Source organism: Sphaerodactylus townsendi, linkage group LG04 (genome assembly GCF_021028975.2).
Source record: "Sphaerodactylus townsendi isolate TG3544 linkage group LG04, MPM_Stown_v2.3, whole genome shotgun sequence".
NCBI lineage: Eukaryota > Metazoa > Chordata > Lepidosauria > Squamata > Sphaerodactylidae > Sphaerodactylus > Sphaerodactylus townsendi.
In genome coordinates, this window is record NC_059428.1 from 71,219,632 (window position 1) to 71,341,527 (window position 121,896).

The window sequence follows — 121,896 nt, forward strand, 5'->3', positions numbered from 1 at the left end:
CATCTTCAGCAAGAGAGAGAGAGTGTGTCTTGAGTCAAAGTTGCAACCTCCTCATTACATTATATATGCTCATGTATGCTTATGTATGTTCTGTGTGTCTTGCCCTTTTAAAAGGGACCCCTAAGGTTCTTCCCCTCATGAGAGGAATTTTCCCATTGCCTCTAAGCTATGCCTATGCTTCAATTTAAAGTTTCTTTTTGATTATATGTGCTAATGCCTTGAAAGGTGTCACCCATTCTGCCTCAAGCCACCTCCATTTTAGTTTTAACCCTCAAAATTCTTCTTCAAGCCTTTCTTGAGAACCTTTTCTTGTCTACCTGAGCCTACACTGCCACACATTGGCGTAGCATTGTGGCTTGTATGTGGAGCCAGAATTATTTCCACAGGTTCCCACATTTTCTGCTGAGTGCCCTCCTGGCTAGCCACAGTGCCTGGGGGCTCTCTCAGCTAATATTCCACCTTACAGCCAGCCCCGCTGTGAAGGTAGGAAGCAGTTCAAACTGGCTAGAGTTCTTACAGGAGGGGAAGGTAGAGTTAACTTCCAAACCCCTCCTTTCTTCTACGCACTCTGTATTTCCTTCCTCAAATGGGCTGGACTCCACCACCTCAACACCCAGGATTTGAAAAGGGTTTCAAGTTGCTCGTGTGATCAAAACTCAAGCCCAGGAACTGTTTTCTTTGCATCTTCTCTACATCTTTCCTATAGATGCTACATTACTTATATGACTATAATTGTGAATTGTTTAAGTTGCTTTTGCAAAAACCCACACCTTAGACGGTGATTGGGACTGCTTACAAAACAAACATCCACCTGATACACCTCTCCTTCTCCTAAGCCTTCGGCAATTTCGCCTTGTATCTCTTAACTTTGAATGTTGCAAGTGATCGTTGTCGAATGGGCCAACTATGCCTAACGAAAGCTTGGCTAAACAACGAAAGAAAGGGTAGTTCCCCCCCCCACACCCAATCCAGGTCTCATCCAGCAGACCATACCCACTCTCTATTCTCTATCAAAATTGCCCGCCCCACTCAGGGCTCGAAGCTTCCATTGTCATCTATAAGAACTAACTCAGCCAGCACGAAAACCCTCTGGGGAAAAGCTACCGGGCTTTGTTTTTTTTTTTTCTTCTATACAGGAGTCCAGCTCGCCATGCCAGGCCAGCCCCATCCCCGAGATGGAGCTGGGCCTCCTGAGATCCCACCCCACTGTTGAGAGAGTCTGACACCCCCCCAGCTCGGGGCTAAGATGGGAGGACCTCTGGGAACCAGTACACCCATTCTTCCATCGGAGATTTCCAGAACCCCCGCTGCCCCCCCCCCCCCCAGGAATGGCAGCCTGGCCAAGCATATATTCAAAGGTTGACGCTGTGTGTCGCTGCTCCTCATCTACAGCCGCCATTCTCTCTCTCCCCTCTGTCACTCTGGCTGAAACTTGAATTGCAGCCAGAACATTCCGATAGATTAACCCTTGGAACTCCTCGCTCGTTTTCAGCCGAAATAATTGTTGGAACACGCCTCTTCTTCTCACAACCTTGTTTCGTGAGAGTCACTGAACCTGCAATGCTAAAGACTATCAGTAGCCTCCCTACGCCTTTGAGAAACCCATGGACTCTAACGGCCATCATTTGTAGCTGGTGGTGAAGTCAAACAGCAAGAGCTGCATTGATACAAATGGCGTAAACCACGGGTTGCCTTCCTTCCTACATCTAGCCTATGTACCGTTTAGCTATGTTTACGTTTTCTATTTATATGATGTCTTCATCTACAAACATGGCTGTCTTCTATATATTGATAAGCCATTTAATGTCTGATGCTCGTTCTTTATGCCCATTGAGCCGACTTCAAGGGAATTATTGTTGAGTACTCATGACCCGAATTGGATTATTGAAGCTACTGCATGGCTCCTAATTTTTTTAGAAGTTATTGTATTTGCTGTTGCTGTATCTCTCATCTGCTCAAGCCGGGACTCTCTACTGTCAGTCTTCACCATTGTTTTGCATCAGGTTTCACCTCGAGCCCAAGCACCGTGTCACCGGCCTCGACCCCTTTGCCGGAGCGACGCAGCTGCTCTAGCCAAGGCGTGAGTATGTTTCCCTATGACTCCCCTTGTGGAGTCCCCGGACTTGTTCTATGCGTAACACTAAGACTATCGGCCGCTCTTGGCCTTGTGTCCTTGCAAAGTCTACTAACTCTACCTCCACCGGGCCTGGATGCTCCCCACTGAAAGTTAGCAGGAACTCATCACAATCTAGATAATCGTGCCGCCATTGATTACTTGCTGTTGTTGCATCACCAAGGTTGTGAGAATGTACATAATATGTGTTGCTTTAACCTCTGACAATTCCCAATTGATTCATATGAAAATGGAGCTGCAAGAAGTTGTATCTAATCTGAAATATGATGTTTTGTCTCATTGGTGGTCAGCCCCTCTGGAGCTGGCTGGAGGATGGTTGAGTGCTATTGTACAGCTCTGCATTGGTTTAATTGTATGCCCTGCTATCGGATCTTGTTTCGCTTCAGTGTGTGTCTAATGTTGCTCTGTAACGTGTGTAAGAAGCTCCCTCAATTTCCCTCTGCCCCAACCAAGTTCTACTGCTACACAAGCAGCTCGGTCAGCTTGACCAGACGCATGGAGGAGACGAGCCAGGCCCTTTAAATCACCCCTAGCATTTCGTCCCCCCTTCTAAAATGTAAAGTGAGGAGATGTAGTATCGCACTGTTGACCCAGCAGCACTGGGTAGAATCAAGACGCCAACGACCTAATGGGCTTGTCGCATCAAGACTCCCCCCACTCTCATCCTATGAGTCAATGGTCATGAACTGTCTGGCTTCCAGTCACCGGGCTTAGGGACAATGGTCTTGGGTTCCCAGGTGAGGATTAGGCTCAGACGCTTACGCCCTTCCCAAGACGTAGCCAGGTGAGATCATGCATCACATGATGATCTCCCAGGTCTCCGGTCTCCGCTTCATCTCCCCTACCTGCACCTCCTTTACACACAATGAAACCCTAATAAAGGTGCCAGAGACCAGCACACATAGAGTTAGTCAGGATCATAAACTCAAGGCTCCTGTTGCTGACGCTCTCCACCAGATGAAACCTCCTCTGCGTCTCGCCTATTCCTTAGCGACGACCCTGCGGGGATGACTACACATACCACTCAAAATTTCTCTGCTTAGTCCAGTATTTATTAAGTATTTTTGTATCATTGGTGTTAAAATGGCAAATACCAGAAGAAGAAGACATGAAGGTGCTCCGGACTCCTGTTTAGCATTTAAAATCTCTTTTACCTCAGTCCAGAAATGTCAGGCTGTGATTAATGATATGAAAAACACAGAGCTAAATTTCCAAAATTTATTTTATTCCTGCTGCAGAAATAATGTCATCTGATATTTTTACAATGTGGTTTAAGCAGGATGTGTCTGACAGTTTTGGCTTTTCCCTTTCAATCCTTCTGTCAGCCACAACTATCTTATGCCAAGTTTTGGGCCCTGCTGAGCCACTTGGAATGGTTTATCTGATGCTGTTGATCATCCAAATGACATAAGAGCCAGATGGTCTCCTTGTCATGTAAGGGGGCTGTTGCCATTTGCTAACGTCATGCTATGCTTCAGTGGAAAGGATGGGGGAGGTCCTACCATATTATTTCCAGGATAAGCAGTTTTTTAATATACCACTGAGAGTACTGTTGAGAGAGAGAACCAGGGTTGAGTGGGTAGAGCACATTTTACATGTCAGAAAGCAGGCACTTGCTTTGGATGGGGCAGCCTAGCAGGCATGCAAGCTGACAGGAATTGGGCAGGGAGGAGTCTGGCAAGTAGCAGGCAGGCAGAAGATTAGTGAAGGGCATGAGGGTTAAGAAGGTAAGCCTCAGGAACAAGTTGCCTTGACTGAGTAAGTATAGAAGACAGCTTTATATCAGGCAGGGATTGGCTTGTAGAATAACGAGTTTGTAGGACTCACTGCCACATGATTTAGTGATGGTCACTATTTAGATTATTTTAAAAGGGAATTGGACAAATTCAAGCACAGAAAGTTCAAAATGGTTATTACTCATGGCGGCTAAATGGCACAACTATGGTACCACTTTAAATCCAGTTTGCTGAGAAAACATCTAGGGAATTCTCTGATCTCTGTACCCCTGTGGCTAGTGGGCCTCCTAAGGCATCTGTTAACCATGCTAGGAAATAGGATGCTAGGAAATAGGAAATAGATAGGCTACTGGTTTGAACCAGCTAGAGTTTTCCTAGATTCTTAGGGTGGGAAAGACCTTGGAGAATGGCTGTCAATTAGTCCATGGATATCACTTAGTTTGGGTAGTTTTTCTCTTAATGGTTTTTGTGTATGATCAATCAGTGCATATTCTGACAAGATATGAACATTAGCACAATACTTCCCTTAATTCTGCATAGTGACATTACAGCCAAATATCTCAGGAAGGAGACAGCTGTTCAAGTATGCACTCTTTTTTAAGAAACAATGTAAAGCTGCATATACCAGCACAGAAGAGGAAGAGCACACAATGCTGATGGAGGCCGCCCTTTGGGCTTTGCAGTGACACCTTGATAGAGCAGAGCAGGTGGAAACCCAGAAAACTGCCACACGTAGCAAATTACAGCCGCTGGCTAAACACTCTCATGTGGCAGAAATTTAGCACGGAAACACTCACTGAACAAAAAAGATTGGACCCTAACGGCTGGGACCAGTCTTTGAGAAAGGAAAAGCTATGCATACGTAGAAATGGCCTGAATATGTAAAGTCTATTCAGGCCCATTTCGCACAGACCATTTAAAATGTCTCATAGACATTTTAAAAATAACCATTTTTTGCTTTTTTCTTCTGCACAGCGTGGGAAAATAAAACGTTTCAGGCCAATGCAGTTCTTTTTTCCTGCCTGTCGCCTGTCTGAAGCTTGTCAGTTTCATTTGTAAAGTTGTGCCTGCCATTTTAGACTGCTGCAGATTCTCCATGCTGCCACCATTTGCTGAAGTTTCCTCTGCAGTTCATCTGTGCATGATTTCACTGTATAAAGTACATGAATAAAGTTAGTTTGGACTGGCGATCCTGCGCATGAGTCATTTTTCTTTCTTTTTTTGTTTTCAATAGGCATCTTTGGATCTATGATGATTCAATATAAGAATCATGTGCAGATGAACTGCATGCAGAGTAAACCTCCATGGGAAAGCTTCAGCAAATGCCAGATGCACGAAGGAGCTCAGCAGCAGCATAAAATGGCGGGCGCTAGCAGCGAAAATGAAAGTGAGAGCACTTTAAACGTTGGGCGAGAAAAATAAAATGTTCCCTGCTTTCTGCACAGCAAGCAGGAAATGTTTTGACAACAATTTTGGGGGAAAGAAATGCTAGTCTGCATTTTCAAAATAAGCTTTAAGAAAAAATAAAATGTTTTCCAATCGTTTTGGGGGAGGGGAAACTGTGTGGAATTCCACCCCAAAATACTTTTTCTTTGTGTTGATCAAAATGGGCCTCAGAAGTCACAATAGGCACAAACCCAGCTGTTGTCATGCCCACCCCCCGTCCCTGTCCTTCCCACATGGACCAAGGATGACTGAAAAAATCTTGGTTTGAGGAGTCCAGTTTGTCATGACACCCAAAGTGTAGTTTGTTTACCCTACAATCCAGGATTTTAAAGTACTCAAGCATGACAATAAACTAGATTTTGCCCATCACCAACAAATCCCTATTTATTCTTGACATTTGAACACACACATTCAGAGAGAATATTATCTTAGCTAATGCATGAGATGTGGGCCTAATAATAGCTTATGAAACAAAACCTGAAATGTGAAATATATAAGGGGGCTTGCCAACCTCCAGGTGGGACCTGGAGACCTCCTGGAATTGCAATTGATCATACTATAAGAATCAGTTCACCTGGAGAGTGGACTTCATGTCATTTATTCTCTGCTGAAGTCCCTGCCCTCCCCAGGATCAACCCCCAAATTGCACTCGAGCACGGGCCAAAGCCCTTTCAAAGTGGTCTATGGACATGACAATGTGCCTTTTCTCCTGGAGGGGGAGCCGCCGGACGGCCTGACAGACCTGGGTGACTGGATCTGCCCAGGAATCCCTGGATAAGGCAAAGGCGGACTATAAACGCTTCGCAGACCACAAGCGCAGGCCGGTGGAGTACAAGGTGGGCAACCGGGCATTCCTCTCTACTAAAAACCTGCGGGGCCTCCCAGGGACACGCAAGCTGGGCGCACGATTCTTGGTCCTTTCCGCGTCTCCCGCATGATCAACCCAGTCGTGGTCGAACTCGACCTCCCGAAATCACTGGTCCGCATCCTGTAAGGTTTTCTGCTCGCTGGCCCTGGCCTTGGTAACATTCCACGGACTGGGCTGCGTGCCCAGGAGGACTGTTATCTGTAACCTTGTTGTCTGTGCTTATCATATGCGTGTGAAGTTTTACTTGCTGTTCGTGTGAGAACCGGGTTTGGAGTTTGGAGAAATGTTACTTTGTGGGCTGTGGGTGGGACAGAAACGCTCGTAAAAGCAGCGGACTGGTGGGGAAGGGTCAGAGTCTGCATTCCGTGTATTGTGCATCATGGAAGTTTAAGAAATAAAGAACTGCTGAAGTTACATTGATTCTAGTCCTTTCAGGTTCCTTACACACCCACCCTGTGTTTCACGTCTACCTCCTGAAAAAAGTGGCCCCCGGTGATGCCTGGCACCCGGACGCCCCCCTGCCAGAGGTGTTTGTTGTCAACGGGGAGATACACCAGGAGGTTGCTGCCATTGTGGACTCTCGCATGCATAGGGGGTCATTGCAGTATCTGGTGGAGTGGAAGGACCTCCCTCCCAGATACAACGAATGGGTGGCGGTCCAACATGTCGCCGCTCCATGCCTCCTCTGTGCCTTTACCAGAGATGCCCAGACAAGCCAGGGGGGAAGGGGGCCCTAGGGGGGCCTTAAGGGGAGCGGGATGTCAGGACCAAGGTCCTACAGACTGTTACCCCCAGTTTCCATTTTAAGTTTCAGTTTCGTTTCTCCTGATCCCTAAACCCACCTCTCCTTTGGACCGCCCACACACTTTATATATATTGGGACTGAGGGCAAGAACCCTCAGTTCCAGCACCCTGTATCTAGGGTAACAAATATCAATAAAGTTTGTTCCTTTTCCATAAAGTTGACTTTGTTTGAGTGTGTTCAGCCTCACACTATTGAAGATCATTCTTCTGAAAGGAAGGAGAAGGAGAAAAGTGGAGAGGGATAATACTCCTGTTATTTCTTTGTTCCCATCCTCATAAAGCTGATTTTCTTTCATAAACTGATATTAGGATAGCCAGTTGCCTGCCTATGGAGGGCAAGCTCCTGTGCCTGCATTCTACTGCCTGTGCTTGCTCAACCAAGCAGCGGGAAGAAAGAGAGATGATGTCTTGGATACTGTGACATCACTTCTGGGTGGCCATTTGGGATGCTCCAGGAATTTCTCCAATCTCTATGATCTCCATTTAAAACATAACAAAAACAAATCTTGCAAAGAGAGGGCATGTCTTTCCTACTTTCACAAAGAGATATTCCACAAGAGGGAATTATTGCAGTAAAGGGTCTTCTCCTCACAGCTGATTCTGTAACCTCCCAGAGTGAGGGCGCATGAAGCTAGGAAGAGTTTGAGTAGCAACAACTAAGATACTGCCACTTCTGATTAATGCAGCAGGTTTGTTCTTTTTTGCTGAGCTCTGTAGTTGTTGTGACTATGAATCTTTCATTTGCAATTATAGAACAAGCACATCTTGTGCCAGTCAGCAGGTCCTCATAAGAACTGAGCAGAAATAGTTTTGCAATTACGGCAGGACAGAATATCTCAACATTGATCTCTGCTCTGATTTTGATTGCTAGAAACTTCTTTTTAAAATCCCAACTGAGAGACCAAGGGCATCACTTTTGTCTAAATAAGAGTCCGTATTTCCCCCAGGCAGTTCTGAAATTTGAAATAGATCCCCAGTTCAAGGAAATATAAAAATTCCACAATTTATTTTAATTTTGATTTGTTGGCAGCCCAAAAAGTGGCATATGGCACCACAGGCTGAATAGTGTAGCTCCTTGCGCAAAGCAGTGTCGTAAATATCAGTCAGATGCTGCTTATAGAAATATATTTTGGGTATTTTTCCAGTTCAGTTGCATAAGAAGCAGGGTGCATACAGTCATGCCTGAAAACAAGGATCCCTGTGCTCTGGAAGTGCTCTCAACATGTTTTTATCAAACATCCCAGCTCCACAGATTGGAAGCAGGAATCTGCACTGACTGGCTGGCACTTTTGATGTCACAGTCCCCATACCCAGTGGAATAATTCAGCATCTTGAAAAAATGGATAGACTTTTTTTAACTGGCTGTTGTGGGTTTTTCAAACTATGTGACTGTGGTCTTGTAGCTTTGGCTCCTAACATTTCAGCTGCATCTATGGCTGGCATCTTCAGAGGCATGTCATAATAAGATGTGTTTCTCTTCGTGGCACAGTTTTCTTTAAACTCTAAGATATTCTATGAACTTTTAATTGCATAAATAGGCAGACACCACAATTTTTAAAAAGCATATTGAATGGGGGCAAGGAGAAACCAGGATGTCTGTCAGTTGCTGTGCAATATCAGGGAACACTGGGTTCACTTGCCAGGAAAAAAAACACACCCTGACTTCAATGTTATGTATGCCAGCATTCTGCCTTAGCGAGCTCCATGCTTGGATGCAAACAGTAAGTTAGGGCCTGAAATGTAGCGTTTCAGGGTGCAGTAGAATATGGCTAATATTGTAGTAGTCCTGATCTGGACATTTCTACTCTTCAAGATTCATTCCAAAAGCTCCATTGGCTAGAATTTAGACCTTTCTTAAAGTTTGCAAACCTATATGCCTCTGGTGCAGGCATCCAGAAATGATATTCATTCTTTACTTGTTGCTTTCTGGGGTCAAATTATGGTTATTAATCAAAGTGCTTGACCAGGGTGCCACCTTCTGCTCGTGTAACCCCCATGCTCAGAATGGGTTGACCCAGAAAGGGGGTGGAGACTCAAAGCAGCAGGAGGCTGCAGAGCTCATGTAGTTTGGAGGAGACAAGGCTACCAGACTCGGACCTTGATTTGAATAAGCCCTTAACACCTTGTTAAGGTAACTGCAATGTTGTTGGGAACTAGTGAGAAGGTAGTTGTTTATTTTTGCTATGTTGTAAATGTTGGAGTTTATTGTTTCAGGGTTTTGTATGTTTGTAATGGGTGAGAGTTCTCCTGGAAACCTTCATCATGTTGAATCCTGTTCATCAAGCCCTTGGAGTCTTCAGGAGCCAACCCACTTGCAAAGAAGAATTGGACTTGACAATATCAGTTGACTGTAAATATAAGGACTTGAAAATGCAACTTAACAGGACTGTAATGTGTTAAATGTTAAATGTTAAAAGTGTTATTTGTTAAGAAAGTAAACCATTTTGTTTTAAATTTAGTTTGTTTGCAACTCCTTCCAAGTACTGCCCCACAGAACTCACAAGCTGAGGTTACACTTGCTCCTCACCACTGTTGCCTGCCCTTTTAACAACTACTCCTCTTTTCCCCCAACATTTTAAAAAAAACATGTATTTTAAATACATAATTACATATGCACAACAGGGCTGAACAAAATCTTACAAAAGTAATTGCATGAGAGGTCAGGAAGCCCAGTAGAGCATCTGTGACTTCCCTTAGTACACTTAAGGATGACTCTGGGAGCGAGGAAGAAAGGAGGAATCAAAGGTGACAGAGGCCAGGCACAGATGGTGGCAGGGGTTGTCCCCCCCACCCCCAACCAAAAAATCTACTGTTATAGAGCTGGTTCTGAATCAAGTGTGTGGATGAGGACTGAGTTATAGATGGAAAACCATATTATGGCTGCTTTGCCAGGACATTACCTCTGTGTCCTCTTTTGTCCCTTTGTCCTGTGCATTGGTACAGGAGATACGCCTTCCCAGCCCTCTGTCTGGATCTGTCTGCAATAGTTAGCAATAGTCATTTCCTAACTGGGCTTTCTTCAACTCCGGGTCGTCACAAATTCTACGCCAGTATAGCAGCATTGCGTAACTGTTCTCTCTTCCAGGAAAGAGGAAACAATGTGCTCTGACTTTCTTGCTATGAGAACGGTGACTGGGTGCATGGTCTCTAACTAAAGATGATCCCCTCACCTCACCTCAGCCTTTCCAACATTTATTTGGCCTTTTATAGGTTCACAGTGCAGGAGTTGGTGTTGATTCTGCATCATGCTGTATGTGCACCTCTGCCAGCACGACACACTGTGCTATATTGGTTAAATGGTAAAGAGTCATATGAGGAGAAAGAACAAGAGCCATATATGTAAACAAGCATCAGCAAAGCAGTAAGTCAGATGGTAGCCACCACAGTTTTAAGATCAGGCTGTCACATTACCCTTACAAATTTCTGCAAGGTGATGTTCGCCTAACAACAAATGAGGGAATATGTGACCGTGAAAGGGAGATGCAGCATGACACTAAAGGCAGCACAGCTTCTTGCTATCATGCCAGGTTTTTTTACTGGCAGAGACCACAGAGAGGAAACACCCATCTGGATTAAAAATTTCAGTCTGCCACAAACACTTGGAGTCTTCGTACTGGATGACAGAGCACATAGTTGGACAAGGTTAGTCAGGGATAAGCACCTCTATAACATGCAGACCCAGTTGTGGGTGAATTTGGCAGAATCCAGCCTGAGTCTCAAACAACAGTGAGACGTTCATTGCCAAAAATACGCCCAGTCATCTTCAAAGCAACTGTGTGTTTAATCGCTGTTTCTAGTTGTTGCTATTATTTTAATCTGCCTGCTAGGCTTTGCATTTTTTTCTCACCGTTCCTTCTTTTTTTTTTTTTTTAGTAAACCTGAAACTTCTGACCTTGGACCCTTTACCAGAATATGTGCCCCAAGCAGGGATGACTTAAAGGGGTAGTGCATGTGGCAGATAGTGCCCCCCAAATACTTCCTGCAATCTTTTTTCCTCCCCAGTTTCGATCCCAGTAGAGTATAATCCTGTAACACATATTAACACTTTAGAAAGTCTGAACCTTATTCACTCACTCTTGTTCTTCATTCCAGCAGCAAGGAGAAGACATTTCTGCTCCAGCCAGGCTAACCTTATCCCCAGTTGTTTCTGACTGATTAAAAGGGCTGGCTGAGTCTATCCATGTGCGAAGTGGTGTATGCATGCACATATGTGTGTCTGTGTGTACAGCATACAGGGATCTGTCCTTCCAGATAAGATCATACAAACCTGCCCTCCCACTTTTTTCCCCTAGAAAGTTCTGAAGTTGTTAAAATGTCTGAAAGAAATATTCTGAAATCCAACAAATCCCCACACCTCAGCAAACACAATGAAGAGGAAAAAAATGAAGAGAATTGTCTTCAAATATTCCTTATGGACTAGATTATACCTTAGAGTGCTGGAAATGATCATATAGAAAAATTACTTACTTAATATTTATGTACTTCAATTGTCCCCTACCTTTCTAATCAATGGAACCCCAAGTAGCTTACATTGTTTTCCTGTATTCAATTTGATCTTCACAACAGCCCTGTGTAAGCTGAGAGAGTGTGACTAGTCCAAGGTCACTGCTTCCATGACAGAGTGGGGATTCAAACCTGGGTCTCCCAGACCTAGTCTGACGCTCTAGCCACTGTTAACTCTCTACTCAACCCTGGCTGGCTGTTAGAAATAGAACATTCTACACCAGAGACAGAATCTTTATCACAGGATGAAAAAGGCGGAAGGAAACAGAATATTGCAGAAGCAGGAAGAAAAACTGGAAAAGAATCTACCAGTTAATAAAATAAGACCACCAGCCCCATGTCAGTGTCAAAGGTCATTTATTCTTTGCATGTTGTTTAATGCTACTTTTGTTCTCTGTAGTTCTTCAAAAAGGGGGGATATAAATCCAAACTCTTCTTCTTCTTCTGAGGGGTTGCTCAAATTAGAACTAAAAGGTATGGTGGAATAAACTGGAACAGATCTTAAAGTAGTGAAAGGGAGTCCCTAACCAGGATGCAATGGGTAAGGACTAGCGGCATTAGGGATAAGCCAGTCCGTAACTGGAAGAGCTATGAGAATGAGAACAAGAAGGAGAACCTGAACAGTTACATGTGGAAAGAAAAGCAAAACAGGAAAAAAGAAATCATATTCTGCCTGACTTGAAGAGGAAGGTGCTTGTGGTGTCTGGATGTGAGCCATCTATGAGGAACAGCACCCCTCTTATTAATCTGAATTTAGCTTGGTGCCTATGGGGAAGAGTTGCTAGTGGCCCAGTTTGGACTTTTGGGACACTTGACTAGAGCTTTGGAACCTAACAATCGTTCATGGATTTGTGTTCTGATTGGTGCAGTTGTGTATCTGGTGCAGTTCTGTATCTATTGGGGTAGACTTAAGAGCTGAGGTAGATTTAAGAGACTTAATAAGCTAATATAGCCCGCCTATGAAGGGAATTACTGGATTGTGCATAGAAAATGCACTTGAAATAGGCTCTTCCTGAGTTGATTATTGTGTCATCCAATAATTGCATCTGCAAATGATGTCCCAATAGACTTTGATCCATGCAGTTCTGCTATTCCTGGATGTTAGGCTGCACCAGTGCTCAAAGGTTAGACACATTATGGGGAAAAGGTCTAGCAACTACTTACCATGATGAGTAAACAGAACTTCCATGTTCAGAGGAAGTTACCAGAGGAAGTCAAAGGAAGTTGCTGAGGAGGCAACAAGCAAAGGTGTCTTTGGTGCTTACATTAATAAGGGCTTAAAACAAAATCATGTTATAAAGCAAGGAATTCATAAGTGATGAGCCACAAAAAGTACAATTTCATTTCAGATTGAACCAAAGAAATTTTTGTTTATGTTTCTATCAGTACAATCCTAAATAGTTATACCCTTCTAACTACATTGAAGTCAATATTAAAATAACCACTCCAGCTGACAAAAATGCTTCCATCACTGATGATTTATGGGGTCAAAGAATTAATGACAAAAACAAACACGCCAATCTCTGTATATAATCTCAATTTTCTTTCCTTAGCATTGTATTACATTAGTTCATCCCCTCCGGATAGTCTTGTCCTTGGGAGAGATGTTAGTGCTATACCTAATTTCTATCTGGATAGACTTTTAGCCCCTTCTTCCCCTCATTCTAACATTCCAGTCTGAAAATAAAAATAAAAACAACAGAAAAACAACAGAACTCCACCAGGAAATGATTCACCCCTCCACTAGATAATGAGCCCAATGAGGGGCCCACCATTCCTGCAGGCAATTGGATAGCACCAGTGGCGGGATCCCAAAATGTTAATAACAGGTTCCGATGGTGGTGGGATTCAAACAGTGGTTCCGCCGCACACACGCACCTCCAGTGCTTATTGGGCAGGGAGGTTGCTTTAGTAACCCCTTCTCGGCACTCAGAAAAAATGAGTAACCACTTCTAGAGAAGTGGTGAGAACTGGTTGGATCCCACCTCGGGATAGCACTGCTGATTCTCTGAACTGGGCAATGCAAATTACTAGGAAATGTACACTGAAAGCACAGGAGCCACATGTGTGTCAATGGCCTTCCCTGGGAAGCTTCTGAGAATGTGGCCACTTTCCTGTTATTGTATCACTATAGGTTAGGGTGGAATTCACACACACATAAATTTTGGACTCACTTACTGAACACTTATTAAAGTCATATTTTGCTCTGAGAGAGATTATTTTTTTCTGCTGACTACTGGAATCTCTTTGCTGCAACTTAAATATCTGTTACTTAGAAAAACTTTGGTAATGGTTTGGAAATTAAACTTTATCTGAATTTATTTTATGACATTGTGTACAACAAAACATCAGCAACTAATCGTAGGAGCCAGCATATCCCCTCTTTCATTGTGTGGGTCATGGGGGCAATTGCTTGCCTATGAGGTTGTCACTGCAAAAGTATTTTCTCTTAGTTTGCTCTTCTCTTAGCTTGGCAGGAAACAAGGGCCTATGATTTCCTGTTAACTACAGATGCCTTATTCTTCATATTCCCCAAATAGGAAATGGTGGAGTCTTTGTGCCAAGTATATGGAAACTCAATTTCATTTTCAAACAGTAGCTTGATGTTTTGGGAGATATACTGTTGCTTAGACATTTAGATCCAGTTCAAGTAATATGCATCCTACATATGAGGAGAAGCACGTCTTAGCTCCTACCAGGGTACTGGCTGGACATTTAATGCCCCTTAACTTAGGGTTGACAACTCCAAGTTCCAGGAGATCTGGGGGTGGCACCTGAGGAAGGCAGGGTTTGAGGAGAGGAGGAACCTCAGCATAACGCCATAGAATTTGCCCTTCAAAGCCATTTTTTCCCAGGGAAACTGACCATGAAGGGTTAGGGTTTAAGGCTGCACAACAGTGGTGTTATGACTCTCACCTGTTTGATGCAGGCTAATTGCCCCACCACTCTGTCAGCCATGAGATCAGAAAAGCTACGTTCATGGGTCCCTATTGGCTTTATAATGGGGGAGGGATTCAAGTCACTCCTACTCTTCCCAGGCCTTTTGAATACTGTTCTGACACAATCCTGGCTCTTTCTGAGCAACTGAACCAGCCAAGAGCATTCTACAGCCAATACTTGTTGACCTGGGAGGGCAGCCTTTTAAATAGCCCACATGGGTTTTTCCAATCTTCCTGGCTCACCTTTTGCCTGACCAATGGCCAGGCCTGTTCTCCTTCCCTGCTGTTGCCTAATCAGGGCCAAGAAGCCAGGGAAAGCTACCACAGGCTTCAGGGCTGCATCGTCCTGACCCTGTAAGTGCACCATCCTTCTGCAAGGACAGGGACAGAGCTGCATCTCCTGTGGTGCACTTGCAGCCTCATCCATGTCTGGTTGGGGCAGCCAGCTCTCCTGTAAGATGGCTGTTGCTACATCCCTACCATAGGTCTTTGTCTTGTGCCTGAGGTCGGCTGTCGCAGTAAGTATGGAGGCATTGCTTGTGCCCTTTGCCTCCAGACTCTGATTTCTGTTCTCTGGAAATAAATTATACTTATGGGAGTTCTCCATGCCCAAACTAGAGGTTGACAACCAGACTTACCATCCATGCAGAGTTAGAACATGCTAATATGGCCAAACCTTATTCTATATTCCTAGATTCTAAGAAAAGCTGATATCCTAGAAAACATCCCAGAATTAATTACATGGACAAAGCTTATACAAACTGGATTTAACACTTAAATGCTTTTTCTAGCTATTGGTGTGTGTGTGTGTGTGTGTGTGTGTGTGTGTGTGTGTGTGTGTGTGTGTGTGTGTGTGTGTGTGTGTGTGTGTGTGTGTGTGTGTGTGTGTGTGTGTGTGTGTGTGTGTGAAATGTGCACACACATTTGCCAAGAATATGTAATTCTGATAATATTTACATATAGTACTTTTGCAGTGCTTGAAGTATTTGACATACAAGTAATACGTATAAACATTTGCAAAGGAAGTGAGTATCGTTTTTCCTTATTGCAGCTGAGGACTGAGGCTGAGACAATGGCTTGCAAAATAATGATGTAAGAACTAAACCATGGAACTTTCCAGTAGACGCTCCTAACTGCTTCACAGTGTCAGCTGTCATCCAGAACAGTGGTGAAGAGCATATGTTACAAGCCACAAAATCCCTGATAGCAATATCATGCTACCCAAAACAGAACCAGGTTCAGATATCAACATATAAACCAATTTCAAACCCAAAAGGAAATGCTACTTATATTGAATTCTGTGATGAAAGTATTAAACTAAAGTGTCATAACCATTTGATATCACACAGAATATGTAAGCCACCTCTAAACATTATATACAGTATACAAAGCTAGAGACACAGAATATGTACTGACAACTATAATGGTATGCTAGGTCCTGAGTCTATAAACATTCACAGTATCGCTCTCAGAAGATCCTTGCACCCAGTGTATAAAGCAGTCCCCGTCCCGGAGGTCACCGGCATAGAATGTGTCGGCCTGAAGTGGTTGGCCCCGGAGAGGTTGGCTGTTCTCCTGGTGTTCCGGTTGTCTAGCGCACCTGGAAGCAGCCTGCCACAGCTGCTTTAGATTGCGGTGTCAGGATCAAGTACTGCGGCATTCTGGTTTTCCCAAACTTATTACAAAATCTTGCGGTGACTTCAATCGAGCCATGTCGATGCCAGCCTTCATGTAGCCTGCTTGGCTCGCCTGACCTGAGTGTCATCCTTTATGAGCTACCCTTGTGGCCTCTCCCCCCCCTGATAGAATTCTGGCAATCCCACCCAATGCTTGAGGCTTCGGGCACCACGCTTCTGGATTTGGTTCTTCGGGTCGAGGGGGATACACCTCGAGTCGTGATCCTCCTACTGAAAAGAGTGCCCATGGTCCCCGCACCATTTATGCCCTGAAGGTCCGGGTGGACTCCTGCCGCGATCACGCTGCCCGTTTAGGCGACCCAGGCCGATTTACGCCTCGCCCATGAGGAGACTTCATATGGATCCACTTGGTTTCCTGAATGCTCTGCGGGGACCCTGAAAACCTGCCCGGCACGCTTCGATGAGCAGGTGGGGGGACTCTGGAATTCCCTGCTCCTCCGATGCCATCGATGCTGTTGTTCCCCGGCCGCCTCTACGTCCCTGCGCTTCATGACGCCAGCTTCCATGGTATACAGAGGTGAAACGGGAACTTAGACGCCTAGGAGCAAGTGTGGAAGAAAACTTCGTGACGAATGCCGCGCGAATCATCTTATATAGGCACGCTTATGCGAAAGGCCTATGAGGGTATGGTGGCGATGAAGAAGAAGGAGGTGAAGAGGGCTTTCTTCTCCTCCCTCCCTCACATCCGCTTAGGCCTCTCGCCTGGAAAGCCCAGCGAATTGTTCCGTGATGAATTCGATCATTGACCTCCTTAATCGGAGAGGATCTTTCAAATTCCCAATTCGAGTATTAGTTAGCTGCGTGAGGCATTCATGAGCTTTTTTTTTGGCGGATAAAATCAGCGTCGGCCTCCACCACGCACCTTCCGGCCCATCTACATTGGCTGGCTACAATTGTTCAGTGAACTGGAGACTCCCTTGCCGGGCCTCTTCCGCCGCCCTCTTGTTTGGCCTATAGTTTCTCTCCCTGCTCTCTGAAGTCTCGCTGTTGACAGAGAGCCTTAGGGCTTGCTGTTAGACCTACTACCTGTCACTTCTGGATCCTCGTGCCCGGCCCTGGCTTGTGAAAACTCCACTGCCGGGCGGAGCTATGACCTCATCTGTTGAGTATAACTCAATAGTTCCAGCTTGAGCAAGGGACCTTCCTGGATGGGTTGAGGGAGCCAGTGGTCCACCCACTCCCAAAAGACCATCGCTAGATCCGCAGAGATCTGGCGCCACCATTACCGCCCCGTCTCCGAATCTTTCGCTCTTCTGGGGAAGCGTGAATTGAGAGAGTGGTGTTGGAGCAGCTTCAAAGGTTTTCTGGATGACGATCGGCTTTCGACCCTTCCAGTCCGGCTTCCATGCTGGGCATGGGACGGAGACTGTCCTCGTCGCCATCAGCAGACACACACTCCGCATTCAGCCTCGAATTGAGGCGGATCGGCGCTTCGCTGGTGTTGTTAGATCTCACCGCGAGTGTTTGATGTGGTCCAATCATGACCTTTTGACCCACCGCCTCGGCCGCCTCTGGAGTGCGCAGGCACTGTCCTTCAATGGATTTGTCTTGTTTCCCTCCCGCCGTGAGTTTGGAGCCCAGGCAAGCGAGGTAGAAATTGGGGAAGTCAAGCCTCCCGGACGCGGTTCCGGCTTCAATGCGTGTGTACTGCACCAGGGGGCACCTTATTATCCCCTGGCCTGCTATTTTAATATCTATATCGCGACCCCTTGGTCTTAGCAGCTGGTGTCGGAGTTCTCAGCTGATTTGGTCATCGAAGTAGCACGCAGGATGGTACTACAGCCTGTTCTGTTGATGGAGGGGAGCAGCCGCCGCCCTGGGCGGCTCTGCTACAGCACTGTTTGGAAGGCGGTTAAGCCTGGTTGAAGTTCACGGCAGAGCAGGTTAAAACTGAATCCATCGAATCCTCTGGCTCGGCCGTGAGGGGGGGGTCGTTCGAAAGCCAGCCCGGTGTGGGAGGGGGTCACTTTGGCGCCGTAATCCTTCCACGTCAGATGACGCCAGCCTTTGGGGTCCCACTCTGGATTTGTCTCTTTTCAATGGAGACCCAGGTGGCCCATACAACCTGGGCTGCTTTTTTTCCCATCTTCACCAGGCCCCTTGACGGCTGGCGCCCTTCACTTTCTCCCAAAGCGGACTCCAGCCACTTCGTGAGATCCACGCAACGGTCATCTCAGATTAGACTATTGCTTAACTTCGCTCTACGCAGGCCTTCCCTTGCGCTTTTGATCCGGAGACTAAAGTTGGTCCAGCATGCAGCGGCGCTGGGTCTGCTTTTTACAGGGGAGCCACCCTGGGCACATATCCACCCCCTATACTCGCGCCAGCCGTGCAACTGGCTCCCTGTGGGAATTCCCGGATCATCTTCAAGGTAAGTTGGTAATTTTGATCTTTAAGGCCTTACGCTGACCTGGGACCATCAGTATCTCGGTGAACCGGTGACATCACCCCATACATCCCTTAAGCATCGGCTCTCTCTCTGATCAGGAGAGGCCAATCTACTGGTGGTCCCTGGCTCTCTCGGCAAAATACAGCTGGGAGCCTTCTCCACATGGGCCAGAGCATTTCTGGCTCTGGCTCCCCCGCTTGGTGGAACAGCTCTCCCCAGCTGTCCTGGGCCCCATGGAGACCTTGCTGGGAAGTTCCTGCAGAGGGCCTGTAATGACGGAGTTGTCTCCGCAGCGGGCCTTGGAGGGAAATCCAGCCGCTTGAAGGTGCCCCTCCCCTTTTGTGGTCTCTGACATCTGGGCTTTTCAACTGTCATCCTAGAGCTACGCGCATTCCTCCCTTTTGGAGGGGAGGGAATTTCTAGAATTGGAACGCTGGACGCCACTGCTCCTCTCCTTTTGAGGGAGGGGTGTGAGCAGTTAGTAGTAGTAGACTGTGCTGAACGCCATTTTATTCTTGTATTGTAGTTCTATTATATTTATTAGATATGTTTTATGGGTTTTGCTGCTTTTTAAATGTTCTTTCCTTTTGAATTCTGATTATGTTGTTCTTTTAGGTTGCATACAATCACGCTTCAAGAGTCGCTTCTCGGGATGGGGCGGTATAAAAATAAAATAAATAAATAAATAAATAAATAAATAAATAAATAAATAAGTAAGTAAGTAAGTAAGTAAGTAAGTAAGTAAGTAAGTAAGTAAGTAAGTAAGTAAGTAAGTAAGTAAGAAAGATGGCTGGGCATTAAGTATTCTCTTTTTAGTAGGGCCTTTTCCCTTCATCAGCTTTTCTTGTCAGTTGTAGTACTGCCCGTTTTATCTTGCAGATAATTTATTATGCTGTATGATGCATGTACAACTCCTTTGGGATTAGCAATGCACAGACAATTCAGCACTAGAGAATTGTTCTGTGCAGGTGTTCACCCCTTCCTTTGATGGCCAGTTCCCCAAAAGTGTAGACTGTTCACAAAACCATCAGCCAGTACATCTGGCTTCCTTCCCATGTCTTTGTCAGGAGACACATAGCTTGGCATTTGCTTGTTGTTCTAAGGGTGGCTGGATCTTCCTAAACAGGGCTTCCCTACCCTTGCATTGGTGGCAGCTGGTGCTAAGGGGGCTGATGACATGGCAAGATTTTGTGAGGCTATACCTTGATCTGGGGGGATGTGGAATGGTATGCTATATATAGCCTGATCTCATCAGATCTCAGAAACTAAGTAGAATGGCACTTGGCTAGGAAACCACCAAGAAAAACTTTGCAGAAGATGGCAATGGCAAACCTCCTCTTCTTCTCACTTGCCTTGAAAACCTATGGGATTGTCATAAGTTGGATGTGACTTTACACCATTTTACATATACACTTTGAGCTGGGTCTCACAAAGGAGGATGGGATAGCCAGATTTCCAGTGAAGGGGTGAGGAAGACACTGAAGCCAAGAATTGGCAAGATAAGACAGAATTCAGTGTTGATGTATAAGATTAATCCAGGTTTCACAGACCAAACATAGTTACAATAAAGCATGCTTTCAATTTAGGTCTGAGACGAGCCTTTGTTTCTGATTTTGTACTTGTGTATAATTTACCCATGATATAGTAATTGATATTTTTTGGCTGTGAGGGGGTAGTACCTTTTGATTAAAATACGAGTCAAATTATTGTTTAAAAAAAGAGGAAATACAACTTTCATCTTTAGTCTAAGCCAGCGGTTCTCAACCTGTGGGTAGCGACCCCTTTGGGGGTTGAACGACCCTTTCACAGGGGTCACCTAAGACCATTGGAAAACACATATTTCTGATGGTCTTAGGAACCGAGACACAAATAATTTTATGGTTGGGGGTCACCACAACATGAGGAACTGTATTAAAGGGTTGCGGCATCAGGAAGGTTGAGACTGGTCTAAGCCACTGGTCTAAGCCATCATGCACCACAACTTAGTTTTTCTGAAGTGGCCTCAGACAAGGGGAGGCAGGGATTGTACACCACCCTATTCTACCACCCTATTCTACCTCATCTCCCCTAGCTCTACTCCCATCTGAGCTAGAGATGTGTTCTCCAATCTCCTCCCTCAAGCCTTTTGAAGGCCCAGGGGCTTCCCTCTACACAAAAACCCTATGAGGATATGGCCAAGCCTGTGAGGAATCAATAGAACACCCAGTGGTGGGATCCAAACATTTTAGTAACAGGTTCCTATGGTGGTGGGATTCAAACTGTGGCGTAGCGCCAATGGGGCTGGGCAGGGCACGACGGGGGCGTGACCAGGCATTCCGGGAGCGGGGCATTCCTGGGCGGGGCTGTGGCAAGGACACAACCACTGTGCCGGTCCTTGGACAGGAAACTAATGTACGCAGTTGCAGGCTGCCACGCACGCCAGTGCACCTCCTGCTAGACTGCTTCAAGCTCTGCATGCTACTGCTGAGAGGAGGGCGTAACTAAGGCAAAAATCACATGGCAAAATCACCAATTAGTAACCCCCTCTCGGCACACACAAATAATTAGTAACCTACTCTCGGGAACCTGTGAAAACCTGCTGGATCCCACCTCTGAGAACACCCCATCCAAACAATTTTTGCCTTGTTACTCCCCTACCTCACACCCAGGGTGCAGCTTCTCAATAGCTGATTGTGAGGCAGAAAGGCCAGCAGCCTGTGGCTGCTTGCCTCTTAAAGGGCCAGCTGCCATTGATCAACTGGTTGTAAGGAGGATCTTAACAAAGTGCATCTGTAACCCCATTGGGCCTGGTGGATGCCAAGCTTGTCCATGTGGGGAAATGGGTGGGAGGGACCAGTGTTGCATCAGCCTCTGACATCTTCCTAATAGTTTAGGCAACTGAACAATCCAAGTATGTTAATTAAGTTGTACTAATCATATTTGATAACGAGGCATGAAATTATGTTAGTTTGTGTATTCTAGTTTGTGTATTAGAGAGAAAATGAAACTTATGTTGAATCAGATACGGGTGTTTTAGGTTATTGGGATTCATAGTGTTTATGTAATAGGATTTCACCTTAACAATGCACAGAATGTAGAGAGTGCAGTGTTTAACATCTGGCCACTATCTACCAAAGATAACTAAGAAGTGAGCATGCATTTATAAAAGTCAGAACTGTTTGAATTTTCCAGGTATCCTACAGTGCCTTTTAAGTTTGGCCTCAAATGCTTTTCAGTTCATTCTTCTGCCAAAAGAGCACTGAAACTGCTCTCCTGTGAGTTGTGCATTGACTTCATGGAATAATTTATGGGGCTTTTCCTTTCTGCCTGGACATTTACAGTCTTTGGCTTGCAGAAGCGTAGGATCTTTCAGTTTTGTGATAAAGAGTTCTTCAACAGGGAGGTGCTTTCTCTGAACTGAGCACTATCTTCCAAAATTCTCTCAATGATTGAGGCACTGCCCATAGCTTCCTTTGATTGTATTATTGCTTTGCTCACCACCCATATGCTACCCACACTGAAAGCAATATCACATTTTTACTGCATACTTCCATTATATGCTGAAATCAACCTCTGGCCCAGAAGGGTCATCTCTGATGATTGCCGTGTGTGTACTCAAGCTTTTAGAAATGAGGTCTTTCCTGTGTGTTTGTTCATTGGCCTCTTGCCAAAGAGCTGTATTCCAAGCATAAAGTTTTATATGTGATAGAGGAGTGGAAAGAATTCCCTCTCTCCAGTTTACCCTCCATCACCACCACCTCTTTGATAATTTGAAAACAGGAAGAAATATGGCATTAAGAAACAACATTTTTATAAGACATTAACGAGCTTCACCAGCATTTATATACCTGTTGGTTACGTAGGAATAAAATACATGCACAAAGGCATTCATTTTAGTTGAACTGTAAAGAACTAAGGCCTGAAAATAGGGTTGCCAGTCTTCAGATGGGGTCTGGAAAGTCCAGAATTAAAACTGATCTCCAAACAACAAAGATCAGTTCCCATGACTGCTTTGAAGATGGACTGTATGGCTGAGTTGAGCTTCTTCCCCTCCCCGAACCACACTCTTCCCAGGTTCCACCATCAAATCTCCAGGAATTTCCTAATGTAGAACTGGCTGGATTGTGTGAACCTGCTGGATTATGTGAACCACTTCTGCCTAATAAATTGTTGTGCCCTGACCAGGATAGCCCCATCTTATCACACCTAAGAAGCTAAGCAGGGTTGTTCCTGGTCAATATTTGGATGAGAGACCACCAAAGAATACCAGTGTCATTGTGCCAAGGCAAGCAGTAGCAAACCACTTTTGAACATCTCTTGACTTGAAAACTGGGTTGCCACAAGTCATCTGCAACTTGATGGCCAAAAAACCCAGATGGATAACATTTACTGATAACATATTGATAGCCCATAATATATTCAAACAGAAAAGGCTCAGAGTGACAAATGACATGGCCTTTCCCCATAAAATTACACTCAACACTATTAGATGAGTAAGCCAGAGGCTCTGAGGAGGAGGCATCTGATCACCTAAGACGGCTAAAGAAGGAAGCAGTGGTTAGACTACCAGGTGCCCCCTGTGATGTGCAAGAGAAGCTCCAAGAATTTGAATCAGACTGTTCACCCTGGAAACCAGCCCTGCATTTTTATCCAGACATTGACCCAGAATCCTCTATCCCACAGTACCAGGACAGTACCCTTCAAGCCTCTCCAAGCCCTAAATCGCCTCAGTCCCATCACAGTACTTACTGCTCTAACCAGCCATGGCTTCTTTAAATATTGGTAGCCTGCTCCTAGAGAGGAGGGGCCTGTATCTCCACCTGGTTGCAGTACTACTTAAGGCTTCAGTTCACTCACTCCTTTTGCTGAAATAACATCTATGATGCACTTTTGGCTCCTGCCTTGATCCTAGACCCAGTTTTAAGCTGGACAAGCATTGATGGCATGTGTGTTATATGCTTTAGTTAAATACATTAAATCTACAGTGAGATTTATGCTTCCACAGGGTGAATTTGTTCATTTAAGAGTTACTATGTGCATTTACATTGGTAGTTTGCCGATGTTTAGGGTCAGCCAGAATTATGTAAGGACTGAACACAGCTCACAGGGCCCATAGTTCATGGACCCAGACACTATTACATAACATTACAGCTGGAGAAGAGAGCCAGTGTCCAGATACAAGTGCAGGACAAAATTGTTATTGTATTATCTATCACCAAGGAAGCCTTTAAAATCACACAGAGGGCAAATATAAAACCCCACATGAGCTTGTGGGGACAATTAACTATTTACTAGCTATTTCACTATTGTGCTACAGCAATCACTGACGGATGGACTGGCATGCCCACACAAGATGATCCAGAGGTTAATGATTGCTGTAGTGCAACATCATTATCCAAAATGTGTGAATAATGCTGTGGTTAATATTTAGACTGTTTCCATGTAAAAACCGTTATACACTTCTGTAGAATTCCTTTTCCATGATAGGTAGAAAGCAGAACTGTGGTTTCTCATCGCACTTATCTTGGCACTGCACACCCCTCAGAAATCTGGCAATGAAAACCCTTCCCTGTGTTTATCTGAAATTAAGCCTCATTTAGTAAAGGTATTGCTTCTCACTGCAATTGTCCTTTAATATTTGTTACTTCAATGGAAAATCTGAAAGATAACTATTTGAGGCAAGAAGATGCGGTGGCATTATTAGAATACGCCCAGAAGGAAAATACATTGAGGATAAGAGGACTATCAGAGATTGAAGGAGAAATATTATCTAAGCGACTTATGCCGATGCTTCAAGAAGTTTGGGACCTCGAAGAAGAGGATGCCATAAGGGAAATTGACCAACTGTATAGGGTGAATTCAAGAGCAGCCCACGATAGGAAACTCCCAAGAGATATAATCATGCATTGTGTAAGGAAAAGTTTGAAAGATGAAATCTTAAGACACCATTCGAGACAACCCCTCAAAATAGATGGGAAAACATTGATTATAATGAAAGAAATCCCACAATCGATCCAGAGACGGAGAAAGGATTACAAATGCTTGACGGACACACTCAGGAAAAATAACATTATATACCGCTGGATCATCCCTGAAGGGGTCTCCTTCGTCTGGAACGGAAAGAGACTGAACATTGTCATGGTACAGAGAGAGCAGGAAATCTCCCAAAAGCTGAGAAAAGCCATCCAAGAAAAAGGAAAGTAAGAACAAAGGGCAAAGGGGCTTTGGGTGGGGAGGGAGATGGATAAAAATAAATTTGTAACTTGTAATATAAATGGGCTAAATAACCCCAGAAAAAGGAGACATGTCTTCTCTCAACTTATTAAGGAGGATCTTGCAGTAACTTGCCTGCAAGAGACACATATTAAAAAAGGGGACAAAAAGTACATTAATTACCCCAAATTGGGGGTTTTTTTCCATGCAGGGTGCAAAAAGAAAAAAAGAGGGGTAGCATTGTATATTAAAGAACAACTGCAACCTAAGGAGATATTAGTAGATAAAGAAGGGAGATATCTGGGCGTGGAAGTAACTGTAAATAATTCTAAGGTCCTGATAATAGGGATCTATGGCCCAAATGAGAAAAAAGCAGATTTTTACAGCCAGTTAAGGGAGAAACTAACTGAATGCTCAAATGAGAAATGGATTATAATGGGGGACTTTAATGGGGTGATAGAACCAACCCAAGACAAATTAGACTTACAAGATAGAAAAAAGAATAAGTTGAGAAAAGACAATAAACTCCCTAAGGTGTTCTTCGAGCTCACAATAGAGCTATGTTTACAGGATGTTTGGTGATTGAAAAGAGGTAAAGAAAAAAGTTTTACATACCACTCACATAGGCACAACACCCTATCAAGAATCGATATGGTGTGGGCTTCGAAATGCCTCTGTGCGGAAATAAAAAAAATAGAAACAAAGCCGAGAATCCTCTCAGATCACAACCCAATATACGTAGAATTAATAACAACACCAAAACAACCAAATTGGAAAATAAAAAATTGGGTCTTAAATAACAAAAAAGTCCAAGAGAATATTAAGAAAAGTTTATTGGAGTACTGGGAATTAAATACAGGATCGGTGAAGGAAGAGGCAACATTATGGGACGCCCATAAAGCAGTAATACGTGGGCAGCTGAAGATGGCAGAAATAAACCTGAAAAAAGATAAAAAAGAAAAGTTTACAGAATTAGAGACACAGATAAAAAATCTGGAAAAGAAACTACAAGATAAACACAATAGTAAAAAGATAAATAATCAAATTAAGATATTAAAAGAACAGATTAGAGCACTACAAACAGATGAGATAGCCAGAAACATATTATATATGAAACAAAAATATTACACTTTAGATAACAAAACGGGAAAGTGGTTGGCAAATAAATTAAGAAAACAGCAAAATCTAAATAAAATTAATAAAATTAAGATGGGACCAAAAATAATAACTGACAAGAATCAAATTAAAAAAGCCTTTCAAGAACTCTATAGTCATTTATATAAAAAAGACTCATTAACAACAGAAAATATACAACGCTACTTGAATAATCAGAAAATATTAAAAATAAACGAGAAAGAAAGAGAGGATCTGAATAAACCTGTAGATATGGAAGAAGTCGATAGAGTGATCAGGGGATTAAAAAACAAAACACCAGGTGCGGATAATATACCAGCAGCATATTATAAGACCTTCAAGGAAGAGGTAATTAAACAACTAGTATCACTAATAAATAAAGTATTTACAGATGGAAACTTACCAGAATCCTGGAAACAGGCTACGATTTCGTTAATACCTAAGACTAAAACAGAAACACCAGAAGTAAGTGAATTTCGGCCCATATCCTTACTTAATGTAGATTATAAAATTTTCACTACAATATTGGCACAAAGGCTTAAGAAAATTTTATCTAGATATATTCAGGAAGAACAATCCGGCTTTCTCCCAGGAAGACAATTAAAACAAAATATCAGAATTGTCACAAATATAATTGAATACATTAATGACAAGCCTGATTTACCATTGGCAGCAATCTTCCTAGACGCAGACAAGGCATTCGATAGGGTGAACTGGGAGTTTATGCTAGCAACAATGCGTAGAATGGATATAAATGGAAATTTTTATAATGCAATAAGAAAAACCTATACGGAACAAAATGCAAAAATTAAAATAAACAATGAATATTCTGAACAATTTACAATAGCCAAAGGAACCAGGCAAGGATGCCCCTTATCACCCCTTCTCTTCATCCTTGTAATTGAAATATTATTAAAAATATAATAGAAGATCACAGAATTAAGGGTGTTAAAGTGAAAGGAAATCAATACAAGCTAATGGCGTACGCTGATGATGTAGTTATTTTTCTGGATGAACCACAAATTAAACTTGATCAACTACAAGAAATAATAACTAACTATGGAAAAGTAGCAGGACTAAAAATAAACTACAACAAAACTAAAATGTTCTTGTGGAATATGACAAAACAAGAAAAAAGAATAATCATAGAAAACTCTAACATCAAAAACGAGAAAAGAATAAAATACCTGGGTATAATACTAGAGGATAACAATAAAAACTTAATAAAAAATAACTATGAAAAAATGGGGATAAAAATTCAGGAAGATTTCAAGAACTGGTCCAATAAAAATTTATCATTATTAGGAAGACTAAGCGCAATAAAAATGACAACATTACCAAAGTTTATGCACCTCTTCCAAACCATCCCAATAGTAACATCCAATAAAATATTTAACGAATGGAAAAAAGCAATAAATAAATTTATATGGGAAGGAAAGAAGCCCAGAGTAAGATATAAACATCTAATACAAAATAAAAGAGAGGGAGGCCTGGCACTACCAGACCTACAAACCTATCATGACTCCGGGGCCCTCGCATGGATAAAAGAATGGGTTACCCTAAATGATAAGAAATTATTAAGTCTAGAAGGATATAACTTACAAAAAGGGTGGCATGCCTATCTATGGCCGACCCTGGAGAAAAAACAGTATATAGACAAAATTTTCAAAAACCACCTGATAAGGAACAACTTATTAAAGATTTGGTTAAAATACAAAAGAATATTCTATACTAAGATCCCAATATGGATCTCAAGGATGGAGGCACAGCAAATTATAGATATTAATGAAAAAGATAATTGGCCGAGATATAAAGACATCTTACTATGGAATCAAGATACCCCAATTATGAAGCAAAAAGATGCAATAAAATGGGAAAAAGGGAACTGCCAGTGGTTTACGTATGCCCAATTATACATTAACTTCAAAATGGATAATAAAACTTGGGGGATACAAAAAGAACTAAACGAACTAGATATGATACTTATCAACCCAGATGCAAAGAATATCAGTGAACTTTATAAGCTTCTGTTGCAGCAAAAAACAGAAGATGAGATAGTAAAAAACAATATGATTAAGTGGGCAAAGAATCATAGAAAGGCTATAGCCCTAGAAAAATGGGAGAAATTTTATAAGGAACTATATAAATTTACTCCATGTGCGGACCTCTGGGAAAACTCTATAAAAATGTACTATAGAACTTACCTTACACCATCTCTGTTAGCAAAAATGAACAAGCATCACTCGCTAATCTTAAACAATCTATATGCCATTAAAGGTATTCGAAATCGAAATCGAAACAAGCATCACTCACCTAGATACTGGAAATGTAAAAAAGAAATCGGCACATTTTTTCACACCTGGTGGACCTGCAAAAAAATAAAAAAATTCTGGAATGCTATACATATACAAATAGGAAAAATTCTGAAGGTGAATATAAAAAAAAGCGCAATTACTTACCTGTTAGGCCCATCCTTTATGAATGAAAAAATTTCTGTAAAATATAAACACCTGTTATTCCACTTACTTGCAGCAGCGAGGATTGTGTTAGCGAGGCACTGGAAATCAGACCAGTTACCCAAAATCGAGGAATGGAGGGAGAAGGTGCAAACCTTATATGTAATGGACAGACTCTCATTTCAGATTAAGGAGTTACCATCGGAGGATTATCAACAGACCTGGATGCCATGGACATTGTACCAGTCAAATAACTATAACGTCAAAATCTCTCCAATAGAATATTGAATGTATTAGAACTTTTCTTTTCTTTCTGCTGGAAGGAACTTAGGTTAAAACGAGGAAATATCTGCTAAGTTTCCTTTCGCTTCGGACTTCTGATTAAGTTAATATAAATAGACTGGAATTAGAGTCGTTAAGATATTGAATCACATTGAAGTAACTGAGGGGAAGTCAAGGGGGTAAAGATAGGGGGAGGGAAAGGAAGACTGGGAGGGATAAGGGGAGGGAAGGAGCATTTAGCCACACTAAGAAATTAACAAGCTGAATTAAAGCTGTCAAATAACTGCTCCTTTTTTAAGTTATACATGAATTTAACGCTTGACAATGTATGATTGTATATGATCAACTGATGAACGTAAATGTATAACTGATGCTTTTATGTTGTTTAATAAAGATTTATATTAAAAAAAATATTTGTTACTTCCCTGTGTTGCACTAAGTGGTTGTTAGTACTTTTGCTATTTCATTATTAATTAGCTCATTGAAAGTGGTCGGCGTTCCTGAATATGTGCTTAATCAGTTCTTTTTCCTGAAGACTAGTGGTGTAATAACCGTGGTGAATTGCTGCTTTTTTCTTTATAGCCATTGGTCCCTTTCGTACAGGCACAATAACATGCTTTCAATCCACTTTCACAATTGTTTGCAAATGGGTTTTGCTGTTTTGCACAGTAAAATCCAGCTGCAAAGTGCATTGAAAGTGGATTGAAAGTGCATTATTCTGCATGTGCAGAAGGGGCCAAAGTTAACTAATTTTCTTTCATGATCATATTCTGGGATTCATTTATGTATTTACTTCATTTACTTCATCTTTCCCCCCAAAGTGGTTTATGTCATTCTCAAAGTGGTTTATATCATTCTTCTCTCTTCCATTTTATGCATAATGATGAACAAAATAAAAGTAATGAAGAACTATGTTCACTACAAATAGAAAAGCAGTAATTAAACTTCCCCATACCACTACGCAGCAGATCAAGAACTAATTAAGGATTTAAGAATCAATATCAAAAAAGAGAGGGCAAAGAAAAGTTCAACCCAAAAAAACCAGGTAACCAAGAAAATTGATGAGCAGCCTAATAGTAGAATTAGTAATTAAGTATAACATGCAATAAATTGACAAAATTTTAATACATTATAAATATTAAAAAGAATCCATTAAAATTAAATTCAAATGGTAAAAATACGCAAGATAAAATAAATGTATTTAAAGTACAAAATGCAGCATTTCTTATCAAGCTATAAAACATACACAAGTAATGCTAGTTCATTAACTAGATAATCCCCCTTTCATTACTGGATTAGGACCTTTTAGACTAATTTTTCAGATTGTTGTTGTTCCTGGTTCAGATATCTCAATCAGCAAAGTTAGAGTGAATCATAGCTCTATGGTGTGTTTATCTACATTCAGGAAGGCCCATTAACTCTATTAAAACATGCCAGGCAGTTGTATATTAAGTGACGGGTGGGGTCACGTGCGGGTGGAAAATTGCCCCACACACCCCTCCTCCTTCCCCCTTTGCCCCGCCTTGCCAGGCCTGGCAGAAGCTGCTGCCGGAATGGTCTCCCCAGGCCAAGCCCAGCAGAGGCTGCTGCTGGGCACTCCTGCCCGGCTTCACCCCACCAGCCAGGCCCCACGGCCTAGAGCAGGCTGGCGGGGCTGGGCTGCAGGGCTGGGCAGCTGCCCAGCCAGGTTGCTTTTTCAGCCGGCTGCTCTTTGCAGCCAGCTAAATTAAGGTAAGTGGGGGGAAGGGGGGGCTATGGAGGCCACCCCACACCCCCACTTACCTTAGCTCAGCTGGCGGCCCAGCTAGGCTGCTTTTGCAGGAGGCTGAACCAAAGTAAGTGGGGGGTGGGAGGTGGGAACTCGGGCACCATTTTGCCCCGGGCGCCATTTTCTCCCCTTACACAACTGCTTGGGAACATATTTTAAAAAGCTGCCTCTCATTTTTGTTCCAGACAGCACAGGCATCAGAGGAGAAAAGAGTCTTTTTCCCACCTGACCGTTAAGCTCTCTGGTCAGTTTCCTCAGTTTGTGCCTGACTTTTGTGTGTGGGCAAAGGGATTCTCCCTGCCTCCATTTGCTGAAGGTTGTCCCAGGATGTTTGGTCTGCAGGCTCTGATCCTGGGTGCTTTTTCAGTCTGAAGGACTACTCAACATGTCCTGCTGATTCCAGCAATTTATAGTTTTGTTTTGTTTTGGAGGAGCTGTATTTGAAGATATGCAGACACATATGAGAATCTTAGCCTCACAGAAGATGGGTCTACTGCCCATTGAAAAACATTGGGTAGACCTATCCTCCACAGACCTTCTTATTTTTTATTAACCACACAGAAAAACTAAGACAGTCTGTGGGGGGCAGGTCTACCTGATGCTTTTCAGTGGGCAGTAGACTCATTTTACAAGCAGCTAAGATTTTCGTGTGTGTCTATGTATCTTCTAATATAGCTCCTCCAATTTTTTTAAAAAGAAAAACTTTATATTGCCAGAATCAGCAGGATAAGTTGAATACAACTATGTACTCTTTGAGCTGAAAAGGTACCCAGGATTGGAGCCTGTAAAGCAAACATCCTGGAGCATCTTTCAGCAAACGAAGGAAGGGAAAATCCCTTCCCCGGCACACAAGATATCAGGTACAAGCTGAGGAGGAAACTGATCAGAGAGCCTAACTGTTAGGCAGGAAACATAAGACAATGTACTGTCGAAGGCTTTCACGACCGGATTCAACACACAGCCAGGCAGGAGATGTCTTGCAGACAACTTGAAGGGGAAAAGTCCTGCTTCTAGCAGCTTCAAAATAAAACAACTTCGACTGAAATAAGGCATCCTGAGGATGTCTTGGGGGAAAAGCTGTGTGGCGTTCCTCCCCAAGATGCCTTTTTTTGCATCCTTAGGACGTCTTATTTGTGCTGTGCGGAACGGATCATAAGCTGTATAATAAACATTCTATTTTCTAGTGATTGCAGTCACTGTACTCCTAAACTGTGGGAAAGCTCACGACACATGTTTTTTTTCTCCTCATGACTACAGATGATGATTCAAAGAGTGTAACCCAAATGCTTTAAAATGGAAGATATCATATCACTGCATACTGAAAGCAAGTTCTAAATAGGAGCTTAGCAAAGCCTGGTTCAACCAGGTTATTCAGCAACAGGCATGAAAAACTGAAAAAATTCCAGCAACATAACTCTTTAATATATCGATTGACATGCAAAAGGCAGAGTATTAGGTATGTGACTTTCTAGATGAACTTTCCAAAAGGAAAGCAAAATTTGCAGAAAAAGAAACATCTAAAAATAAACATGCATCGCTCTCGCATGCCCAGAAATATCAAGGGGCAATTTCTGACTTTTCATTGTGTGAAGTGACTCATTCCTTCACTCCTTGCAAGTTGTAACTAGTGTAAAAAATGTGTATTTAACAGAATGATTCACACCAAATGGCCACTGGGTTACTAGTTGGGCTGGAATTAAGGGCATGAAAATTGACATAAAGGCCAAGGGACTTTGAATGCACTAGCTATTTGGAGACCAACTGTGGCAGACATTAACACTCAGCTGTCACTTGTAAATCTTCAATTGCTTTGACAGGTGGCAGATCAGGAGATGTGGATACCTATATCTTTCTGGGAGAGCTGCATTGTTTGGAAAGTGGGACAAGGCCAAAGCAACAGCCTATATTTTATTTATAAGTGCACTAGATGAAGCGGGGGTAGTGGAGCTTGATATACTTTTGACAGGCAACTCTATCATTCTGAACTGTGGATGTGTCAGACCACTTGATTAGTCATGCAAATTCATTGCCCCATTCCCCCTATAGAAGGAGTCGTAGTAAGTATTTTGTTTAGGAGGTGAGTAATTCATTGAAAATGTACTTCAATTTCTACTAGGTTTGATTTTCAACAAATGTTCAAGTAGGTAACAACAATATAGAAATCAGAGCGAAGTTCAGTTATAATAAGTATTCTATTTGAGTAAAATACTGGCTTAAATACCAGTGTTTGTGCCAGAAAATCACACCGATCCATGACGACCCCATAAGGTTTTCAAGGCAAGAGACATTCAGAGGTGTTTTGCCATTGCCCAGTGGTGGGATCCAAACATTTTAGTAACAGGTTCCCATGGTGGTGGGATTCAAACTGTGGTGTAGCGCCACTAGGGCTGGGCGGGGCACGACGGGGGCGTGACCAGGCATTCTGGGGGCGGGGCATTCCTGGGCGGGGCTGTGGCAAGGACACAGCCACTGCGCCGGTCCTTGGGCGGGAAACGAATGCACGCAGGCGCAGGCCGGTGCACCTCCTGCTAGACTGCTTCAAGTCCTGCACGCTACTGCTGAGAGGAGGGGCGTAACTAAGGCAAAAATCACGTAGCAAAATCACCAATTAGTAACCACCTCTCGGCACACACAAATAATAACCTACTCTCGGGAACCTGTGAGAACCTGCTGGATCCCACCTCTGCCATTGCTTACCTCTTCTTGAGCCAGATGTGGCCCAAAGTCACCAGCAGGCTTCACGTGGAAGAGTGGTGAAATTGAATGTGGTTCTGTAGAGTCCTCTGCAATTATCCACTATACCACACTAGTTCTCTCACCAAGCTTAACACTAACCACTAAAATCCAGTTTAAAGAAATGGCCTCACACAGTGCTTCCTGTGACTGGAACTCCAGATATGTAATTGAGCCCTAAATAGCAACTGTGGGAGGTCCCAACATAGATCAGGGCTACGGCACAGAGAATGGACTCTTCCCATTGCTATTTTCCCAATTGCAAATGGCCCAGTAGCTGTTTTTAATCACAGAAAAGGTGGAGGGAGTCAATTACCCAAATTACATGTCTGGAATTCTAGCCTTAAAACTGCAGAACCACATGTAGTATGATCTGAGTCCAATAGCACTATGCAGAATAGTATTATGACGGAAGAAAGTTGTCAGCTGGACACGCCACGGAGAAGGCTTTTTTTCAAGAGGATTTGTGGTATTAACGTTAGGGTGAAGCAGGCACCCTTGGATTGTTTTGATTACCTTAAAGGGTGTTTTGCTTATACCCAAATAAGATATTCCCAAATTTAATTTGCCAAGGGTACACCTGCCTCAGCTATTTGTACAGTGCCAGCTTTGTGACGCCTATCACATTTATATTCTGCTTTTCCTCCATAAAACAGCATGCATTTCCCAAAACATGGCAGCATCAGAGAACTGGACTATAGCAAATGTCTCTTCAACAGAATATCAAATAAGCAATTTTTGGCATTTTGCTTGACTACTTTTCGGACGAATGATTGGAACAAAGATTTTACCAGAATAATTCTACTTGTATTATACCAGAACAATTATATTTAAAATCAGGACTCTGGTTAGACCAAATTCATTCACTTTTACCTTATTTCTCAATATCATGGTGTACATGTGCACCTATTTAAATACATTAACATAGTCAAATGAGCATTTTTAAAGAAAAGTCATAGGCTGTAAATTCAAGCATATTTAAAGAGTAACAGGCTTATTCCCCGGCCTAGACACAAACTGACATTTCCTCTGGTAGAGGCAGAGCAACACAGCATGAGGTGTGTTTTATTGCTCCTTGGAATGGTTGATCTGCCCACAGTCTATCATTTAATCACTGCAAAAAAAGAAAAAAAAGCAGCATTTTGGTTTCTTTGCTATACTCAAATTATGATTACTTGATCTAAAATGCTGTGAATCTTCATAACATCCAAAGTAAACATTCCAAAAAAATATATAAAAACCAGAAAGTAAAGGTTCACCAAAGCTGAAGTTAGTGGGTTTTTTAATGAGTGAAAATACATCTGACCACAGGCAACAGAGGAAAGAAAAGCTGCATCTTTGTGTAAAATAAACATTTTTGGCAAGTATAGCTTGCCACAGCATGGTCTTATAACGATGAGAAATACAGCAACTATCAAAATTCTACCTTGAGTCCTACAGTTATTATGAATCCTTGCCTCCTACTTCTTTTGGTCACCTTTACCATTTATTATACAAGACAATGAACTTTCTCTTATAAAGCTCATTTGGGGGGGAAAGATAAATTAGCAGAACACATGGAATATTTTCTTTATTTCTCTAAATTAACTATTTTTAGAATAATAGGCATCACAACTTGGCTGCATTAACACAATAGTGTAATTTTGAAGCTGAGTTGAGAAAACAATGGAGGATCTTCTCATTTGGGTCAGGCTAGATAATTAAACTCAGAGAAAGTTGCTTGAGTGTACCTCCTTGCCCTGAAGGAAAACTCATTAATCATGTTATAATAGCAGCAAACATCCTAACATTAATTCTGAGCACTCAGTATATTGATGCAGAATAAAAAGCCATCTTCTTGAATGCATAGTACTACATGAGACAGTTTCATAAATGCCATAGATCATATATTTAAATAAATTAGTCAAATACTTCAGTTCTACTTAGACCAAACTTCTGTGGGCTTCTACTGAAAGTTTGGGCCACTCCCCACTCACCTCTTTTGTGTGCAACCCCGCAGAGACCCCGCGTAGAGAAGCCTCCGCGGCTTTTGACCACGGAGTCATTTGTTCCCCACTCATCAGCCTTTCAGGAAATAGCGCGGGGTTCTACAGCAAGACTCACATTGCAATCGAGCGTTGTGGTTGGCTGCACACATGTGCGTCACGTTCACGTGGAGGTTGCGGCCGGCCGAAGGCGGGCCTCCATTTTTATTGGCTGAGACGAGAAGTTGGTTTCGGTAGGCTGGAGGCATTGTTTTGAGACGTCGACACATGCTGACATCAGTATTAGATCGCCGGTCGCACTTGCTTCGCACTTGCTTCAGTCGGAGCTCGAGTAAAAAAAGAGCAACGTTGGCACGTCTCGTTGTGCACATGTCACAATTTCCCCAAACGTGCCATGAAACGAGGATGTCGACTCGTGTCTACATCATCACTTCGTGCACTTTCTGCCAGGGACACCCTCCCTTAACAAAATGGCGGTTCCTGTTTCCTGATTGGCCGGAAAGCTGTGCATCACAGCGAATCAGCCGCGCAAATCAGCCGAGGTTCCCCATCACCCCGCGGCACCGGCGGGGTTTTTGAAAATGTTGCTGTTTTTAGAGGACCTAATTTGACGCGCGCCAAGGAGGTGGGAGAGCGGCAAATTCTTGGCAGCTGCACAGTGGCCACTGGCGATGTGGGGAGCATCCAGGATCCCCGTGTCTTATAAAGAGGTGATCCCGCGGCTTATGGTGAGTGGAGAGTGGCCCTTTGTCACCTTTTGAAAATCAAAGAGCATGCATGTTAAGCCTAAGCACTAATAGACTTGGTTCAAACTAAGTATACTGACAAAGTGGACTCCCTGGCTCACAAAAGCTGATGCCATGCATTATTTGTTAGCCTTTAGAATGAAAAACAACAAATCTTTGTTGTTTGGATTGCAATGCATGGCTTACTCCAGCATGGAACTCAGTACCCTTGCCATATATTGAAACAGTTCTGAAAAGAAAAACACGAATGTCAGTTTCTTTTGCCTGCCTCTGCATCACAACCCTGACATTCCTTGGACATCTTCCATCCAAATACTGCCAGGGTCAGTGCTGAGAGTGTGCGGCTATCCCAAGATCATCCAGCAAGTTTCTATGGAACCACTACACCATGCTGGCTGTCAGTGTTTCAGTAGGTACCAGTTCAGGGGTCTGCAATCTGTGGCTCTCCAGATGTTCATGGACTACAATTCCCATCAGCCCCAATTCCCCATTGGCCATGATGGCAGGGGCTGATGGGATTTGTAGTCCATGAACATCTGGAGAGCCACAGGTTGCAGACCCCTGTACTAGTTAAATGCACTTTTTACTGTAATACACTAGTGAGGTACATGTGAATGACTGCCCAAAAGTTTATAAGGGAAATAGAAATGTCCAAGGATGCAATCCCATTTACTAATGTTATGGCAAAAGCGGGAGGGAGCAAACCTGCACTTTGTGAGTTAACTATACTTCTCCCTCCAAGAACAAAAATGCCAGCATCCCATGACTTTTTGTGATCTGCATCTCTTTATGTTTCTATAATGCAGGAAAATATCCAGAAATGGTCAGAAATGCACATCTTCATTGTACTGAATATCTCATATAATAAAGTATCAGTGTTTAAATACTTAGAGGTGACATTTTTGATATTACAATAACTGTGAGATTGAACAATTTAGTGGGCAAACTACAAACAGAAAACTATATTTTTGTTCCATTTTAGTGAAGCTCACTTTAGTGTCCTGTCTAGATGAACTCATAAAGCAAAGAAGGTGGGGCACACGGGCTGCTTTCAGGGACACCTCCTGAGACACCCACGGCGTTTTAAAAGATCTTCTTCACCTTCCAATTCCTCTCCCCCTGCTATCAGACTACTTTTTCTGTTTCTATTGCCACTTCTCATCTTCCCAAGAGTTCCAGGCCACTGAAGCTTCCGACTCACACAACCAACCCTAACACACCCTTGAAATGAACACCACCCTTGGCAGTGGCCCAGGTAATGCTACGGTGATCCTTGGAACTACTCCATTGAAGTCAGTAACACCCAACTTCACAGGGAGTTGCATAAATAACTGCACCAAACATTTGGAGAATTCTGCAGAGGGTGTATTCCTCCCCTTGAACACACAGTCTAAAATCTGCACTGAAGTTGTGGCCTTTACGTATTTCCAAGTCACTCTGAATCATCCTCTTCTATATGATCCCCTGATTCTGTGTCTGCAGCTGTTGAATGAATGCGCATATTTTTGCTGTTGATATTTTTTATTTAGTCATGTTAAATGGGTTAGCTGATACCGTCAAAGTAAGAATAGAAATGGGTGCTTTCTGGAGTCTGAACAGCTGAGGATGCTCCATCTGCTTAGGATTCCTTCCTTTTGGGAATTCAAAGGCCAGCACCTTCTTTCTGGCAAGGCTCCAGTGCCTTTCACAGCTGTGTGATCGGCAAAACTTCAACAGAGATGCAGAGATTTGGAAAGCTTCGTCATCTGAGTTTAGGCCAGCCATGTTAAGCAGCCGAGGTGCCTGACTGCAGAAAAGGCGGCAACCATAGGGTGTGCCCTAAGCAGCTGCGGTTGAAATCCAGGGAACTGGAAATTCTGCCTTCAAAAAGTTGAGGAGTGAATCATTTGACTTGAGGTAAGAAGGAACCACCTGCTTATTCTTGGTCAAATTACACACAAAGGACATTTGCAGTCTTCAGGATTCCTCCCCATTCAGGTCAGCAACAAAGGAACGAGTGAGAGAACACAATGCGAAGAATGTGCAGCCTGCCGCAGAATTCCACTTAACCATTCCATGGTTTAGAGCAGCGCAGAAATTGTGACGCCAGGTCAACAAGCACCCATAGTCAAAAGAGCAAGTAGACATGCAGAGGCATGATGAGGATAAATTAACTTGAAAGGTCAAGTGGTTAAAATACGCAAATACACTTTCCCAGCAGCAGCCACCTTCCCGTGTAATGTGTGTAATATGTTGACTTGCTACAAAGTAGTTCAAAGCACTTGGCAAATATCAGATCAGTCTCCCTAATACCAAGAACAGTATTTTTAAATGACAGCAAGCACATTTCATTCTGCCTGACTGAGAGCTCTGAATGCTTCTCCTTTACTTGTGTATTTATTTTAAAATATACACTCTGCAGTTCAGCAAAGTAAGCACCTCATAATATAGAAAGTCATATCTAAAATCAAAATAGAAATTCTAATCGCTATCAAAACAGATAATTAAACCTCACACTACCCCAGAATAAAGTTCACCTCAAATGCACACATAGCATCAGAAGCTGTTTTGTTCAATTGTACCTTCCGCTGGTGGGTATTCTGCCTGACATAAGCATTTGTTTGCAGCCCAGCAAACCTTCTGGGTAAACACTTTATTGCAGACTCTTCCTTTCTTGGTGCCTGAACCTTGATGTAGCAATGACAGCTAACTGGTAATTGGTCTTCCAGATATCCTTTCCTGACTGCTTCTTGCGTACCCTTGGATAAGCTTTCAGTGAATGTGCTGAGTGAACTGGGATAGCAGATCAGTGCTCACAGTGCTAGCTAAGATGGCTGGCTCCAGGATTTGGGGGGATGGGGTGCTGAACAAGAAGCCTCCCACCATTAGGGGCATCCCTCTCACCATCACCTCATTCTTGTCCACCCTTTTTGCACCTTTCATCATGCAAATAGAGGCAGAAAGCAGGCAGTGGCTGGTGGGCAGCTTGAGGTCCAGCAAGTAAGCACTGGCATCTACTGGGAGCTGCATAAACCACCAACATGAAAGAATAAAGCGCAAGCGAGTGGCAGAGGCTGCTGTTCTCCCAGCTCAGGTGACACCACATGATATTCACCTGGGTAGGCCTGGAAGAGGCCAAAAGGCCTACCACAACCACCTAGCACAAGAGGAAAGAAAGTAGAGCTACTGAGAGCCAGCGTGGTGTAGTGGACAAGATTGGCAGACTAATGTGGAGAAGTGGGTTTGATTCCCCACTCCTCCACATGAGCAGTGGACTCTAATCTAGTGAACTGGATGTTTCCTGCTCCTACACATGAAGCCTGCTGGGTGACCTAGGGCTAGTCACAGTTCTCTCAGACCTCTCTCAGCCTCAACCAATAGACTTCTTGGTGGATGGCAGAGGGGGCAAATGTCTCAGTTGCCATTTTAAAGTGTCAAATGGCCTTGCATTCAGCTGGTCCCCCACCCCTCCCCACAGGAGCAAGCAACTGTATTGGACTTCAGAAGCCCAGGCAGGCAGCAGGAAGGCAAGCTCAGAGGTGTGCCTCTGGTCCAGCCACAGAGGTCGGAGGCAGGCTGCAGCAGCCCAGCTCACTGCTGCACCCACCTCCTCCTGCACCTCACCCACCAACCTCCACTCGCCACCCACTCACTGACCTGCCTCAGCTTTGGGGGGAAGGCGCACTTTTTGGAGGGCACAATTTCAGTATTCCCCACCCCCCGTACCATTTTTTTCAGATACACCACTGGCCCCAACTATCTCACAGGGCATTTGTTGGGGGAAGAAGTTTGTAAGCCACTTTGCAATTCCTTATGGTTGAGAAAAGCAGGGTATAAATCCAAACCCTTCTTCTTTTTCTACTGTTGTGTCACCAAGGGCCAGTGATCTGCAGCGGGCTCTCTTGAACACCAGCATGGAACACCAATTCAACCTGAGCTTCCTTCTTTCCCACCATCTCAGTAGTAGATGGATTAGAGGAGTCTTTGGTGAAGCTTCATGCATGTTTTGTGGATGCAAAATCTATGTAACCAATTTATTTTCATGTATTTATTTATAAAATGTATACCCCACTTTTCTGCCCAGTCAGGGCCACCAGATCATGGGCTTGAGAGAGAGTGAACAGAAAGGTTAGCAGATACTCAACAGGGGAAGGCTATTGCTCTGCTACATTTGTGAGGGCCAGCCTGACTACTAGACAGACCTAGGTGCTCGTCTATGGTGTCAAAAACAGAGAGGTGCCCTGTCATTATCCTGCCCAAGGCATCTGGGTCTGCCATGGCAATTCTGCTCCTTCCCTCCCTTCCCTGTGGGTGGGGGCCTCTCTGCCCCTCCTTCCCTGTCCATCCTACCATGGCACAAGGGAACTGAGGAGAGTTTGTGCTGCCTTCATCACCTGAAGTCATGCTGCCTCCATGCAATGTGACTTTGGGGGAGGAGGGCATGTGGCAGCCTCCCACCTCCCTATAGCATGGATGGTGAGAAGGGCAGGCAGTCTCTGGTCTCCCCACAGCGCAGGGGGCAAGGTAGGAGGATGGCCAGCAGCTTTCCCAACAGCAACCTCTAGCACACCCAGAATCCTTATGCCAGTTCAAGGAGAGGTCTGTTGCACATATTAGGTGATGGGATTTGGCAAGTGCCAGTCACACAATCCAGTAATGAAGGAGTTAATTGTTGCATGCTAATTAGTTAGTGAGGTCAGAAGTCAGTGACCAGGTAATTGATACCTATTTGTTGAGTGGGCTACATGCAGGTCTGCACATAGGCTTTAGATATATGTTCTTTGTTTAACTCTGTATGTCAGGGGTGGGCAATTATTTTTTCCATGGGGCCGCATAAGAAACAGAAAATATTGTGGAGGGCCAGGCCAAAAGGCAGGGGGGCCAGACAGGGTCATCCGGCGGGCCGGATGTGGCCCGCGGACCGTATAATGCCCAGGTCTGCTGTATGTGGTCTGTCGCTCAGTCTTAGCCATGTAGTAGTCTAAGCAGCAAGCTGGCTATTGGAGCTAGCTAGTTAGAAAGATGTTTCTTGTTTTTCTTCCAAGTTACCTTTTTCCTTTGTTAGTAAGTAAACTATATATATTTCAGTAAAGCAATGTGTCTGCCTCTTTATTGCATCAACTCTGCTAAATAAGTATTGGTCCACACATTAGGGCAAAGGATAGGTGCAGGAAAAGAGATTCCACCTAAACATTAGGAAGAACTTCCTGACTGTCAGTGCTGTGGTGGAGGTGGAGATGGTGTGGATGGTGGAGATGCTGTGGTGGAGATTCACTGCATCAAGATAGTGGAGATTCACTGCATCTTTGGAGGTTTTTAACAAGAGGCTGGATGAACATATGTCAAGAGTGCTTTGATTGTGTGTTCCTGTATTGCAGGGGGTTGGACTTGATGACCCTTGGGGTCTCTTCCAGCTCTATGATTCTATGATATGAGAATAACTGAATCTATTTTACTCCCAGTAATTTTCATTACCTTTCCAATTCTGAATTTCCCTAGTATTTCTCTGCCTTGGTCTTATTCCTCTGCTTCTTGACCTTTATTCTCCCACAGTAAATATGAGTTAATCCCAGTTTTGAGGAATGCTACTAAAGTTTTAGGACACTATGGGTGATAAGATAAAATTAAATAAATGTTGTAATGTATAAGATGTGGTTGGATAATCTAACACTGGGCCTTGGTAATAATAATAATAATTAAGACGAAAACATTATTTACTCAGTTCAGTCTAGCAGGGGATCCTTCAAACACAGTATGCAGAATGTCTGATACTTAAGTAGCTTCTAGATGCACTGGGTGCATACCCAGACCATAAAGGCATGTGTCAGTACCACAGCCCAAACTTAACAATGTTTATGATTTATAAGGAAAAAAACCCACCTCCCACCTCTGTCATTATGCTTTGGGCTAATTGAATTACAGTGGTACCTCGGTTTTCGTCGATAATTCGTCTGAAATGAATCTACGAAAACCGAAATCTACGAAAACCGAAGCACCATTTCCCATAGGAATCAATGTAAATCCAATTAATCCATTCAAAGTGCCTTGAAGGGATTTATCGGCTTCCTCAAACCCCAGCAGGGAGGCAGAGGGAGCTCCTTATTTGGGCAGTGACACCCCCTGATGTCACTGCCCAAATAAGGAGCTCCCTCTGCCTCTCCGCTGGCTGGGCTTCCTCAAACCCCAGCCAGTTTCGGTTTTCGTGGACTTTTCCTTGGTTTCGGTTTTTGTGGACTTTTTCTGGGCAAACTTTTTCTGGGTTTGAGGATGAAAGCCGAGGCAGTCGACGAAAACCGAGACAAATTTTGCCCAGAAAAAGTCAACGAAAACCGAAACCAACGAAAACCGAAGTCAACGATAACTGAGGTACCACTGTCTATTTTAGAGATCCCAGAACGAGCTAGAATGTCTACAAATAAATTAAATTCAGCAGAATTTTTTCTATGGGCACTTTCTTTGTTCTTTTTCCTTACTGCGGTACAGTTTATATTTCTAAGCCCACTTTTCTGGGAGTAATCCTTATTTAATAGATCTGAGTAGGATTTCACTCTAAGACCTGATCAGAAAGGCACTGAGGCAAATGTACTACTTTACCAAGACAGCGTTCTCAAAAATGTTAATAATATTGTGCTGGTATCACTGTAAAGATGTTTGTTCAGGGAAAGGAAATGTAGATGTTCTTCTGAAATATCAAGGATGGAACAGAACTAGCACACAATGTCCTCCTCACCCTACACATTCCCTTTTTCCTGTACACTCCTACCACTGACCTCATATCAGGTATCATAACAGCATGACCCAGTACTATAAACAGGTTGTGCTCCACCATATACACATTGCATATTACTCAAGAGTTCTCTGCACAGGCCTCCTCCACCCACTTCTTTTTGACAAGAAGCTTAGCAATACTAACTGCTGCTGTGGGTATTTCCAGGTAAGCACTTGAAGAAATTGTGGCCTTTACTTTAGGTCTACAACTCACCCAGCCATTAATGCCAGGAAATTACCTCTCCATTGATCTATTTCTTTTATAATGAGCCTGAAACTGACTCATTGATTTTAGCTCTTTACGCTTAATAGGATACTTGAACTTATATGGTTTCTTTTATTCCATTGATCAGTTTACAGAAGGGGATTGGTATTCTTGTGAGTTCACTGTCTTCATGACTGTGCAACTAATGACTAATCAGGCACTTTACAAAAGAACTGTAATGAGAGTTGCTATATTGCCCAGTTGGTGGGTTTTACCTGGATATTTAGACCCTGGACATGCACTACCCAGTATCTGTCTGGCCCATTGCTAACTTTCATTTAAAAAAAAAAAGGCCCTCTCTTTCTATATCTGGAAACAGAGGGCAAAATTTCTGGGCCACTATTTACCTAATTTATACAGCACAGACAGGCTTGTTCCACCTTCTGTTTATTCCAGCCAGCAAAAAAAAAAAAAAGCAAAATTTGATGGATATGGAATGCAAGATGCTTTGCTTCCCTACCGCCACAAGCTGCTTTTGTGCTTGCTTTAGTTGAGATCTGTGTTTTGTTTCTTAAGCTTTAAGCAATTCTAAGAAAAAAAGCACCTTATACCTTCTTGTGAATCCCCCCCCCCTTCCAAATAACATGTAATAAAATTTGGATACTTTTAAAAATGTGAAACGGCCGAGTTCATCTATCCGTTCCCCGGTTCTGTCTGTAAAGGGCAAAGCAGCAGAAGAAAGTGGTCTTTCACATATATTCACTGGGTGGCATTGTGATACTTGAGACCACATCGTTTCCTCCCTCAAAATATTTAAAGGGGGGAACTTCTTATAAGTTTCAGGGCTGGTCCTTATTTGTGTGTGGATATTTTTTATCTTTGTGCTGTTGGCTAGCTTTAACATTCAGAATGATTTGTTTTTGCTCTTGAGTCTCAAGGCCAGCCCTTTCTGTTTAAAAGGTGCCCGGACTAAAGCGTACTAGAACTTGATCACTAAACCGGGATTATAAGTACAACAGTCCTAGGACAATCAATTCCCTTTATTATTGCTACATATTCTGCAAGCTTGATATTAATCTTTGGAAGCTATAGAAATTGACGGTGAGGAGTTTCTATCTCTGCTGAAGGTGAACGCTGAGGTCTGTGTTTGCTATTTAACCATCAATAGAATGAGACTTGAGAGACAAACCGACAGGAACCTTCTACATGAGAACATCTCCAAACAGCACAGAAGGTGATCTCGGAGCAAAGGAGGCATTGTTTGCCGGCTGATCCAGAATGATTCCCAAACTAGTTTCTACAAGTATGAACACCATATTGACAATGAAATGCCTAGAGTAGGATCTGTGCTGCTGTCATAATCCCCATTTCTAATTGGTTTGCTAAAGGTCAATCAAACAAACATCAGACCTTTATTATAGTCATAGACCAGCACAATGCTAAAGGTCACCCTACTTGCTGGCACAGATGTTATACCCAATGAAGCTGGTCGCCCACAAATATTTCAAAGAATACAATGGAGCACAGCCACAGAAACCATAATATAATGGACGTGTCTACTTTCAGATGTCAAGTTCACTGACCTTTCATTTGCATTTGACTGACACCAAATGGATCTCTCGCACTAACAGTTTCTTCTGTCCCAAAAGTGACTGAGCTAAATATTAACCCAGTATTACAGATCTTAAGAGCCTGAGATTTACAGCACAATTTCATGCAAACGTTAGTACCTGAGCAGTATGTGAACTGTCAAACAGTTATTGTAGCCAATCATCTCCTGATAGACCATATTATATGTCCCACCAGGGGCGGGGGGGGGGGGGACACAACGTATGTGAATTAAACATCACTACTGTTGCTTTATTTCCAGCATTCAGAATTCCAGAAGCATGGTAGAAACACAGCATATGTGATATGAACATTAAACCTGAAATAACTTGCTGTGGTGGTACATGCAACTTTGCTTTAGAAATTGACATTACAACATTCTAAATGGACACAGATTTCATTTGGACATTACCTTGTTTGAAACCCACACACATTTTAGGTCTAAAGGCAAAACAAGGTGAACAAGAGCCAATTGAAGAACAAAACAAGTGAATAATTAGAGTCTATGCATATACAATGTCTGCTTTGCCTATGCAATTGGGAATACTGGGAAATGTACATCCAATTGTGTGTCTATGGCCTAGACATGTTCACACTTATTCACAAGTTATGTGTAACTTGCATAAGGTTAGAGAAAGGGCCAGTAGTACAGTCCTTCTACATCCATTCAGTCTCCCCAGATAGTTACTAACAAACAGTACTTATTTGTGGTCAAATTCCTCTGATGGGAGTGTGTATCAACTAGGACAGCCATGTGACAGTTTATCACTCATCTAGCAACATATGAATAATATTCATGAGCCTAGCTCACAGGGATTATCTCCCTGCATTCTTTCTCCTGTCTCTTTCTTGAACACAGAACTGAGATCAAAAACTAACCTTAGTGTACAAATCAAGCGCCCAGGTTAACTCCAGCAATGGAGTAAGTCTCCTCTCTCACTACCTGGGATTATAAACAAGGGTGCCTGCATTTATACATGATGAATAACCCAGATGAGCTTTTAGCTGCTGGGCAAGAAGGGGAAGAAAAGAACAAGGTAAACATGTCAGCCTTGTATTAAGTCAGGTTATTATGTACACTTCCACTTAATCACAACAGAATGGCTGGATATAGAATGAGGCTAAAATTGGTTCCTAGATCCCTATTGCAATTCCAGGTTCTGTATTTTCCATCCCAATTTTCTACCCCAATATTAATGATTTCTGCACTTCAAAATAAGCTTCGGTTCATCCCACCTCTTATATTCCTGAAGTCAGGAGACAGTGCCCTAGAAGGCTGATGTTTCACAAAGCACTCTGAAATGGGGTACCAAGGAACTCCACTGGTTTGCATTTACAAGTAGTTGAAAAACAAACTGGATTTTGACCACTCAAACTCATATATTTGTTTAATTAGAAGATGGTGCCTGCAACATGCCATTCAGTGGTGCCTGGTCCAAACCCTGGCTTTTGGGATGCCTCCAGCAATGGCCTAGTTTGTACTGCTAAGTAGTTGAAGAACAAGGAATTTGCTGCAGCAATAAAGTTTTGAAAATTCAACTCACACATTTCTAAAATCAGAAAAGAGAATCCTGCAAGGAACCTTAGGCCAGTGTTCAATAACCTACTTTGTGCAATAATTGGAATAATTTTCCAAGAAATATACTGCATTATGGTTAACAAACAGTAATCACATCAAAGTACAGAGAACTCTTTCCTGATAGGAAATATTTGCTCTTGTTCTTTATCAGTTTTGACTCCTGTAATTATCGATAAAACGTTCAGAGTAGAAAGGACCTCAGTACTCATCCCGACTTACCTTCTGCGCAAACATAGATAACATGTCCTTAACTATCTACCAACAATTAAAGATGTGTGGAATAGCTTGTTAATTCTCCAAGTTACTGATTTGCAGAGGGAGTAAGGGTATTTCTAAACAAGATCAATATACAGTGTGGTACTCCTACTTACAACAGCCAGCACAGGGTCTTGATATGCAGCCTGGATTTTGAAGCTACCCCTTTCTCTTGAGGTAGATGTTTTGTTTTCATACCTCTGGTTTCCCAGCTGCCCTTTAAACTACAAGCAGTAGCTCCACAAAGTCTTAATGTTCCTTACCCATCAATAAGCCTTTTCAAAATTTATCATTCACATCAATATAATCCAAATTCCTCAGTTATACACACTTTTCCGTTGCTGTCAAACACAGAAGATTAAAAGTTATTCCTAATTGGTATCAGTCGAATAGGAGGAAAGTTGGTGTGGTTAAGGCATGAACATGACTCCAAAGAAGAGGCACTTGATTTTATCCAGAAATTGAATAGACACATTAGAACTATTATTAATTTTTTTTAACCAACTTTTGGCAAAGCTATAACATCAGCTTTTGCACAACATTACTAACAGGGTTGTTATCATGTGGTTACCATATAAAACCTGATGCATGCTACTTCTAGCTATGACGGAATGAGCTTCTCCTGCACATGCAAAAAAGACAGTTTCTCAAATGCTAGTTTCTCAATGTTAAAATGAACTACAGTGTTTTACAGACAACCACAAAACTCAAAATAATCTTAAAGGTTCAAAAGATAATGTCATAGCAAATGCACTTTTATATTTCACACTCTAATACTTTCATGTCCTCAAGCAGTTCTTGTGCCAGCACTTGGAGATCTCCATTACGGCACTTCGACAGCATGAGAATACGTGGCAATGGCATAGTGTCACGTATCTTGCCAGCTGACTTGGCCAAAACCTCTGGCTCCAAAATCACAGACTGGAGAAGTCGTAGCACATGAAGGCATACTTCTGGATCTGGATCTAGACGTGATAAAGAAAATAGTCTAAGCAAAGTTCCATAATAGCATCCATATGAAGGTTTTCTAAGGCTGACTTTAATCAAAATCATTTTGTAACCTTGCTCTACATTTCAGCTGTAAAGATCTCATCAATGCTTATTTAAGTCATATTACTGATTTTTGCATTGTACCAAGCGGTTCTCAAATAATGTGGCATAAAATTGGGTCGCAACCTTGTAGATTACTAAAGCAGAACTGTCTTGTGTGGTGCTTTTTTTATTCTTCATCAGTAAACTGTGGATGGCACTCGGGGCTTAGAGGGCTCTGATGTAGAAAAAAAATCAGATTAAGCCCTGCTGCTGACCAGGGGTGAATTTTATATTAATTTATTTAATAAATTAATTCATTCATACCCTACTTTTCTCCCTAAATGGGGGCCCAACATGGCTTACATCACCCTGTCCTCCATTTTATCCTCACAAAACTCTGCAAGGTAGGTTAGGCTGAGAGAGTGTCTGGCCCAAGGTCACCTACTGAGTTTCCAGGGCACATCTGAGGATTCATACCTGGGTCACAAGATTCTAGCCCAACATCCTTAATCACTTACCAGACAGGCAGCTAGACTTTTTGGATAGCATCATAGAGATGTGTGATTCTACAACTTCGCCCTTTTAAGAAATTGCCAGATGTGCATTAATAAGTGACTCTAAGATACAGCCACTTATCCCTTATATGTTTTCCCCCTACAAGTGGGGTACAAAATAACTGCAGAAACTAATCATTTTCACTTCTGGAGTACTTATTTTACTGCAGTCCATATAACATATCAAGGTACAAAAACACCTCATGAATGTTTTATAGAAAAGTCATTCAGGCAAGCATTTTTAAGTGCTCTAGAGTGATACAGACTTTCTAATCCTTCCTGATAACCTGCAAAACACTAGGTTCTTTGTGTACCAAAATGCCTCTTAGTGTACAACAATGTTCCTGGGATACAAAAACGTTTCAGATACAAATATTAGAAATTATTACATGTTTTCCTTTAAAACTTATGAAAGTTTGTTAGTTTTCTAACATTCTAGATTTAAAACATCGTTCTTGTTGTTTCAAAATTAAAAACAAAAACTACTGCTTTATGAGGAATAGAACAGGTATGAGTTATTCAATGTACAAAGCAAATAGGTGAATCTTCTCAAACATTCCACCTCATTTGAAAGTCTGTTTTCAAGCTGTCAGTGTATGGATACAGTGGAACACCTTAACAATTGCCACAACTGACACAAAATTTTGTGGGACATTGTTTTCCCCTAAATACAGTGAAATTAGCTTGGGGTTAAAATATATTCCACAATACAAATTGTGAACATTTTTTTCCAAGCACAGAAGCGGTGTTAAGGCTGTAATATTCTGTACATATAGTAGTCAATAAGTCCAAAGAACAAAGTGGAGGTCACTTCTAACTAAACATGGATAGGACTTGTAGTAATGCACTGCTGACCCAGCAGCACCGTGGTAGAACGTTGGCACACCAGCGGACCTACGGCCTTCTGGTCGCACCGCACCCCCACTCCTCATCCCCCTATGAGTCACGGGTCATGAACTATCTGGCTCACAGTCACTAGGTGTCTCAGACAAAGGGACAATGGGCCCCTGCCCCCAGGTGAGGATTAGACCCAGACGCTTCGATGTCTCCTCTCCGCGATCGTGAGCAGCCAGGTGAGATCATGCATCCGCCATGATGATTCCAGGTCTCCCCGTCTCCCCGCCATCTCCCTCATCACCCACCTCCTTTAAGCACGCCCACAAGGAAACCTCTACTAAAAGGTGGCAGCGAGATTCAGCACAGGCGGTGAGTTGTCAGGATCACGAAATCCCGCTGGCTTCCTGTTGCTGACGCTCTCCGCCAGATGAAACCTCCTCCGCGTCTCGCCTATTCCTTAGCGACGACCCTGCGGGGTTGACTACAAGCTGGTGCCAAAACCCGGGAATCCTCGAACCTCCACCCTGCTCACCGGCCGCTTCTGGAAAGGGGCCGGGCGACATCGAAGTCCGCTGGATCGGGCGCGATCCAGGGACTAATGCTGCATTATCGCCTGTCCTCTGGATCGGCAAGATCCAGGAGACACGCGTCCTAGGACACTCTCTCAACCGGTCGAACACTGGTGGAGTATGGGAGCTTGCAAAAGCTGGGCTTATGACAAGCACTCTGGACGACCCGAAAGCGTTAGCCAAATGCAGTGGCCCCCCGTGAAAGAGAAGGGAGCTTTCGCTAAATTGGTTGGGGAGATTGCAGCCCAGTGTCCCTGGTGCCCAGAGGGGGGGACATGGAATCTTAAGGACTGGGAAAACATCGGGCGCACTCTTCGCGACAGAGCCTCACGATGTCACTGCCACTGACGGAGAGATAATGTTATGTCGCCATCAGGCCTGCAGGCGAGACTCCATGGCTCCCTTTGCTGTAGGTCACTCTTTTCGATCTTTTCACCTTCAATTTCAACCTCGGAATTTTCTCTATCCGCCAAATTGGACGCCTTCGTCCTCCTTCTGGCCCCTTTGCTCCTTCTTCGGGGCCTATTTCAACTTCCCTTCCGCCGCTCAGCCGCCGCCTCCCCTTTGTTCGGCTTCATTTTCCTCAAGCCACGATTTCCCCATCAGCGCCTATACACGTATCGGCGCTGGGTTTCAAAATCCCTGCAAAGCGGGGAATCCACGCATCTGCGCGGAGGAAGGAAACCCTGACGGAAGATGATGCCTACCTCCTCGCAGTGTCCTGAGCGCCTGCTCTTCCTCCGATCCTCCTGCCTCTATGCCTTCACTTGAATCTAATCTAAGCTCACAGTTGATCTTTAAATCTCGCTGCCTGCCCCTCCTCTGCGTTTCTATTCCCAGCTCTTGCTCGCTCCTTCTATTTCTGAAGTCTCATGCCTCCCGGCTAGTGCCACATTACAGAATGGCGCGCATTTCAAAATCCCTGCAAAGTGCGTAACCACTGATTTGCAGCCGGAAGAAATGCTGACGGAAGAAAACGCCAATATTCTGGCGCTATGCCCAGTCCATCCCACTAACCAAGAGGACTGCCGTTTTGAACCCTCCTCAGAACGTCCTAAAGCCGATCTACAGGACAAAGAGGCATGGAGAGGGGAAGATGCTCAAAGACGAGCGGCCTTAAGCCTAGAGTCCTTCATAAAGAGGAAGCCCCCTTGGCCCCCTCCAGCCGTAAGGTTCAAGCCAGATTTCATATAGCCTCTGAGCACGTGCAGGGCCCCTAAGCTCAAAGCACCCAGTAGCAGCAAAAATCGCCAGTACCTCAGGAAGGAGTGAGGATCCCACGTCATGAGGAGGAGCCACCCTGGGTGACCCAGATGGTGGGCTTCTCGAGTTTGGGTGCAGCCATTCTCATAGAGATCTGCACCACGTGCCTGCCTCTAGGACCCTGTTTGAGCCAGTTTGGAACCATGCCATAGAGGGTCAAAGGTTTGCGCAATTCACCTACTCCACTCTCACCTAACCTTTTCTTCTCCCACAGCAACACGAGGAACTGCCGACCCCTCCTGCTCTCACGTGGGGGTCTGGATGCTTAAACTCATGTTATTTCCCTCTTAGGTTTGTCTCTCAATTGTCTGTTCCACAAATGATCCAGTTTGGAAACACTTCACATGGAATTAAGACAAGGACTAACCCCACTTCCTTTTCACCCCCGCTTATATTGGTAAAATGCTCTCACAGAAATCCCAACTATGATTGAGTCGCCTTGTTTAAAATGCTCTCACAAGAAAACCATCTTCAGCAAGAGAGAGAGAGCAAGGTCTTGAGTCAAAGTTGCAATCCTCTTCATTACATTATATATGCTCATGTATGCTTATGTATGTTCTGTGGGTCTTGCCCTTTTAAAAGGGACCCCTAAGGTTCTTCCCTCATGAGAGGAATTTTTCCCCATTGCCTCTAAGCTATGCTCTTATGCTTCAATTTAAAGTTTCTCTTCTTTTGATTATATGTGCCAATGCCCTGAAAGGTGTCACCCATTCTGCCTCAAGCCACCTCCATTTTAGTTTTAACCCTCAAAATTCTTCTTCAAGCCTTTTCTTGAGAACCTTTTCCTTTGTCTATCTGAGCCTACACTGCCACATTGGCGCGTATGCAAGTCTACATGTGTGGTAGCTGTGAATTATTTTCATGTTCCCACAATTTCTGCTGAGCCCCCCCCCCCCCCCCTGGCTAGCCACAGTGCCAGGGGGGATCTCTCAGCCACACCTATCTTACACAGCCTCCGCTGTGAAGGTAAAAGCGAGCTCAAACCGGCCAAAGTCTCCTTACAGGAGGGGAAGGTAGAGCTGACTTCCAAACCCTTCCCCCCCGCCGCCTCTCTTTTCTGCACCCCCTCCTTCTCTCTTAAGTGGGCTGACGCACCCCACTCCTAGATCTGGGATCTGACAAAAGGTTTTTTTTCTTGCAAACCCCTCTCAAATTGCTCGTGTGATCAAACCTCAAGCCCAGGAACTGTTTTCTTTTGCATCTTTCTCTAAAATTTTCCCATGAATGCTATATTACGATATGACTATAATTGTGAATTCGTTTAAGCTGCCGACCTGGTTGTGACCTCTCCCTTCTCCTAAGCCTTCGGGCAATTCGCTGCCTTGTGTAACAGCTTGCGGGTTGCAAGTGATCGCTATCGGAATGGGCCAACTGCACCTAAGGAAAGCTTGGCCAAAACAAACGAAAAGAAAGGGGAGTAGTTCCCCCCCCCCTATTGACCCAATCAAGGTCTCATCCAGCAGACCATATCCAAAGTAATCTTCTCTATTCTCTATCAAAAAATTGACCGTCTCCGACTTCCACCTCCAGTGCTTCCCGCTTTCCATTGTCATCTATAAGAACTAACTCAGCCAGCACGCAAAACCTCTGGGGGAAAAGCTGCCGCTTGTTTTTTTTCTCTTCTATACAGGAGTCCAGCTCGCCATGCTGTGGCCAGCCCTATCCCGAGAGATGGAGCTCGGCCTCCCCTGGAGGATCCCGACCTCACCGGGGCCCTGTTGCTGAGAGCCCGGACACCCCCCAGCCTGGGCCAAGATGGGAGGGACCCTCTCTGGAACCAGTACACCCATTCTTTCCACGGAGATCGCAACCCTCGCTGCCCCCCCCCAGGGGAATGTGGCAGCCTGGGGCCAGCTATGGCTCAAAGGTTGACGCCAGTGTCGCTGCTCCCTCATCTACAGCCGCCATTCTCTCTCCCTCTCTGCCGCCCCCTGGCTGAAACTTGGAATTGCAGCCAGGAACATTCCTGATAGATTTAACCCTTGGAACTCTCCGCTGTTTTCAGCCGCTTGAATAATTGTTGGAACACGCCTGCTCTCACAACCTTGCTCGTGAGAGTCACTGAACTCCGTAATGCTAAAGATATCATCAGTAGCTCCCCTTACGCTCTTGAGAAACCCATGGACTTCTAACGCCATATCGCTTCTAGAAGCTTTGGTAGTCAAACAGCAAGAGCTATGCATTGGATAATTATGCAACCACGGGTTGCTCTCCTTCCTTACATCTTAGCCTATGTAAATTGCTTAGCTATGTTTATTGTTTTCATTTATATAAATGATGTCGCCTATCTACAAACATGCATGTCTTGTATATATTGTTGCCAACGCGAATGTCTGATGCCTTGCCTCTTTATGCCCATTGGAGCCGAATTTCCAAGGGAATTGTTGAGTACTATGACCCGACTGATTATTGAAGTTACCGTACGCCTTAATTTTAGAAGCATCGTGATTTAAGGTTGCTGTATTCCCGCCTATCTGCCTAAGCCGGGACTCTTCTACTGCTCGTCTCACCATTGTTTTGTGCATCAGGGCTTCACCTCGGGAGCCTGGGCACCGGTGCCGCTCCGCCCCTCCCCTCGACCCCCCCTTTGCCGGAGATGGTACGCAGCTGCCTCTGCGCCATATGAGTATAGCTTCCCTTTAATTTTGTGGGAGTCTCCCCGACTTACTCTCATGTAACACTAAGACTATCGGCCGTTCTGGCCTTTCGTGCCCTTGCTAAGGGTCTATCAATCCTACCTCTCCAATGCCTTCTGGATGCCCTGGCCTCCTCGAGCAGCAGGGGAACCTCACGTTTAGCGATCTTAGATAATCGTACGCTTATTGATTACTTTATTGTTGTTGCATCACCAAGTATTGTGAAAATGTACGTAATATGTAAGGTTTTAATCTCTCTGATAATTCTCAATTGATTCATAAGGAAAGCGCGCCGAATTGCAGGAAGTTGTATCTAATCTGAAGTATGCGATGTTTTGTTCCAATGGTGGTCAGCCCTCTGGAGCTGGCTGGCCGGGAGGATGGTTAAGTGCTATTGTACAGCTCTGCATTGGTTTAATTGTACGCCCCATTAATGGATCTTGTTTCCGCTCAATGTATGTCTAATATTGCCTGTAACCTATGTAAGAAGCCCCTCGACTTTCCCCTTACCTCGCAAATCCAAAGCTCTTAATGTTGCACATGCTAGCCTCGGCCAAGCTTGACCAAACGGCGTGGAGGGGACAAGCCGCCCTTTTAAATCATTTCCTAGCATTTCGGCCTTCCTTCTAAAACGCAAAAAAGGAGGAGATGTAGTAATGCACTGCTGACCCAGCAGCACCGCGGTAGAACGCTGGCACACTCAGCTGACTCACGGCTTTCTCTGGTCGCATCTCGCGACTTGCACTCCTCATCCCCCTGTGAAATACGGGTCATGAACTATCTGGCCTACAGTCACTAGGTGTCTCTCAGACAAAGGGACAATGGGCCCCTGCCCCCAGGTGAGCATTCGCACCATCTTCTGACGCTTCTCTCCGCATCGTAGGTGCCAGGTGTGAGATCATGCATCAGGCTACGATGATCTCCAGGTCTCCCGGTCTCCCGCTCATCTCCCTACCCACCTCCTTTACACGCCCACAAGGAAACCCTAATAAAAGGTGTGAGAGACCAGCACAGGGCAGAGTTGTCAGGATCACGAAATCCCGCGCTTCCTGTTGCTGACGCTCTCCGCCAGATGAAACCCCTCCTCCGCTACCCTTCTATTCCTTAGCTTTGTAATTTTACCTGCGGGGATGACTACAGGACTGAGCCTTAACCTTTATATTTCTCACTACTGTTACCTGATCCTGACTATTAAAGTTATTTCCTGAATAGTTCCACCATAAGTCAAAGGTCTCTCAAATGATTTCTTCCAGGATAAAAGATCTATGGATGATTATAGCAGGAGGCCTACAATATTTGGAAACACCGTGATTCTCTAGAACTCTCAAGGGAATTTCCTACCACTTGTAGTAGCAGGGAACATAAAATGATATCATATCTTCCCAAAGGACTGGTACAGAAACATTTCTGGTGATTTTTTAAACAGTCTGTTAATCATTTAAAGAAAGTATTCTGAGTGCTTGTATGTGCTAATCATCTGAAACAGAACACAAGTTACTTTATTATAAAATGCTAATACAATTTTAACAATAAATTAAAAATCTATCTTAACTTTACTGTTTGACAGCCAACACTGTACTGCTTGATGTCACCAGCATTCAGCCACTATCAAACGCAGCTGATAAGGCATACAGCTACTGCAGTCACATGTGTTACTGGCAGTATACTCTCAGATGAACTATTCTCTGTAATGGGGCTTAAGTAATTACATTACATCAATGCTAAACTGTTCATCTGTAATAGGCTCTGTAAGTGTGATGTGAATTCAATTGGGCACGTGCATGCAGCATTCTTAGGTCATCAAATGCAGAAGCAGAATTTATCACCCCGACAAATAATGGGTACTAAGTTCAAGCTTGACTAATTTACTAGCTTTTCCAAATACCCCCCACTGGTACTAAAACATTTTAACATCATGTCATGCTGGCAATGACTGAGTTTTATTATGGCTTGGCCAACAGCAACACACAGAAAGCTGTAGTCCTGTGAACTTTACCTGAAAGAATCTCATTGAAGTCAGTGGAGCTTACTTCTTAGTAAGCATGATCAGGCTGCAATTGAAATTGTGGTCACAGGGAGTAAAGCACAGTAGATATCTTTTTATTGCTAGCATTAACGTCATTGGATGGTTTCAATGAAGGAATTAATTGTGAGAGGGCCTGAGCTGGGCAACTGATGTGTCTCCTCTGTGATGAGCGTGTCAGTTCGGCAGATTGATGGGAGCGATTTGGTAAAAGAATCTATTGTGAAAGAGGGCGGGAAGAGAATGTATTTTTCTTTTTAAAAAAAGAAACTAAAGATTAATGTATTGACAGGTTTCTGTTTTCCACTCTTTCCACTCCCTGTATTCTTTTAGATTTCTGCCCTCAGGATGAGGACAGAACAACAGATCTTGCTATTCTCTCCATGGCTGGTCTTGCGCAATGTGGGACTTCAGAAGGCCATGAAGATGAACAGCTGCTTCAGAAACTGCCATGTGCTCTTCCCCAGAAATACTACACTTGATCTTAGCTGATACACCCTCCCCCCCCCCAAGTGATAAACAGGGGCCAGTGCTGATACTTAAAAAGAAAATCCCTGAACAACAAACATATTTGCGGTGAACTAGGCCTCAATGCTATACATAGGCTGAAATGCGCCTATTCTGGGGTTGCCAGCTCTGAGTAGGAAAAATCCTGGAGATTTGGGGGTGAAGCCTGGGGAGAGTGTGGGGTTTGGGGAGGGGTGGGAACTCAGCACCACAGATTCTGCCTTCCAAAGCAGCCATTTTCACCACAGGAACTGATCTCCAGAGTATGAAGATCACTGTAATTATGGGTCATCCACAGGCCCCAAGTGGAGGTTGGCAACCCTACCCCAGGCTCATGAGCAATACCACACATTGCACCAGATCCAGGCGGATGGAAAGCTTCCAGACACCTGCTAATGCCAGATGGTTTAACCAATGGGAAATGTTAAATCTACTTAGGGGACAGCAGTCTCCAGTTTGCACCATTTGAAGGTTTCAGATATTTCCCTAAGGTGTGAAGGCAGAAAATGTTTTACTGAGAGTTAGGGAGAAGTGGTAAAAGGCTTGACAAAACAGTCAGCAAAGCTCTCACCTGCACTCTTATCTAGTCCATAAAATCCAGCTTAGAAAAAAGCCACGATTTGAAGGCAGGCATGTCTCATTAGTTAAGTTCCCAAACATGTAGCTGTTTTGGAAGAGTTTTTTTTTTCCAGTTGTAACAAACTCCCAACAAACTGCTAAATGTACTTATCCAAAGAGACATTCTGTCTCAATGTCTCTTTCCAAATTCCAGATTAGCCCCTCCTATGGACACACAGCAAGCCTAAACCTTCACATCTGCCAAAGTGCTGGAAGGCATTTTATTTTGTGCTACTAAGGCTACACAGATATGGGGTTATTTTTAAAGTACTGTATTTTAGTGGTTGCTAGCATAGGTTTTATTATAGGTTTTCTTGGATTTTGACTATAGCACCGTTGTCTATTGTGAACAGGCTAGACATTTAATAACACACTATACCCTAAGCTGGAAATTAATGAAGCTACCGACCAAAGTACCCATGTCCAAAGCTAGCTGCAGAATTTTTTTTTTTTTTTGGCCTTTGGAACAGAGAACTTTTCAGACTCGTATTTCCATCACCACTTGTAATGTTTTACTCTGTGTTTTCAGATGCCAAGTAATTTAATTCCATGCTAGACCAGTGATGGTGAACCTTTTAGAGACTGCCCAAACTGCAACTCAAAACCCACTTATTTATTGCAAAGTGCCAACACGCTTAGTAGCGAACTCTGTGCTGGGGCAACGGCGCACTTGTCCACAGAGTTGTTGCAGTTGTTTCTATGTTCAGAGCTTCCCCTCCATATGATAGAGGATATAAAATTACATTAATCAAATGGGCAGCCCAATCCAGGTGGTGGTGGTAAATGGAGTTGTGGAAGATGCATGAGCCCACACTAGCACCACTGCCCAGAATGCCAACATAAGGGACAAATGCACCAGTGGGAGTTCAAAAATGAGGGCACTGGGGAGCAGTGGCTGGGGATGGTGGAGAGGCATTCCCTCCAGTGGTGGGATTCAGCCCTCGAACCAGCTGAATCCCACAACCCCAGGGGAGGGCGAGTGAGGGGTTTTTTTGAGCCCCAGAGAAGCTTGGAAACCCCCCGCGTTGGGCCCTCCTTGGAAGGCCAAGCAAGGAGACTTTTACAGTCCAGGAGAAGCCTGGTGCCCCCTCGCTGGGCCCTCCACAACTTACCAGTGGCCGGGAGAGGAACTCCTGCCCCAGTCGGCAGGGCCTGCTCCCCAGATGAGTCCGGGCTGCACAGCTCGTCCCAGAGGCAAAGCTGGAGCTGTGGGGTGCCTGGCAAGCATCTGGCCAAGATGGGGTTCATGGTGTTGGCCCGGACAAGCCTGAGGCCCCCCAGAAAGGCCCAGCAGCCACCAGGACCACCCCAGGCAACATAGGTGGTCCCAGGGGATGCAGCTGGCAGACCAAAGGAGCCACGATCTGCCAGCAATGGTGCACATGCCCACAGAGAGGGCTCTGAGTGCCTTCTCTGGCATGCGTGCCATAGGTTTGCCACGACTATGCTAGACAATACCAAATATGCTGTCCCACATAAGATCAGCTTTTTCATTGTAATACTGATTTTTGAAGGGTATGTTTTAGACCCTAAACTCCAAATGGCAAAATTGGTTGACTTTTGATTATTCTGCTATTGTGTATATTTTCAAGTGAATAATATATCTGATGGCAGAACTCAGGGATTCCAATATTAAAAGCCAGTCTGCCATGTAGTCTTTCAAACTTTAAGGACAATAGTACCTGATGTGTCTTTTTCTGTTAATAGTCAGAAAAGATGGACATACAGAATTCATAACTTAATTTTTCATGTCACATGCAAAGTTTCTCAATTGAGGTTGATCTTTTCTGACTGACCTGTCCTTTCATAAATCTCTTTCATACAGCTCACATAGTCCTACTCTCTCCCTTTGATAAAATCCATCCTCACTTTCTTACCTCGCTTTTCCAACACATCTTTTCTTGCAAATTATACACATTTAGTGCCTGGTGCTTTAAAATATGGGAATAAGGTTAACCCTGACCTGGATAGCACAGAAGGTCAAGTGGATCGAAGGGGTCTGATTGGGGAATGCCAGCTGCTGACCCAGGAAAGCATGCAGCCAGTGACGTAGCGCTCAGGGGGCGGGGGGAGGGCGTCTTGCATCAGGCATGTGCCAGGGCGGAGGCGTTCCAGGGCGGGGGCTGGCAGGGGAGCAGGGCACACACATGCCCCAGGAGCAGTTTCCCCTTGCTACGGCTCTGCATCAACCATTAAGAACTATGGGGTGCTCCTAGATGTCTCCCTATCAAGGGAGGCCCAGGTAGTAGGCACTGTTTGAGTAGCGTTTTTCATCTATGCCAGGAACAGCAGCTGGAGCCCTATCTTTTCCAGACTGATTTAAACACTATGATCCATGTGAAGATCACCTCCAGGCTAGACTGTTGTAATTTGCTCTAGAAGCTCCAATTCGTCCAGAATGTGGCAGCAAGGGATCCTCGAGGCAGACATACATACAACCTGTGCTCCACCAGCTGAATTGGCTTCAGGTGGAGCACTGAATTAGGTTTAAGGTTCTTATACTAACATACAAAGCCGTAAATGGTTTGGGACCTGCATACCTATGAGACTGCCTCTTCTGGTACCACACTCCAAGAGCTCTTCCATCGGCAAATTCCAACTTACTGGTGATCCCTGCCCCTAAGGAAGTCCAGCTTGTCTCAAACAAGACCAGGGCTTTTTCGACCCTGGTTCCAGCCTGGTGGAACACTCTGTTTGAGGAGACCAGGGCCTCGCACAGCTTAATACAGTACTGCAGAGCCTGCAAGACAGAGCTGTTCTGTCAGGCATATGGTTGAGGCAGCTACAGTTATCATTGAGGCTTCCCCCAACCATTGTTAACTTCCATCAACAGCTAATATTTAACATCTATTATCTCTAACTTGTTCTGACTGATAATTACCAACAAGTTGTCAGGGCCCCCTCAATACGGTGGGTTTTTACTGTTACATTTAGTTCTGGTTTGCCACTTGGATTATTTTATCTTTATTAGTTGTTCTATTTGGATATTTTAATATTCATTATTAATGTTACTTGAATGTTTACAGGATTGTCGTGAGCTACCCCTAGCCCAGGAGGGGAGGCCGGTCAAATCTAATAAACTAAATAAATCTTGTCAGATCTCAGAAGCTAAGCAGAGTCAGCCCTGGCTAATGTTTGGATGGGAAAATTCCATGGAATAGAAGGGTCATGACACAGGTCACCGTAAGTCAGCTATGACTTGACAGCACTTTCCACCATCACCAAGGAGGTTTGAATGTCTTTCCTTCCTTTAGAACATTAAGTCAGATGAGAATTTTGGATTTATATTCACATTTGTCACCTAGTGAAATCATGATCTGGTCCTGCATTCATTGAAGACCTTACCATTCAGAAGCCACCAGAGTAATGGAAAGAACCCAGGACTTTCACTGATGTACTTCAAGCCTTTCACGTTGATACTTACATTGTATAAAGACATCATCATTAACCTGGAATTAGAAAATGTGTTTAAAGGGAGAAGCGCAGTTTTGCATCACACGGTACACCTTGTGTTCAGCAACAAATGATTAATTTCCTCCATTCAAATAAACAAAGACACAATTTCTACCATTGGGCACGCCTATCTACATTGTTATTTCACTACGTGCTCCTTTTTAGTCAATCTTAAATTACAGGTGAGTACTATGTTACTAAAAAGGTGAGCAGTTTTGTACTAAAAAGGTGACAGCAGTTCAGTGCCACCAAACTCATCAGAATGGCCTTAAATGAACACACAACAGTTTCAGTGAAATCCTCTTAATTTGGAGTCCCCAGTGGACAGCCTATCATCCTGATTAAGCTACTTGTCCTGACAAACAGAAAAGGGCACTTTAAAAAATTAGCCTGAGGCGGCTTAGTTTAAAATCCTGTCACACAAGTACAAACTCCTAGACAAGTTTATCCTCTCACTTCACTCATTCGCTTTATACCTCCAAAGCCTTTGGTTAGGTTTTTTAAAAAAAAAACTTCTCTGAATGCCCTATGTCTTTAAAAATTTACTCGGCACCACTTTATTGCCTGGCTCCAGATGATCCTTTCACCAACAATGTCTTTTCTGAACCACAGTAATAGTCAGCCATAAAATGGCTATAAAATAGGTGCCTTATTTTTAATGCTTCACTGGAAATAATGCTACTTAAGACCTCGGTTGCGTCAGACCCTAAAGCATCCTAACTAAATCATGCAATTATGAACGAGGGGTGTTTTTACACATGTAGTGAGCCTTAATTAAGGTTGTACTGCTTGAGACTGCAGATAGGGTTTAATATAGTTAAATGCCACTCCATATGCCCTACCTGTCCCCCAAATCCCTGCACACTAGATGTCAAGAGAGAAGTGCTCTATGCTTTCTCCCTGGGGTAGTATCTTTCAGAAAGAACTGGAGGGCATTCAAGTCATGTCAGCCGCTACACAGTCTGAAGTGATATAGCCTAATTACAGGTTCATTATCTCAGTGAGATGAAGGCTTCCTTATTTTCCAGTGCCATCTTATGCAGAGTTACACCCTTCTAAAATCACTGAATTTAAGGGGCTTTGTTTAGGACGGTACTACTAGTATTGGATTCTAAAAGCCATGGTCAGTTATGAATTAGGACAGTGACTTTCCACTATTAGACAAAATGAACTGAGGAATCTCAATACTGCATTTCCTTCTTGGCAAAGATAGAGTACAAATTGTTACACACAAGGATGCACTACAGCACATATGACCATATTTCCATGCTGCTGTACGTAAAACCACTGTAACTAGAAAACATGGTCTACAGTATTACAGCAGCAGTGAGAGAGGTATCAAGTTTTTGTTTTTACTGTTCATGTGCTTTTAACAGCAGCCCCCATCCAAGTGTATTAGATGAAATCTAATGAAATCTGAAATATTTCCAACTGCTATACCTCTGTACCTTTTACACCAAAGAACCCTTTAAAACAGCCTGGTCTTTCAAACAACTCCTGGGTCAAAAAAAACAACCCAGGCTTATATAATACTAGCAGGATCTGTGGTAGACCTGTCCCTGCACTTTAAATGTTGGCATGAAATGGCTCTCTTTCACCTCTCGGGCTCAGAAAGACATCATTTGGAAGCATCCATTGTATTTCCGGGAAGCAGAAAGAAAGTGTTCTGCCATTGGATGCTGATGAGTGAAAAGGCTGTGAAGAGGTTCAGGGTAGGATTGAATGGCAGGGAGCTGAACTTTACCTTACAGCCACTGCAGCACATTCCTGGGGGCTCATCCCGCGACTTCAGAGCATGACACCAAGCACAGGGTGATCAAAGTCCAAGATCAATCACCTTGTCTCCACAGTAATCAATGTGAGATCCATATTCAAAACCCGACAAATATTTTTTAGTCCAAGGTGATAATTTGATTTGTAATCTTTTTTTATTGTATTTGACTGTAGTGGTCTGGTTAACATGAGGGTTGTTAGAGGAATATTTTTTCACAGCCTCTCTATGAACTTCAGGGTGACATTCAGCATACCTCATCACAGCCTGTCTGTGAACTTCGGGGTGACATTCAGCATACTTCATCACAGGCTCTCTATTAACTTCGGGGTGACATTCAGCATACCTCAGCACAGCCTGTCTGTGAACTTCGGGGTGACATTCAGCATACTTTTTCACAGCCTCTTTATGAACCTCTGGGTTGTTTTTCGCATATTTTGCAGCAGCTTCCTGTAGTTGTCTTTTTCTAACCAAATCTGTAAATTGATTTCTGCGTTTAATCCCTCTCCTCCCTTTAGCTGTTTCAACAGAAGGAACAGGTTCATATGCAGTGAGGAGGTCAGTGGTAGAATCCAGTTGGACCAACATTGGCTCAATTGTGCTTGTTGCTTGGTGGGTGGGTTGTTTGATTCAACACATGGAAGTAAAGCGTCAAAGTGCCCTTCATTAAAATCTCCTGTGAAACTAATCATTTTTACTCCCCGTACTGCATCCTTTAGCTTGGCAAGCAGGTTTTTAACTGTCACCTTTAGAATGTTCACGCAGATGGCCAGAGTTCAACAATAACGCAGATGGCCAGAGTTCAACAGTAAATGTGTAATAACTCAAGTAAAACTGAATATTTTGAAAAATCCTTTCTTAGTGAGCACCTAAACCACATAATGAACTGGTGTGCCAAATTTCAAGCTTGTAGGTTCGGTGGTTTTTTAGTTCTTTTGTGTTAGTGAGCCAGTGAGTCAGTCAGTGGTATTTCACGTTTATAGATATAGATAAAACTGCAAAAGAAGCTTTCATTACAAGGCAATTACAAGAAATAACGGAAATTAAATTAATATAGTTATATTTCGTCGGTCGGAACAGGATTTCGGCTTAAAATACCAGATACAAACCTCAGTTAAAAAATTAAGCTACATCTCCCATTTGATCAGTGAGGGTTAGTGACTTTCTTGAGCCAATGGTGGGAGTAGTACTCCTTTTTTGCCTACACCATGTCCAGCATACTACTGAATAACCAATCACAACACGCCACATTACGCCTGGAACTAGGGAGATTATCTTCCAGATTTTGGGACAGAACTGCCCCTGGATTTGATACAGTATAATTACCAAACTGTATTAAAAATAAGAAAACCACAATCTGAATTATAACAACATCATTAAACCTTTTTTAAAAAAGAATGATAAAACTAAAATTGTCAATTTAAAAAATCTGATCAACCTGTATTCATTACACTTGGTAATTGGAATGTAACAGAAACTGCAACATTAATCTAAAATATACAGTGAAAGCAAGACAAGCTGTTTTAAAAGCAAAGTTCTATATATTTTACTGAAATTTATTATACTGCCCATTCTGAAATGTTATATCTCGTATTTGGAGTTCATTTACTGAGCATGTAAAGGAGCTAATGTAAGTAATAGCAATAAAATCAGTAAAGATTACAGTGATTCCAACAGTATACACAATAAAAATAACTGCTGCCAGGGAACAACAGTGTTACTACATTTCCTCTTCCCCTAATTACCAGTCTTGAATCTGGAGAGAAAACAAAGGGTTTTATCCTGGTATTAAAGAAACTAACTCTGAGTTCACAGATCTAGAACAAAACATTAACAATTAAGCTTTCTTTTATAAGCATTTCAGGGAGATCCTGGAGTACTTATTCAAATCACAAAAAGTCACCCACCATCCCATTATATTTACAGTGACCTACTCTTGTCAAACCACTTCTTACTGTTTACACAGCACTTTGAAAATATACACACGGGATAAGAGCTATACTCAGTTATTTTCAAAAGCCTCTAGAACTCTGTTTCATAACCAATTGCTGTGCTAATTTGTACACTTGCTAGTGACCTAAGAAAACTTTCAGTTTTTAAATATATTTATTCTCATATCTTTGCAACTTATAGTCAAAAACTTAATCTTACTGTCCTTCATATTTCCTTAGAAAAATGGTTTCAGTAGAAGAAATTTAAATAATTGCTGACAAATTAAAACAAAGTTATCTTAGGTTCTTGTAATTTAGTAATGTTACCATAGATGTATTTTACAATACATTCATAAGGAGGTCTACTCAGAATCCTACTCAAGTTTTTTCAATGAGGCTTATTCCCAGGAAAATGTTTTTAAATTTGCACTGTTAATCCACTTTTTTTTAATATGATTCCCATATGCAAACTCAGAAGTAAGCTTCCCTGATGGGCAGCTCCATGAGATTCAGAGAAGCCAAGTAAACTTATTTATCAGATATGCCAGAATGGGTTAGTACTTGGATGGGAGAACACGAAGTAATACTAGGATTAGAAAGAGAAAGAGTCAACATGGCTTTTGCAGAGGCAAATCCTATCTTACAAACTTAGAGTTCTTTGAGGGTGTAAACAGACATGTGGATAAGGGGGAACCAGTGGACATTGTCTACTTGGATTTCCAAAAGGCTTTTGACAAAGTTCCTCACCAGAGACTGTTGAGAAAACTCAGCAATGAAGGAATAAGAGGGGAAGTCCTCCTATGGATTAAAAGCTGGTTGAGAAACAGGAAACAAAGAGTGGGTGTAAATGGGAAGTTCTCACAATGGAGAGATGTCAGGAGTGGTGTCCCCCAAGGATCCGTTTTGGGACCAGTGCTCTTTAACCTATTCATAAATGACCTGGAAGTAGGGGTGGGTAGCGTGGTGGCCAAGTTTGCAGATGATACCAAATTATGTAGGGTGGTGAGAACCACAAAGGATTGCGAAGAGCTCCAAGCGGACCTTGATAAATTAGGTGAGTGGGCCCAGAAATGGCAAATGCAGTTCAATGTAGCAAAATGTAAAGTGATTTGCACATAGAGGGCAAAAAAAAAATCCAAACTTCCGCCACCACTTCACAGGGGTCAGTGCTATCAGTCACAGACCAGGAAAGGGATTTAGGCATCTTAGTTGATAGTTCCATGGGAATGTCAACTCAATGCATGACAGCTGTCGAAAAGGCAAACTCTATGCTGGGGATCATTAGAAAAGGAATTGAGAATAAAACTGCAAAGATTGTCATGCCCTTATATAAAACAGTGGTAGCCTTTGACGCGCGCCGGAGTACTGTGTCCAGTTCTGAGTCATGCATCTCAAAAGGATATTGAGGAGATAGAAAAAAAGAGAAGTGCAGAGAAGGGGCAACAAGGATGATTGAGGGACTGGAGCACCTTCCCTATGAGGAGAGGCTGCAGCGTTTGGGACTCTTTAGTTTGGAGAGGAGGCGGCTGAGGGGGGATATGATTGAAGTCTACAAAATTATGCATGGGGTAGAAAATGTTGACAGAGAGAATTTTTCTCTCTTTCTCACAATACTAGAACCAGGGGGCATTCATTGAAAATGCTGGGGGGAAGAATTACAGGACTAATAAAAGGAAACACTTCTTCACGCATAGCGTGTGATTGGTGTTTTGGAGATATGCTGCCACAGGAGGTGGTGATGGCCACTAACCTGGATAGCTTTAAAAGGGGCTTGGACAGATTTATGGAGGAGAAGTCGATTTATGGCTACCAATCTTGATCCTCCTTGATCTGAGATTGCAAATGCCTTAGCAGACCAGGTGATCGGGAGCAACAGCCGCAGAAGGCCATTGCATTCACATCCTACATGTGAGCTCCCAAAGGCACCTGGTGGGCCACTGCGAGTAGCAGAGAGCTGGACTAGATGGACTTTGGTCTGATCCAGCTGGCTTGTTCTTATGTTCTTATGTTCTTAGGATTGCTATGCAGAGAAGGCAAGGGCAAACCACCTCTGTTAGTCTTTTGCCTTGAAAACACTACTGGGTTTCCACACATTTGTCAAAAGGACTACTACTACTGAGCTGGCTAAGACTTGACAGCACTTTACAAACTACCCACCCCCTCATACACATTCAATTTCCCCATGCCTTTTGAGAAGAATTAAGTCAAGTATTATCTTAAGTTTCTGGAACAGAGCTTGCCCTCCCCAAGCCTGTTGCTGCTGGATGTGCTGTTCCTCCTTCCCCTTACCTGGCCCATCCTGGTTCCCATTGGTCAGGGACCTGGGGATCTTGCCTTGGTACTTCTCCCCGGCCCTCTGGCTGGACCCCATTGGCTAGTTGGGTGGAGTGGCCAGCAGCTGGGGGCTGGCCTGAGCAATCTCAATTGACATGGGCCTGGGTTCCCTGGCCCAGCTTGTGAAGTCTCTCCTTGGCTCCCCTTCTCCTTCTTTCCCTCTCTGTCTCACTTCCAGTCTCCGTTCCAATTGCTTTCCCTATTGCCATCCTCTGCTCTTGCCTCATCCCCATCATTCTCCTCAGTCCCCCTTTTATCCATTCCCACCTACCAGTCCTGCCCTCCAAAGACCCTCTTCCCCCTTGCAATTGGGTCATGAGTCATCTGTCTGGCCTGTCCCAGACCTCCAGTGACTGCCTAGGGTCCCACCTCCCCTTTTAAACCTGAGAAGTGTGGGATGGGTCCCCTCCTTCCATGGCTGCACTAGAGTGGCTTTCTCACCAATAGGCTGGTTCAGGACCTTGGCACAAAGGTCCAGGGCCTGCAGGGCTGCATCGCTCGCTCCCACTGGCTGTAGACCACTTCACTGCGCATCCCCTGAGGGCTGTGCTGGTGGAGATGAAACTCCCTGGTCCATTGTCCTCCTGCAGGCTGGCCCCTACACCTGCAGTGAGTCTGGGGGGTTGGGGGTGGGGGACAGGGGTGTTGTGCAGCAGAGCCAAGCAATGGGGGTGGGCTGCCAGGCAGCCACTGTGGCGGCTCCTGGGAAGGCAGAGGAGTCTGGGCAGGTGGCACCAGATACTGTATAATTTTAAGTATTAAGATCTGACGATCACAACCTGGATCCTGTGATATCTCTATTGATTCTGGGAAACTATGAGCCCAGCTAATACCCCCCCCCCTCATTGATGTTCTCTAGTCTGAAACTGCCCTGTTTTCTGTAAGGAAGCCTAACACTAGTTTTGGAGACAGACTTGGGATTGTCTCCCAAAATGTTTAACATACTTGGATCTTTTGTAAGCAGACTATATCTTAACACAACTAATAATCTTTAGGTTATACTCCTCCTCCTTGGCAGAACAAGAACTTTCTTTATATATTTACAGTCTGCCAGGACTGGGCCCTGCTTTTCTTCAAAATCCTTGCCTCTGTGGATAGTCTCTGCTAGGCTGGCTTTGGATTGAAGGTCAATTTCTCAATGAAGAAGCTAAGGTATGTTGACACTGGAATACCTGGGGACCTGGACTTCATAGGCAAGTCCCTGAGGGTAGAACTGGCTGGACAGATGCTAAAATATACAGCCCCTTAATCTTTTGTTGAAACCTTTAACATTCTTTATGCTAAGGGGCAGCTGCCAACTTTTGACAAATGTGATGAAAAACACTCTGAGAAAAGAAGCTGTAGGAGGATTTCAAAGATGACTTGAAGGCCATCTCACTACAATTAATCATTCTGACCACAACCACCTCCTAGTCTATTGAAATGATCACAAATGATATCAGGGTTACCAAAGAGGCATCTGTCTTGGGTACTGAAGACTGACCATTTTATCCTCAGGCAAGAAGTAAAATCACATATTGAAAATGAGACGGCAAAAAACAGGAATGACAATTTGAAGAAAGATTGCACAGCTGCCTACCACTATTTCTTAGAGGAAAGGGTCTGCCCTGGGGAGGAGGTGAAGAACTTTATCTGCTGGGAATGTTTTGTTTTTGCCAGTAGTATCACCTTCATCTGACCACTCCTACTCCTCGCTGGCCTCTGCATCTTTTCAGCATCTGCCCATGAGCCTTTGGGCAGTTCTTGTGCTATGAAGAGTTCAAGGCTGGGAGGAAAGAGCTAGCGTACCACCCATTTTTTCCTTCCTTTTGACAGTCTCTCTGCCTGGCACTGGACATGGTGGGGGCAGGCTGAATTCCCATTTGACTCATCTCTGATTATTGGTATGGCACGGACTCTGGTTTTGGACCATGCTTTACTGAAATGCTCAAATGCCATACAGTTGTACTCCTGTCCTAGCAGAGAAAGACAAGCAGCAGGAGGAATTTATGGTAGAGGTAGACTGACTCACAGCTTTCAGATTGGTATTGTATTTTATCCACAACAGGAAGAAGCCATTTTGGCTCCTCCCCTTCCGTAGGAAGTTGATGTTCTTGTGGGGTTAAAGCCAGGTTTCCAAATGTAGGGGTGAGCCCGCGAACCCAGCAGAACCGTAGAAGGAGCGCCAGGCATGCCGGTGCCGGCTACGGCCTTCCGGGCGCACACGCTCCCCCAACCCCCGCTCCCCCATGAGTCACGGGTCATGAACTGCCTGACTCGCGGTCACCAGGTGTCCCATACAAAGGGACAAAGGGGCTCCTGCCCTCAGGTGAAGATTAGGCCCAGACACGGATGCTTCCTCCCGCACGTAGCAGCCCGATGAGATCATGCATCACATGATGATCTCCCGCTCTCCCGCTCTCCCGCTCTCCCGACCTCCCGTTCTCCCGCCTGCCCGACCCCTTTACACGCCCCCGTTGAAACCCTAATAAAAGGTGTGAGGGGCGAGCGCACGGCAGAGTTGCCAGGATCACGGGATCCCGCGCTTCCTGCCACTGGCTCTCTCCACCAGATGAAATCTCCGCGTCTCGTCTCTTCATTGGGGCCTCGTGGGCAAGACTACACCAAAGAGCAAACAAACAAATCCTCCAGGACAACTCCCCTGCCGCGCCTTCTCCATCATTCTGTGGTAGATTTTTCTTCTTTATACCATGAGAAATTGTCCAGCAGACCCTCAGGGGTATGGGGTTGGTTCAGGCTCTTTTAGAAGGTTACTTTTACAGTTGCATCTGGTCCCAACTTCTATTTGCCCTCCTTCAGACGATACATCGCTGGTGAGGCTTAGAGAGCTCTGCATGTTCCTGGGCTTTGCTTCTTCCATCATTTTTTTTCTTTTTGTGAAAAAAAATCTGTCCACCTCAACAGTGGGAGGGTGTGGAGGGAATGAAAGGTATACTGGCTGTCAGAGACAGCCATACAAAATGGCCTTTTTGGAGACAGGAGAGCAAAAAGCTTCCCCACTACTGTCCACACTTTCCAATTAGTTCATGCCTATCCAATTTCTAGAAAAGGTTTTAATAATTACAGTACTATCCTTCCATGTGAAATTCAGGGTGACATCTATCACTCTCTTCCATTTTATTCCAATACATAATGTTCTCCTGCCTTCAGAAGAACAACCTAAATGCCTAGCATTCATTGCTATCTACCAAAGCAAAATTATACAACATTTCTTACAATAAAAAAAAATCCTACCACTGGACATGGTTTCACAGTCTGTTTACCAACAGAACTGTCAAAACAGATACAAAACGATGCAGAAAGACATGGCTGTATCTGCACTTATTATTATTATTTTTTAGCTGTTCTGCAAAAACTGAGGAGCAGATTGTGGTGAGTTCAGAAAAGCAATGTAGAAAAGGAATGTTGAAAAAGAGTTTAAACATTCTGTTAAGCTGTCCAAAGAGCAAAGCTCAAATCTGAACACACTGTACGTAACCACCCAGGCAAACAGCCTAGGACTGGCCCTCCATGTTCCTCCTCCAGTCATCAACTGCTTACTCATTCTCTGTGCTACAAAATGGTATTCCTATTTTAAGATGTCTAAACATTTCCATTAGGTATCCCATTTTACTTATATCTTTAAACAAAATGTTCTGTTAGGCAAGAAAATACAGATTCATGGCAGGTGTTTTTTTATGCCAACCAACGCTAGTTCAGTATTCTACCAAGCCTCTGGCACCCTCTGCTGACCTTTCTTTATAACAAACTATACAGATGAACAAAACATGTTATTTTCAACAGCAAGCAAAAGAAAGCATGATTTTTAATAAGGAATGACTTGGATCCTAACCTTCCACAATCAGAGAAGAAATCATGAAAGGGATATTTGCCACTTTCTGGTTACCCAGTTATGCCCCATCTGAAGATCAGAGCACCCCCAGAACACTGTAGAATACAGTGTGGAAGTTACAAGAAGAGGGAATTGGTTGATTTTTTCATCCCCTTTACAGGTTTTTGCCCCATTCATAGCACATGGGGAAGAGAGCAATTTCTTACAGTTCCCCCTTCTTGGTGCATTAATGACATAAACACCAGTGCTGTATCAATGACCACTGCGGAAGATTTTTTCGATCCTCAGGATAACTTTTGTGGGCAGCTTAGGGCGGGGGCACTACACAGAGAATACTGCAGGAACCCCTTCCATGAAGGACCTCCGTCTGCTGAAGGGGGAGATTCAACACAATGTTTATAGTTATAACCCAAACGACCAAATTCTCAGCCATCCAGAAAATAACATCACAACAGTGGATTAACAACCGTGATCCAGAGAGCCTCTATACACATGTTAAAAGACTTGCAGACATGCACAGGAATTTGTCACACCATCCAGGAGTCACTCCTTTTTTAAGGAGGCAGGTTTGAAGATGACCTGACAGGAAGTTGCCTGTATCATCAGTCTATCAATGCCAGCATTATTTAGGACTAGCAGCATCTCTCTGGAGTCCTCTCCTGAGTTTTGGGGGTGGCTTCTTGCATTGCATAAGGGACTATTTTCAGAAAGCAGCAGCTCAGAAGCTCAGGAGAGTTTTGCCATTTGTCCCTCTGTTTGAATCTCTCAACAACAGTTTTTTTTAAAGGTGTTGGTCAAGTTATCTCAGTCACCAGTCCCTAAATATGGAATAACTGTGATGCATCAATATTTTGGTGTTGGGCCAACCTGGAAAAGATTATTAAATGCTTTGTACATTAAGTACTTTACCAAAAGTTTCTTATGAAAATACCAATATAGATTTTAAGGGTGTTTCTGATTGGATGAAAAGATTTTAAGCTCAGCAATTCAGCTTTACCCAAGAAATATTTCTGAGTTGCAGCCTAATTTTATGAACGCTTTTTGAGGAGTGCCAATGATTTAATGGGCTTCTGCTCAGATAAATGTGAAACTTTGCTTAATACATTTTTCTACCTCCTCTTTCCCGAAGCATTTTCTATTTTCACAATTTGATTCTTCAGGATGGAAGAGAACAACTGCTAGGAGATGATCACACTGTCACCTAAAGAACACGTCCTAACTGGCTGCAGTTGTTTCTTCCTGGTTTGTGCAAATGATGCAAAACTGTCTGTATGAGGAAAAGTGCAGAACATTCCACTTGGTGTTACTGTACCTGCTGCTCAGAGATAGGGAGGCTATCCTTAACCTGTGGGTGAGTTCCTCACACCATCAGGGACAAAGTTTTTATGACCACCAGTGGAAGGTAACCTCCTTTTTCTCTGGCAATTTGAAAAAACAGGATCATTCATATGGAGGCATTCCCACAGTTTGGGAGCCAAACTACAGCAGTTTTTCTCTGAGCTTCCTGACAACATTGTTGACCATCGGTTGCCTTTCTGTGGTTTTCTTGTTGTTTGTCTGGGATTTTTCAAGCCATCTTTAATTGGATTTTGAGAAAGCACAGAGGAGCAATTAGAAAACCACAAAAAGGCAATGAATGGACAACAGCGTTGTCAGGAAGCTCAGAAAAAAAATGCTGGGAAAACTTTCATGTGAAAGACCCCTTACAGAGGAAGAACTGCTAACCAGACCAAAACCAAAAGAATTTGTAGAAAAATCTAGAGAAAAAAGGAACAGTTTCCATCCTGGGAATATCAATAGCTGAAGGACAAACAAGGCTTAATTTCACACAGAAGATAATTTGCAGAAAGTAGACTACAGGCACCATGGCAACAAACAAAATGGTTGACAACACTATAGTGTTCCTTAGTTGGCACTCCTGACAAATATACCCTGCATACCTCCAAGTAGAAAGATTAATCACAGTAAGCCTCATGTTTGTTTGTTTGTTTGTTTATTATATTTATATACCGCCCTCCCCGGAGGGCTCATGTTCTGTTCTCACTCAGAGCAGAAGGAAATCCTTCATGGATGGGTGACCAAAAGTGGTATGCCCATCCAGGGTAGGCTGACTACCAATCAAAAACAGAAACAACACCTTCTACAACACCCTATTTTTGAATGGTGTGCGAGGGAAGGTAATCATATAATGTCGGACACATGTTGAGAATGTTGCAGCTGTACATATGACTTCAGCCAATGAACTGGTATCAAATGTCACCAATGTAGATATTATTCTGATAGAATGGGTCCTAAAAACCTGAATTCTTTTCTTTATGTGCTTCTTTTGCAACCCAGATGCATTTCCAGAGTCACCTGCTGACAGAAGCCATGGGCATTTCGCTATTTTTTGTACAGGAGAGAAATGCTATACAAAAATACATTTTCTGAAATTGGTAGTTCTATGTATGTAGATTCCTACACAATTCTAGATCCGTCTTTAAAACCGAGTTGGATCCAGACTGCAGACCCCTTCAAGATGCTCCTCAGGAATAGCATTTTCATGGTTCAGGGGTCTGTAACCTGCAGCTCTCCAGATGTTCATGGACTACAATTCACATCAGCCCCTGCCAGCATGGCCAATTGGCCATGCTGGCAGGGGCTGATGAGATTTGTAGTCCATGAACATCTGGAGAGCCACAGGTTGCAGACTGATTTGGTGATCATCAGGCTACAGTGGGTGGGAAAAGGGTGGCATGAAATGTTTGTCCCAATGATGGAAAAATTAGTCTGGATCCAACCCATTATTTTTCTTGACAGAAGGCCTGAAACAACTGATGGAGCATCTTATTCAGAGACACCCCTGGCAAAAATAACTAGAATACATTCTTCATGGTCAACATCTTAACAGGAACTTTATGCAGAGGCTCATATGGGTGTTGAATTAGAACTTAAAGAAAAACACACAACCCTCAAGAGGGAAAGCAGATCACTACTGTGGGCAAGTGATACTACCCAACAGCATTAGAACCATAATCAAGGCCTGTCTATACATGTCAGGGTATAGTCCAAGTCCAATGCCATCCTGGAAATTTTTCTTTAATAGCCACATTGAAGAAATTATGTGACATTGCATTGCCACAGTGTCACTCTGGATGCAGACTGAGATTTTGAGGACAGCATCTTTTGGAGGTTTTTTTGGACAGCATCTTTTGGAGGCTGGATGGCCATCTGTCAGGAGTGCTTTGATTGTGTGTTCCTGCATTGCAGGGGGTTGACTTGATGGCCCTTGGGGTCTCTTCCAGCTCTATGATTCTATGATCATTTGAGTGAGCCAAAAGAATCTCCTTCAACAAGAGCTGCTGCTCAAAATCCATGCAGCCAGATGGAGCCAGTCAAGATTCAGATGTAAAATCCTGACTGAACATCTTTGGGTATGGACCACAGATCCTGCACAGAAAGCTTATTTAGGCCCAAAGACCACAGCCTCCTTGGCCAGTGAGAAGCAGATTAGACTTTTCTCTTGCTTCCTCTCTTATCATTTCACAACAATAGTGGAGACAAGAGACAAACAAAAACTTGGGATGCTGAACTACTGTCAAAGCTCTGCTTCTAAGTGCTTGAGCCAAGGAACAAACCTTTTTATCTATTGGTACTGAAGAGAGGCACATAGGGACCTTAAAGCAACATACTGTCTCCTAAAATACTGAGTGAACACTCCCACAGACACTGATGGTTCAGCCAATTCGCTTGGAAAATTGCTGAAGTTGGGGAAAACAATGCAAAACTCCTTGGAGGAAACGTTTTATTTCCTGCCCCAAAACATTTGGCGGAAAGGGCCATTGTGACCACGAACTTGGAGATTCTGTAACAAAAAACTAAATGGAGGTGTTAAACTAGTTGGCTGTGACTCTAACACATTGATACTGTATTTCACTATACTATAGTTCCAAAGTTCCTGGACATGACATGATTTTTCTCTGAGGCAGCTACACAATCTAAGTCACAGGAGAATCTGGGAATTGTAATGCTCACCTAACTATTGAATGCAATGATTGTTGGCTTGGGTAGTATGAACTTAGTTAGCATGACTATTTCTAATAACTATGTCCATTCAAGACTAGTCATGTTAAGAGAGGAGTGGTTCCAATTTTTTGCTACATATAATCATTGTAGCCAGTTTCATGTTCTGCCCTCCAGGAGTCTCAGCCAATCACTTTCAAGTAGTGGTTTGGAATGTTGAAAAGTGGGGGGAAAGGGGAGTTGGGACAGTTTAATTGCTGGCCAACTGACAGAACTGGGGATTACTGGATTTTGGTGGGAGAAGGTCTGTTGGTCAGTCAGGGAGTCCATTAAGGAATTTAGATATTTTGATGATAGGCAGGGGTTGGATGTTGTTACTGTCAAAAACAGTTTAAAATTTTCTGTTCCATGTTATAAGTCTGAATCAGTCAAACAGGATATCTGCTTTGTAACTGTTACTCCTTCTCAGGCCCCAGCTCTTTGTTACTACAATTGTTACTACAATACTGAGAGGGCTAGAGAAAAGGGGGGGGGGGAAACAAGCACACCACATATCTCACTGAGCTAAACCTGTTCCTTAGGTGTTTTCATCAAACTTTCAGCACAGTTCCTTCGAACCTATCATCCTCTCCTAATAGCCAAGTGAATGCTGTGATGGACGACTAGCTGCAAATGCCTTATACCAGTCTGAAAACCCTGATTGACAGCAGGTTAAAAAAAGAATTCTACTACTGGTAGTTAAGAGTGATAGTTAGAAGCTGTCAAGTAGAGTGGAAGAAGGAGAGATTGTAGGATTGAGGAGAATCCGGAGATCGCGAAGTGAAATTGGTAGTCCTTCCTTGAGGGAAATAGCTTCAAGGAAAACTGAATGATCCCTATTAAGTGTTAAAGAATGGAAATTAGAGCTTGTGTGTATATTCCTGCCTCCACAGACCTTAGACATTTTGTGCCAAATAAGTTTCAGCCTGTTTATATAAGGAATGACAACCAAATGATCTCTCTCACCAGTAACAAACATATCCGTAAAACAAAGCAGCTACATCCTTGTGACACACAATCTATTATATACAGTTAAACAAAGTCCCCCTAATTTCTGCTGCCTTTTTATCAGCCAAGTTTAAACCTGAAACTTCCTGACAGACTTGACCATTTCTCTATAAGAGAAAAATGAAATAATTTATGTGTTGAGAATTCATATCAGTTTCTTGTGTACTATATTCAGACTTACACTAATAAAGGGTTTTTCATTTCCTCAGCTTCCTAGGCTTTTTCAGAATACATGATATATATTTCATAGGTCAGGGGAGGGGGATTTGGGATACTTCATTGAAGACTACAAAACTAAGAGGTTCCACAAACTTCATTTACAAAAATAAATGTATAGAAGAAAAAAAATAAGTTAGTCAGTTGTGAAATTTAAATCCTTAGTTCCTAGGTCTGGGTGTTGTCACAACCATCAGGTGACAGCAGCAGCTAATAACACCCCTTCCAATGGCAAGTTAATTAAGCAATAAACGCTTTCTAATATTTCACTGTTAAAAGGCCATCACTGCAATCTGATGCAGTTACATTATACTAAGCCCAGTGACTTTAATGATCTTAGAAGGGTGTAACTGTTTAGAATTGCATTTTCATTATGAAGATAAACATTTTAACATCTGATATAATTATGGTAGTTTCTTATGTTTCCTTTTTCTTTTAATGTAATGATTCCCACACTCTCAATTGGCCATGTCTTGATATGACATATTTCTAGAACATTTTATATGCTTTATGAAAAAAATATTCCGGGAAACAGCGCAAAAAGAGTTAATACTCAACGATACCAATTGTAATCAAACATAGAGTCATAAGAAATATCAGTATAAATACCGGTTCAATATAAACCATTTTTCTCTAATAAAGTAATTAGAATAAAAGGTTAGTATGATAAAGGCTGAATGATAAAAAGTAGTATACTATTCATACAGCATTCTCCTAATTGCTTTAAATGCTACACACAAATCCTTGCAACAATCCAATTAAAAAAGGCCTGTATTATCCCTTGTAAGAGATTTGGGAGGGGGGGACTAGGGCAGGTAATTTGAATTTGAGAACCGGTAGCCTGTTGAAACTGTGGAAGTTATACCACCATATTACACTATATTAGCTCTATTACATTAGAATGTAAGATTCACTAAAAGTATGCACTTATCATACACTTTCAGCTTGGTGCAACATCCCGGCTTCAGGTCTCCGAGAAGGTGCATCATTGTGTCCAACAACACCTTATTTGAACTAACCAGAAATTCACGACCACATGCTAAAGCAGCAATATCTAAAAAAAGAACACAAAATAAAAGTATAAAAACTACAGAAATAGTCAGTGTGAAATAATTTTGTCCATAAATTAGATTTCTGAAAAAAGTTATGTTAATCTTTTGCACAGTAATATGATGAACCACCTTGGTGTAAAAAGATAAATAGCATTCTTTAATTTTCCCTAGTGGTTTTTTTTCTAAACAGCTTTACAAGATAGAACGGAAGAACTACCGATTTAGCTCTGGAGGTAGATAACACAAGGTCAAAGGATCTAGCTCATGCTGGATTCACAACACAGGTGGGCTAGAAGCAATACATCATATCCAGTGCTGGTCAGAAAGTACAATAAAAAAGTTATTCTGCTAATCAGAACAATTTATGCAATTTGTCTAATGCATCTTTGCCAGTACTCAAATGCCTTTCACACTGCCCTGGTTATCCTGATTAGCTAGACTAACACAACTACATGAAGTGAGCAAAGGATTCCCCTTTACTCGAGTCATCTGGTGGAAGTGAAAGTAGTTAATACTACATACTCAGACATTCTATTTTTCTTATATCTTCAGCTTCACAATTACATTTGTCCTTGTTCTTTTGAATGCTTTTCCAAACTTAGCACTGCTGTTACATCTGTTCTTTCTATGTCTTTAATTTTGCCATGTAACCAAATTCTTACTAAACAGTTTATTATTGCCCCTATCTGTTAAGGAAGAGAATTGCTAGAAGAGAAACACTAGAAGCGTTTGACAAGAATGAGACATAGCTGCTGGATGCCTAAGTTTTTTTGATTTTGTGATACAAGCTTTCAGGCACTATAGTGATAGACAACTGAAAAACCAACATCCCTTAATTGTACTGCTGCTCTTCTAATCAGCCAACACAGCTCTAGGGATTCATAGTCTTCATTAAGTGAGACTTTTTTCAATATATAGGTAATCAATATATGTGATATATTAAAATTTGCAAATTAAATACCATTCTGTCTGTTCTTTGGTCAAAATTGTTCAATACTTAACAAATAATCCTGATGGGATTATTTTGTTTTGTTTTCAGTAGCACACCACACTACTTCTACTCTGCAGCTAGTAACTACAAAAAGTCAGTCAAAATTAAATAATCTCACAATACATATGCTTGAAAGGTCGATCGATACCTGGTCAGTTTATACATGATGCATTTTATCTCTCCTATGATACAATTTTATCCCTCCTATTATACATGCAAAACATTGTCTCACTATTCCAGAAATGACTTACTTGTAACTATACCTGCCAAAGCTAACACAAACTGACTTTCATCTGAATCGACGTCTTGTTGTTTGGTATCTTCACCAAGTGATCTCACAAAACTCTCCATTGTTTGTCCAGCAATACTAAAAAACTTTTCAGCTTTACTCTGAATGAGGAACAGTTATTTTTACAGTTACAAACTGCATGTTTTTAGACAGTGAATATATTTTCTAAGAGATAACACTCAGGAGAACATGAGAATGCATTAATGTTCTTACTGATAAGTATAACATGCGGTTGAACACATTGTCAAGAATCGTTCATTAATACAAATGTTTTATGGCAAGTATAATTTTCCTAACAACTTTAGCAAGAATATTATCTATTCTGTTACAAAAACTGTACAAAGTTTTGTATTCACAGTCCAGTCCAATGATAGTTTAACAGTAGAACTTGAGGACACAGTGCAGCCAGAGTTGGCTGCTCCTGTGGAAGACCAGGCAGCAGAGCCAACACCCATTCCTTCCCTGCCTGATGACATACAGGTGGAGGAGCCTGCAGATCCTCCTAGGGAACCCAGTGACGAGCCAGCTGTGCATAGGAGGCAGAAGCAGAGGCTGCTACTGCAGAAGAACAGAAGGAGTGCTCGTTTGGCAGCAAAGTAAGGGAGATTAGAAGTCTCTGTATCTGATGAAGACTAACTCCTCACATAATCCCAGCCCCCTGAATAAGGCTCTCTATATAAGCCTTGCTGTGAGCTTGCTTCTGCCTGGAGCAACCAGTGTGTTACCTGTCGTCGCTGTGTGCCTAGTTCTTCATTAATTCCTAGCCTGCTCCTCAGTTCTCCCATGCCTTGACCTAAAGTTGACCTGACTATGCCTTGCCTGCCTTGACCTATTGGACTGTGACCTGACCACACTTGTGCTTGCCGCCTGCTTTGCCCTGTGGGGTCAGATCCGACCACGTCCCTGCCTGCTGGTAGAACAGGGACAATGCCAAAATATAGGGGAGAACACGAATTTCCTGCCTTGCTAGTTAGGTACTGATATTCTTGATCAAGTAGGTCATTCTTCATTGCACAAAACAATTCATTAAGTGCTAGCATATGGAGAAAATCCCAGGAAAGCCTCAGAGAAGCCAGCTTTTCATCAATGAGCACCCACCAATCAGAGGCGTGAAGTTCTGATAAAGAAAGGTAGGTAAAACTATTCAAATTAACAAAAAAAACCAGCGTCAGAATTTTAGAGTAAGTAGCTAGGTTATAGTACTCAAAAGATGCTGACCTGTTTCCAAACATAGGGCTGCATAGGTAACACAGTGAGGGAATCTAAATAGTCTGTACATAAAACTAGACTGAATTTGTTCTAAGGATGGGTTCCATGCACATATCCATAGGGGAACCCCATATAAAAGCTGTTGCGATTACCTTTGTGTTAAATATCTTTAGGGCCTCAGGTATGTACTGGCCTTATTTTTGGAGTAAAAAAAATTTACTACAGCAGCCGAGGTGGACTTGCAGGCCTATGTCTTGCCCAAGAGGTCTTATAGGAGAAATTTATTCCTAAGTATTTTTTAAAAATTAACTTGTTCAATGGTGTCCCCCACAAAAATAGCCACCTGAGATTTTTTTTAAGAATTAAGGCCTCTGATCTGTGCAGATTAGAGCAAACAAAGGATATTGCAGCATTTGCCCCCATTATGTAATGAAGGCCAATGTATTGAAGTTGGCACAATTTGCTGAGGTCATCAATTTTCCCAGTCAAATCAGAAAAGTTCACTGGTTGCAGTTCAAAGGTCTTTGAAATCAGTATAGACTGTTTTGATAAAAGATCAAGTAGTTCTGAGGAATTACAGATGTTCCTGTTTGAGTAGTAGCATTACAAAGTTGATAGTTCAGTGAGTCTGAATTCCAGATCTTGTCAGGGCAAGAAACAAAGTCAGCATTACAAGCAGGTAAGCTGAAAGAGACTAGGAGGGTTGAAGAAGTAGAAGGTAAAACTTCAGGTGGATCTATATCAGGATCTAGAATGGCAAGCTTGTTTGGATGTTTAAAGTTGTTCCAGCATCTTTTGCTGCAACAGAGTCAGAAGCCCTGTTTAGAATAGTTTTATCTGATTGATATAGCCAGTATGTCCTATGTTTTCTTAGGTTTCTTTTCTGTGGAACATAATGTTTGATGTCCAGCTCCATAGAACATTTGTGCCATATGTTGATTCATGCGCACCCTCTGTGCAAAAATAGAAAACTCTGAGCACACTGCTCTCTTGAGGGGCCCACAAAAATGTGCTGATTCCTAGCATTCATATAAGACAAACTTGAATGTTCATGTTGCTTGTACAAGTGACTCACTCATAGCTGTCAAATATTCCCGGGGGGGGGGGGGGGGTTTCATGCTCTAAAGCACCTCAGTGGGATGATGGCGCATGGCCCGTTCTTCTTGCAAGGTGTTCATGATACCAGTATGTGAACCTATTTCCTTCCAATACTTTCTGTGATCTTTGCTAGTTTTCACACTGTTTTGTATAATTGCTTTCCACCACATAAATAGAAACTATCAGGCTTCTTTTTTTTTCTTTTTAAAATTCACAGTCCAGTCCAATGATGGTTCAACAGCAATAAAGTCCTTCTGCATAAAAATTGGCACTTGCATTCCTACCCGCCCCCACCCCCTCCACCAAAGAGAATGTAATTTACAAGTTTAAAATCTTGGTGACTGCACACTGATATCACTCAGGTATCATGGGAGCTAGAAAAAGACACCACTTCAATTATCTTTGCTTGACAGCACACTAAAACACATGTTTTGTTTAGCTCCAGAAAGAAGCAAGGTTAGGCAATTAACAGCACCACCACTTTCACTTTGCCTTGAACATTAACCAGGCAGCACAAGAAAAGTCTTAATCTGAATTCTCAGTTTCTTCCAGGATAATGAAGCTCATGAAGGATTCCTTGCCTGAGGCCCCAAAATTTTGAGGAATGTTCTTGAATGTTTTTGATTTGTATATGCCTATTTAAATTCTAGATCAGCATGTAGCCAGAAATTATGTACATGTATCATTTAATGAGAAATTTTACACGCTTCCTCTCCAGAGACCTGGTTAAGGCAGCTATGTTTGCCACTGCGTTTTCAGGTGACTATCACTATGTGTTGATCCTAATCAAATTGACAAAACATTAAAGCAGTTTTAAAAATTATGTGAATTAGTTCTAAATTAAAGTTATCACATATCACTATACTCACACTTCCAAGAATGCTTTTAACTGCTTCTTCATTGCTAGAAACACTCCATAACAATGTGCATACTGAAGCGCCCATCTCTGTACAATATTCTGCTTGCTGCAATAATTGCTGCTTTGCTTCATTCAGCTGCTGTCGAACAGTTAATTTTTCCTGAAAGTAATCAATACAAACTTGATTACTACTAGAAAGTGTCATATCCTGCCTCCTCCTCCACCATGGAACTTCAACTTGTACAAATCTGGTTTCAAAGAGAGATGTGCCTATCTTTGCACCTCCATGAGTTCAGCAAGGATGCTGTATCACATCCCTCCAGATCATATCCTGTGTTTATTGTTAGGAACATTCTAATTAGATTTCCCAATAAGCTTTGAAGAAAATTCTAAAACATATAGCTCTAATAAAATGTTTCTGCTGGGAACAGCAGTCCCCTACAGTGCATGATTCTCTCATAGCTGAGTGTCCCAAAACAATTATAAAGACAAATCCAGATGTCACGTTGCCAAACACGTTGATCTCTTGTCTTCCCCAGTTGCATATAAAGTATGTACATGTGCCTGTGTAGTACTGGTAGTCTACCATTTTTAACTCAAAAGGAGCAAATGGCTGAAGGCACCCAAACCCTCTCCATTTTCTGCAGAGGCGGAGTTACCAGGGGGCCGGGGATGCACACTTCACTGGGCGTATGCCTGGGGGGCAGAAAATCACCCCCCGCCCCCCCTGCGGCACCCCACTCCCACACTTACCTTATTTAAACAGTAGAGGCTGGAGAAGCGGTCTGTTCCCTTCAGGCTAAAAACGGCCTGGTGGAGACTACATTTCCCAGGAGACTTTGCGAGCCCCAAGGTCTCATGGGAAGTGTGGTTCCCACCAGGTCGTTTTCAGCCTGAAGGGAACAGGCCGCTTTTCCAGGCTGAAGTAAGGTAAGTGAGGGGGGAGGCAGGGGAGAGGGAACCGCAGTGGGGGGAATGGAAAACACAGAGTGCGTACCAGGCGCACTCTGGCCCAGCTACGCCTCTGATTTTCTGTCAATTGAAATCCTGTTATTCCTGTTTGACTCCAACAGGATGTAAGGCAGGTTGGGAGAAAAGTGCCCAGGGCAGCAGACGTTGGGGAGATAAAGCAGATGAGGGTTCAATTCCCCTCACATGCACAGTCCTACTGCTGATATAATTAGACCCTGCTATCCTGACTATCCCTATCTAATTCAGCCCTAAAATAATAAAACAAATTTGACGATTAAATTCTTCAGTTCCATGAAGTTTTTAAATCTCCAAACACATTTTAGTATAGAAAGCAAAGATTAATTGATGACCAACAAAACTGGCTAACTGCCTGTAAACAACTAAAATGTTTAAGTATTTGTTATAATATACCGTATATACTCATGTATAAGTCGAATTTTTCAGCACATTTTTAATGCTGAAAAAGCTCCCTTCGACTTATATGCGGGTCATTAAAAAAATTGTGTGTTTTTACTTTGCCAGCCAGCAGGGGGCGCAGTTTTTATGCTACAGGCATCAAAATTTCAGGGTACCCTCAGAAGGCTCTCCTGATGATACCAGCCAAGTCTGGTAAAGTTTGGTTCAGGGGGTCCAAAGTTATGGACCCCCAAAGGAGGTGCCCCATTCCCCATTGTTTTCAACGGGAGCTATTCGTAGATGGGGCTACCCTTTTGAGGGTCCATAACTTTGGACCCTCTTAACCAAACTTCACCAAACCTGGCTGGTCTCATCAGGAGAGTCTCTTTATGATACCAGCCAGGTTTGGTGAAGTTTGTGTCAAGGGATCCAAAGTTATTGACCCCCAAAGGGGATGCCCCATCCCCCATTGTTTACAATGGAAGCTAATAGATTTTTCATTTCTGATAATATCCCTCTTAAAATCTAAGTTGGGTTACATTTGGACATACAGATGATGATGAGGAATCCAGTTTTGAAGGATTTTAACTCTTGTGTTTTAGCTTGGTTGCTGGTTGAGCTAAGGTTTTTTGTACTTTTAAAGTTATTGTTGATACCATATTGTTCTTGTTGACCCTCTTTTCCACTTACAGAGCCAGTTTACTGTTTTTCTTTGAAATAAATATTCAAAAACATTTAACCTACTGATGCCTCAATTGATGCTGCATTTCCCACCCTCGACTTATACGCGAGTCAATAAGTTTTCCCAGTTTTTTGTGGTAAAATTAGGTGCCTCGACTTATATGCGGGTCGACTTATACACGAGTATATACGGTACCTCTGTTCTATTTAAAAAAGCAGAGGACCTATGAAAAATTCACCTAAGATGGGTGGGGAGATAAAATACTGGAAAATCCACCCTCAGTAGAATTACATGAAATCACTTAAAATCCACTCATATATAAACTGGTAACAGCCCAACACATTATCCTATCCAGCCTGTCAATTCTCATGTTGGAAGTTGAAACTCTGAAGATCTAAATAACTCTTTAAAAGAATGGGTTAGATCTAAAGGCCATATTCCATGAATAGAAGCGACTTCTACCAGCAGAGCAGTCCCTCTTCCAGATGCAGCCCAATGTGTTCCCTAAAATGCTCCTCCTGGAGGTCAGGGATCCTCAGGAACAGCATGGGAATGGTGAGTCTACAATTAGGAGGAGGAACATGTGAAAATCACACACACCCCTTCTAGTGGCAAAAAAATGGCCTTTGGTTCTAACCACAAAGCCATTATACTTACAAATTCTTACTCTGAATCCAACCCCTATCTACCTTTCTTTCTTTCATACAATCTGCTTGGGCTGCTTCCAGGCGGGCTTTAAAGTGTTCACAATCCATTCTCAGCTGTTCTAGTTCATGTTCTTTCTTGTCTACTACTGAAAAAAAAAGGAGAGGAGGGGCGAAATAACTGATATAATACAAAGTGTCAGTGGACTGAATATTTCCAAATACATTTATTTGCCACCAGCTTTCAATCAGTTAGTATACCCCAACACCATGAAACATGAATGGCATGTAATTAACCATAAATTGCGACAGGCATGTAAAATGTAATTCATTTTTCTCATGACAAATGTTTACTTTCTTGCCCTTATAACATGGCAGAGTGGTAAATTACAATACAATACAATACTCAAATCTCTGCTTACGACCTGTTCGAATCCTAATGGAAGTCAGTTTCAGGTAACTGGCTCAAGATTCTAGGTCAGTAAAATGAGTCCCCAGCTTGTTAATGACTGCAAAAGGCACCCTGCTAGCACAGTCTGCCTAGTAAATGGTATGATGTGAAATTACCCCATGGGTCAGTAATGATGCGGTGTTTGACAGGGGACCTTTCCCCAACTTCTCTTTTAGTTTCACATATTAGTAAGCAGCATCTTTCAATCTCTGATCTGGTACAGAAGGATATGTAGAGTAGAATATAAAGGAGATTAGTCCTGAAATGCTCAATATTTAGTAAGGGCCATACACCACCACCAGCTTTCTGGGTGTAAACTGCAATTCTAAACAAGTTCATTCAGAATTATGCCCAGTGATTTCAGTTGGACTTGTTTCCTAGCAAGTACATATAGGATTGCAGCCTAAGGTAGAGCAGTTTTCTTACAACTTTTGTGGAGGAAAAAATCTCAAAATTCCAAAGACCGATTTAGATATATTCATCAAGGATAGGCTTTTTATCCTAATCATTCAATGACATGCACGGCATGTAACAAATGACACACCTTAGACTAAATTTGCCTCTGAGCTGTTGAAAAAAGAACTAGAGGGTCACCCTGTGCCTTGGTCCAAGCACTACACCAAGGCATGGTGAATGTGGCACCACTGCTCTGCAGAAGTGAGGAGTCAGTTAAAATGGTAAGCCTGCAGAAACTAATGGGTCTGGGTGGTGTCCAAAATGCTTTATGATCCCAGGGTTGGTGAGTTAGGTGTTTGCTGAAATTAGATTATTTTATTCAAATTCATAATTTAAATACATTTAATATATTCGTTTAAATCTATGTTTGTCTTTTAACTGCTAATGCATGCTTATATTTTGTTTGATATCATAGCTGCTAGTTTTTAGAAAGTGGTTGGCCTTTCATTACAATTCAAGGAAGTTGTAATGTATCGGCGAAGTATTGGTGCGGATTGCAGCAGGGCTGCCTTCTGAATCTGACAGAAGTTAATTTTGTCGATTTGAAGATGTTTCAAGTGCTGCCCTAGTGTTTTGGGGATGGTGCCCAGGGTGCCAATTACCACTGGGATGACCTCAACCGGTTTGTGCCATCGATGCTGAAGCTCAACTTTCAAATCGTGGTATTTAGCGTTCTTCTTGTGCTCTTTCTGATTTTATTATTTGTGAGGCTTAAGATTATTTAATCTTTGTATATGCTGATCTAAGACTATATAAATAAACTAAACTTCAACCCTCATCCTCAACCTTCTTCATTTTGTTTGCTGGCACACTGTTATCTTCACAAGGAAATATTGCATATTTTGGTACTTGGGCCAAAAAAGGTTGCCATACCAACTTTTTTTCTTCTTGTCTGTTTTCCTCCTTGCAGTGTTCACAGCACAAAAGGAAAAGTAATTCAGGGTGATTTGGAGTAACAGGTAGCAAAATGACTGCAAAATGATTAAGCTTACTAATTCTTCCCTTATAAAAAAAATGCCCAGGGGGGAAGGGGTTGCCAGACCAGTTACGTGTATGTTTATAGCATCTAGTTTGGTTTTTAGGTGTTCTGTTCTCAAAGTTTTTTCAAGCAGAACAACTGTGAAAACAGCCAAGACTGATGAGTCTAACCAGTATTAACAGAGTTAATTAAAGAGTTGGTAGTACTTACTTCCTTCAACCACATCCAACTTCTGAAAGTTCTCCACAATATCACTAGTCAGGACCTGGGGCAAAATGTCATGTAATTGCATCACTTCAGTTGTCAGCCTCTCCAGCGTTTTCTTCCTCACTTTAACAAATTCCCCTTGTGTCTCAGTTATCTGTAACAGAAAACAAACTAAATCCTTCTTTCCTTCTTAAAGTTTCCTTCATTCTACAAAACACTCACATAGAAAAAATATTCTACCGGTACTTCTATATTTATTTAAGACTATACCTATTCAGTTCAAATCCACCAAGTTCACTGGATTCTTTGAAGTTTTTACAAATATTCAATCTAACTACAATAATGCACCAACTTAAAATTACTGCATTTTCCCTGTTGGGATAAAGAAATAACTTTTCTTTGCTGTTACATTCTTTGCAATATCTGTAAATTTCCAAGAGCTATCTCATATACTAAGAAATCACTACACATAAGACCATTACATATAGTTATCAACATATTTATTTATTTCCTTAAGCTTTTATACCGCCCCATCCCCGAGGGGCTCTCATGCATGTAGATACAACTCATGCATGTAGGCATTTCAGCAGTGACGTAGGTATAGATATTTTTATGGGGGGTTCAGGGGTGGGACCACACCCCCACCCACCCCTGGGGTGTGTGGCCACACCTCCCCAAGCCCCACCCCCCGGCCTCAGTGCTTATAAAAGCAGCTCTCTGAGCCCACGACAGCAGACTCCCCCCCCATCCCGCCCCCCCCCCATCTGCTGGGCTCCCAGCCAGCAGTCGGCAGTCCCTTCTGCCCTCCCCTCCAGGCAGAGGCATAGCTAGGGAAAATGGAGCCCAATGCAAAATCTGAGTTTTGCACCCCCTCCCCCCATGGGCGGCCGCTGTGATGCTGGAATCCACCCCCAAGCAGGTTCACTTTCAATGGTGTTTAAACTAGGGAGCCCAAATTCTCCTTTTAAATCCACCTAAAAGGGAGAATCTGGGGTCTCCAGTTAAAACAACATTGAAAGTTATGCTGTTGGTGGTGGATTATCCCCCACCCTGAAACAGCATCACTTTCAATGTTTAAACTGAGGACCTCAGATTCTCCCTTTAAATCCATGCTGAAGGGGATGGATTTAAAAGGAGAATCTGGGGGAACTGGGGGGGGGGGGGTGCCTGCTGTCAAGGCTGCAATTGTCAAACTTTCAAGGTATCTTTAGGAGACTCTCCTGATGATACCACCCAGGTTTGGTGACATTTGGTTCAGGGGTATAAAATTATGGACCCTCAAAGGTGTAGCCCCCATCTTCTATTCGCTCCCATTGGAAACAATGAGGGATGGTGGCACCCCATTTGGGAGTCCATAACTTTGGACCCCCTGAACCAAACCTCACCAAACATGGGTGATATCATCAGGAGAGTCTCCCAAACAATCCCTGAAATGTTGGTGCTGCTAGCCTAAAAACTGTGCCCCCTGCAGGCCAAAAACAAAAAACACTAAAAATACCCAAAAAACCACAAACGGGGGGGGGGGGCAGACCTTCGGACATGTAATGGGGGGGTTGAACCCAAGAACCCCCCCCTTACCTATGTCCTTGCACCTCAGTAAGGCACTGTATAAAGGAACAAGAATGCGGACAAATTGCTGACAAATTCCTGCAGTGTTAGGGACCCTCAAATCCCTCATTCCAACTTTTCCAATGGATATATGCGACAGCACCAAAGTGCAGAGAATGAATCGAAGCACACCTAATGCCTCCTATGCACTTGGACCTCATGGCAGCTAGTACTATTCTCAAAGAAAAAGTTCATTCAATTTTTACATATTTACTTCATTTGTCATCTGCATTTTCTCTGTGAGACTCAAGACACATTACAGAGAACCCACACCGTTGTGTTTAGTGGATCATCTCCCCCCTTCCCATATGTATTTTCTATCTAATCCTAGGAGTGATTTTGACTTTATTTCAAATTTATATCTCTTCATGTTCTCACTGCCATGGTTTCCTTCAGCAAATCCTGGGAAGTGTAGTTTGGTGTTGATTTATTCAAGCCAGTCCGTCCCCCCTTTCGCTGAACTACCCCTCCCAGGAAAAGGATCTGCTGTAAATACTTTAAGCGTCCCACACGGATGTCTCCATCGCTCGAAGTCACTCAGTGACGGTCAAAGCTTAAGTGACCAGCCGAACCCCCCGTGGAAATCCCGTGATCTGATCTGCACTGGCTTCAGGTTGCAATAAGCTTTCACTTTAGCCGTTTGCTTTTCCACGCTGTTAGCCGCCCACCACAGCGAGTATGGGCGCGTGTGGGGATCCCCAGCTGCACCCTCGTCTCCTTCGGGCAATTCAGACGGGCAAAGCGGAAACGCAGATTCAAGAACCAACCGATGGAGACGAACTTCACAGGCTGGAGGCAATCCTGACCCCCGCCCCGCCCCGCCCCCGCTCTTCAAGGCAATGGCTCTCCCTCCCCACCCGCGATCTTTGTCCTAATTTCAAAAGGCACATGACGAGCCGTGGGGGGCAAAAACAACAGCGGCAAAAACAGTCCGCGGTACCTCTTGCCCCTCCCCAGAGCAGTACACACGTTCGCTGCTCCCGCGCTTCATCACGCGACCTCGGAGGGAGGGAGGGAGGGAGGGAGGGGGGGGGTCTGAAAACTAAACAGCTCATCAGCCCGCCCCTCCGCCGGCAGCCACACCACGTGATAAGCGCCCAGCCTTTTTGTGGGGAAGGTGACGTCACACCTAGCGGAAATTTCCGTAAACAGAAACGCAGCTGTGCTGCTGTGTGGGCGGGGGATGGGGTCGCGGTGCTCCTTGGCATCTCTAGGTCGGAGGAAAGGGGTCTGTGTATTAAGCGTTGGCTGTGAAAAATTAGACCGGTGGAAAGACGGAATAAATACATATGCTATTTTTTTTCCCGATTTGACTTTTTGTACTGAAGGTACAATGTGTCTGTACTGCTTTCGTTCGTTATAACTAATCACATCCGTGCTGAGATCACAGCACAACTGCGCTGTATTTTAGGGGGCCTAAAAGGTGAAAGGAGGTGGCATTTGATTTGGACTAGAGACCTTTAATCTGGAAAATCGAGTATGATTCCCCGCTCCTCTACATGAAGCCTGCTGGATGACCTTGGCCCAATCGCAGTTTCCTCAAAACTTTGCTAGCCCACTAATGTATCTTGCCTTGAATACCCTATGGCATCACCAAAAATAGCTGTGACTTGACAGCTCACACATCGCGCTTTCGTGGGAGGGAAAGTGGCGTGGTATAGCGGCAGCCCAACCTGATCAGATCTCAGAAGCCAAGTACTTGTGAGGATGACTGCCAGACTGAATAGGAAAGCAATGGCAGACCACCTCTGCTTCTCATTTGCCGTGAAAGCCCTTTGTGGGGATCATAAATAACTGCAATTTTACTTCACCTGCACAGAATTTTTCTGCAACTTGAAAGGGGCTGGCCAGCGGGCTGTTTAATATAGTACCTGTTCTAAACTCTATTATAATTTTAAGTCAAATAAAAAGTTTGGTTCCTAGTGAAATTAGTTAATTTACATCTTACTGAATAATTTCAGGCTACTGTATTTGTGATGTTATCTTTTGACAATTAAGTTTCAGTAGGTCCCTAGAATGTCCCTAGAAGCTAAAATAAACTGAGGCTGTTTACTTTGATCACAAAATGAAAAGACAAGAGTCCCTGGAAAAGACAATTATGCTAGGAAAGATTGAAGGCAGCAGGAAAAGAGAAAGACCCAACTTGTGATGGATTGATTCTAAAAAAGGAAGCTACGACCCTCAGTTTGCAAGACCTAAGCAAGGCTATTAATGATAAAACATTTTAGAGGATGTTGAATCATAGGGTCACCATGAGTCAGAAGCAACTTGGCAGCACTTAATATATTAGTGTGTTTATTTTAGCATTGTTAAAAGCCGCTATTTGGCAACCTCAGCCACCCCCATATGAAATGGAAAGTTCTTAAGAGGATGGTTGTAGCCCCTACTCCAATCTTCAATATGAAATGCCGGGAGTAGTTTGTTACAGAATTGATGCAAGCTACTTTTTCAACATGAGCTTTAGTCCTGCTAGCATCCAATATGGAGGTAATAGTTCAAGACTATATAGCAGGCTAATCACACACCACTCTCTTTCAGTCTCAACCTTCCTTCAACATGCATCCCCCTGAAGAATGGATATAATTATGGTAGACTCCATTAATAAGCATAACCCCACAGCAGGAGCACACTATCACTCCAGCACATTTACCTACACATCTACAGTGTGAAGAAATAACAATGATCATTTATTTCTCTCTTCTAGTATAAGAAGCATTTGTGGAGCCATTTTAAGTCTGGGCTTTTTTTAAAATCAGACATCAGTGTGGTAGCGGCAGTCAGACTCATTGATGTCATTGCACAGAAACACCATCTTAGATCTCAGTTAATTGTATTTACTTATTACCATTGACAGCATTAGCAGTGAATCATAACAGCACTGAAAAAAAATCTTCTTGCACCTTCGTAGCACGTACATATTCTTGGTAGCCACCTCTTACTTTCTGGGTTTATGCGGAAAATCTTTATAAGAGAAACTTCAGATGTGGAAGCTGTATTTAAAGAATATTGCCTATTGAAGTTTTTTTTAAAAAAACCCATTGTTTTTTCAAAAAATTATTATTATTATTATTTATTATATTTATATAACCGCCCTCCCCCTTTAATCTCCTTTATTCCATCCCAAATCTTCTTTATTATATATTTTCCATGGAAATATGCTAGTAGCATTCTGGAGAAAGTTACACAGATGGCCAGAAGCTATCTTTATGAAAATCTTTGGCAATAAAAGAAATCCTAAATAAGTATACTGTTATTACATTTTTATCCTGCTTTTTTTCTGTGAGGTCATGGTGGCATACAGAGCTGACCTTTTTTTTTTCCATTTAAACTAGTGGTTTCCATCTTGGGGGCCAGGTACTCCTGGGGAGTAATTGAGTAATGGAGTAATTTAAAGGGTTCTGCAAATCAACATGCACTGTTGTGTTAAGATTTCTAAATATTGTGTGTGTGTTTTTCAGTTCTGTGTTTTAATGTGGGGCTTTACATGTGTGTTGCTGTGAATTAAAATGCTGAATTTTTGAGTAAGAAAGAAGAGGTCTGAATGGGTGATTGAAGAGTGTTATGATTGGTTGATTGGGCGACCTTGGGCTAGTCACAGCTTTTCGGAGCTCTCTCAGCCCCACCCACCTCACAGGGTGTTTGTTGTGAGGGGGGAAGGTCAAGGAGATTGTAAGCCCCTTTGAGTCTCCTACAGGAGAGAAAGGGGGGATATAAATCCAAACTCTTCTTCTTCTTCCTGTGAGGCAGTTGACTGGTTTGCAGAGAGAAAGAGCTGAGTAAGATACTGTGGAGAGTGTTAGAATTCTGTGTTTGTTAACTTGCTAGTTAGTAAATTATTGAATGTGTATACTCATCTCCCTGCAAAAGCAGACTCAGAGTGACTTCCAACCAATCTCTCTCTATATAAAAAGCTAAGCGTGAGTTTGTTACTCACACCCTAACGCCAAAACACCTGGACCGAATGCCCCCAAACTTGCACACGCTGCTGCTCAGTTCTGCGAGCGTGTTTTCCACTACGTCCAACCCTCACACGACACACCTGAGGCAGGTAAAACAACAAAACCGAGGGTCGCCTTTGCTGCGAATGCGCGATACCTTGAAGCTGGGGCCCAAAGCAAGGCACCTGGCACCACCCGAGCACCCCCTCTCATCCTGGCATCCATTTCAGGCAGTGTGGCTGGGACTTCCAGATTCTACAGAAGTGGGGCTGAGGAGCGCTCAGCTACCGGCATATTGGGCCCTGTGCTGGCACATTTGCCCCTTGCACTGGCTCCACAGGTATGTCCACCCCTGTCCACTCTGGATTGGGGTCTCTGAGAAAGAGGAATTGTACCTATCTGAACCATTTGTTATGAACTTTACTGAAACCCTTATGCAGTTACACTGGAGGAAACTGCTGTATTTAAAGGATTCCCTTTTACCTCAAAGCCACCCCCATGTGCTGACCATTCTGACAACTATAACTAAGCTACCCAGTTAATTGAGTTCAACTACAAATTTTAATACAAGAGCCTTTGGTGGTTGCGAAAATAAGTAGAAAACACTAAAGAAAGCAGCATCACATGGGGGAATCTGTGACATTTATTTAATATTATAGGGGTCCTCATGCTTGAAAAGGCTGGAACCATTGACTTACTAGAGCATCTAGTCATCCCATCTCTGGAAACTTCTCAAGGCTGATAGTTAGGTGAGACTGATAGAAAGTAGCTGGGACAAAATCACAAAGAAGCTTAATGAATGAGTGAATTTTGAACCTGTCTTTTAACGCCTATTATAGTAACTCTCTAAACTGATATCACAATGTACTGACTAAAACAGGATGGACAAATCAGACAAATTAAACTCGATCAAGCTGTTTTAAAGGTAGCTAAATTATGTAGAGGACTGAGAATTTATCCTGCAGATATGAAACCTATCCCAAGAGAGAGTAGACATATAACTACTGTTTCAGTACTGGCTGACAATCCACAAAGAGTTTATCCTTTACTTATAGTCTACTCAGAACACACTCTATGGGCCTTACTCTCAGAAAACTCTTTGTAGTACTGAACCACTGAACTCTTTTAATATCATCATAGCCAGTAATAGGGTTAAATCTGCAAACCAATCCACTGGCTGACAAAAGCAGAATTGGGCTCATTCCACACATGCAGAATAATGCACTTTCAAACTGCTTTCAGTGCTCTTTGAAGCTGTAGCAAAATCCACTTGCCAACAGTTGTGAAAGTGGCTTGAAAACGCATTATTTTGCATGTGCAGAAGGGGCCTTGGTTTAAAATAAAACAACCCAGGCTCTGAGAGTTGTACTCATTTGGACTATGCTAGTAATAACTTTCATTGCTCATATACATTAAAACGGTATACAAATAGAAAAGGTGAACAAATAGGCAGATGTTGGCTAGGATTTGTTCTACGATATGCTAATTTCTTTTTGTTGTGTATTTTGAGATTTGTTTGTTTTATATAGAGGAGCATTTAAAAAATTGCGACCCGTCCTCAAATGGTGCGGAACAGTAACTTCAGGATCATTTCATCTTATTCTACTGCCTGGGTGGGCGGGCACACGATTTACTCCCGTAGGGATGCCTTCTACCTAACGTGCCTTCAGCCGGACTGGAATCCATGTCCATAGGCGAACACGTGGAGAATCCAGCATTGCCGATCTTAGTCTCGCAGCTCTTCTAGCGAAGCTGATTGGTTAGCTCCAAACTCCACGTGTCCACTTCCGCCCTTCTTCCCTTTCGCCGCGGCAACTGAACGAATTGCTTAGAATGCCGGCGACCCGAGTGTGGCTGTGACGTCATCTGTGAGCGTTTGTTGACCCGTCGGGCTCGTTCCACACGGGTGGGCGGGCGGAAAGGAGTGGATGATGGCGCCTGCTGCTGTTGCTTCCGCTGTTCAGCCGCCGGAGATCCAGTTCGCTCAGCGGTTAGCCGCGAACGAGAAGCGAATTCGAGACCGGGCGTTGAAAAAGCTGCGAGGCTACATAATTCTGAGGGCCCAGAATCCGGCAGGTGAGATCCGGCGGAGCACGTGGTGCTCTGGACGAAGGCGTGATATTTTGCCTGTCTACGCGCACATCAGCAGAAATGATCTTTGATAGGCGCAGTAATGGCCAAAGGGGGGGGGGGGGCGACGCATGTATGATGCTGAGCGGCATTTGGGTATCAGGGTTACATAGGGGAGGAAATAGTTCTTTGCAGATGCTGTTGAACTTAGAGCAGGGGTCTGCAACCTGCGGCTCTCCAAATGTTCATGGACTACAAATCCCATCAGCCCCTGCCAGCATAACCAATTGGAGAGCCCAGGTTGCAGACCCCTGACTTAGAGAGACTATTAATGTGAAGGGGAGAGCAGTAATGGCATGACTGAGAGAATTGGCATGACTGAGTATATGAGAGAATTTGTTCTGGAAGAAATAAAAATGTATTCCAACTTTCCTTTTCAAATGTCTTTTGGCTCCTTAGGTGGCTTTAACCAAGAAGAATTTCTAAAAATATGGAAAGGGCTATTTTACTGTATGTGGATGCAGGATAAGCCTCTGCTGCAGGTATGCCAAAACAACATGCTCTGTTGATGTAATATTTTGTGTCTGCATTTGCGTTTTTTCTCTCAGAAATAAATCTCACTTTGTGCTGAAGTAAGCATGAAGAGAATTGCATCTTTATGTTAATAGATTTATTTATTGAAAATATGCTGGATGGTAGTTATTTATTTTTAAAGAATTGAGAACCAACAAATACTTCCAAATCAAGTTAATAATCAAGGGAAATGAAAAATACATATCAAAGTAAACTGTAAATCAAGAGTTAACCCATATGAAATACCTATTATGCCCACAAATTATCCAGTGCCATATTCTAAACTCTTTGGTTCATAGATTGTCAAAAGAAATCAAAGCATATTTAAAGGCTCTCACAACTGGAATCAACTGGCAGTTGTGGTTTTTCCAGGCTGTTTGGCCGTGGTAGTTTTTGCTCTTAATGTTTGGCCTGCATCTACGGCTGGCATCTTCACAGGTAAGATACCAGTAAGATACCATGACATGCTTCTGAAGATGCCAGCCATAGATTAAGGCGAAACATTAGGAGCAAAAACTACCAGCCCACAGCCTGGAAAATAATCAACATAGTACTTCTTAGAATGTGAATGAAAACTTGTCCAAGCTGACCCTCAAAATAAACATGTTCCTGGAGTTTTTCAGCCTTTCCAGTTGTAACTTTGCATCTGTCAAAATGTATTTTGAATGATTCTTTGACTACAGCTTTATCTGGTGGTGTGTGTGTATATAAAGTGTCATTGTTTGCCTTTGCTTTCCTCTACATAACAACCCTGGTATTTCTTAGAGGTCTCCCATCCAAATATTAATCAGAACTGATCCTGCTTAGCTTCTGAAATTTGAAGTGATCAGGCTAGCCTGGGCCATTCAGGTTATCTGATGATCGGTACAAATATATTAATTAAAAGGAAAATTTATGCAGAGTGAAGATTTAATTATATGTGGAGCAGAAAGATATGCAGTTTTTAATGTGAAAGAGTAGAGTAATTCTGTACTTTATGGATTGACATTTTGTGAATAGTAATAATGCAATCTGTTGCTTTCAGACCATTATGTGCACATCAGTGCTTTCAAAGTTTAGTGCATGTTTGTGAATTCATTCATTCCAGGTCAGAGATGCTACTGTTGAATCTAAAAAGTTTATATCACTGCACATCTAGTGATTAACATCTGTGAGTGCTGTGGTATTTCAGGATATTTTTACTCCTAACATTGTCAGTGATTGATTGATTCAGTTTACATCAGGGCGGCGAACAACAATAAGTATCAATAACAACATCAGTTAGACATAGTCAACCAACAAAACATCAATAAGCATAACATTATGAAATAGTAAAACATAATAAACATGAGCAATAGGTCAACAAAATAGCAATAATCATAACATTACACATTGCAAAAATCATAAATATACTATCACAAAATGGAAAAAAGTCAATAAACATTAGCATATTATGTAACAATGTCAACAAGATGACAGTAGTCATGACAAGATTATCAATAAATGTCACATTACAGCATGATCATACCATCATTTAACAAAAAAATCAATATCCTAACCTAATAAATAATCCAAAAAGACACAGATGGTGGCTTCCTCTTCTATAACGAAGACTACAAAATATGATGACCTAGTTCTAACTGTCTGAGCGGTTCATAGCAGTGATAGAGTAATGACCAAGCCTAGCACTAACCTAAGAATAGCAACAACTATTAACTAAGCCTAAACTACTAATAATATAGCAACATTACTACCTAACAATGCAAACGATTGAACTAACTGATATACTCAATGTCTTGAACAGCTGTGAGCACCGACCCCCACCCACAGTCAACATACTTAGTGGTAACAGTGCTGAACCCCATTCTCCATGGCGTTCTGTCTGGGGGGGCACGACCCCACCTCCGCCATGTTCTTACCTGGACTGTCAAGCATGATAATTCCATGCATGATAGTTTTGAGCATGATAGTTCTATGCATTCTGTGAGAGCCCCTGCCACTGACCCCCACTGCTGTTCGGGGGCCTCCAGCAACGAACAGACACACACACACCCCTGCCAATGGGCAACCGTTGCCATGGGCCCAAATGTCATCACTTGAAAACTCGCCCAGCCAGTCACTGCCCAGGTGCCTCAGTCAGTCGCTGTTGGGGGGCCATTGCCACTGGCCCCCTACATCAGGGCCACCTAAGAGTCAAAATGACATCTCGCAGCCCAGAGGAACACAACTGCTCTCTCCTCGACTTGGAGGAGCTTCGTGACCTGCCAAAGTGCAGCTCGTCAGATCGAAAAAACAAGCCAACAGCAGGCGAGCTCCACAGCTCCTTTCCTTCCATATTTCAGTTCACTAACAAAACTAACACTAACAATCAACAGGTAACACTAGCCTTAACTGGTTCTCAAGGTAGCATAGGAAAAAAAACACTTCTAGCCCTCCTAGGTCTAAAAAACAAAAACTAATTGCCAGGGCTCCAGGTTAGTTCTCCACTTCGGGCACCATGTTGTAGCTAACTCTTTATCCACTTGAATGTGGTGATGTTGGCCCATATATATATAGAAGCTTAAGTTCTTTATCAGGACCAACTTGTGCCCCTTGAGTTCCTTCCTTTTCTTGCAGACACATCAAGGTTATGACTGTGATCCAGAGTGCTCATATGTACCTAATATCACTTCCCCCTTTCCTGAGTTTACTTTTCCAAAGGTGTGTTCCAAATGTTTTCAAAGAAAAAGAAATGTCTGGTCATGTGGCATCAAAAAATAAACGGATAGGTAATATTTTGTGCATTCAGGGAGGTGGGCATTTTTGCTCTTGTGCCATGTGTCCAAATGGCTTTATTTTTCTGTCAAGTTGCAACCAATTTATGGCGACCCCATAGGGTTTTTTATATAAGAGACAAAGGGATATTCACTGATGGTTTGCCATTACCTGGCTCTGAACTGTGACACTGGTATTCCTTAGTTGTCTCCCATCCAAATACTGACCTAAGCTAACCCTACTTGACTTCTGAGATCTCATGAAATCAGGTTAATCTGGGCTATCCATGACAGTTTGAAAAACAGTACAGGAGGTTTTTCAAGTCCTAGAAAAGGAAGTGGGTAAAGATTGGGAGCATGCATATAGTATGCAGGCTTGCCCTTTTGGGTCCTAACCAGGGCTATCCCATGTCCCCCGATGTATGCCGTTTTGTCACGGGGGGGGGGCGTGCTGAGTTCCAGCCGGGTCCCTGTGCCTGGGTGCCGCTTGCTGGTTGAGGTGTTTGCTGCAAGCCAGCTACCCCCTCCCTCCTCCGAGGCAGGGGAGGACAGGAGTTGGCCTACAGCCATGGTGCCAGCCCCAGCCACCCTCCCCCAAGCCCTGCCCCTCCCCTGGTCTCCCTGCAGGCCGGCTTCTGCCCTACCCAGGCTCAGTTGCACCTGCCCGAGCTGCCTGCTTGGGCCACCCTGGGGAGGGCAGGAGGCAGCCTGCCAGAGGATGGGAATAGGTGGCAGGCAGCCCAGGCAGGTGCTGCCCCCGAGCTTTGGCCTCCTTGCTGGCTCCCGTAAGTGGGGTGCAAGGAGCGCATCATGCCCCCGGGCGTCATTTAGGCCTGGTCTAACCATGGGATTATTCATACTTGAAGGGGAAGATTGGAATCTGCTTTTGAAGGACTATATTCTACATTTTCTTTTCTTGTCCAATTTTAGGAGGAGTTATCAAACAATATATCACAGCTTATCAATGTAATAGAGAATATGGATGCACGTAAGTCTTCCTAATTTTATTTGCGAGGTGTGTACATTGCCAGTTCCAAGAAGCTTTGTTGCATTTGGGAACAATTGCTTCTGAAGAGTTGTGCATGGTCTTAGGTTTTGGTAGTGACTGGTTACATGGTTAATTAATTTAGAAACTGTCCTCAGAAAGAATAACTTTAACTTGAAATTTGTTTCGGTGGAGGAAATTCTACAGTCAAAAGATGTAAATCAGATCCCTAAGTCTGCATTTTCATAAAGAATTTATTTGTATTATTTTACTTTATTTGGTTTGGTTCCTGCACCAATTACCCTCTTTCATTTTCACAATGCTTATGAGAGGCTATGTCCAGAAAGGGAACTATCTCCCAATCCTGCTGGATTCACCCAACAGATTTACTCAGGGAATGGGTATTGGCTGAGATGTAGGGTGGAAGTCACTAGGTAGCAGTGATGCATTAGGCTATGCCTAATAAAACTCTCATTGGCCAGTGGATTCTTTGCTCTGCTCTCTGTCTGTTACCTGTACGATCTATGATTCAGCGTTAACTGAGAGAGAGCAAGGATGTAGTACAACTGCTCCTGTTGTTCAGACTAGACTTCCTAAATGGGCTGCGTATGGTGATCTAAGCATTACTATAAGTTCCTTTGATTCCACTCCCATGAGTGTCCTTGCTGAATGGAAACTCAAACTATTTTTTTCATGTGAGTTATGAAAGTGGAAATGTTTGAGATGGAATATAAACATTACTATTCTTTTTTAATTGTAGGGCATTTGTTCATTCAGACTTTCTGGCAAACTATGAACCGCGAATGGAATGGAATAGACAGACTACGCCTTGATAAATTTTACATGGTAAAAACTAACTGTTTTTCTGCCATTTAAAAATGTTAAACAATTCCATTGTACAACGTCACTTTCTGAGATGTTCCCCAGCATTGATTGCTAGGGGCTGTAGAGAATGGATATACTTTGTTGGTTGTATCTATTGTGTCCTTTTAAAATCACAACACACAACTTGTTTCCATTATAGCAAGGTATTTTTGACAGTGGCTGAAATTCAGTTAATGCCTCAAACCATGACTTGTGCTAACCACAGGTTACAGCCCAACTATGGTTCATGTTTCCAAACTAACAACAGACACTGTTGATTTTGCACATCTTGTTTGTTTGTTTTTATTTTCATAAGGTCATCACCATGGAATATCAGTAGCTGGAGACAGTGTAATGGCCATAACCATCACTTGTCAGTTCCTGTAGTATGGTTTGCAAACGTGCTTCATATTAGTTCCAAGTTGACTTTGTTTTTAAAACCAACTGCAAACATGTGTTGCTTAAATAAGCTTTCTTAACCTTGTTTTGTTGTGAGCTGATAATAGTGAATTTGAAAGGAAATATTTAAATCATGATTATCTCTTTTGGGCAAGCTTCCACCACTGTCTATGTTAGTGCTTTGACAATATGATTCTGAAACTGAGAGCAGATAAACAGGTTAAGAAGAAGTAAATATGATGGCATTTCACGATGTTGCTATTGGAATAACACATTTGAATATTTTTCCCTTGCCCCAAATTCTCCACATAGACAAACTAATTTGGCAAAGAGAATGTGCCTATCTCAGATGGCTCCCATGTGCTACTTTACGTATGTAGAGTTCATTTGTTTTAAGGTGGCAGACAGTCCAATCATGTGATTCCTTCGCTTGCATTCTAAAATCTTAAATAGAATTATGCCATATTACGTTTTTGAAGGTGTAGGTTTGCGATGTGGTAGATTCATAGACACTGAATATGCTTCCTCTCATGCATCCTGAAAGTTTACTCAAGAATTTATGTTGTTTGATTTTTTAATTAATGTGTAGATTGCCCCAGGGCTCAGTGGAACTTTTTTCTAAATAATGTTTTATTCCTGAATCATAAATTTCTAAGTTATTGCTATTTTAATGTTATGTAACTGATGCTAAGGAATTTAGATATTGTGCAGACACTGCCATATTTTGTTTCCATTGCAGAATTGAAAATACAAGGAATCACTAGAATATTGCAGTCATCCCCTGCTAGAAAAGATGGAAGTTAAGAAGGGAAATGTTTTTATATCTGTATTTGTCTATAGTAAATTGTTTTTCCACCAAAACTTTAGGGCTCATTCCGCACATGCAGAATAATGCACTTTCAAACTGCTTTTAGTGCTCTTTGAAGCTGTGTGGAATAGCAAAATCCACTTGCAAACGATCTATGATTCAGCGTTAACTGAGAGAGAGCAAGGATGTAGTACAACTACAAGGATGTAGTTGTGAAAGTAGTTTGAAAACGCATTATTTTGCGTATGCGGAAGGGGCCTAGGATTAGTATGCAGACATTCTTATAACTAGAAAAGTTGTGACAGGATTTTTTCTTTTTTGTAACCTAGTTGATTCGCATGGTATTGAGGCAGTCCTTTGAAGTGTTGAAGAGAAATGGATGGAATGAAAGGTAGGTAACCCTTTGGTGATGGGGTTGTATAAGTAAAGAAGAAGAAGAGTTGTATTTATATCCCCTTTTCAGGGTGGCAGATTTATTTCGGCCGCTTTAATGGTATTTAATGCCAAGGTGTCCCAACAACGTCTCTATGGGGTTTCCCTATGGATCAAAGCCTGGCATATATTCTTGGAGCGAATACAATCTAAATTTTTTATATAAGCTTTTCGGGGTCCCCCATTGTGTACCCTACGCTGCCCTCTGCCTCGAGGCAGGACTATACCTCTTGGAAACAAAAGCATGGCGGGCCACCTTTAAATTTTGGATTCAGTTATGTTTCTTTAATAACCCTAATAGTCTCATCTACTGCACCCTCCACGAACTTAAATCTTCTACCTGGTGGGCTCATATCAAATCAAAGATTTCCTCCCTGGGTCATTCTTGGGACCAGCTCCTTATGCTTTCTCTTAGTGAGATACGTTTACATTGTTATCAAAAGGTAACGTAAGCTATTTGAACAGGGAACACCAACATCCTAGTTAGTGGTAAAGCAAAGGGAGCTTGTTCTCCCCTCCATTTTAACATCATGCCCGAGAAATGCAGGATAGCTGCATACTTAAACATCTCTGCCTGACCAACCCTAAGTTGAGGTGTGGCTATTTTTTTACCAAGGAGCGAGAACCAACATCGTTTCCTACTCAATTTTTTTTTCCCTTACAGAGAGATTCACGGTAAACCCTCTGGCCAGCAAAGCGCATACCTGTGAATACTGTCAAACCTCTGAGGAGTCATTGGAGCACATTTTATTAGTCTGTCCAAACTGTAACGATTTTAGACCAAACCTGTTTTTAGGGGATCCCTTATTGGTCCACCCAAGCCTTTTAAATCTTAAATTGAACTATCTTCTGAATACAGAGAATCCTAAGCAACTGGACATAGTGGCCAAATTCTTGCTCACTATTACGAAAGAATTTCCTGGATTCCTCTTTCTCTCTGAAGTATGCACTTTATGAAACAGGAGTACCTGTTTTATGTCGTTAAACTGTATTTGGATTACTTAGTTCTGCTACGTTTTAATGCTGAATAAAGGTTTTTGAACTTTGATATCCCCGTTTCTCTCCTGTAAGGAGACTCAGGGCTTACAAATTCCTTTCCCTTCTCCCTTTACAATAAACATCCTGTGAGGGGGATGGGGCTGAGAATGCTCCAAAGAACTGTGACTAGCCCAAGGTCACCCAGTTGGCATGTGTTGGAGTGCACAAGCTAATCTAGTTCACATGATAAGCCTCCACAGCTCAGAGTGCTCACATGATAAGCCTCCACAGCTCAGAGATTGCAGAGTGAGCAATCAAACCCAGTTCTCCAGATTAAAGTGCACCTGCTGTTGACCACTATACCACACTGGTTCTCCAGAAGGTCCTGTGAGCTTACTTTGAGCCCATTGGGCAGGGTGGATTACCAATTAATTATCTGTAGCTGTATGTAATAGACCCAACACTTTCTTTTCCACAACAGTTTTCATACTCTTTCCTTATAGCCTGATTATACTTATTCAGAATTAAATCTCACTGAGTTCAGAAGGACTTAGTTTCATGTAAATGCTGGAATTGTAGCTTTTGTTTTAAATCCTGATGCTTGTGCGCTTTCTTTTTTCTACTGCAAGCTTATATAGAGATTTCCATTTAATCATGACAGTGGTAACTGTGAAGTTCAGCAGAGAGGTTAGGATAGATAAAAATTGATAATAGTCTTCCAAGAATGTAAATTGGACTTGATCTGTATTTTGCTATGTAAAACAATTTGGTTTAAAATGAAACCTGAATTTATGACTATCATATAATAAACTGTTTCCACACGGTTTTCTTGTTTTACATATTATGGCTTAGATATTGGGGTCTGGTGATTTGAATGGCCTTTTATTCTTATCTTATACCTAAGGATAAACCACTGTCTGCACTTGGCTCAGTACTGTAACTATAAACATTTGACTTCACCTTCAAACAGAGTCCATCCCATAGTAAACAATGATGTGCCCAGTCTTAATGTCTGGGTGAAAATATCTGTTTGTTTTGTGTGGTAGGACAGTGTGATTATGACTGGGGGCAGAAAGGAAAACTTTTCAGTGTTGACGCCAACCAGTATTATTCTACAAAACCCTTGTAATGGCTGCAGGTGTTAAAAGTGGACCTATTTGAGATCATGTGTATTGTCAGCTAAAATTGAACACTGCTTTTTGAAACAATACAAATCTTGCATTGAATGTTAAGAAATTTCCCCTCTGAGGCTGAATAAATCCCATACTGTTTCAAATCAATATCCTTTATTGTTACAGACAAACAGTTAGTATAGACTTCATTTCGGAACTGTTGAAACAATGGCAGTTTTACCTAAACTATGCTTACGGTTTAAACTATGCTTGTGTGAAAATTGTTCATAATTACCATGTTGCAGAGGTAAAGGTCCATGTTGGCATGTTTGCGAAAAGTATTCAGCATAATTCTCTGAAAGCTTTCTGGTGGATTGTGCCCACAGAAATTATAAAAATAGGTGAGCTTTCTAATTGTACTGTAAGAGAAAGTTGGACATTCTTTAGTTGGTACACTCTTGTGCCTATTTCATGTTCTCCAGTCCCTAAAAATCCAATGCTGATTGCTACATTTTTATTTTGCACAATAATGTATATTACTCTGGATTTAATTATATGACTTAGGGGAATGTATCATACTTGGTTTTTTCTTTCTTCAGTCTTACTGAACCGTTACTAAGCCTGCTAATGAGAGAGGCTATCCACTCAGAGAGCCATGCTCCTATTGGGATAAAACTGCATTTCATTGACATCTACTTGGAAGAACTGGCTAAAGTTGGGGCTAAGGAGGTAGGATCACAGATGATGATTCAAATCCTGATTTGCCTTGAAAGATGCTGCTTTCATCCCCTTTGTTCTTTCTCACTCACCCCTCCCACAGAGCCTCAGCTGTTACCCATACCTGTCCTGCAATAAGGGCAGCACTAGAAAGCATCTGTGGGGTAGGTAGAGAGAACTCCACACCACACTGGGCTAGTAGAGAGGTTGGCTTTTGTCTTTACTCAGATGGAGATCATTATCTCATGCTAGCAGAGCCATCTCTTTCCGGTAGCCTGGTCTGAAGTAAAACTGAAAAGGGTCTAGAGTAGATGAGTTATTCACGAAAACTTGGAGTTGATTCACCACTGCTCTTAAATCACTTCGTCTAGGAAGGGCAGATTGGAGACTGAGCAATACTTGGCCACATTATTTTTTTGTAGGTTTCTTAAATAGTGAACAGAGAAATGTCTCTTTGAGTAGCCAAGAGCATATTCCCTGTTTGTGACTGATTTATAATAAATATTAATGATTTTTAATGTGGTTCTTATGTGATTTTAGCAAGCAGGATGTATATCCAGGGTAAAAGTAGTAGCCTTCACAGATTCCAGGATCTTGTCAACATCTAGTATGGAAATTGAGTCAAAATCATCCATAAATAGCTGAGATGGTGCACCTATGTTACAGCTCACATCCTGATCAGAGCCTATTCTCAATATCAGCAAAAAAAACCCCTTGGCAGACATATCACAGCTAATTTTCTGTTCCTTGGAAGTTAGAGCTCAGATTTAGGCATCAGCAAATACTGAGCTTCCTCGAACAATTGAGATGAATGTAAATTAGCTGAAGCTATGATATTAGAGAAGTAACCTTTCTTTGCTGCCATCACCATTGCTTCATTGGTCTTACAATGACCTCGAAATCATCAGATTCAGTCCAGTTGCTCCACCAGCACTTTCCTAGACATCAACCAACATTCAGATCCCTCAGCTCTGTGGACTGGGTTATGTCCCAAGTGTGGGAGAGGTCTATGAAGTACGATCTTGTTGATAGCTTCAAGGAGCTTCACATTACATGTTTCACCTGGGGCCTCAACAGAACATGTATTTAGAATGCTAAAACCCACCAGAGCATTTTGAAATCCAGTAGGATTCATGAGCCTCTGTGGGTGGACCATTTTAACTGGGGCCCTCTCATATAGGGTGTTGGGAGCCACATTCATCTTGGCTTTCAGTAGGTAGTGGTCAGACGGATCTTCATAGTTCAGCACGAATCTTCAGCCCGGAAACCAAACCTTCCCTCAGATGCTCAGTGCAAAAGGTTAAGTCCAGGGTGTGACCTCTTTCATGTGTTGGGCCAGTCGCAATTTGGGAGAGACTCAAGCCAGTAAAATAAGCTATAAAGTCCTTGGCAGGTCCCTTCAAGAATGATCAGTCTAAGGGTTTTCAACACCACAGCTAACAGTACTTCTGCTAGAGGGTGCCCACTAGTGAACTAGGCAACTGGTAGACAAGAAGGTCTAATCTAGTCTTAGTCCCTACTGTAAGGTGCACACAGCCAATGTCAGTGATTAGAGTGGAAGTTTGCAGAAGCTGAAGGTCTTATGGAAGATAATAACCACACCTTCTCCTTCCTAGGCAGTTGTGCAGGGTTAGTGGAGGAGGACAACCAGGAGTTGTTAGTTGGGACACCATGTTATTTTTCTCCAAATGTGTTTCTGTTATTGCAAACTAGGTCAGTTAATCCTGACTGCAACATCTCATGGAGGTGTGTAGTTTTGTTCTTCACTGATCTGTCAATTTATGAAGGTATGTATTCATTCCTTCATAGAAAATTGCAATAATTTAGTAAAAACCTGGCCCACCTAACTGTATTTTGTTTTGTTTTTGTAGCTCACAGCAGACCAGAATCTCAAGTTTATCGAACCCTTCTGCAAAACTGCTGCCAAGACTAAGGAGTATGTTCAGTAGTGTATTTTACTGCTTACAATGGCTCTGGAAATTAAAGTGATGTATATATTGTTTTAAAAGCAGTATCTGTTGCATTTTTATCCTTCCTTTTCTCCAGAGAGCTTAGAGTAGCAGTCATTGTTCTCCTCCATGTTATCCTCACAACAACGTTGTGAGCTAGATTTAGCTGTGAGAGAATGGACTGGCCCAAGATCATTCAGAAAACCTCATGGCTGAGTGGAGATTTGAACCCAGATCTCTCCAGTCCTCAGTTTTGCCACTGCACTGGTAACTGAGCAGATTTCCAGAACAAAATTGGGCATAAAAGAGACAGTAGGATTCTCATTGTGAAGCAAGACTAGCTTTCTTTTGTGTGCTTGCAAACAAAACTGCGTAACTATGGGAACTATATATTTTGTTTCTTCTGATAATAAAAGCTATTTCTTGGTGCTCTGAGTACTGCGATGGTAATATTAGGGTAGTAGCAAAAAAATACTGGATGAATTAAATGCTGGTAGCTCTTTAAAATCCATGTGGAGAATTTATGGTTGTTTGTTGTCTTTTGCAAATTATAGTGCAATTGTTCTGATCTTTATGAGGTAAGCTTTTAAAAGGTTTAAAGGGAAGCCATAGGAATATATCTTTTTTTTTTTGCTTTTTCTTCTTTAATAACATAGTCATCATCTGCTGCAAGCTATAATTCATGGTGTTTTTGAAACCATTGTGGATCAGTGCCCATTTGCTATTGAAGATTTAATGAGGGAACTGAAAGCTAGTAGTGATGATGATCTATCAGAAGATGATGACTGGGATGACGAAGAGAATAAGCTAGCGGCGAAAAGTAAGTGTGGCTTCATATTCCGATAGTCTCTGCCTTGGATTACTATAATGTGTTCTGTCTAAAGCTTCTTTTGAAGGCTGGCTCACCACACTTGGGTCCTGGCTCATATTTTATTGCCAAGCACAGTTTAAAATATTAGTTTTAACGTCTCAATGTTCTTGCTACAGATTGCTTTGAACTGTCTTTATATAGGTGAGGAAATGTGCAGGCACTCTTCGATGTCAAGAAGAAATCTTTCTAGAGATATGCATTTGTGGATTAGAACCCAGCCAGAAATTTTGTCTCCTCTCTCCCAGTCAGCCTTTTCTCAGTTATTAGAGGTTCTCATCAGTAGAGGCCCTCTCACACTAGGGCAGTGGTGGCAAACCTTTGGCACTCCAGATGTTATGGACTACAATTCCCATCAGCCCCTTCCAGCATGGCCAATTGAAGGGCTGATGGGAATTGTAGTCCATAACATCTGGAGTGCCAAAGGTTCGCCACCATGGCACTAGGCGCATATCCTTTCCTTCAGGAGAGAGGCAAGATAGTTTGGTCAGTCTCCAATGCAAGGCAAGATGGGAAAATGTTTCTACCTCAGGCCTTTGCAAGCGTTAGATTATTCCCTCACCTTGTCCTGTAAGGGCCATGCTGGTTATTTGGTGAGCTCTTTGAAAGGACAGAGGGAGGAAAATATCAGCCTCTTGCCTTGTGCTGGACTGAGTTAGTGCAGTGGTTCATCTGTACTTTGGCTTGATTCCTCTTTTTTCAGTTTGTTGCAAATGATCGTTAAGTGTTTTGTTCTGTACTGTACAGACAGAAGCTTGCAAAACAAAATTTCACTAGATGGTGAAGCAGAAGAAAACATTTTAGATGCAGCAGATGATAACATTGGACCTGTCCTTCAGGTAAGTGCCTGCTTTGGCCAAGTGCCTACTTGTGTAAAGCTTGTATACCAGTGATTTCTTTCTTCTGATCTGCACGAGCTATTCTTCTCTCATTTGAACTCTTACAAAAAATACTGAAGTAGCCAGAGGACTTGTTTCTTTGGGGGGGGGGCATTACTGTATTATTTTATTTGTGGGGGCTATATCATTCAAATCAGAGGGCACAGGAAACCTATATCTGTTGCACATATTGCTGATAATCGGCCCTGTAAAAATCAGGTGTCTGGGTTTCCCAAATGGCTCTTGACTCTGCTTATTTACTGAAAACCATGACCAGAATGGCAGTCCATGATAGCTGTGGGATCTGTTACCTCAGGCCTGGAGTGAAGGTGCTTAGAAGGAGGGAGTTTGGACGAGTGGCCCAGTAGTATCTATGTTATAAAGTTGGACAGATGCATTCATTCAAATGTGTGGTGTAGGAAAAATGTGGTAAATGTAATATGAGAGTACACAATGTCAAGGTACTGCATCTTTCAATTTATGAGGTGATCAAGATAACAAGCTATAGTGTACATCCACATCTCTCATTATTAGGGACTTTTCAGTTATTTTAAAAATTGTATAAACACCTTATTTTCTTCAGTTTTGCCACAAGATTAGAAAGTGCTGAAAAGTTGAGAAAATAGAATCCTGGGAGAAGGCCCTAGTGGAGAAGTCAGCTTTACATTTGATGAAAAAGTGGTCTTATCTTCTAAATTTAGTGGAATTTTTTTCTAATGGATGATGATTATGCATTGTCGAAAGCTTTCATGGCCGGAATCACTGGAGTATTGTGTGGTTTCCAGGCTGTGTGGCCATGTTTTAGTAGCATTTTCTCCTGACGTTTGGCTAGCCACAAATGCAGGCAAAACGTCAGGAGAAAATGCTACTAGAACACAGCCATACGGCACAGAAACACGCAACACCCCGATGATGATTATATTCTTAATGTGGTATTTTATATGGTTAGCAGTATGTTTTAATATTTTAATATATGTTAACATGCATAACTTTCTTTGTGTAAACCAGTTTTGTTCAATTTTTGTGTTGTCTTACCTAGAAAACGTTTATATTTAAAAAGTTTGAGAAACTGCATAAATGTTCACATTTACTTGATCTAAAGAACTATAACTTTTTTTTAATTTGATAGTTTGATTACAAAAGCATTGCTGACATGCTGTTTGGATTAGCCAGCAGAAAAAACACACCGGCTTTTAACAGAAAACATCTCTACAAACTGGTTAAAAAGTAAGTGATCTAAAAGTATACTCTGGAGGATCTGTTTTGCCTGAATTTCTTATCCTTTTTGTTCATGTCATGGAGCCTTAGTAGTCCTACCCTTTCCAATTTATCTTGGTGGTCTGAAAATAAAATGAATGTAAATGCTAGCATTTGTATTCCTTCTGTTTGCGGGTAAATAATGAAATTGAAAAGTCTTCTTTTTTGCCTGTTTTGCAGGTTCCAGGACCTTGCTGAAGGTGAGGCTCCAACATCACTTTGTTTGCCTTTTGATTTTGCTGACAGCTGTACAGTAATGGATAAGAAAATACAGCCATAGTAAACTTAGGTGTCCTTCAAAGCATGTCTCCAGGGCTTTTACCTGGATTTCTTTCTTTTAAAAAAATTCTTTATTTAAGTTTGAAGATACAAATGTGAAGAAAAGAAAGTAGATATGATTTAAAAGAAAAAATATAGAACAAGGAAAAAACATATAACAAGCTTGCTTATGATAAGCATGTTAGTTACATCATAGAGTTTTAAAAAGTAAGTTAGTTCCATATTTTCTGTACCCTTAACCCTCCCCCCCAAACAATGGTTCATATACCTTTTAACCCCTGCCGAACAGTATATAGAAACTTCTTTTACCTGGATTTCTTAACTGAAAAGGAATTTTCAGGGACCTAACATCCGGGTCCCACTCCCAAGGTGACATCTCTTCAGATGTCATGGAGAATGAAGGCCTTGGGGATGGAGGGTGCCAGTCTGAGGTGGGGGAAGATGCTCCCTTAGATGGGATCCCTTCCTTAACTGGTGATCAGCTATCCTCTCGCACTGAGGATACCCCTCGGGGAGGTGGGGGGCTCCTTGTAGTGGGTGATTTCGGGACTCATTAGAAATCGTAGAGAGTTGGCTCTTTGTGAGGAGGCGTGATGACCGCATGGTGACTTGCCTGCCTGGATGCTGGAAGGTTAAGCTGGCGATGTCCACGCTTCGGCTTCTAGATAATAGGGCTTTTAGACAGTGCTGGGGTGGAGTCAGCAGTTGTAGTCCACATTTTCAAGCAAATTCGCTAATCGCACATTGGGAAATGTAGCCGGGAGGTTCCCGTGGAAGCTAAATTCCCCAGGGCTGCTAGTGAAACAGGTTGAAGTCCAGGACTCTCCAAGGTGGCATTCTCAGAAATGCTACCCGCTCCATCGCCAGCAGGGCTTAGAAGCTAGGCAAGCCGGAGATACAGGGTCTCAAATGCGTGGATGATGAGGAAGGTGGTGTAAGGCAGAGGGTTTCAAGATTTGTCAGGAACTGGGGAACCTTTTTTGGGACAAGGTAGGCCTGTACAAACGGGACGGGGCTTCCATCTTAACCAAAGAGGAAACCCATTGCTGCCAAGGCGCTCAACGCATTAAAAAAAAGGTGGCAGAACAGCTTTTAAACTGATCACTGGGGAAAGCTCGACAAGGAGCTGAGGTGACTTCGGTTCGGAATACAGTATCTATGGGGATGCAGACAGAGAGGGAGGTTTTTCTAAATCAACCACATACATAAGCCGCAGGAACATAGCAATGTGCATGTAGACAAGGGATAGTGTCTACAAAAGACTTTGAGGGTAAAAGCAACATGAAATCCCAGGTTAAGATCAGGAGACAGTGTATACAGGTGTCTCTATGCTAATAGTAGAAGCTATCTCGACCTAAAATGGGGAGCTAGAGTACAAAGAGGCTTTTGAAGGAGGACTTTGATATAGTGGGCATTACAGAGACATGGTGGAATGAGGAGAACCAAGTGGGATGCTAAGTTATACCAGGACTACAGGGCTCTATAGGAAGGATAGGACAGGGCGCATTGGGGGTGGAGTTGCCCCTTTACATCAAAGTTATTAGAGGCATAGTATCACATAAAATAGAGCAATGCAAGGGGAGCTGGTTCCCCTGGATATCAATACTCGAGGTGTGAAGGTGACAGTTTAATATTAGGGAATATATTATCGTCCCCTGACCAAAGTGCACAAGAGGATTCTGAGATGGAAAAAGAAAGAAATTAGAGAGGCCAACAACAAAAACAAAAATGTAGTGGTAATGGGTGATTTTAACTATCCCCCCTTATAAACCTGGAAAAATGCATGTTCAAGGTCATAGTAAGGAGAGAGCATTCCTGGATATGCTAAAATGACTGTGGCTTAGGAGCAGATGGTTGTGTGGAACCAACCAGGGGAGAGGTGATCCTAAGATCTAATTTCTATGTGGGACCCAGGACCTGGGTGCAGGAAGTCAGTGTTGTTGAGCCGATAGGGAACAGAGCACTGGCACAATGCTGTCAGGATTCAGTATCCTCAGCGCTATGTGAAGACAAGTGGCAACCTACTAATGTAGTTACATCTAACAAGCCTTCAGAAAGGGAAATTTCTCCAAAGAGATGAAAGAGGGATGATAAGATGCGCAGGAAGGCTGAAAGGGGAAAATCAAGAGAGTCGAAGCAACTGTCCACTTGGGATGCTTGGAGGTTATTTAAAAACACAGTAATAAAAGCTCAGCTGGAAATGTGCCCTTCCACAGGTTAGAAAAGGCAGCGACTCCAGTCCAAAAGAAAGCCACCATGGTTAACAAGAGAGGTTGGATGGAAATTATCAGAAAAAAGAAAACGCTTTTAGAAAATGGGAAGTCCAGTTTGGCTGATGAAAGAATATGAGAGGGAAATCACAAATGGTGGGCAAAAGAGAAGCAAGTTAGCTGTAAGGAGGAGGCAAAAAAAAGGATTTATGAGGGAACGCATGGCTGCAAAACATCAAGACCAGCAACAAACAGTTCTTCAAGTACATCAAAGCAGCTAAGGAAGCCAGCAAGGGAAGCCAGAAAGTCTGCGTTAGATGACAAAAGGAAAACAGCAAAGGGTGCTGCTAAAGATGGCAGGGGAGATTGCAGAGAAGCTTTGAAATGAATTCTTCGTGCATCTGTCTTCACCCAAGAGGAGGTGAGGAACATTCCTGCACCTGAACCAAGCTTCTTAGGAGGCTTAACCGCAGGAACTAAGCCGTAAGATAGTGGTAGACAAGCGAAGAAGTTCTTGGCAGCCATTGATAAACTAAATGTTACTTCAAATCCCCTGGCCCAGATTGCATCTGCCACCCAAGGAGTTCTTTGTAAAAGAGCTCAAGCTATGAAATTCGCTTGATCTTCTCACTTTTAATATGCCAACTTTATCCCTGAAATCCAGGCTCCATCCCTGAAGACTGGAAGATGGGCTAATGTCACACCAATCTTTAAGAAAGCGATCTAGGGGAACCCTGAAATTACAGGCCAGTCAGTTTGACATCTGTTCCTGAGTAAAATTAAGTAGAATCTATCATTAAAGATAAAATTATAAAACATGTAGGAAAAGCAAGACCTGCTGCTGGAGAAAAGAGTCAGCATGGCTTTTGCAGAAGTGCAAATCCTGGGTCTTTACAAATCTTACTAGAGTTCTTTTGAGGGTGTAAAACAGGGCATGTGGACAGGGCAAGTGAACCCGATTGGACATTGGTTCTACTTGGATTTCCAAAAGAAGCTTTTGACAAAGTTCCTCACCAGAGAGACTGTTGAGAAAAACTCAGCAATATGGAAAGCGAATAAGAGGGGAAGTCCTCCTATGGATCTCGTGGCCAAAACTGGTTGAGAAACAGGAAACAAAGAGTGGGTGTAAATGGGAAGTTCTCACAATGGAGAGATGTCGGGAGTGGGGTCCCCCAAGGATCCGTTTTGGGACCAGTGCTCTTTAACCTATTCATAAATGACCTGGAAGTAGGGGTGGGTAGCGTGGTGGCCAAGTTTGCAGATGATACCAAATTATGTAGGGTGGTAAGAACCACAAAGGATTGCGAAGAGCTCCAAGCGGACCTTGATCAATTAGGTGAGTGGGCTCAGAAATGGCAAATGCAGTTCAATGTAGCAAAATGTAAAGTGATGCACATAGGGGCAAAAAATCCAAACTTCACATACACGCTACAGGGGTCAGTGCTATCAGTCACAGACCAGGAAAGGGATTTGGGCGTCTTAGTTGATAGTTCTATGGGAATGTCAACTCAATGTATGGCAGCTGTGAAAAAGGCAAACTCTATGCTGGGGATCATTGGAAAAGCAATTAATAATAAAACTGCAAAGATTGTCGTGCCCTTATATAAAGCAGTGGTGCGACCGCACTTGGAGTACTGTGTCCAGTTCTGGTCGCCGCATCTCAAAAAGGATATTGAGGAGATAGAAAAAGAGCAGAGAAGGGCAACAAGGATGATTGAGGGAGTGGAGCACCTTCCCTATGAGGAGAGGCTGCAGCGTTTGGGACTCTTTAGTTTGGAGAGGAGGCGGCTGAGAGGGGATATGATTGAAGTCTACAAAATTATGCATGGGGTAGAAAATGTTGACAGAGAGAAATTTTTCTCTCTTTCTCACAATACTAGAACCAGGGGGCATTCATTGAAAATGCTGGGGGGAAGAATTAGGACTAATAAAAGGAAACACTTCTTCACGCAACGTGTGATTGGTGTTTGGAATATGCTGCCACAGGAGGTGGTGATGGCCACTAACCTGGATAGCTTTAAAAGGGGCTTGGACAGATTTATGGAGGAGAAGGCGATTTATGGCTACCAATCTTGATCCTCTTTGATCTGAGATTGCAAATGCCTTAACAGGTGGTCGGGAGCAACAGCCACAGAAGCCCATTGCGTTCACATCCTACATGTGAGCTCCCAAAGGCACCTGGTGGGCCACTGCGAGTAGCAGAGAGCTGGACTAGATGGACTTTGGTCTGATCCAGCTGGCTTGTTCTTATGTTCTTAATAGAACCCTTAGTTGATTTTTTTCAGAACTCGGGCAAATTTGAAATGGTATTCCCGCTTTCTTAATCTAAAAGTGAAAAGCTTGATGTTTCATGGAGAAAACTACTACAGTGCAATATATTATGAAGGCTGAATTTTTATTTTCTTTTAAAAAGAGAAAAAATAGTGCTTGCTAATGTGACATATGGATGGATGAAGATCAAAATAGTGCAGTTCTTGGTTATAGGATGTCTCATTTAAATACTCTTGCTCATCAGGGACTTTTCCACAAGATGACTTTCCTGAAGATGTTTCTACGGATGAAGATGATGATACCTTCAGCAGGAAGAAGTGGAAGAGAAAATCCGGCAAACCCTTAGATGAAACCAAGCTGAAAAAAGGTGGGAAAGAGAGCAGCTTGCAGAATCTTATCCAATCTTTTACTTGGGCTTCGATCCCATACCTTCTTTCTGCTTGCATTCTCCTTAGTCTGTTGCAGAGTGCACACTGCTCTGACACTAGGCAATTTTGCAATATCAGCATCCTTCAAGAAGCAAAACAAATGTCTAGTGCAGGGGTCCCCAAACTACGGCCCGGGGGCCAAATGTGGCCCCCTGAAGGCATTTATCCGGCCCGCCAGGCATGGCAGCGATGGGTCCATTCATGTGCAGTGGGGGCTTGAGGGAGAGGAGGAACCGGCAACAACGGCTGTTGATTGCAGTTACATGATGGCACCCCCAAATCTCCATTAATTTTCTGACCCAGAGTTGGAAACCTTACATGTGGCAATACCTGCTCCGCCCTTCCCTCTCAGCTACTCCATGTGTTGCTCTCAGGCTTTCTGTTCCGCCTCACTCCCATTGGCATCAGCCAGGCTGGCGAATCGCTCGCTGGCTGCTAGGGAGGAAAGAACCCAGGAAGATACCTGATCCTGGGTTAGATGGAATGCTTCATTGGGAAAGTTCTGCTTTTTTTTTTTCAGGGGAAGGTATTCCACAGCCTCCCCAACAATATTTGGAGCCCACCCTATACTTGACATACTTTGGTCACTGTTCTAAAAATAGACCATGACAGAAAGGCTGAAAGGTGAAATCAAACATTTTACAATCATTTGTGCATAGGAATTTGTTCATAGTTTTTTTTAGTCCGGCCCTCCAACAGTCTGAGGGACAGTGAACTGGCCCCCTGTTTAAAAAGTTTGGGGACCCCTGGTCTAGTGTGACAGGAATGCTCTCCACAGCAGAGAATCACCTCTGCAACAGACTAAAAGAAGTGTCAGCAGAAAGAAGTCATAAGATCCAAGTTTTTGAATTTCACTTTTTATGTTCCAGCCAGTTCTTGTTGGGTTTCATAGAGTTTCTTCACTGGAAATACCTTTTGCTGTGTTGCTTGGTCTGAGGATGGAGTAGAACTTACCTGATGTCTCAGGCCAAGATGTATAGTTAGGGGCAGCTAAAATACTCTATTATAAGCCAAGCTTTCTGAGTATACCAACATCAGGAAGGCTTTGGGAGTACCTTGACAGTTACAATAGTATTTAACAACAACATGCCTTGCTAGGGTCATGTGAATGGCTTGTCTAGCTCAGCATTCTGCCTCTCTCAAGGGCTAGGGCAGCACTTCAGACAGATGGTCCACCAAGACTTAACAGCAGTGTACATCCCTGACACCAGTCCCCCCCCCCCCATTTTAAAATTGGTCCACTTTCGGAACTTCCAATAACAGATGTAAGACTGTGCTAGTCAGTTCCTCTGTCTTTAAATCCATGTACCTTGCCTTGATAGATAATGCTAGAAACAGAAAAACTGATATGGAAGAAAATGGTGGTAACACAGAGTTGCGAAAGAAGAAGAAGAGAAAGAGGAAGTTGAGTCAAGTTACTGACCCGCTCACTGCTACTGGAAGTCAACAGAATGAGCCAGTTGTATTAGACAAATCCACAGAGCTAACCCAGGATGATGAATCAGCAGATATTAACAAAAGGCAAAAGAAGTCTTTAGATACAGATGCTGTTTCTGTAGCTCATCCTGTTGGAGGGCTTAATGGCAGTGCATCAAAGGAGACTTTGACATGTTTGGTAACCAGTGTAAAGAAAAAACCAAAGAAGAAAAGTGGCAGCTTGTGGAAAGACACCCTAGAAACTGTCCATCAAAACAGACAAGTCCCTACTAGTACAGGAGGAATTCTTGATCACTCTGCACTTGTAGATAATGTTAATAAAGTGATCAAGAAGAGACGGAAAAAGGTTGGGATCATCACTGGAAATGGATTTCCTGAAGAGGCTGTTAAGCAACCAGAAAAACAAAGCTGTGCATCTGTGTTCCAGAAAGTTAAATTGAGAAAAAAACAAAAATTGAGTATCTTGGAAAAGATGAGAGGTTCTAAAAAGAAACTAGTCAGTTTGAAGAAGAAAAAGAAAATCAAGGAAACCCTAAATATTGTGAATGAAAATGAACTTGAAGCTGGAAACAAGAAGAGCAAAGCCAGTGTAAGTAGATCCTCCCATAATTTTTCTGTCACTTTCAACATGCACACTTGTATTCATTTCCTTGACACTGGTATTTTATTGTTGGTAAACCTTTTTTTGATGTAGTCATCCAGCATATTATTTGTGGCTGGGTTTGTATGCTGTAAATTTTTAAAAAACATTTAAATATGGTGAGCAGCAGGCCTGTAAATGTATGAGGGCAGAACATAATAACCTACTAAGACTGTACAAATAGGGAGAAAGTTATCAAAATCTGGGGTATTACCCACACAAATGTTTCATGTATGCCCCTAGTGTATGCTGTGTTGCATGTGTGCTCTAACAATCCAGTGAACCTTCTACCACAGTATGTCTGTCCAGTTTTCAAAATATGTGGGGTAGCTTCCAGTCAGATAGCTTTGTAGTACCAATAGTTGCTTAACATGTGCTTTGTCTGTGAAGCATGCCACTGTTAAGCCAAGCTAAAATATACTGCAAGTATTATTGGAATATATTGCATATTATTGCTCCTTGGTTTGTCCGCTGTGTTCTGTGTGTGTGTTTTCAACTTCTCTATTATTTCCCTACAGGAATCTAGTGGCAGCCTCATTATGCTACAGAAGATGGCCAAGGCTGGGAATGATTTTGTCACTTTTGAAAAGACAACTCCACCAAAGCCAGTATTCTTTAGAAAAGCAAAAGGAAGCATTGCCTCCATACAGGTACAATGTTGCTGGTAATAGTATGCCAAGAAAAGCTGATATAGAGAAATAGTGCAGTGCTGTTTTTGCTGAAAGAAGGCATTTATGTCCCTAGCTGTGATCAACCTTTGGCATCAGTCATTGTATATAATTACTTGGCTTATGCAAAATTATTCCTGCTGAAATAGTCAGGTTTAACAGGTGTTTAATGTGCTATAGCAGCGGTTTTCAACCTGTGGGTCGCAGCCCCTTTGGGGGTCGAATGACCCTTTCACAGGGGTCGCCTAAGACTCTGCATCAGTGTTCTCCATCTGTAAAATGGATAAATGTTAGAGTTGGGGTCACCACAATATGAGGAACTGTATTAAAGGGTCGCAGCATTAGGAAGGTTGAGAACCACTGAGCTATAGGGATGGCTGCATCCCTCTGGGCTCATTTCAGCACTTACAGACACAGTAAATGTGGAAGCACCGCTGATCTCAGAGGAATGTCAATGTTAATAGAAAGTCAAAGTATAAATTTGGAGAAATTGGGAGAAATTGTTCCAAGTCAAATAAATTGGGAGAAATTGTTCCAAGTCAAAGTATAAATTCTGGGGGTAATTTGTTGTTTGCTACCATGAGGCAGTTAATTCAGAGCATTTCTGTGAGATCAGGTCTCCCTTGTTGCTTACAAGATCTGTGGCTGTGTTCTTAGTTGAGGAGAAATACTAGTTGCCTATTCAGCACAAGAATAATGGTTATTTTCCTCTTATTAGAGTTCAAGAGCAGGATAAACGGTACAAAGAATTTGTTGTTTTTCCAAGTTGATGGCCAGTTTTGCACCTTGTTTATACTTTCTGTCTACTTGAAAATCTACCGTCCTTCAAAAGCAGTGGCATTATTAGTTCTTCGGTATCCTTGGGCTCCTGTAGACACAACACTGGCTCCTATAGTCAGAAATTGGTGCGAAGCCTTAGGAATGTTCGGTCTCTTTCATAGAACAAATATTCCCTTCCATGAACTTCACTTGTACAGACATTGACTGCAATCAAGGCTAACCAGATAGATTTTAAGGGAAGTCCATGACCATCTCACATGACCATCTCATTTTCAGAAGCTTCTGAAAATATGTGAAAATGTGTCAACTACAGCTAGATTACAATCAGTTATATAAATGGATTTGCAGTCACCATCTCAATTGGGAGAAATATAAAGAATCCTAGAGTTTTATGGTAAAAAGCTGGTACTAATTTCCTCGTTGAAGTGGAACTATACCACACCAGGATTGCAGGAGGGGTTAAAATGAGCCCTTTAGGGATAGGGTGGTCTATTAAATCTAACAAATAAATAAAATGTGTGAATGCCCCTTCATGGAAAAAAAATCCCTTCACATGGAAATGTTAGGTCTCAGTCAAACCTTCTCCCTTATTTGCCAGTTTTTGTATGTGGAGGGAGTTTATTGGGGGGTGGCAGTGTGGAGCCGCCACCTCCTCTATCTAGCCTAGTTCTTTTACTCTAGAAGCCGATTAAATGCTTCCAGCTTCCTAGAACTGAAACTGTGGTGTGTGTGGTTGACACGTTGCCACTGATGGCTGTAATTTGATTACATTTTTCAAGTTGTGTTCAACAGTTGGGAAGAGGAGAATATTTTAATAAAGGGAACTTTTTAATTGTTCCCAGAAAATAATTTTATCTGCTGTCTTCCTCTCTTTTTTATAGTTTACCAGGCTACAATCTTCCAGTTCCAAAAAGGTCACCTTTGGGCTGAATAGAAACATGACAGCTGGTGAGTGTCTTGACTTTGTTTGTTTGTTTGTTTGTTTGTTTGTTTGTTTGTTTGTTTGTTTGTTTCTCAGTCTTATAGACCGCCCAACCCCCGAAGGGCTCTGGGCAGTGAACAACATAAAATAACAGTTACATAATAGACTGTAAATAATTTAAGTTAAAATGCAGCAATTAAGAACGACTAATAACAGCAATGCCCGCAACAATCCCTGTTAAACTCTCCCAGAAGGGGAGAAAAAGAGTGGGCCCATAGATGGTAATGGGCCCAAAATGTAGGAGGAGGCGGGGGCACTTATATCAGCGGCTGGACACTCCAAAGGCCCGGTGGAACAACTCCGTCTTGCAGACCCTGTGGAACTCACCAAGATCCCGCAGGGCCCGGACAGCTGGAGGAAGAGTGTTCCACCAGGCAGGGGCCAGGGCTGTAAAAGTCCTGGCCTGCGTGGAGGCCAGCCGCATCATTGCTTCTCTGGAAACAGGCCAGTTAAAGAGAATAGAGTAAGGTACTGTTATTTAGCAGCAGTTGCTTGAAAATCTAATAATGGTTTCAGTCTTGTGTAGAACACAGGTATAAGAGAGAAAGCAAAATAGCTGCCATCTGACTCAGTGTGGAGGTAATGGTTAAACTTCAGTCTTGTTGTGATTGCCATCAGCTGGATGGAACAGCAGGCTTTATTTCTGAATACACTCTGATCTCAAACACTGAATTACTGTTACCCGTAGAAGAGAGGCTGCAATTGACTCTAGCATCAATGTATCCCATCATGCTGGCAGTCCAGTTACCAGTAGATGAAGCTGAAATACTTATCCCAAAACAAAACCTGTGATTGCTGGAGGTCTGTCTGGTTCCCCTTCATGTGTCAATGGCTGTGGTGCCCATATCTAAAAATATGCAGTCCCTGAGTAAGCTTCTTGTTTTGTAATCTTTGACAGAATTTAAGAAGACGGACAAAAGTATCTTGGTCAGCCCGCAAGGAGCTTCCCGTGTGGCTTTCAATCCTGAGCAAAAACCACCCCATGGAGTTCTGAAGTCAGCTTCTGGATCTCCTGAAACGGCTGAAATAAAGAAATCTTCTTTAGTGTCATTTAAGAAAAGACCAACTGCAGTGGACTTCTTCTAAGCAAATAAGGAGAGGACTCGTTTGTACAGAATATTTCAACAACCAGTATTTTTGTTTCATTTTGTTTTAAAATTAACAGGATGCCATACATTAGGTCAGTGTAATTTCTGATGCTGGTACTTTACTGAGCTTCTCTGTTTGAAACAACTTTGTATATGTTGTTGTCAAAAGAAAAATAATTTGAGTTTCTAACTAGAGTTTTATTGTGTGCGTTCTGAAAAATCCTGTCACGTGGTGAAAAAAATTGTAAAATTTTGTTCAAAACTATTGCTTGGGTGCTTTTGTTAAACCCAATTAAATTGGGGGGGTTATTTTTGTAGCCCACTCTAGACACAACTCCCTTCTTTTCATGCTTTCTGCCACCTACCTTCTGCTTTCTTACCAAAGCTTTTAGATTAAACTTTGAACATCTGCTCAGATGATGTCTGTAGAAAAGCCACTGTAAGGGATTTCATCCCTTTTGGAGTGTGAAGGTAGCTTGTCTCTTAGTCTGCCTTCAGATTATTTTCAGAAACTGTGTAGACTCTGGGTCATGGTAATAAGGACAGACAAATGTGCATCTCAGTTTGCTCAAAGGAGTTTCAGGATGGATAGTTCCTCCAAGCAATTGCTTCACTGTGTATTTTTGAGGAAGTTGCTAACTAATGAATGTCCTTGTGAACTGCACTATATGAATGGTTTTGTCCACATGCTAGTGGTCTGAGAGTGTTTTTGAAGCTTGTTTTTCCAACTCCCTTACAGTTCTAAATAGTACACACCAGTCAAAATTCAAAGACTGGAATTCCATGGATTTCTTGTTGTTATAATGTTTTACATCTTGTTTTATCGCACAATATAATGGCTTGGACCCAAGTTCCATCTCCATTGTTTTTGCCACTCCTGCTCTTCTCATAGGCTAGAGTCAGCCCCTTGTGCTGTTCCCTTGGGTTCATTGACCCATAAGGACGGCACTGCAGGGAGCACAGTGGTCTGCAGCAGGAGTACGGAGATAAGAAATCTCTTTTAATTGATGAAATAAAGATTAGCAGAAACCCAATTTTGGATCCAACCCCAGGGAAAGAGGATGCCTTAACAAAAATGTTAGCGTTTACTCTTTAAGCTGACACTACATACACCAGAAATCCAATATGATACTTTGGAAAACTAATAGGATTTTAGGGAACTAGGACTAGCAAATATTAGTAATCTTTATGTGCACAAGTCTTTTATGGAGTCTATAGAATAATGCATTTTTTAAAAAGCAGTTTGGCATTATAATGCTCCACCAGTTTCTAAGGCTAGAACCATAATACAGAGTATATAAAGATGTTTGGGGATGAGAGTTCCCTTTATCCTTCTACCAGGATATGTCTCAGGTTTGTGCTCCTCCTTACAGGCATCAAAAGATTCTGCTGGGCATCTTGCAGGACAAGAGTGGCGACATTCTTTTTTCCTGAATGTTAAACTAGTATGAGTTCAAGATTGGAAAGAGTAAATCTCCTGATGGTTACTTTTCTGGAAGGACGTTATTGTAAAATTGTATGTGTAGTATATGTTACCCTGTTCTTTTGTGTTTGTCCACTAGTTTGCCAAGAGTTTAATTCAAATCAGAATATTAATTTAACTTCATATCTTCATACCTTAAGAGAATGGAAATGAATGTAGCACACCAGAACAATTCTACTGCACAAGTTTTTACAATATTCCATCAAAATCCGTGATCTCTGCAGTCAAATCAGGTTATCTATGTATTCTAAAACTGTATAGAATAAAAAGGAGTTAAAGTGAAAGCAGCGTGTGGCCATGCCTACGATTTTCCCTCCCTGAAGTAGTTGCCTCAGCAGAGGGGCAATCGCACAGTCGTGTGACAGCCACCCCCTCCCCCAGTGCTGAAAGGCAGTGCCGGACACAGTGCCAGCGCCCCTGCTACTGGCACCCCCATACAGGGGGGTGGCCATGGAGAAGTCGACTTTAATCATCTTCCTCCTGGCCATTAGTGGCATTATGCTGGCAGCCTGGTCCTTAGACTTACGCAACCCTTTTGTGAGGCATAAGTCTTATTGAGACCCACAGAGGCTTCTTGGTGGGGGGAAAGCATTTTCACTTTTTGATCCTCCCTACCCAACTGGGAAGCCTCTTTGGGCCAGCAGCCAAGCACAGTCACAGCACCATGGCTGGGCACCTAGCTCTTGGAAGGGACTGCCTAAACTATATTTTTTTAACATGTAGAATATAATGCAGGTTGTTTATATATCTTTTATATGGATTTTATGAACATTGCAGAAGTTTAAACAAACCTTGGATCCCATGTATGGGAGACTTTGAAGTACGATGCTGTTAAATTCCAAGATAATATATTTGTTTCTAATAAACTGCATTCCAAATAATGGAATAGCAAGATATTATTTTGTGGTGACCAGCCCGTTGTAGTCTATAACAAAGCTCTTGCTGCCCTCAACAGATTGGGTGAAGACCCACAATAAGTCCATTTAGCAGTTTCCATTGAAACATATAATTTGACTTTATGTAGTTAATGGAATGAATAATTTCCTCAACTATCTTGAGTGGGTTTTCCCCTTTCATTAAAGCATTACATTTTTGAATAATACAATCTTTTCCTGCAGTTGGGGTTTACAATTGGAGGTCATGCATTGTTTCTCTTTGGAATTGCCACCTTAATTAAAACATACACAGCTTTGGATGCTTACAGTGTAGCTGACTTTATAGGGATTCCTGTTTTTACATCACATTTGAGAAATGAAGAATAGGCTGGAGCTGTGCTTCCTGAGATCTGTGACCTCCATTTTGTTCTGTGGGGCAAAGATATTCTAAGTGGCAACCTATTAGAAGAAACTGAGGAACCTATTAGATGTCGTGGGGGTGGACACAAGAAGAAAATAGATCATTTCAATGAGGAAGTTTTGTTAACATACCTTCACAAGAAATGTAAAAGATTTGTAATATTCAAAGTTGCTGCTTGTATCCATGATTGTAATGTAATGGGTGATTAGATGACAGCTTAAGAAGAAGAGTTTGATTGCTGTACTAATTCAGAAGTAACTATACCAAAACACTAATTAAATAGTTCCATAAAGCTTTGATTGTCAAATACAACAGCATGATTCACATGTTACAGTGAATGTGCGTATAATCCATATACGATGTATACTCAATTTTTAATATGTACATGCAATAATTTTCATGGTATAGTCCATGCATGTAGAGTTCAAGATGTGAAACCCTACCTTCATCCAGGTACCTGTCGCCAGTTTTATTGTTAAAGCAAATACACATGTGCCCTTTGTTACAAACAGATGTATCTTACACATGCAGAATGCTCATACGTTCACTGTAACATATAAACAGAAGATCGTTTTGCTCTGTCACTCAGAAGCTGGAGCCATTAAAAAAAGCACTATTTGAATACTTCATAGTTTAGCAGTTCATTTTTAAAAAATGGATGCATATGAACAGTGGATTTGTAAATGTTGTCCTTACCAAAATTGGTAACCTACCAGTTAAAGATGTGTTGTCTCTCTGCCATATTTTCCCAAATTGTGCTAATGGCTGAGAAGATGCAGACTATGTGCTCTTTCTAAAATGTTGAAATCTCAACTCCTTTTTTGGGCATTGTCATTTCTGGCTAGTAGGGTTTCAGAATTGAAAATAAGATCCAAAGTTTTGAGTCAGTGAGCCAAATAGTACAAGGCAAAGTATTTTGGAAGGAATCCAGTGCTTTTACCCTACTTTTCTCCCAAACAGGATTCAAGGCAGCTTATGATAAAAATCAAACTTCAAAATCAATTCACTTGAGGGCTTTTTCACCCCCAAGGTCTAGATCTTTTGTTTGTT

The 121,896-nt window shown here is 42.5% G+C and overlaps 2 protein-coding genes across 6 annotated transcripts; one reads left to right on the forward strand and one right to left on the reverse strand.

Moving 5' to 3' along the window:
• Positions 1 to 46,641: 46,641 nt before the first annotated feature.
• On the reverse strand, positions 46,642 to 87,790 carry LOC125432139 (heat shock transcription factor 2 binding protein). Of its 5 annotated transcripts, none has more exons than XM_048495523.1 (8): positions 87,694 to 87,790; positions 85,120 to 85,270; positions 83,069 to 83,172; positions 80,340 to 80,489; positions 77,126 to 77,264; positions 75,768 to 75,885; positions 59,591 to 59,694; positions 46,642 to 47,171 (listed from the first exon to the last, which is right to left on the reverse strand). In XM_048495523.1, the coding sequence occupies exons 2-8, from the start codon at positions 85,199 to 85,201 to the stop codon at positions 46,963 to 46,965; spliced, it is 906 nt and encodes a 301-aa protein (XP_048351480.1). In that variant the 5' UTR covers positions 85,202 to 85,270; positions 87,694 to 87,790; the 3' UTR covers positions 46,642 to 46,962. The 5 variants fall into 5 exon arrangements, with proteins under 5 accessions (XP_048351480.1, XP_048351478.1, XP_048351477.1 ...); XM_048495521.1 differs by having other exon boundaries at positions 83,069 to 83,169; positions 87,665 to 87,790; XM_048495520.1 differs by having other exon boundaries at positions 87,665 to 87,790.
• A 4,751-nt stretch (positions 87,791 to 92,541) lies between these two features.
• On the forward strand, positions 92,542 to 121,470 carry RRP1B (ribosomal RNA processing 1B). The gene is made up of 16 exons (XM_048493506.1): positions 92,542 to 92,738; positions 93,192 to 93,274; positions 96,968 to 97,025; positions 97,783 to 97,868; positions 99,423 to 99,484; positions 102,215 to 102,344; positions 104,204 to 104,268; positions 104,938 to 105,101; positions 105,897 to 105,988; positions 107,157 to 107,254; positions 107,465 to 107,484; positions 112,289 to 112,411; positions 113,795 to 114,498; positions 115,068 to 115,199; positions 116,879 to 116,945; positions 117,878 to 121,470. Exons 1-16 carry the CDS (start codon positions 92,591 to 92,593, stop codon positions 118,063 to 118,065), a joined length of 2,220 nt encoding a protein of 739 aa, XP_048349463.1. The 5' UTR covers positions 92,542 to 92,590; the 3' UTR covers positions 118,066 to 121,470.
• The last annotated feature ends 426 nt before the right edge of the window (positions 121,471 to 121,896 follow it).

Bases quoted from the DNA above. Each gene is read 5' to 3' on its own strand.
- LOC125432139 (XM_048495520.1), bottom strand. From the start codon at position 87,715: ATGAAGCGCGGGAGCAGCGAACGTGTGTACTGCTCTGGGGAGGGGCAA. The intron at 85,271-87,664 runs GTACCGCGGACT...TTTCTGTTACAG, and splicing joins GCTCTGGGGAGGGGCAAGAG to ATAACTGAGACACAAGGGGA. The intron at 47,172-59,590 runs GTAAGGTCTTCA...TATCACGTCTAG, and splicing joins ACTCTGGTGGCTTCTGAATG to ATCCAGATCCAGAAGTATGC.
- RRP1B (XM_048493506.1), top strand. From the start codon at position 92,591: ATGATGGCGCCTGCTGCTGTTGCTTCCGCTGTTCAGCCGCCGGAGATC. The intron at 105,102-105,896 runs GTAAGTGTGGCT...TGTACTGTACAG, and splicing joins GAATAAGCTAGCGGCGAAAA to ACAGAAGCTTGCAAAACAAA. The intron at 107,255-107,464 runs GTAAGTGATCTA...CCTGTTTTGCAG, and splicing joins CTCTACAAACTGGTTAAAAA to GTTCCAGGACCTTGCTGAAG.